Raw genomic sequence first — 144,179 nt, 5'->3', positions numbered from 1 at the left:
ACTGGATGGGCATATATAAAGATCTGAATCTACACTCAGAACTTACACCTTTCACAAGTTAACTTAAAATGAATCATACACCTAAATATAAAATATAGTAATATAAAACTTCTAGGAGAAAACATTTAAGTCTAGGTGATTTAGTGTTTGGCAATGAGTTTTAAGATACAACACCAAAAGCATAATGCTTGAAAGAAAAAAAATAATAACCTCATAGTTTTTTTAATTTAAAAATAGGCTATAGGCTTAGAGAAAATATTTGCAAACTATGTATCTGATTTAAAAAAAGACAGGAAACTTTGAATAATTAAAGCACAGGGGATTTTTAGGATAGTGAAACTATTCTGTCTGATACTGTGAGGATGGATATACATCAACCATTTATCAAAATTCAGAGTACAGGGGACTTCGCTGGTGGTCCAGTGGTTAAGACTCTATGCATTCAAATGTAGGGGGTGCAGGTTTGATCCCTGGTCTGGGAATTAAAATCCCATATGACACACAGAGTGGCCAAAGAATAAAATAAATATTTAAAAATGCACAGCATAGAGTGAGCCTTAATGTACATAAAAATATATGTAAATTTCCAACAATACAGAAGAAAAGTTGAGGAATCACAAGAAACAAGAGAATCTAGCCATATTACAAATATATGAAACAATGTCACTGAAGGGGGTTGGGAAAAAGGGTACTGATCTGAGCAATTCAGGAAATGAACAAAACAGATTTTGTTCCTATTCTATTTTTGTTCCTATTCTACTGTTAGGTAGAATAGGAAAAAGGAGTCCAGAATGGTGGTGGCTAAAAGACAAGGAAAGGAAAAACCCATAAAAATAGAACAAAGGAAGGTCCCAGGACCTCAGGTAGAACAAACAGCACCCCTGGCTAGCCCAATTTACAATAGGGTAAAGAACCCCAAGCTGGTGGGGTTCTTCTGTCCTTAATCTTCTTTGTGTCAAGGATCAAGTCAATGAAAACGGTGAGCACAGGTCAGGTATTTAGCAGATTTTCCAGAAGGTTATGAAGGGGATTCCTCGGCACATTTTTCCCACTGCTTTTTCCTCCTGTCCTTCAGCTCCTCTCTACTGGGACTTGAGCCCAGCCAAAACCCATGCCTGGCTTCAGGACCTAAGGAAACTCAGGCTCTGATATCTCATTGCAAAAATTCAGTTAGCAACACAGCAATAGGCAAGAGGTGCATTTGTTCAGATTCTGAGAGAAGCACACTGCAAGGTGTGGGCCATTGCAGACGGCAAGTGCTGCCACCATGCAATGTGGTGTGGCTAGTTTTTGCCAGCTAGATGAATTCATATGCTAATGAGTGGCAGGATGGTCCCAACCATTAGGGAACCACCCACTGCTCTAAATGACCCACTGTGTCATTTAGCTTGCAGATTGGGGATCAAGTTTTAGTTGAATTTGACTTGTCATCTTGTACCCACTTGATTTTAATTGGTTTATGTTATGCCCTTGGGCTATGCCATTCTGTCAAAAGTTGTGCCGTGCCCCCTTTGCTCCTGTTTTATGCTCTTTTCCTGAGCCCCATCCAGACCGACAATGTTGCCTCTACAATATTCTGGAGGGACAACCAGAAAATAGCTGGCCCTTGGGAGGGAAATACTGTATAATATCTAATCCCTCTAGATATTCAGGCCTTCATCTTCCATGTTTCCTACATGTGCAACAACAGCATCTCTCAGTGAACCTGCTAAGGTGGGTGACAGGCACACAACGCCTGCTAGAAGTCCATCTGTTGGCATCCCTTCAAGGGCAACTGGGCTTCCAGGGATAATGTTTGCCACTTTGGGAGTTAGCCCTGCAGGCCATTTGGGCCCAAACCCTTACAACTCTTCTAAAAGTTACAAACATACCCCTGGATCAAATCTCCACTCCATTTTTATGGAACATCTGGTCTGTTGCCTCTTATCAATTTGTTCTTAAGCCAATTACTAACACCTACAACCAGAACCCTGCCCCCTTGTAGGCAATAATTCTCCACCCTGCTTATTATTAAAATACTCTTAATGCCCCTAACAGGGCCACATAATCCACCCCTTTGTCATTACTTCTGTTATTACCTAAAGTGGGTCTATGACAATGAAATGTTTACCATGAGAGACCCCCTAACCTGCTCTTATGGAGGACCAGAGGAGGAAATCACTGACTTACATTCGCTTAGAGCAGTAAGAGGATAAGGCTTAATTTATGGCTGTTTCACCAGGTTCCCAGTCTCAGGGCACAGGGTTGGATTGCTTTACATCATGATATCTATTCCCATCTGTGATGAACAAACTGGCAATGAGTTAAGATTACAACCCCTTAATCCTACCCAGCACTGGTCAGGGGAGTGTGTAACTTCCTTGGTTCTGTCTGGTCACAACAAAAATTTGAAGTGACGGACCAGTGTTACAGTCCTCAGATGGACCAATGCTATAACTCCGTGTTACAGCTCAGTTTTATTTAGAAAGTAAAGGAAAATACATCCTCAAGGCATGAAGGCAACCGACCCAAAACACATGAAGAGAAGAGAGGCCCCCAGCACTTTGGCTCCTCTTTTTATATGTTTTTTCTCCTCCCCCCTGGGCCTACCCTATGTAAACTGGCCTAGCCAGGAGTGCTATCTGTTCTACCTGAGGTCCTCACTCCGGTCCTTGGACCTTCCTTGTTCTATTTTTGCGGGCTTTTCCCTTCCTTGTCCTTTAGCCACTGCCATTCTGGACTCCTTTTTCCCGTTCTAACTACCTAAAAGACTAACGGCAAAAGAAAATGTGTATAAAACACTGTACTCTACTTGATAAAGTTGTTTCCCAAGAGCATAGTAACTAACAATTCTGATACTGCTACACATTTACTAGAAATGAACAATTAAGTAAATCAATAATGGATATTAGGAAGCCAAGTTCCTCACTGCTAAAGTAGAAATTTACAGATAAGCAAAGGACCGAAGTTAGAATGATCTATGTAGAACAGATTCGAATTGGAGACATCAGGATAAACTGGGGTCTACCTTAATATACAGATAGCTACATACAGGAATATAGTTATGTGTATATATACAGATTAATAGGTACACATATATCTCTTTGCTCTGTTAGCTAAGAAGGTCTAAAAGAAATAGCATCTGAACAGCAACTAGCATATCTAGTGCCCTAATTTTGATTTTTATACCAATCTCCAATTAAAGGGACAGGGACTCTTCAGAGAAATGACTGATCCTACAACTAGGGCAGGAAATCCATGATAATAAAGAATCATGTGGTAAAAAAGTGCTAAAAGAATTAAAATTTGATGTGGATGTACCAAGAGGGCATAGGAACCAACTGAAAGAACTCTAAGAAGATCTCCTGGAGTAGGAAATCACTACCCACTCCAGTATTCTTGTCTGGAAAACCCCATGGACAGAAGAACCTGGTGGGCTGCAGTCATGGAGCCACAAAAAGTTGGATGAAACTGAGTGACTAAACACACACACACACACACACACACACACCCCCAATAGTCAAAGCTGGAAAAATCTAAACAACAACCAAAAAATATATAACGTAGTACTAGATTGTAATCCTAATATAAAATAAATATTCATGAGTCCATACTAATATAAAAATAATAGAATAAATTTTTGAATGGGATAAAAGGGACAAATACAGTAAAAATTTATGTACTAATTCATTGAAAAAATGAATCAAGGATTTCCCTCATCGTCCAGTCATTAAGAATCCTCAGGGAAGACCCCACAAGCTGCAGAGCAACTAAGCCCATGCACTACAACTACTGAAGCCCGCACACCTAGAACTCATCTTCCACAGAAAGGGAGGCTCCCACTTACAACTAGAGAAAACCTATGCACAGCAATGAAGACCCAGCACAGCCCCCAAAAATAATACATAAAATTAAAAACAAGCCAAAAACATTTGAAAAACTAATGAATCCATTAGGTTATCCCAAATAGTAATTTCTCATGAAAAAACAGCTATTTTTCTAAAATGAAAAAAGTTAATTAAAACACTGGATTGTCTGACATTTCTGCAAGTCTCTCTAACATCTGGCTCAATGAAGTGAGAACTTAATTCTCATATATGCTTCTTTATCCAATCTGTGGGGATACCATATGTCAAATAGATTCTAGAAAACTCGACTATATGCTTATAAGAGGATGAGGATGAAAAAGGCAACTGACATGTTAATATTATTACAAAAATAGCCTTGATCTCATGAATCCCTTGAAAGGCTCTCAGAGACCCCCAGACCACACTTTAAGAACTGCCACTCCAGAACTACCTATAAGATACACAAAGGAATATAGTAAGTCAAACCATACGGAGACTATCAGCCAAATACAGAATATGGGGAACTATAGAAAAGAACCTAGTTGTTTCAACAAATAAATTATGAGAAACCAGAATATGGGAACACTTACAAGATCTATCCATCAAATGATATGAGAAGATCTCATTTGAATCCAGACTTGAACATTTTAAAAAAAAAGAATTTAAGAGATAACTGGTAGAATTTAAATACTAATTAGAATTTTATAATATTTAAGAATTGTTAAAATCTTTTAACAATTTTAAATGGAGTACCAATATTCTGTTTATATTTACCAAAAATGCTTACATTTTAAAATATAAGCATAAATTTCTGAAACAGTTACAGATAAAGATAATACAATATTTGACACTTGCTTCAAAATAATCCATAGGAAAGGACAAGAGAACATGGGAAGGAGATGAGGCTGGGTGATGAGTTCAAATACCAGATTACACTATTGTCTCTAATTTTGAAATGTTCCCAATTTTTAATAATTAAAAAAAAAGGAAAGAAAAAGCTTAAGTCTCCAGATAGGTCCATGAAAACGTGGTGCTTAGCAGGCCAAATGCCTTTCTGAAATCCCCATATGCATTCTGAATGAGAGATGAGGCCATTTCAACACACTGCAAGACACAGCCACTGACTCAAAAATAACTATTCAAGGAAACAAAATTCAGAATTCCTTTCTGTATAAGGAAAACAGGATGAATTTTGTTAAGTGAGCTTTTAATCTGATGGTTTTCATGACAATAGGTCTTCTAACAATTTCCACTCTGTGCTACAATACAGGAGTTTAGGCCTGAAAGGAACTGTGGGTATGAAAGGTGCATGAAAATAGCAAGGCACTGGACACCATGGCTTATACTCCTCTTAGGGAAAATTTGGGAGGCACTGCATTATAAAAACCTTGTCAAATGAGAGATTTTATGATGTCCATGCCAAATGAGAAATCACATATGTAAACATTCTATATGATAAAAAATACCATATTTTCTAATCAAGTAACAGACTGCAAAACTGTATGTGTAAAACTAGTAAAAAACAGTTGATATTCACAATATAAATAGCATTTATTGTGTTCCATACTGCATGCTATGCACTAAAATGTGCCCAGCCCAAACTTCATATGTTGAAGGCCTAACCCAAAATATGACTATATTTGAAAAAGGGCCTATAAAGACTTAAATAAATGAGGTCATATGGTTGGGGTCCTTATCTGATATGATTAGTGCACATATAAGAAGAGACACCAGAGAGCTCCCTCTCCATGTACATTCAGAAGAATGTCCATATGAAGATGAACCTAGAAGGCAGCTGTCCACAAGTCAGGTTGCAGCTCCCACCAGTAACCACCCTGGTAGATCTGGATGTTGGAATTTCAGCCTCAGGACTACGACAGATAAATTTCTGTGATTGAAACCACACAGACTATAGCATTAGGGGCGGCAGCCGGGAGGAGCTACCCCATGCCCGAGGTCAGGGGCAGAGGCTGACAAGAGCAGCCCCATGTCCAAAGTCAGGAGGGGCGATGGTGAGGAGATAATACCCCTGGTCCAAGGCAAGGAGCAGTGGCTGCGCTTTGCTGGAGCAGCCATGAAGAGATACACCACGTCAAAGTCAAGAGAAACCCAAGTAAGACGGTAGATGTTGCGAGAGGGCATCAGAGGGCAGACACACTGAAACCATAATCACAGAAAACTAGCCAATCTGATCACACGGACCACAGCCTTGTCTGACTCAATGAAACTAAGCCATGTCATGTGGGGCCACCCAAGACGGGTGGGTCATGGTGGAGAGGTCTGACAGAATGTGGTCCACTGGAGAAGGGAATGGCAAACTACTTCAGTATTCTTGCCTTGAGAACCCCATGAACAGTATGAAAAGGCAAAATGATACGATACTGAAAGAGGAACACCCCAGGTCAGGAGGTGCCCAATATGCTACTGGAGATCAGTAGAGAAATAACTCCAGAAAGAATGAAGGGATGGAGCCAAAGCAAAAACAATACTCAGTTTGTGGATATGTCTGGTGATAGAGGCAAGGTCCAATGCTGTAAAGAGCAATATTGCATAGGAACATGGAATGTTAGGTCCATGAATCAAGGCAAATTAGAAGTGGTCAATCAGGAGATGGAAAGAGTGAACGTCGACATTCTAGGAATCAATGAACTAAAATGGACTGGAATGGGTGAATTTAACTCAGATGACCATTATATCTACTACTGTGGGTAGGAATCCCTCAGAAGAAATGGAGTACCTATCATGGGCAACAAAAAAGTCCGAAATGCAGTACTTGTATGCAGTCTCAAAAACGACAGAATGATCTCTGTTCGTTTCCAAGGCAAACCATTCAATATCACAGTAATCCAAGTCTATTCCCCAACCAGTAACACTGAAGAAGCTGAAGTTGAACGGTTCTATGAAGACCTACAAGACCTTTTAGAATTAACACCCCAAAAAGATGTCCTTTTCATTATAGGGGACTGGAATGCAAAAGTAGGAAGTCAAGAAACACCTGGAGTAACAGGCAAATTTGACCTTGGAATATGGAATGAAGCAGGGCAAAGACTAATAGAGTTTTGCCAAGAGAACGCACTGGTCATAACAAACACCCTCTTCCAACAACACAAGAGAAGACTCTACACATGGACATCACCAGATGGTCAACACTGAAATCAGATTGATTATATTTTTTGCAGCCAAAGATGGAGAAGCTCTATACAGTCAGCAAAAACAAGACTGGGAGCTGACTGTGGCTCAGATCATGAACTTTTTATTGCCAAATACAGACTTAAATTGAAGAAAGTAGGGAAAACCACTAGACCATTCAGCTATGACCTAAATCAAATCCCTAATGATTATACAGTGGAAGTGAGAAATAGATTTAAGGGACTAGATCTGATAAATAGAGTGCCTGATGAACTATGGACTGAGGTTCGTGACATTGTATAGGAGACAGGGATTAAGACCATCCCCATGGAAAAGAAATGCAAAAAAGCAAAATGGCTGTCTGGGGAGGCCTTACAAATAGCTGCGAAAAGAACAGAAGCTAAAAGCAACAGAGAAAAGGAAAGATATAAGCATCTGAATGCAGAGTTCCAAAGAATAGCAAGAAGAGATAAGAAAGCCTTCCTCAGCGATCAATGCAATGAAATAGAGAAAAACAACAGAATGGGAAAGACTAGGATCTCTTCAAGAAAATTAGAGATACCAAGGGAACATTTCATGCAAAGATGGGCTCAATAAAGGACAGAAATGGTATGAACCTAACAGAAGCAGAAGATATTAAGAAGAGGTGGCAAGAATACACAGAAGAACTGTACAAAAAAGATCTTCATGACCAAGATAATCACAATGGTATGATCACTGACCTAGAGCCAGACATCCTGGAATGTGAAGTCAAATGGGCCTTAGAAAGCATCACTACAAACAAAGCTAGTGGAGGTGATGGAATTCCAGTTGAGCTTTTTCAAATCCTGAAAGATGATGCTATGAAAGTGCTGCACTCAATATGCCAGCAAATTTGGAAAAGTCAGCAGTGGCCACAGGACTGGAAAAGGCCAGTTTTCATTCCAATCCCAAAGAAAGGCAATGCCAAAGGATGTTCAAACTACAGCACAATTGCACTCATCTCACATGCTAGTAAAGTAGTGCTCAAAATTCTCCAAGCTAGGCTTCAGCAATACGTGAACTGTGAAATTCCAGATGTTCAAGCTGGTTTTAGACAAGGCAGAGGAACCAGAGATCAAATTGCCAACATTCACTGGATCATGGAAAAAGCAAGAGAGTTCCAGAAAAACATCTATTTCTGCTTTATTGACTATGCCAAAGCCTTTGACTGTGTGGATCACAAGAAACTGTGGAAAATTCTGAGAGAGATGGGAATGCCAGACCACCTGACCTGCCTCTTGAGAAATCTATATGCAGGTCAGGAAGCAACAGTTAGAACTGAACATGGAACAACAGACTGGTTCCAAATAGGATACGGAGTACATCAAGGCTGTATATTTTCCCCCTGCATATTTAACTTATATATAGAGTACATCATGAGAAATGCTGGGCTGCAAGAAGCACAAGCTGGAATCAAGACTGCCAGGAGAAATTTCAATAACTTCAGATATGCAGATGATATCACCCTTATGGCAGAAAGTGAAGAGGAACTCAAAAGCCTCTAGATAATAGTGAAAGTGGAGAGTGAAAAAGTTGGCTTAAAGCTCAACATTCAGAAAACTAAGATCATGGTATCTGGTCCATCACGTCATGGAAAATAGATGGGGAAACAGTGGAAACAGTGTCAGACTTTATTTTTGGGGGCTCCAAAATCATTACAGATGGTGACTGCAGCCATGAAATTAAAAGATGCTTACTCCTTGGAAGGAGATCCAACGGGTCCATTCTTAAGGAGATTAGTCCTGGGTGTTCTTTGGAAGGAATGATGCTAAAGCTGAAACTCCAGTACTTTGGCCACCTCATGTGAAGAGTTGACTCATTGGAAAAGACTCTGATGCTGGGAGAGATTGGGGGCAGGTGAAGAAGGGGAAGACAGAGCATGAGATGGCTGGATGGCATTACCCACTCGATGGACATGAGTTTGAGTGAACTCCGGGAGTTGGTGATGGACAGGGAGGCCTTGGCATGCTGCAATTCATGGGGCCGCAGAGTTGCACACGACTGGGCGACTGAACTGAACTGATCTGAACTGACTATAGCATTATGTTAAAGCAGCCCAAGCAGACAAATACACTAAGAAACACTATGCAGTAATTAAAATACGTTTGTCACATATTGCTGAGGGGAAAAAATAGTCTATCACAAATAATATGCTAAATGTGATCCCATGTATGCAAAGAGCAAATAAAACAAAGCATTACAAATACTACATATGTGTGTATATATGCATTAAATGGTTTTGAATGATTCTGTGAGCAGTAAATAGGCTTTTCCCCAAACCTTTCCTTATGTTGTAACCCCACCTCAGGTACACCATTCCCCTTAAGGTAAAGATGTCACAGCAGAACTGGAGATAGACAATGACATGCAATTCTAGACAGTTTCATTTTTAACAGATGAGGTCCACATGTAAAATCTTTGCAAACCACTTTTTGGTTGCTGTCTTCTGTCCTAAAAGAGGAAATAGGGGAATACCTTCTCCCTTGATAGGAGAAAGAGGAAAAAGGGCAACCAGAGTATGATGTCTGCTCTTAATCTCTGAGGTTTCTCTACTGTGCCCTCTCTCCCAGGGTTCACTTTAAGGGTATGGGAGAGCTTGAACTCTCTGATAAGTAGAAGGTTTGAGAGCAAAATTGCCCTGTTCCTGCTTTCCCTCTGAAGAATGGCAGTGAGCACTTCCAAAGGAGGGTTTCACTATCAAGAGCAGAGCTGTGGATGTGGGGGGGCGGTGGGTATGGGGGTGAGAAATACAGAAGTTCCAAAGTAGCTCCACCCAGCTTCCATTTCCTTGAAGAAATGTTCCTCATTAGCATAGAAGGGAGAAAGCCCACACACCTGAAGGGCTCCTACACGAACCAACAGGCAGTTGCACAAACACCATGGCCAAGAACCAAATGGGACTGCCGGTGCCTAACTGGATGCCCAGGTGAAAGTGAAGTCGCTCAGTCACGTCTGGTTCTTTGCGACCCCATGCACTGTAGCCTACCAGGTTCCTCCGTCCATGGAATTTTCCAGGCAAGAGTACTGGAGTGGGTTGCCATTTCTCTCTCTAGGGGATCTTTCTGACCCAGGGGTTGAACCCAGGTCTCCCACATTGTGGACAGATGCTGTACCACCTGAGCCACCAGAGATGCCCAAGGAGGTGATCATAGTTGAATGGGGTTGGATGATACTTGCCCTAGAAAATTCTAGGATGACAGTCCTTATGGGGTCTAGCAGTCTCCTCACTTCAGAAGCCATGACCCTCCTTAAATTCCCAGAAATAAATAAGCCACCAGGAAGAAGGACAAGCAACGGGAAACTTAATTGTCAGGACTTTAACTTGGACAAACAGTTTTGCAAGGATTGATGATAATTGTGTTTTCTGCTATTACAGAAACGGGCAATCAAAATAGTAATTATAAAGAAAAACGGTGTTTGCATTTGTGTGTGTATGTAAACATTGCGAAAAGAGTAGACACAGTAGTTCTGGGGTGGGAGGCGGGTAGAGAAGGATTTGGAGTACGTGTGAAGGAACAATCTCACTTGTCCCAACCTGTATACTTCTGTAAATTGTTTCCATTTTTCACACTGAGCACAGATTACTTTCGTAATAAAGGTTTCCTTGTTTAAGCAACGATGAAAGCCCAGGTTTCTCAGAGGCAGGTCCATGGGCCACTGATGGGCATCTGCCCTAGTGTGTTTACCATGTGATACTCTGTCTTCACTGTAAACAAGGTGTCAGAGAAAATAGTAACAGGGGAGCCGTGGTGATGCTTCCTGTCAGAAAGAAGAGAAGATGCAACTATAAAAAAATTAAAGAATTGTCAGAGGCACCTGACATGAGCTATATAGGGTATAAAACATGTCACAGTACTCCCTCTTCTGCAGCCATCTAAACACTAATTTTTGACAAAGACAGAAAATAACATTAGCAAGCAAAATCCTTGAGTACCACTATATTCAAAGTCTACAAAAGACCAGCTCCTCAAATGGGACATCCCATCTATCCTTACCACAGAATTAGCCATATTTCACCTAGTATATACTTTTTAGTGTCTTTATTCTTATCAACACATACAGACAACTGCATTTCTAAAAAGTCTATGGAGCTGCAATTGTTATTCTAAGTTCAATATTTACATGTAGTATGGCTCTAAGAAACACTGACTTCAAATCAATAAATGTTTACTGGGGACCCTTTATGTGCAGCCTATTGGTACCAGAAGAGCTCAAAGATGAATAAAAGCCAGTTCCTGCCATGGGGTATTTTCAGTCTCTGAGAAGAGACAAATATGGAAACAGCTAATAATTATACAAGACAAAATAAAGCAAATGCCATTAATAATTACAAGAAATGTGGCTGGGGGAGTAAAATGGAAGGAGTATTTAATTCTACATTGTGTGCTGCTTTTAGAGATTGATGAGGATTGAGGATTCAATCGGTAGACAAACAGCAAGGGCAGTCACACAACGAGAACACCGATATCAAATGCAAGGAGGCATGAAAAAGGCTAAGGTCCTTCCACGCTTCAGCATCAGGTCTCTAAGAAAATTCATTCTCCAAACCATTCCCGTAAATGATTCATCATCATATAGTCCACATTCACTCCTTTCAGGTAGCCAGAGGCCAAGTAGGTAGACATAGTCTAAAATTATTAGAAAGAGAAATAGAAACACACTCGGCAAATGTAGGTTCCTTGAGAGGCAAAGTTACTCACACCTCATTCAGAGGATACCTTGCTACTGCTGCTGCTGCTAAGTTGCTTCAGTCGTGTCCAACTCTGTGCGACCCCAGAGATGGCAGCCCACCAGGCTCCCCCGTCCCTGGGATTCTCCAGGCAAGAACACTGGAGTGGGTTGCGATTTCCTTTGCATGAAAGTGAAAAGTGAAAGTGAAGTTGCTCAGTCATGTCTGACTCCTAACCCCATGGACTGCAGCCTACCAGGCTCCTCCTTCCATGGGATTTGCCAGGCAAGAGAACTGGAGTGGGTTGCCATTGCCTTGTCTGAGAGGGCACCTTGGGAGTCTCTCTAAACATTTCTCTATACTACTAACTATAGTTTCCTTGTTTAACCTGAAAGTGCTGAAATAAAGCATGTAACAAGACTAGAACTTTAAAAATGAATGGGTAGACTTCTGACCCCTTGGCTTAAAATTCTTCATTTTGGGCTCGAACTGAATAGAACTCATAATTTCATGTAGCTAACTAGCTATGATGCATTTATTTAGAAGAATTACTTTGGGTGCCTTCATCTGTTGGGGTCCACCATAACTTATGGAGTAGAAGCACCCTCTATTGGAAAAGAGGTCTCTTGAATGCCCATGACTGTCAGAAAAAATTTTACAATTTATAAATAAAAGGAGTAATTGCTCTGTATGATTCTGCAAACTACTCACCAGTGTGGGGATTTTCCCATCCATTATATTTGCTATAACAAACGCAAAATCCATCTTTTTTTCCTACAGAAATTAGTACTGTATTACTTTTTTATATGAACTACTGAACTTTAGTTCAATATCTTCTGATTTTCTTAAAAACTGATCTACATGTTCATGGACAATAGTTTATGAAAAGTATCTATATTTCCTAGAAAGAACATAGCTTGGAAGATATATTAAAGAGAAAATTAGGTACTGTCAAGTTTAAAAAATAGTATTATTGAAACTTTAAATGCTAATAAAAAATCATATATTTTAAAATTCTACTATTCTGTACACACACAAAAAATATATCAATTGCTATTTTGTTTCACTGACCTCTTCAACATATCTTATATGCCAGTACATCCTTGACACCTGATTTAAAAGATAAATGTGGTAGTGTTATGGATCTCATGGGGTTTCCCAGGTGGTGCTAGTGGTAAAGAACCCACATGCCAATGCAGGAGACATAAGAAATGTGGGTTTCAACCCTGGGTTGAGAAGGTCCCCTGGAGGTGTGCTTGGCAAACCACTCCAGTATTCTTGACTTGAGTATCCCATGGACAGAGGAGCCTTGTGGGCTACAGTCCATGGGATCATCCAGAGTTGGACCCGACTTAGCAACTTAGCATGCATAAATCTCATACCAGGGGTAAAGGACAAGGCAGCCAACAATTAGCATATGATGTGATAGGACCCACATAGAGGTAAGTACTGGGAGCAGAACAGAGCCCCTAACTCAATCTTTTAGATAGGGGGTGGCATACAGCCTGAGAGCTCAGGCTTCCCTGATAGCTCAGTTGTTAAAGAATCCACCTGCAATGCAGGAGACCCCGATTCGATTCCTGGATCAGGAAGATCCGCTGGAGAAGGGATAGGCTACCCACTCCAGTATTCTTGGGCTTTCCTTGTGGCTCAGCTGATAAAGAATCTGCTTGTGTTGTGGGAGACCTGGATTCAATCTCTGAGTTGGGAAGATGCCCTGGAGAAGGAAAAGGCTCCCCACCCCAGTATTCTGGCCTGGAGAATTCCATGGACTGTATAGTCCATAGGGTCACAAAGAGTCAGACACGACTCAGCGACTCTCACTATCACTATACTTGTTACATTCACCTTTTGGATATACAAGCATATCAGAATGAGACACGACTAAGCGACTTTCACTTCCACTTTGGTATACAGAAGGGTAGTAATGCTCACATTGTATCCTGAAGAGTAGGTAGGAACCAACAACACAAAAGACCAGGAAAAAATCAGTCTCCCAGAAACAGAAGAGGTGGTACAAAGGCCTGTGCCTAAGACCGAGGTATGGAGGCATCACCAGGTCTGGAGAGGTATAGGGCTTACTGAGAGCTGAGGCTGGGAGTAGGGGTGGATCATGCATTTCAGGATTTGAAAGGATGTTAGAAGTCTGGATTCTCAACTACTTTCAGTGATCTGAAACTCACCTCCCATGCTGCTACATTAGCTTCTATTTTGCACCCTGGGGTCTCTGAATATGAGATTAACCCCTCTTTCTCTCATGGAACTAAAATCAATACAACTTTTTTGAGATGGACTTCTGAAAAACTGACTAGATATTAGGTTTTCACCAATAAAAGATAATCAGAACTGAGCCTGGGTGAGCTAGAAGATCCAGGGTTAATATGGTTCCTTTTGCATCATCTATGAGCCATAACAAATAACCAAGTCTCCAATTTTATCCTGAGTCCAAATTGGACACTTCCTGCTGGAGGACCCTTCATGGTTTCTGCAAACACCATAAGACTCTGGAGGGCAGGTCAAGAGGGCCAGCTCTCGAGTCCCCAAAATCACGGCTTAGAGCTCCCATGTACTTCCCTGGAGAACCCCCAATCTCTTCCTCATCAGGCCAAGCACCATTCATAATCATTCTCCCTACAGACTCCCAGGAAGTAATTACTAAGTGAGATCATGAGTTTACTGATGAGGACAGTTTGCAGTACAAGGGAACAAAAACAACCATGTTAATTTCACCAGGGAGGGGGTGGTGGTACTTGCCAAATAGAGAAATTGTCGCTCCTCAGAGAAAGCAATTCAATTTGCAGGCTCTAATTGTGAACTGAAATTAAAAATAATGGGAGGCACAAAGCGACTGCATAGAAGTCCAGGTAATGCAGGGGAAAAGGAAACCCATCCTTCAATAAGCAAGTGCACATCTCAACCTGCTTTCTCCTATAAATCTTAACAATGATATCTACATTTGCCACTATTTAATCAGCAAGAGGTTAGAGGAGGCAACGCAATTAAGTCTAAGAGCAAAAACAGAGGCAGATGTCTCTCTTTCATATTGTGTATACCATACAAGAGGAAATGAACTAGGAGAGAGGAAGGAGGGGGAAAGGAAGCACAGATACCAAGGAGAGGAAGTCAATGGTGAAAAAAATCAAAATCGCAAGAGCAGAGGAAGGCGTAAGACAGTTTTTGCAAAAGCACAAGTAACAGCTCACCTTAGTGGCTTAAGAACTAAGGACCCCAGATAGGGAATCAGACAGACCCAAAGTCAAATACTAACTCCACCCTTTCTAGTTAACTGACCTCAGGCAAATTGTTTAAACACAGAAAGGTCCAATTTCCCCATCTACTCAACAATACAGGCTGATTGACAGAGTAAATCGGATACAACGAATGAATGCCCTTCAGAGAGCTTCTGACACTAGTATTCAGTGACTTTCAGCTTGAAAAAGAATGCCTGGCATATGTCAAATAAGCAGTAATTGTTTTCTGGGTAAAGTCATAAAGAAGCAAGAAGAAAAACTGCATTCTTTTGAGTTTAAAAGACAGAAGGACCAATAACACCATGCTGCTGCTAAGTCACTTCAGTCGTGTCCGACTCTGTGAGACCCCAGAGAGGGCAGCCCACTAGGCTCCCCCGTCCCTGGGATTCTCCAGGCAAGAACACTGGAGTGGGTTGCCATTTCCTTCTCCAATGCATGAAAGTGAAAAGTCAAAGTGAAGTCGCTCAGTCGTGTCCAACCCTCAGCGACCCCATGGACTGCAGCCCACCAGGCTCCTCCGTCCATGGGATTTCCAGGCAAGAGTACTGGAGAGGGGTGCCATTGCCTTCTCCGAATAACACCATGGAAAATGCTAATTACAGTCCACAACTGCCACGGCCCCAGGGGATCTGTCCATACCTTTTTTGGTCGAGTTGTGTGGTACACAGGATCTTAGCTCCCTGACCATGGATTGAACCCACCCTCCCTGCATTGGAAGTTCAGAGGCTTACCCACCGGACCACCAGGGAAGTCCCTGGAAGTCTCAGTACTTTCCACATTCAGAGAAGGCAATAATAGAATGATCCTATTCTGATTTTATAGCAATAATGGATGAACTTTTTGATGAATTATGCAGTGTTAATTTCATAATTTTGTTTTACAGAGTTGGCAAAGTCTTTCAAAACTAAATATCGATGAACTAATGAATGAATATTATAGTAACTCAATAAAACTATTAAAAAATTTAAAAACCGAAACACTTTTTAATCCATGAAATACTTGGGGCCAGAGAAGTTTTAATGATTTTGGTCACACTCCTATTATTAGAAAAATCTGAGTACACTGGTTAAGTTCATTGTTTCATTGAAATGTGCTCTTCCTTTCCAAATGCATATGTTGAAGCTCTAATCCCCAGCATTATTGCATTTGGACTACTACAGGCATTTAAGCGGGTAACTGAGGTAAAATGAGATCAGTACAGTGGGTCCTAATCTAATAGGACTGGTAACCTGATTGCTTCTTGGTAGGAAAGCTGTGACAAACCTTGACAGTGTGTTAAAAAGCACAGACATCACTTTGCAACAAAGGTCCCTCTAGTTAAGGTTATATTCTTTCCAGTAGTCATGTACAGATGTGAGCTGGACCATAAAGAAGGCAGAGCACCAAAGAATTGATGCTATCAAACTGTGGTGCTGGAGAAGATTCTTGAGAGTCCCTTGGACAGCAAGGAGATCAAACCAGTCAATCTTAAAGGAAATCAACACTGAATACTCACTGGAAGGACTGATGCTAAAGCTGAAACTCCAATACTTTGGCACCCTGATGAGAACAGCTGACTCATTGGAAAAAAACCCTGATGCTGGGAAAGATTGAAGGCAGGACAGCAACAGAGGATGAGATTGTTGGATGGCATCACTGATTAAACATACATGAACTTGGGCAAACTCTGGGAGACGATGTAGGACAGGGAAGCCTGGCATGCTGTAGTCCATGAGGTCATGAAGAATTGGACATGAGTTGGCAATGAACAACAGCAAACAACAAAAATCCTTAATAAAAAAAAGAGACATCTGGAGTGAGCATGTCCAGAGAAAAGGCCATGGGAGGATCCAGCAAGTAGGTAGCCATTTGCAAGTCAAAGCATGAGGCCTCAGAAGAAACTTGCCCTGCTAGCACCTTGATGTAAGACTCCCTGTCTCCAGGACTGTCAGAAAATAAAGTTCTTTTAAGCAACACAATCTGTGACATTTCATTATGACAGTCCTGTTGCTGCTGCTAAGTCGCTTCAGTCATATCCAACTCTGTGTGACCCCATAGACGGCAGCCCACCAGGCTCCCCTGTCCCTGGGATTCTCCAGGCCAAGAACACTGGAGTGGGTTGCCATTGCCTTCTCCAATGCATGAAAGTGAAACGTGAAAGTGAAGTTGCTCAGTCATGTCTGACTCCTAGCAGACCAATATATTGCGACTCCTTGGCAGACAAAAGTGGATCTAAATCAGATCTCAACCACTCATTAATGGAGTGCCTTGGGGAAAAATATTAAGCCACTTTTGGCTACCATTTTCTCATCTACAACTAAAGAAGATGTCACTGTTTACTATGGATCCTTACTTTGGGTGTTTCAAGAATTAAGTGAGACAATGTATTTAAAGATCTTAGCACAATGTTAGATACATAAGAAGTCATGTTACTTTATGATTTGCATGGTTTTGTATCAGTAATAGACCCTGAGACTCTTCACTCATAAGTTTTTCCTACTTAATGTTCTAACATTTGGGTATGAAATTTTACCCTCTAAGATTATGCATCATCCACATTTTTTCCCAAACCAAGAATGTCTTAGAAAAGCAAAATCATGATCAATGAAAAGATAAAGGAATTGCAACTCTAGCTTCTTGATTCCATTTTCTCCAAGTAGATTCCCAAAAAGGCCATGCATTAGCTTAATAAAACCAAGTGTTTCAAATTAGGCTCTTAGCAGCCTTCTCCAAGCCCTAGGGATGTAAATATTCTCCCTGCCTTCTTCTTGTGTATTCTTCCCTGGAAATAAATATAGTCATTATCCTATGAAAAGGAGTTCAGTGTGTCTTGGGGAGAGGCAGATCTCTTGCAAAGGCCTTGAAGTGAAACAAGAATCTAATGTGCTTACAGGAGTCAGACATCAACTATTTATAAGACATTATAAGGGACAATAACGCCTGTAGCCTCTTTCAGAAAAGGAAGTATTTTAAAACGTCATGGGTTTTCAAAGAACTTGACCCCCTTAAGTATTGAGCGATGCAGAGATAGTTTGCTAGGCTATAGGTTCAGAGATATGTGAATGCCAAAAAACGGGCTGTACTACCTAGAATGTCCACCACCAGTGCCAAGGAAGGTCTACAGCTCATCCTGCCTCCTGTTCTAGGAAACGTTCGTCTCCTATGAACAATTCAAAGGCAACTTCTTTCACCTGTAAATTGGCTTGAGAGAGAAAAAAAAAATGAAAAATGACTTGATCATTGCCTTCAAGTGGCAGTTCAAAAAGAACAGCCACATCTTCTAGCTCTCTATGGGGGACAGAACCAATAAAAAGGACAAGAAAGAAGTGATTTGTGTTGGATGAACAGAACCTCCTGGCAGAGAGAATTCTTCAACACAAAAGAGGCTGGGGATCATGGACAATAGGGGGTTGGCAAGGGTGAGGGCTGCTTATTGGATTCAACTGGCTTTGAGATGACCTCCAAACCTTTCCTACGATGTGCATGGACTTTTTGCTGTTGTCGTTGAAAACTCAAAAATACTTTCCTGACAGAGATATTGCTTTGGTTTATTTAAAATATTTACATGTCAAGCAGTTTACATTCATCACTTAATCTTTATAGCCAAGGCGGTAAAAAGCAAAGTGTCATGGAGAGAGTGGGTGTTGAGTGAACCCACAGAGGGTTTAAATTTTGGCTTTATATTCACTAGCAAAGCCTCACTCTTGTGATCTAAATGAGGAGACACTAGGACCACAGCCTGATCTAACTCAATGAAACTAAGCCATGCCCGTGGGGCAACCCAAGATGGGCAGGTCATGGTGGAAAGATCTGACAGAATGTGGTCCACTGGAGAAGGGAATGGCAAACCACTTCAGTATTCTTGCCTTGAGAACCCCATGAACAGTATGAAAAGGCAAAATGATAGGATACTGAAAGGGGAAATCCCCAGGTCAGTAGGTGCCCAATATGCTACTGGAGATCAATAGAGAAATAACTCCAGAAAGAATGAAGGGATGGAGCCAAAGCAAAAAGAATACCCAGCTGTGGGTGTGACTGGTGATAGAAGCCAAGGTCTGATGCTGTAAAGAGCAATATTGCATAGGAACCTGGAATGTCAGGTCCATGAATCAAGGCAAATTGGAAGTGGTCAAACAAGAGATGGCAAGAGTGAATGTCAACATTCTAGGAATCAGGGAACTGAAATGGACTGGAATGGGTGAATTTAACTCAGATGACCATTATATCTACTACTGCGGGCAGGAATCCCTCAGAAGAAATGGAGTAGCCATCATGGTCAACAAAAGAGTCAAAAACGCAGTACTTGGATGCAATCTCAAAAACGACAGAAAGATCTCTGTTCATTTCCAAGGCAAACCACTCAATATCACAGTAATCCAAGTCTATGTCCCAACCAGTAGCGCTGAAGAAGCTGAAGTTGAATGATTCTATGAAGACCTACAAGACCTTTTAGAATTAACACCCAAAAAAGATGTCCTTTTCATTATAGGGGACTGGAATGCAAAAGTAGGAAGTCAAGAAACACCTGGAGTAACAGGCAAATTTGGCCTTGGAATACGGAATGAAGCAGGGCAAAGACTAATAGAGTTTTGCCAAGAAAATGCACTGGTCCTAATAAACACCCTCTTCCAACAACACAAGAGAAGACTCTACACGTGGACATCACCAGATGGTCAACACCGAAATCAGATTGATTATATTTTTGCAGCCAAAGATGGAGAAGCTCTATAAAGTCAACCAAAACAAGACCAGGAGCTGATTGTGGCTCAGATCATGAAATCCTTATTGCCAATTTCAGACTGAAATTGAAGACAGTAGGGAAAACCACTAAACCATTCAGGTATGACCTAAATCAAATCCCTTATGACTATACAGTGGAAGTGAGAAATAGATTTAAGGGCCTAGATCTGATAGATAGAGTGCCTGATGAACTATGGAATGAGGTTCGTGACATTGTATAGGAGACAGGGATTAAGACCATCCCCATGGAAAAGAAATGCAAAAAAGCAAAATGGCTGTCTGGGGAGGCCTTACAAATAGCTGTGAAAAGAAAAGAAGCAAAAAGCAAAGCAGAAAAGGAAAGATAAAAGCATCCGAATGCAGAGTTCCAAAGAATAGCAAGAAGAGATAAGAAAGCCTTCTATAGTGATCAATGCAAAGAAATAGAGGAAAACAACAGAATGGGAAAGACTAGAGAGCTCTTCAAGAAAATCAGAGATACCAAGGGAACATTTCATGCAAATATGGACTCAATAAAGGACAGAAATGGTATAGACCTAACAGAAGCAGAAGATATTAAGAAGAGGAGGCAAGAATACACAGAAGAAATGTATAAAAAAGGTCTTCACGACCCAGATAATCAAGATGGTGTGATCACTGGCGTAGAGCAAGTCATCCTGGAATGTGAAGTCAAGTGGGCCTTAGAAAGCATCACTATGAACAAAGCTAGTGGAGGTGATGGAATTCCAGTTGAGCTCTTTCAAATCCTGAAAGATGATGCTGTGAAAGGGCTGCACTCAATATGCCAGCAAATTTGGAAAACTCAGCAGTGGCCACAGGACTGGAAAAGGCCAGTTTTCATTCCAATCCCAAAGAAAGGCAATGCCAAAGAATGCTCAAACTACCGCACAATTGCACTCATCTCACATGCTAGTAAAGTAATGCTCAAAATTCTCCAAGCCAGGCTTCAGCAATATGTGAACCGTGAACTTCCTGATGTTCAAGCTGGTTTTAGAAAAGGCAGAGGAACCAGAGATCAAATTGCCAACATCTGCTGAATCATGAAAAAAGCAAGAGAGTTCCAGAAAAACATCTATTTCTGCTTTATTGACTATGCCAAAGCGTTTGACTGTGTGGATCACAGTAAACTGTGGAAAATTCTGAAAGAGATGGGAATACCAGACCACCTGATCTGCCTCTTGAGAAATTTGTATGCAGGTCAGGAAGCAACAGTTAGAACTGGACATGGAACAACAGACTGGTTCCAAATAGGAAAAGGAGTAGGTCAAGGCTGTATATTGTCACCTTGCTTATTTAACTTATATGCAGAGTATATCATGAGAAACGCTGGACTGGATGAAGCATAAGCTAGAATCAAGATTGCCGGGAGATATAATCAATAACCTCAGATATGCAGATGACACCACCCTTATGGCAGAAAGTGAAGAGGAACTAAAGAGCCTCTTGATGAAAGTGAAAGTGGAGAGTGAAAAAGTTGGCTTAAAGCTAAACATTCAGAAAACGAAGATAATGGCATCCGGTCCCATCACTTCATGGGAAATAGATGGGGAAACAGTGGAAAAAGTGTCAGACTTTATTTTTTGGGGTTGCAAAATCACTGCAGATGGTGACTGCAGCCATGACATTAAAAGATGCTTACTCCTTGAAAGGAAAGTTATGACCAACCTAGATAGCATAATGAAAAGCAGAGACATTACTTCGCCAACAAAGGTCCATCTAGTCAAGGCTATGGTTTTTCCTGTGGTCATGTATGGATGTGAGAGTTGGACTGTGAAGAAAGCTGAGCGCCGAAGAATGGATGCTTTTGAACTGTGGTGTTGGAGAAGACTCTTGAGAGTCCCTTGGACTGCAAGGAGATCCAACCAGTCCATTCTGAAGGAGATCAGCCCTGAGATTTCTTTGGAAGGAATGATGCTAAAGCTGAAACTCCCGTACTTTGGCCACCTCATGAGAAGAGCTGACTCGTTGGAAAAGACTCTGATGCAGGGAGGGATTGGGGGCAGGAGAAGGGGACGACAGAGGATGAGATGGCTAGATGGCATCACTGACTCGATGGATGTGAGTCTGGGTGAACTCCGGGAGTTGGTGATGGACAGGGAGGCCTGGCATGCTGCGATTCATGGGGTCGCAAAGAGTCGGACACGACTAAGCGACTGAACTGAACTGAACTAAAAATTACTGAGGTCATCCATAATGTATATAAAACATCCGACAAATAGTGGGATATGATATATTGTTGTTGTTTTCATAACCATAATGCAGATTTAGAAAGAACCTCAGAAATGAAGCAACCTTCATGGAATCACTAAGTCTGTAAGTGGTGAGCACAGATAGTGCAGATGCTGCAAAGTGTCTATTTCTCATTATCCAGTCTCTCTTTCTTAGTAACAGAGCCTGACTGAATTGTAGATGTGATGGCTGAAGGAGTTCCAGCAGCCTTCCTGCACCATGAGGTACCTCTGAGGATGAAAGTCGTGCATTAAGGATGGCAGAGCAGCAAGATACAAGCAACTTGGGTCACTGAAGAGCTTGAAGCTGCCATATAGCCCTGGCATGGCCACATTTGAACTCATTTTATGTGAAAGAATAAGCTCTTTGTTATTTCTGGCTTCTGTTGCTGCTACTAGCAGGTAAAGACAATTCCTAACAGATATGTTAGATCTTTCTGACTCTAAAAGCAGCAAACCTTCTAATCCCATATCCTGGGGCATCCCTCACTTCCAGGAAAACCAGGATAGTTCTCCAAAAATCACGCTCAGGGGAGTATTATCGAGATGTATTTTTACATTTCATCTTACATAAGGAACACTTTTTCAAGTTGTATGGAGAAATAACTATTTGGGTTGAATCCAACAGATACTGCCTGGGTACCTACTATGCAAAGGAGGAGAGAAGAAAGGAAAACAAGGTCCAGTTCCTGACCTGAGGATGCTGCCGTCTGGCACGGTCCATTCAGTCATTCATTCACTAATTCATTAATTCATTGTTCCTGAAAATTAGTGCTATTAATTCATTCATGAATCCTTGCAGTCTTCTTATATTAATTCATTCAGACAAAAATTAAGTGTGCTTTAAAGACCAAGTATGGCAACAGCGAGAAAGAAAATAGACATCATTCTTACCCTCACAGAACTTGCATTAGTGTAACTGAGGGAGAGACAGACGATAAACAAGCAAGGGAGTAAGTGAACAACCTAACTTCCCTCAGTTGTTCAAATGAAGTTCCTTATCCTGGGAAGAGGGAAAGATCTATTGAAAGAGGTGATATTTGGACTGAGAGTTGTATGCCAAGAGGGACCAAATCATTCAGATAGAACAGCAAATGCAAAGACATGAACCAGAAGGAAGTCTGGCCAACTCCAGGATTGGAGAGAAAACTAAACGAGAGTGGACGGTATGGAGTCAGGATGGGGATAACAAGGAGGAGGTTAGAGACACTGGAGGGTCAGAATCTGTCAGGTCCTATAGACCCTGACAGTAAATTTAGGTTTGTTTCAAGTGCAGCCAGTGAAATGGGAAAGCACTGAAAGATTCTAAAGCAGAGAAGTAAGAAGATCTGATCTATGTTTCTAAAGAAAATCTGACTTCTGGATTTGTAAAAAAAAGTATTATGAAGCTGAATGAATAGCCACAGAAAGTCCAGTTGGGAGCCCAAAGCCCAAACCCAGATAAGAAATAGAGGTAGCTGGCATGGTTTGACAGCACTAGGTGGAGAGCAATGGGCAGATTTAGGATATATTTTAGAGCTAGAGTGGCTTGACTGGCTAAGGGAGCACAGTTTATATTGGCAAGATTTGGCTTTTTCAGTGGAGCTTCCTTTAAAACTCACCATGTAATTTAAAAACCCAAGTGACCAAGAAACATCTTACTTGCATTCCTTAATACTAGACGGACCAAACAAATAAAAAAAATCAATGTCCAAATAATTCCCATTGTGTGAACAGGCAAATTATTGCACTACTCTGACATGTTTCTAGTAACCTGAATATTCTCCTGTCTTTTCTATCATTTCACCTTAAGATCCGAGCACCATTTGTTAATAAAGCACGGGGAACACACAGCTTAATGCAAAGACCCCTGTAGTCCAAGCAGTTGTTTGACAATCAAAATGTTAATTCTCAACACATTAGAGAACATCAACAGAATAGTACAACGCAGTGCACCATCTACCCACTGAGCACGTTCTCGCCTTTCCTCTATTTTTATGTCTGGAACACCTAGTTCACAGGAGCAAAGAGATGAAGTCATTGTTTGGGAACCTTTCGCCTTGCTGCTTAGCTGCTAATGAATTCTGCAAACTCTCGAAGACTGGAGGAGGCTGGCTTTTCTTTTCTGTTCTTTATTACCTCATTCCCCAAGTTGATTCTTCCTTTTTTTTTTCCACAGAAGTGCAAGCATCATCACAAATGGCTGGAAACTGAATCACACGGTCTACAGAAGGTCTTTCTTGGTGCAACAGGAATCAAACTCTAACCAGACTTTTATGGATGAAATACTTGTGTGGTTAAAAAAAAAAAAAAAATGAGTTTGACACTGTGCCTGACACAGTGCTGAAGAAATGAAGGAAGCAGCAACTGCCTTTCTGTTAATGGCCATGAACCTGAAGCTGAGCTAGCACCTCTCCTCCAGGTGACCCGATTGGTCTTTAATCCACACCACAAGTCTAGAGCAGGTATTGACCTCTCACTTTTACAGATAAGGAAACTGAGGCTTAAGGAAGTCAGGCAAGTCAACTGTAGTATAGGTTAGTACTGCAACTCAAACTGAATTTCTAACAACTCCAAAGCCTGTGCATTTTCACTTCATTGGCTCCCCTCCACCCAGCATAAAATTAGAGTGATCAACATTCTGAAGATGTGTGTTCAAGCCTTCAGTCAACCACTCACCAGTTCAGGAATCTGGGACTAAATTATCCAATTTCCCAGGGCCTCAGCATGGAATTTGCAGAGGGTAATGAAAAGTTAAGTATTCTATAAACTGTAAACTCATGACAAATCATTATAAATTTTAGAAAATAAAATTCAAACTACAAAATTATGGTGTATCTATATAAAATTAATGGAATTTAAGTTCCCTATCGGCACCATACCTCTTAAATATTTCCTCAAGTATTTAATAATATAAAGACTTTAATAGTGGGAGATTTTATAATGATTATATCCACCAATACCTTCCAACTTTTATCTACGATCATACTAATGACAATCATAAGAGTTTTTCACATTTATTGAGTGCTTAGCTTTTGCCAGATTCTGTTTTAGGTAGCAACTCATTAATTCTCAAAACAACCCTGAGGAGGCAGGCATTACTACACTCCCCATTTTATGACTGAGGGAACAGGGCATGGAAAAGTGAGGTGACTAGCCAAGGTCAGGATGGGAAACCAGGGCACCCTGTTCAGCACTCCACATATTTAATTACTATACAGGACTATGAGCTTATCCAGGACTATGGGCTTCCCAGGTGGCACTACTGGTAATGCAGTAGGCATAAGAGACATGGGTTCTATCCATGGGTTTGGAAGATCCCCTAGAGTAGGAAACGGCAACCCACTCCAGTATTCTTGCCCAGAGAATCCCATGGACAGAGGACCCTGGCAGGCTACAGTCCATGAGGTCGCAGAAAGGTGGACACTACTGAGCAACCAACACTTTCATGCAGGACTATAGCCCGTAATGAAAATCAGTACTCAAACAATCCATCCTTCTTTTTTCAGAAAGGTATCATTTCTTGAGGAGGGGATGCCTATCTCTGATGAATGTTAAAATACTTCCAGGTGAGCTTAGCAGCATGGAAATAGTCAAGATTAACACTCCAGCAGGCAGCATATCACTGACTTTTCATAGCAGTTTAAGGCCTTCCTAATCTGACTTTTCATCAGGTCCTGGTGACTCATGACAGGTTAATGATTTTCTTCCCCCTAAGAGATTCTCTCTTTCAGTCTGCTCCAGCTGTCCTGATGTAGTAATCTGGGATTAGAATAGGAACATCAAATATGAATTTGCCACTGAAGGGTTCTAAATTCCCAGGAGGAAAGGGTTAGATACAGATAAACTAGTAATAATGACACCATCAGGAACAAAGAGCCAGGCTATGCTTTTTCTGGCATAGAGAAGCCAGTGTTTACAGCATCACTTTCTTTTTTAAAAATTTATAATACGAGAGAATGTGAGCTAGTCACCAGAAATGATTCTGCCTCTCCTTTGGGCAGCTGAGTTTTGTCCAAAGTTCTACACTAACATGCAACTGTGTCCCAGTGGAGCTACATCATATGCCACTCAGCTCGTAGACTGATTCCCTAACTTTGGAAAAAGTGGAGGCAGATGGTCAAGAAGCTTGGAAGTGACAGTTACTCAGTTATTAAGCAGAACCTCAGCAAAAAAAGACAACTTCCTCTCTATACGAACTTTCCAAAGCAAAATGCATTCATGGATTTGATTAAGCAAGGTTGAGATTTAGGCCGATCAATAGTAAATATCTACTATGTGCTAGTCCCTAGGCTAGATTAGCATTCCTATATATTATCTTACACAATGCTTATAAGAACAAATAAAAACATCCATATGCAGCCATGTTACAGAAATTCAATATTCAAACATATGGAGAAAACCCTACAGTTGAGCAGAAACATCTTATAATTCTTCACCCATTCTCTCACTCCATCCTAGGAATTATCCAGACAACTGCCTACAGATTTTTCTTTCGTTCCATCATTTACTCTGGTTCAGTATTTCTCAGTGTGCAAAATAATCACTGTACAGAGTTATAGACACCAAATCTTATTCACTGCACTTCATGGTCAGTTTCAGGACATTTCAAGGGTATTTTCAGGGCCTCGTGTAAACTTGAGCAAGGTTGAAGGTTGAATCTAACATGGACATGCCTGGCTGAGAGGGCAATGGGGACTGAAACCCAGCCCGTGTCCTACTGGTCACTTGATTCACCTGAAAAGAAAAGGTGCCTGTTTACAATTCACTTGTCCAGAGAGACGGATCATTTTACGAATGACTGTAGAATTTACATATTTAGATCTAAGTCAACTGTTTCATTTTTATACATCTTCTCTTTGGAATATATGCTTCAGGCTGCTACTTGATCATCTCTGTATTCCCAGAATCTTGTTTAGTGCCTATAAGAAAACAGATTATTTCTCACTAAAGGACAGTAACTATACAATGACATTTAAGTAAATTTTAGAAAATCTTAGCCTATATCCAATGTTAGTGCTAATATGAGTTGTATGTCAAGTATGTAGCAATAATCATATAACCCTCACAAAACCTCTATTAATGGGCATTACCATTATTATTTTATGCCCTCTTATCTTAGGAAGTATATGTATTTATTCTACATATTTAAGTAATATTAATATATTTAACAGCATTATTAATAAAACATAGTACGATCTTGCTTTTCTGAAATACTAAACAAAAAACACTCTTTCTTATCATTATATGTTATTCTGAAACATACTCTTTATACTGTGAAAAATAAATATCTTATCATGGTAAAGTTGTGCTCTAATGTATTAAAAAGCATGTTACTATGGCTGGACCTTTAGACACTTTCTAATTATTGTCACTGTAAACAAAATATTTTATTATTTTATTTTTATTTATTTTTTTAATTTTATTTTATTTTTTAACTTCACAATATTGTATTGGTTTTGCCATATATCAAAATGAATCCGCCACAGGTATACATGTGTTCCCCATCCTGAACCCTCCTCCCTCCTCCCTCCCCATACCATCTCTCTGGGTCGTCCCAGTGCACCAGCCCCAAGCATCCAGTATCGTGCATCGAACCTGGACTGGCGACTCGTTTTATATATGATATTATACATATTTCAATGCCATTCTCCCAAATCATCCCACCCTCTCCTTCTCCCACAGAGTCCAAAAGACTGATCTATACATCAGTGTCTCTTGCTGTAAAACCCTCTTTTACACAGGGTTATTGTTACCATCTTTCTAAATTCCATATATATGCATTAGTATTCTGTATTGGTGTTTTTCTTTCTGGTTTACTTCACTCTGTATAATAGGCTCCAGTTTCATCCACCTCATTAGAACTGATTCAAATGTATTCTTTTTAATGGCTGAGTAATACTCCATTGTGTATATGTACCACTGCTTTCTTATCCATTCGTCTGCTGATGGACATCTAGGTTGCTTCCATGTCCTGGCTATTATAAACAGTGCTGCAATGAACATTGGGGTACACGTGTCTCTTTCAATTCTGGTTTCCTCAGTGTGTATGCCCAGCAGTGGGATTGCTGGATCATAAGGTAGTTCTATTTCCAGTTTTTTAAGAAATCTCCACACTGTTCTCCATAGTGGCTGTACTAGTTTGCATTCCCACCAACAGTGTAAGAGGATTCCCTTTTCTCCACACCCTCTCCAGCATTTATTGCTTGTAGACTTTTGGATCACAGCCATTCTGACTGGCGTGAAATGGTACCTCATAGTGGTTTTGATTTGCATTTCTCTGATAATGAGTGATGTTGAGCATCTTTTCACGTGTTTGTTAGCCATCTGTATGTCTTCTTTGGAGAAATGTCTATTTAGTTCTTTGGCCCACTGACTGTTCTGATAAATAAGCCTTTGGTCATTAATCTCTGGATTAACTTAGAATAGATTTCTAGATGCAAGGGAAAAAAATGTTAAAGGGAATGAGTTTTTAAAAACTCAAGATACACATATTTTCTTAAAATTTACCATGTATGTTTTTTCCTGCTTCATAGTGACAGGTTTGGTTTTCAGTTATGTGATAAGTAGTTTACTTAGAGTTGTTTTATTGCTTTTTCTGGCTTTTACTTTAGAATGATATTTCTTATTACTATTACTACCATTGTCATTAAAAGCTAAGATTTATCAGTTACTCACTATGGGGTTGTGTTCAGAAATTTGCATGCACTATCCCATTTAAACTGTACAACAAGCTATGGAGCCAGTATGGATGTTAATCTCATTTGGTCAATGACATACAAATGTTAAGAATAAAGCCCTGTTCCATTTGTTATAAAAGATGTGATCTTGACCACTCAACCAGCTGCCTTTTAGTAGAGGAAACTCTCAAGTAGTGGTTACTAGAAATAAAAAAAAAAAAATTATAAGGCCAGTATAACTATAACCCTTTCATCTGGATAGCAATTTCTAGATCACAAAAGCACACTCACAAACATTATTGTAATTGATCACCAAATCACTTCTATTCATCCTTGGAGAGATCTTTCTTTCCATTACTGCCTGTTTGCAATAGGGCTCAAGTGGTGAAGAACCCGTCTACAATGCAGGAGACACAAGAAATGAGAGTTTGATCACGGATCAAATCCCCTGGAGGAGGAGATGTCAACTTGCTCCAGTATTCTTGCCTGGAGAATCCCATAGACAGAGAAGCCTGGCGAGCTACAGTTTGTGGGGTCACAAAGGGTCAGATACGACTGAGCATGCACACATGCACACAGCAGGTTGAAAAGCCCAACCAAAGAAAACAAAAGCAAAGTAGTATTTCTTATGGATTTATGAAATAAAACGGTTACTCATGAGCATCTGGCAAAAGAAAAGTACTTCAATTATAATCGGACTTTTCAAACAGCAGTGTTGAGAAATGTTTGAAAGAGCACATGACCCAGGGACTAGAAAACCATCTGATGCTGCTCATCCTCATAGGCATGGTGCTTGGGCATTCTGGTCTTGCCCAGAATCCATCCAACCAAATCCATCCACTCACACATTCCTCTAAGTGAAATCAACACAGGCTATAGCTGCATGACTATAATTCTACACTTTAAAATACAGTTCAGGTAAGGAAAGGCTTACATTGTCTTTATCAGTTATAATTCTGATAGTGGCATTCTGAACAAAATGTGAAGTCATAAGAGTATCACTGGCACATTGGTGTCTTCTCTTTCAAAGGTCTTCTACCTGTTCCCCATGGACACTGAGACCTTTGTGCTTTCCATAGAACCCAGTTCTGCAGATGCTGTCTGATGGATAAAAGCACCAACTCTCAGGATTCCTAGGCTCAAATCCTGGCTCTGCCTTGAATGTGCTGTATAAAAAAGGAAGTAACCAAGTCTCTATGCCCAGCATTCTCATCTGTCAAGTGGGGATTATAAAGGTACAGATTTTGTAGGGTTGTTATGAGGATTAAGTGATTTAATACATGGGAAAGCACACAGTAAGTGTTACTGTTGTACCATTATTATTACCTTCTATCAACAGCCACTTTTCACATGACACATTCCTATACCTCCAGCTGTCAAGAGAGACGATGGTTAATACACTGAAATCCCGCTAAACTTACAACAGCCAATTGCTTTAGCACATTACCCCTGAGTTATTGGGTTATTTCCTTTTGGGGAGAGGACTACTGAATACTGAAAAGCTGAAATACAAGGAAATTAAACTCTAAAGATAAAATTTCAGGATGTCCATATATATATATATATATATAAAGAGAGAGAGGGAGTGGGGAGAGAAGGACGAGGACAGGGAGGGAGGAGGAAGGGAGAAAGGGAGGAAGGGAGAAGGGAGATTAGATAGGTAGACAGATGGATGGATAGATAAAGAAAACACATCTTTATGGTTTCTCAAGGCACATTTAAGATTTTAGAATATTCAAGCTAAAAGGAACTTTGAAAATACACAGTCCATTCCTCTTATTTTACATGTGGAAAAATTGAACCCCAGAGGGATAGAGTTACTCCCAAATAACCCAGTAGCTATGACTATAATCCAATTTCATGACTCTCAGTCTAGTTCTCTTTCCACCATATCATGTTATTCTTTCTCATGTCCAAAATTTACAGAACACTCTTGAAATAAATGTATAAAGATGGAAGCTACAAAAATAACAATGAACTACCTCTTTTCTAAAATATGTTAGAAGTAGTAAAAAAAAAAGATAGATAGCTTTGATCTTGGCACCCTCCTCTTCAAATATGTCCATTCCCAAAGCAAGGAGTCAAAAATTTCTAAGCCACACCTCTCCCTGTGCCCACCTAGGACTCTCACAGCCTTGACCCTCTCATTAGAGGTGTCCAGCTTAAACTACACTTTGTCCATTCCTTCCACTGCTCCTCTTCACACCTGTTGCCTTGACCTGTCTCCTGCCTCTTAATTTCTTCGTGGAATATCCCCTTCCCAATTCTGAGGTCTGCCTACTGGAATCTTGTTAATATTTTGAGATAATCTGTGCACCCCCATAAAATAATCTCTATCCCCGCACATGTAAATAAAATTAACTTGTTTTGCAGTAGAGAATTTTCTCCTAATACCACAACTTATTGCTATTTGTGTACATATTTCCCCCAATATATTGAAAGCTTGTTAAAGGATACATCATAACCTGATTCAGTTTTGAATCCTTCCTAGCAATTGACATATCTTTATAAAGTGTCCACTAAATTGAATAAGGAAAAATATAGTCTATGCATCTGGTTCTTTAGAAAGTCTGCAGTGAAAGTTTCCTAACAGTGTCTCTATTCTAAAACATCTTTGCTTTATGCTAACTTATGATCTGAATGTCAGTTATAGGCTACTTTTACATACATGTATCTCCTAATGTAAAATAATGATAATATTCATTCCTCTGAGTTGCTTCAGCAACCAGAAGAGAAGCCACTCAAAAGTGAACCTGTTGTTGTTCACTCACTCGGTCACGTCCAACTCTTTGCGACCCCATGGACTGCCAGCACGCCAGGCTTCCCTGTCCTTCACCATCTGTTGGAGATTGCTCAAACAAATGTCCACTGAGTCAATGATGCCATTCGACCAATCATTCTCTGTCTTCCCCTTCTCCTTCTACCTTTAATGTTTCCCAGCATCAGGTCTTTTCTAATGATTCAGCTCTTCACATTAGGTGACCAAAGCATTCGAGCTTCAGCATCAGTCCTTTCAATGAATATTCAGGATGGATTTCCTTTAGGATTGACTGGTTTATCTCCTTGCAGTTGAAGGGACTTTCAAGAGTCTTCTCCAACACCATAGTTTAAAAGCATCAAAGCTTTGGTGTTCAGCCTTCTTTAGGGTTCAACTCTCCCATCCATACATAACTACTGGAAAAACCATAGCTTTAACTATACAGACCTTTGTCAGCAAAGTAATGTCTCTGCTTTTTAAAATGATGTCTAGGTTGGTCATAGCTTTTCTTCCAAGGAGCAAGTGTCTTAATTTCGTGGCTGCAGTCACCATAAGCAGTGATTTTGGAGCCCAAGAAAATAAAGTCTGTCACTGTTTCGTTTCCCCATCTATTTGCCATGAAGTGATGGGATTGGATGCCATGATCTTTGGTTTTTGAATTTTGAGTTTTAAACTAGCTTTTCCACTCTCATATTTCACCTTCATCCAGTGGCTTTATAGTTCCTCATCACTTTCTGCCATAACGGTGGTGTCATCTGCATCTCTGAGGTTATTGATATTTCTCCTGGCAATTTTGATTCCAGCTTGTGCTTCATCCAGTCCGGCATTTTGCATGATGTACTCTGCATATAAGTTAATAAGCAGAGTGACAATATACAGCCTTATCATACTCCTTTCCCCATTTAGAACCAGTCCATTGTTCCATGTTTGATTCTAACTGTTGCTCTTGACCTGCATACAGGTTTCACAGGAGGCAGGTAAGGTGGTCTGGTATCTCTTGAATTTTCCACAGATTGTTGTGATCCACATAGTCAAAGGCTTTAGCGTAGTTAATGAAACAGAAATAGATGTTTTTCTGGCTTTCTTTTGCTTTTTCTATGATAAAGCAGATATTGGCAATTTGATCTCTGGTTCCTCTGCCTTTTCTAAATCCAGCTTGTATATTTGGAAGTTCTCGGTTCACAGGCTACTGAAGCCTAGCTTGGAGAATTTTGGGCATTACTTTGCTAGCGTGTGACATAAGTGCAATTGTGGTAGTTTGAGCATTCTATTTTCCAAATAGGAAAAGGAGTACATCAAGGCTATATATTGTCACCCTGCTTATTTAATTTATATGCAGAGTACATCATGAGAAATGCTGGGCTGCAAGAAGCACAAGCTGGAATCAAGATTGCCAGGAGAAATATCAATAACCTCAGATATGCAGATGACACCACCCTTATGGCAGAAAGTGAAGAGGAACTTAAAAGCCTCTTGATGAAGGTGAAAGAGGAGAGTGAAAAAGTTGGCTTAAAACTCAACATTCAGAAAACGAAGATTGTGGCATCTGGTCCCATCACTTCATGGGAAATAGATGAGGAAACAGTGGAAACAATGTCAGACTTTATTTTGTTGGGCTCCAAAATCACTGCAGATGGTGACTGCAGCCATGAAATTAAAAGACGCTTACTCCTTGCAAGGAAAGTTATGACCAACCTAGATAGCATATTCAAAAGCAGAGACATTACTTTGCCAACAAAGGTCCATCTAGTCAAGGCTATAGTTTTTCCAGTGGTCATGTATGGATGTGAGAGTTGGACTGTGAAGAAAGCTGAGCGCCGAAGAATGGATGCTTTTGAACTGTGGTGTTGGAGAAGAGTCTTGAGAGTCCCTTGGACTGCAAGGAGATCCAACCAGTCCATTCTGAAGGAGATCAGCCCTGGGATTTCTTTGGAAGGAATGATGCTAAAGCTCAAACTCCAATAGTTTGGCCACCTCATGCGAAGGGTTGACTCATTGGAAAAGACTGTGATGCTGGGAGGGATTGGGGGCAGGAGGAGAAGGGGACGATAGAGGATGAGACGGCTAGATGGCATCACTGACTCGATGGGCGTGAGTCTCAGTGAACTCCAGGAGTTGGTGATGGACAGGGAGGCCTGGCATGCTGCAATTCATGGGGTCGCAAAGAGTCGGACACGACTGAGCGGCTGAACTGTACTGGGCATTCTTTGGCATTGCCCTTCTTTGGGATTAGAATGAAAACTGATCTTTTCCAGTCCTGTGACCACTACTGAGTATTCCAAATTTGCTGGCATGTTGAATGTAGCACTTTCACAGCATCATCTTTTAGGACTTGAAACGGCTCAGCTGGAATTCCATCCCTCCACTAGCTTAGTTTGTAATGATACTTCCTAAGGCCCACTTGACTTCACACTCCAAGATGCCTGGCTCCAGGTGAGTGGTCACATATCATGGTTACCTCAGTCATTAAGATCTTTCTTGTATACTTCTTCAGTGTATTCTTGCCACTTCTTAATGTCTTCTGCTTCTGTTAGGTCTATGCCATTTCTGTCCTTTATTGTGTTCATCTTTTCATGAAATGTTCTCTTCATATCCTAATTTTCAGGAAGAGATCTTTAGACTTTCCCATTCTATTGTTTTCCTCTATTTCTTTTCATTGTTCACTTAAGAAGGCTTTTTTTAAAATCTCTCCTTGCTATTCTTTGGAACTCTACATCCAGATGGGTATATCTTTCCTTTTCTCCTTTGCCTTGCACTTTTTTTCTCATCTACTTGTAAGGCCTCTCCCAGACAACCATTTTTCCTTTTTGCATTTCTTTTTCTTGGGGATGATTTTGATCACTGCCTCCTATACAATGTCACAAACCTCCATCCATAATTCTTCAGGCCCTCTGTTTATCAGATCTAATCCCTTGAATCTATTTGTCACTTCCAGTGTATAATCATAAGGGATTTGATTTAGGTCATACCTGAATGGTCTAGTGGTTTTCCCTGCTGTTGCTGCTGCTGCTGCTGCTAAGTCACTTCAGTCGTATCCGACTCTGTGCGACCCCATAGATGGCAGCCCACTAGGCTCCTCTGTCCCTGGGATTCTCCAGGCAAGAATACTGGAGTGGGTTGCCATTTCCTTCTCCAATACATGAAAGCAAAAAGTGAAAGTAAAGTCGATCAGTCGTGCCTGACTCTTAGCGACCCCATGGACTGCAGGCTACCAGGCTCCTCCGTCCATTGGATTTTCCAGGCAACAGTACTGGAGTGGGGTGCCATTGCCTTCTCCAGTGGTTTTCCCTACTTTCTTCAATTTAAGTCTGAATTTGGCAATAAGGAGTTCATGATCTGAGCCACAGTCAGCTCCCAGTCTTGTTTTTGCTAACTCCGTCTTCAACTGCAAAGAAGAAAATCAATCTGATTTGGGTATTGACCATCTGATGATATCCAGGTGTAGAGATATCTCTTGTGTTGTTGGAAGAGAGTGTTTGCCATAAATTGTATGTTCTCTTGACAAAAATCCGTTAGGCTTTGCCCTGATTCATTTTGTTCTCCAAGGCCAAACTTGCACATTACTCCAGGTATCTCTTGACTTCCTACTTTTGCATTCCAGGTCCCTATGATGAAATGAACATTGTTTTTCGGTGTTAGTTATAGAAGGTCTTGTAGTTCTTTATAGAACCACTCAACTTCAGCTTCTTCAGCATTAGTGGTTGGGGCATAGATTTGGATTACCGTGATAATGACTGGTTTGCTTTGGAAACGAACAGAAATCATTCTGTTGTTTTGGAGATTGCCTCTAAGTACTGCATTTTGGACTCTTTTGTTGACTGTGAGGGCTACTCCATTTCTTCTAAGGGATTCTTACCCACAGTAGTAGATATAAGGATCTTCTGAATTAAATTTGTCCATTCCAGTCCATTTTAGTTCACTGATTCCTAAAATGTCGATGTTCACTCTTGCCATTTCCTGTTTGACCACTTCTAATTTACCTTGATACATGGACATTCCAGGTCCATTATTACTATACAATATTTTTCTTTACAGCATCAGACTTTACTTCTACCACAAGACACATCCACAACTGGGTATTGTTTCTGCTTTAGCTCAGCCTCTTCATTCCTTTTGGAGCTATTTCTCAGCTCTTCTTCAGTAGCATACTGGGCACGTACCAACCTGGGGAGTTCATCTTTCAGTGTCATATCTTTTTGCCTTTTCATACTGTTCATAGGGTTCTCAAGGCAAGAATGCTGAAATGGTTTGCTGTTCCCTTCTCCAATGGACCACGTTTTGTCAGGACTCTCCAACATGACTCCTCCATCTTGGGTGGCCCTACACGGCATGGGTCATAGTTTCACTGAGATAGACAAGGTTGTGATCCATGTGATCAGTTTGTTTAATTTTCTGTGATTGTGGTTTTCATTCTGTCTGCCCTCTAATGGATAAGGACAAGAAGCTTGTGGAAGCTTCCTGGTGGGAGAGACTAGCTATGGGTAAAACTGGGTCTTGCTCTGGTGGGCAAGGCCGTGCTCAGTAAATCTTTAATCCAAGTTTAAAGTGAACCTGCTAAGAGCTAATTCAATCAGACATACACTTCAGCATATGTAGCCATTTTGTATGTATTAAGATATGCTCAGGCTTCATCTGGGAAGAACAAAATGTTCTCCTGTTTTGCTCTTGAGCTAACAATTTCCCTTGGTCCTACATAAAATCTCAAGTTATTTAAATAATTCTTATATTTGGAAAGAAAATTGTTCATTAGCTGAAAATCCAAATGACAGAAATACATAATTTACATGAACGACAATAAAAATAATCATCAAACAAATTAAGAAAATGATCATCTTCCCAAGGAAAAAACTCTAATTAATATGAAAGTGTTCTTTTAAGCCTACAAAATTAACAAAAACATTTCTAATGATTAAATCTACTTTTGGCCCAGATATGAGAAAAACAGCTCCATATACATTGCAAGTGGCAGGGTAAAGCTAGGAGAATCCTTTTAAAATCAGAATGGCAAAAAGCAAGAACTCTAAAATTGTTCTAACCCTCAGATCCAATAAATCTATTTTTGTGGATATGTACTCTAAAAATAATTGAAGGAAAAATAATATATGTACAGCAGTATTTATTGCAGCATTGTAAAGAATAAAATAAAACCAGGAAGCAATCTAAATATGCAACAATAAACCAATGATTTAGTAAATTGCAACAGATCATCATGATGGAATTTTATACTGCTAAATTACTATAAATATATAGAAATAAAGCAAATGTTTATGGTGTACAGTTAAATGACAAATGCAAAATACAAAATGCTACATATACTAAGATTCCAACAATGCAAAATATACATATGTAGTGAAACTTGGAGAGCAATATATAAGAATTAAAACAGTTGTGTAGTAGTTGTGTTCCAGCACCAGTCTAATAAGGGATTTACTTTTTAAAGTATAAATCCTCAAAGCTCCTTACAAGTTAAATACTTACTACCAAAGCTATTTTCACACCAACCATTTCCTTACAAACCCATGTCATTTCTCAGTGATTTTCCTCCATTACCTTATTAGCTAAACTAACATGCTAACATATTTGGAAGAAAAGTTATGACCAATCTAGTGAAGTGAAATCGCTCAGTCGTATCTGACTCTTTGCGACGCCATGGACTGTAGCCTACCAGGCTCCATCCATGGGATTTTCCAGGCAAGAATACTGGAGTGGGTTGCCATTTCCTTCTCCAGGGGATCTTCCCGACCCAGGGATCAAACCTGGGTCTCCCACATTGCAGGCAAACACTTTACCATCTGAGCCACCAGGAAAGCCCAAGCAGAGACGTTACTTTGCCAAAAAAGGTCTGTCTAGTCAAGGCTATGGTTTTTCCAGTAGTCATGTATGGATGTGAGAGTTGGACCATAAAGAAAGCTGAACACTGAAGAATTGATGCTTCTGAACTGTGGTGTTGGAGAAGACTTTTGAGAGTCCCTTGGACTGCAAGGAGATCCAACCAAGTCCATCCTAAAGGAAATCAGCCCTGAATATTCTTTGGAAGTACTGATGCTGAAGCTGAAACTCCAATACTTTGGCCACCTGATGCAAAGAGCTGACTCATTTGAAAAGACCCTGATGCTGGGAAAGATTGAGGGCAGGAGGAGAAAGGGAAGAAAGAGGATGAGATGGTTGGATGGCATCACCAATTCAATGGATATGAGTTTGAGTAAACTCCGGGAGTTGGTGATGGACATAGAGGTCTGGTGTGCTGCAGTCCATGGGGTCACAAAGAGTTGGATCTGACTGAGTGACTGAACTGAACTGAACATGCTTGCTGGAACATGCATATAATTTACGCAATCCACTGAAAGTATAATTAAGTCACAGCCTTGCCTGGTCCCAAAATACTCATAACCTCTTATGTCTTCAACATTTTGCTCAAAACTCATCTCCTCCAGGAAGCTCTCCTTCAGGGATTTTCACAGGCTCATTTATTCACTCTTGGTTCAATAACTAATTATTTCCAGTAGTTAATATATCATGTTCCGAGCATGCTTCAATTGTTAGGTTATGTGTCTTTTTAGCTTTATAAATAATTTCAAATTCTCAGAAGAAAAGACCAGTCATTTTTTGTTGTTGCTTTCTTTCATCATAACCAAAACCAGCACAAAGGTTTTCACACAGGGCTTACTCAGTAAATTTGCTCAGTGGTTTGAATCCTAAAGTTTCTAACTTCAGAATTTCTAGACAGTTTGCTTGTACATACAACTATCATAATACATTTTTTCTGATACATTAAATCTGTCTATATTTGGTTTCTATGTTTGCTTCTCAGATTTTATTTGCTACCAATTTTTACTCATTACTAACAGAATTGTGACAACCAGAAGCAATAGTTCAAATGAATCTGTTTTTACAGTATATCATGTATACAGTTTTATGCATTATCCAACTAATATTCTAGATAGACTCCGTGGATGCTAACTTTACGTTGAGAGCAACAAATGTGTTTCAACTTCACCAATGTGAATTATAACTTTCTCTATGAACTACCTTAAAAGATATGTAACATTCAGGCAAAAATAGGTAAAGAGCAAAAATGACAAAGATCATATCAATCTAAAGAGTAAGAAAACATGGAATGTTAAACATTATTATATAGTCTAGTTAAAACATGATTTGAGCCGGTGGGCAATAACACCAACATGTTGGAGATTAAAAATAAGTGAGATAAGTGATTACAGCATGTGCCCTAATACAAAATTAAGACTAACTGAAACAAATAACGCTATAATCTAAGAAATGTGTCAAAGTTATTAACAGAATGTTTACTCAAAGTCAAAGGGGATTATGTATAAGTTAATGAGTCATAAGAAATAACCATTGATTATTTTATCTACTCTCTAGAAAATACTGACTGATTTGAAAACTTTTGGTTATTCTATTTTCTTATAATTAAAATACACACAAAACCATTTAGTTTGACTTTTGCTGAAGCTCTTTCTAAAAGAGCTAGTAGCATTTATCATATTAGTAACTACAGTCAATGAGGTTATTTCATGGCTGATGATTTAAGATCTTGAAGATATACTGGACATTATTTTGTATAGTAAGTACACATTCGTTTTAAAATATTGGTATCAGGGCCTACCCTGATCCTTCTAAATTAAATATGGTATGCCATCCTAATGTTCCCATATATATTTCATTATTTATCATTCACTCATTCAATTATCCAAACAATGATTCAATTCAGCCCAGTTGCTCAGTCGTCTCCGACTCTTTGTGACCCCATGGACTGCAGCATGCTAGGCCTCCCTGTCCATCACCAACTCCTGGAGTTTACTCAAATTCATGTCCATTGAGTCAGTGATGCCATCCAACCATCTCATCCTCTGTCAGCTGTTTCTCCTCCCGCCTTCAATCTTTCCCAGCATCAGGGTCTTCTCCAATGAATCAGTTCTTCACATCAAGTGGCCAAAGTATTACAGAGTATCATTTATGGGCCAGGCAGTGTGTTGAAGTTGACTCAAGCTCTACCCCTATTCCCATGAAGCCTAGAGGGAAATGGGAAACTGAAATTAAGCAACATTTATAAAAGCAATCAATTATATGGCAAATACATGATAGGAAAGGAAAACACAGAGAGTGATGAGAATATATAACAAGAGGTAGAAATCCCATCTCAAAGGACAACGAAGGCATCCTTGGAGAAGTGATAATTTAAGGTAAATGAGGGGGGCTAGCCAGACAAATGAGAGATAGAAGGACATTTCTGGGACTAGAGCAAACAGGAAAACTCTAAGATGGAGAGGATCCTGACATGATAAGGCAATGTTAGAGCCAAGAGCAGTGCGGCTGTCATGTCTAGTATAAATAGAGCAGGATGTAGCTGGAAACTATAAAGGGGAATAAGGCACACAGCCCAAAGTCCGGATGAAGAATTTGTGCTTTCATCCAAGAATGATGGTAACCATTAGTTGGCCATGTAGAGGCTTGTCTCTAAATATTAGACAGTGTTTATAATATCAGTCCCGAGATCTTGGCGAGCACCTGACACCCAGTGCTTAACTCTTCCTAGATGACTGACTGAGTAAATGATTCCTCCTCACTCCAAAGAATGAAGAGATTCTGAGTTATTGAGGACTCTAATTCAATGGAGAGAGAGAGGGAAGATTTCAGCCACCACTTTTTACTACCTATTCATTTTACGGTATTTAAAATACATATATACACTGCAACTGGGGCTTCCCCTGTGGCTCAGTGGTAGGATCTGCCTGCAATGCAGGAGATTCAGGTTCAATCCCTGGGTTGCAAAGATCCCTTGGAGAAGGGGATGGCAACCCACTCCAGTATTCTTGCCTGGAGAACTCCATGGACAGAGGAGTCTGACAGGTTATAGTCCATAGGGCCGTAAAGAGTCGGACATGACTTAGCAACTGAGCACACACACACACAACTGATATCCAAAGGAGAATATTAAGAGGCTCCCAGACAAGCAGACTGCTCCATAATCAAATAGCAGTCCAGCCAGGGCAAGATTCCAACAAAATCTCCCTGGAAAGCTATCAAATCACCAGCAAATGTTTTGAGAAAACCAACAAACCATCAGAAGAATCTGAATAGGGTGCCAACTTAACAACACAGAAAATTCTAGAAGAAAAGCATTATCCTCCAACAGTACCCTGGGAGTGTGATGAGATGCAATGAAATTTAGGGCTTTGATTAGGACCTGCTCCCAGGGTGTTCTGATCAGGGGGTGTTTTGTTTCCATTCTCTAGCCAGCCCTTTGCTCTTAGCTGAATTCAGGTGTGCAGACCTTTTCTTTCCAAGCATGCAAACAAAAGCCTCTCACAGTTTCAAACGCACTGCCCTCTCCTTTGCAGTCCACTTGGTAGTTTGCCTTTCTTTCTTTTTTGAATATGAGCTTTGATCATCTCACTCCCCTGTTCCACCTTCAGTGGTTCACCATTGCCAGGAGAATAAAAAAAAACTTCTATGGTTGCCACATAATGTCCTACCTTCCACATGCCCAACAGGCTGGCCTAACCTCGTCTCACTCACACTCCACACACCCACTGTGATCAAGCCAATGTTTTGCTTATTCGATGCAATGACAAAGACAAGTAGTTTCATACATTCCTTTTTCCTCCCATTCTTTTTTTTTTAAACTTCACCATCAATTATCTCTATAACTACCACCAAGATACCTAAAGACATGGGAGTTCTGAGTCTAAAAGACAGCTTCCAGGTCTCTCACTGGAAGTGTTACTTTTCCACACAAAGTAAAACTGTGATGATGCCTGGTTGGTCCCAGAATGGCTGCACAACTCAAACCGCAGTAATGGAACTCTGTAAAGATAATTATCTTTATGAAATTAAAGACATCCTGGGAGAACCAGTAAAAATGTAGATTTCTGAGTATGCTCCCAAATACTGTGATGAAACAGTCTGATGAAGCCTGGGAGTCTGGATATATAATGACCATCACACCTGGTTCTGATTTAAATGGTCCAAAGATGATACTTTGAGAAACACTGGTCTGCAGTGTTGAGTGGATGCCCTATGTTTCAAACAAACTCCTCTTCTACTTAATTATATATCTCTATGAACATGCTGAAAGCAGAATTCAGCTGCATACCTGTTTTTGGTGACGGGAAATTTTTTGAGGACATTAAGAAGTGACAATAACATTAGAGTATAGCTCTATGGTGGTTTACTTTGTTTTACTTGGTCTGAGGATGCTCATCTCCAACATAATATTTTCAATAAGAAATCATCATGGGGAGGTCAGACTGACATTGGAACAGTACTCTGAACAATACAACATGGATTAGTACTTCTTTCTTGGCCCAATTCTCTAAGGAACAAGCCTCTTCATAAGAATCCAGGTTTATCCCACACATATCTTTTTAAAGCGTCTTTCAATATTCACGGATGGAACTGGGTGCTAGTTTTAAAAACCCAACACTGTTTGGTTCTGTGAAATAGACAATCCTATGTCACTACTTTTAAATATGATGATTACATCCAGCATCAGTTAAATGACAAATAGGAAAAAGCATTTTTGGAAAACATGATTTATTGGTAATTCCTTGGGACCTGTAATCTAGCATTAAATGGAGTTTATCAGTGAAAAGCAGACATTAAAGGAAAATTATTCAGAGAAAACCTCTCTGCCCCTAAAAGCACGATTGATATTTTCAAGCAAAATCATTTTATCTAGTCTTCACTGCAAATGTTTTCAGACATCTACTTTTCATCAGGTTAATGTTTCCCACTGAAACATTTCTGATGGATTTTAGCAATATTTGGTTCTTCATTTCATCTTTGTTTAACTTAGGAAGGTTGACTGTAACTGTGTTAAAGGCAACTAACAGAACTGATATGTCAAAGGAAGATACCTATGCTATTATGAAATTAATATAAAATACAATTCCATCTATAACCCTTTAAGTTTTCTTAAAAAAAAACAATTTAACATTTGTAAGAAGAGGAAAAATAACACTGAAATAACATATACGAACATCTAAATGCAGAATATCTTACAAAGCTTCTGCTTTACTTTTAAAGAGAAAGACAAAAGTCCAAATTATTAAAAGGTATTTATTTCTGCATAGAAATAAAGAAACTTGAGGAAAGACCATGTGATTAAAAAAATGAATAAAAGTACAAAAACACAAAGCTTAGTTGGTATAAAGCAACATTAAAATTTATAATGGCTATTTTACTAGAGATTGTACAATCTTAAATTAACATCACCATTAACTTTAGTGAAAATAAAAACATCAAAGCATATGCATTCTTTGTTAATTGCATCTAATGAAAATGATAACTGTGGATAAACAATTGTTACAGCAATAAATGGCCAACATTTAAGCCAATTTGAAAGAAAAAGAGGAGAGAATTTGAGCACTGAACAATGTGGCTCATTTTATTATAACCCTTCGTTTTATATAAAAGGCAACTGAGTCTTAAAGATGCCCACTGACTTGCCAGGATCACAAACTGCAGAAAGTCTTTCCTCAAATGACCATTGTACTGTGCTTAGTCGCTCAGTCATGTTCAATTCTTTGCAACCCCATGGACAGGAGCCCACAAGGCTCCTCTGTCCCTGGGGATTCTCTAGGCAAAAATACCGGAGTGAGTTTCCATGCCCTCCTCCAGGGGATCATCCCAACCCAGGGATCAAACCCAAGTCTACCACATTGCAGGCAGATTCTTTACCATCTGAGTCACCTGGGAAGCCCAAGAATACTGGAATGGGTAGCCTATCCCCACTCCAGAGGATCTTCCTGATCCAGGAATTGAACCGGGGTCTCCTGCATTGCAGGTGGATTCTTTAACAGATGAGCTACCACGGAAGCCTCAAATGACCATTACTGAGTGATATTTTCATATAAAGTCTTTAGGAATTAAAGCATTTCAGGGTAATGCTTTCATGAAGTAATCATTATTACCTATGTATGCACACATGATATTTATTCAAGGCCCAAATTTTTCATTCATTTCTTCAACACCTTGTTTATGCTCCACAACATGTTTATCCCTCCTGGATATGCTGGGCCCCTTTTTCCATCTTCCTTCTTCCTTTCTTCTCATCTTTTTTTTTTCCTCCCTACCTCCATTTCTCTGTCCCGTCTCACTCCTCACTTCTTTCCTTTCTTCTTGTCTGTCAATCCAGAACTCATGACATACCTTCAGGCACTGGGAAGATTAGAAGATCAGCAACTTTGTTCAGTTACTCCAAGAATCAGCGATATTAAGACCCTTGTTGAAAAGACTGTTGATAAACCTCAAAGTTTAGCCGGAAATATCTCCAAACAAATTGGCTCCCTAATTAACCCATTATATTGATGATATCTTCTTTTATCTTACTAATTTTAAGCACATAACCAGGATGGGTCCTGTCCTTCTCCTGTCAGAGATAAAAGTATGCTAGACTCTCATGCTGGGAAAGACTGAAGGCAAAAGGAGAAAAGGGCAGCAGAGGATGAGATGGTTGGATGGCATGACTGACTCCATGGATGTGAATTTGAGCAAAGTCTGGGAGACAGTGAAAGAGAGGGAGGCCTGGCGTGCTACAGTCCATGGGGTAGCAAAGAGTCAGACACAACAGAACAACTGAAAAAAACAATAGACTAAATGACTGTGCTCCCTCAAAGTTCATCAGTTCAGTTCAGTTAAGTCGCTCAGTCGTGTCCGACTCTTTGCGACTCCATGAATCGCAGTACGCCAGGCCTCCCTGTCCATCACCAACTCCCGGAGTTCACCCAGACTAACGTCCATCGAGTCAGTGATGCCATCCAGCCATCTCATCCTCTGTCATCCCCTTCTCCTCCTGCCCCCAATCCCTCCCAGCATCAGGGTCTTTTCCAATGAGTCAACTCTTCACATGAGGTGGCCAAAGTACTGGAGTTTCAGCTTTAGCATCAGTCCTTCCAAAGAAATCCCAGGGCTGATCTCCTTTAGGATGAACTGGTTGGACCTCCTTGCAGTCCAAGAGACTCTCAAGAGTCTTCTCCAACACCACAGTTCAAAAGCATCAATTCTTCGGCGCTCAGCTTTCTTCATAGTCCAACTCTCACATCCATACACGACCACAGGAAAAACCATAGCCTTGACTAGACGGACCTTTGTTGGCAAAGTAATGTCCCTGCTTTTCAATATGCTATCTAGGTTGGTCATAACTTTCCTTCCAAGGAGTAAGCGTCTTTTAATTTCATGGCTGCAGTCACCATCTGCAGTGATTTTGGAGCCCAGAAAAATAAAGTCTGACACTGTTTCCACTGTTTCCCCATCTATTTCCCATGAAGTGATGGAACCACATGTCATGATCTTCGTTTTCTGAATGTTTAGCTTTAAGCCAACTTTTTCACTGTCCACTTTCACTTTCATCAAGAGGCTTTTGAGTTCCTCTTCACTTTCTGCCATAAGGGTGGTGTCATCCGCATATTTGAGGTTATTGATATTTCTCCCGGCAAGCTTGATTCCAGCTTGTGCTTCCTGCAGCCCAGCGTTTCTCATGATGTACTCGGCATATAAGTTAAATAAGCAGGGTGACAATATACAGCCTTGACATACTCCTTTTCCTATTTGGACCCCGTCTGTTGTTCCATGTCCAGTCCTAACTGTTGCTTCCTAACCTGCATATAGGTTTCTCAAGAGGCTGGTCAGGTGGTCTGGTATTCCCATCTCTTTCAGAATTTTCCACAGTCTATTGTGATCCACACAGTCAAAGGCTTTGGCATAGTCAATAAAGCAGAAATAGATGTTTTTCTGGAACTCTCTTGCTTTTCTGATGATCTAGCAGATGTTGGCAATTTGATCTTTGGTTCCTCTGCCTTTTCTAAAACCAGCTTGAATATCTGGAAGCTCACAGTTCACATATTGCTGAAGTCTGGCTTGGAGAATTTTGAGCATTACTTTATTAGCGTGTGCTGCTAAGTCACTTCAGTCGTGTCCGACTCTGTGCGACACCATAGACGGCAGCCCACCAGGCTCCCCTGTCCCTGGGATTCTCCAGGCAAGAACACTGGAGTGGCTTGCCATTTCCTTCTCCAATGCATGAAAGTAAAAAGTGAAAGTGAAGTCACTCAGTCGTGTCCAACTCTTCGCAACCCCATGGATTACAGCCCACCAGGCTCCTCCGCCCATGGGATTTTCCAGGCAAGAGTACTGGAGTGGGGTGCCATTGCCTTCGTGTGAGATGAGTGCAATTGTGTGGTAGTCTGAGCGTTCTTTGGCATTGCCTTTCTTTGGGATTGGAATGAAAATTGACCTTTTCCAGTCCTGTGGCCATTGCTGAGTTTTCCAAATTTGCTGGCATATTGAGTGCATGGACTTAATCCCTAATGTGATGGTATTAGGAAGTGGAGTATATGGGAAGTGCTTAGGTCAATGATGAGGGTGGAGCCCTCATGAATGAGATTAGTGCTCTCATAAGAGAGACCCCAGAGGGCTTCCTCATCCCTTCTGCCACTGAGGATACAGCAGGAAGACAGCAATCTAGGAACCAGTAGCAGAGCCTCACAGATATCAACTAGGCCAGCACTTTGATCTTTAAGTTCCTAGCCTCTAGGACAGTGTGAAATAAATGTTTATTGCTTATAAGTCACCCACCCTATACTACTCTTATTTTAGTAGCTGGATCAGCCTAAAATACAATGACATGGAGAAAAATGCTTTAATATGGTTCTTCTGTTCTCTGGTGTAACCACTTTAATTATAAAATGTATCACATCATTTCTGGCAGCAATCTATGCATTTAGATTGGGAGAGAAGGGGAGAGACCATCCACCTCGGCTCCTAGCCTTGTGCCTGGCTGGCTCTCAGAAATAGTTCAGAGACCTGAAGTTAATTGGCCAATTACCAGCTATACTGAGTAACTGAGTTCTACAATGCATTTAAGGCAGTGATCAGCTCATGTAAAACATCTGACTGGCAGTAGCTAATGTAATAAAAATGTGTAGTGAACTAGAATATAAAGACATTTAGAAGTAGAAGGATTCAGAGTTGGTAAAGTTGGATCTATGATGTCATCAAGGAATCTGATCTATCTGTTAATAAGTATGTAACTTTAGCAAATACATGATTTCTGCTACTCTCCAGTGTCTTACATGAACAATAACAGAATTGGAAAGCACTCGATAAATTTGTGTATCATCATAATCACTGCTTTAAACATGTCTATTTTATGAAAGATTTTACTTTCTCAAGAGTTCAAACAAAATCAAAATGATAGCACATTGGGTTAACAATCTCTCACATTTCTTTCATTTTCAAGTAGATGTCACTGTTTTCAATCTATTTCTCATAAATAGGGCAGATTGCTCAGCATCACCCAATCTCCACTAGATTTCCTTAAACAGGAAGAAAATACAGGATAGAAAAAGTAACTTAGTAGCCACCCCTGAAGACTGCACATTCTTCCCAACAGCAGAGTGTAGATGCCTCCTCTGCCTTGTCTGCCTCCCATCATTCATCGTCCTCTCCACTTCACCAAGAGTGGTGAATGCAAAGTTTTAATGCGAACAAAATGCAACCAGATTGATTTACTGTCCAGCACCTGTTTATGATACACAAGCACCTTTTAAAATAGCATTCTGGTGGGTGTTGCTTTTCAATGGTCAGAAATAACAGGATTTGGAAATACATTAAAAAATTTTAAATGCCAAAAACAAGCCAAATAAAAGGATAAATCACAGATTCAAGTTGCCAATTGTTAGCTCTCATTGTGAGTAGAAAAAAATTCAAGCCCACAGAATATGCAGCCTGATTGTAAACAAGTCAGGGAGACAAAATGATAAAGACAGGACAGAGACCACAGAAATCCTAAAACACGGCTCAGTCACCAAAAGCATACTCAGTTCACTCAAAGATTTCTTACCAGGTTGCTGACCTAACAATTTCAATTAATATACACCAAAAAAAACAACTTATTACTGCTACTGTGAAGTACTATTTGTATCTCTTATAATAAATGCAGTTTCTTTTCCTAATTATCTATCTTTAGCACATGACACACTCTCTACTTCAACCACAAGATAAGCCTAACAAGAAGAATATAAGACTATACTGCTTCCATTAAAAGAGTCTCTTGGACTGGCATGCAGTATTCTATATGATCAGAAATAACATCTTCCACTATAAACAAAAATGACAAGTGGACAATAACTTGCTCCCTCTAAGAATACACCAAATTGTTTGTATCATATAACAATGGAAACTTACTTTTGCACAAAAATGTATGAAATGACCAAGACATATGTTACAGACTGCACTCAGTTCAGTTCAGTTCACTTACTCTGTCATGTCCAACTCTTTGTCACCCCATGGACTGCAACACGCCAGGCTTCCCTGTCCATCACCAACTCCTGGAGCTTGCTCAAACTCATGTCCGAGTCAGTGATGTCATCCAACCATCTCATCGTCTTCTGTCCCCTTCTCGCCCTGCCTTCAATATTTCCCACCATCAGGGTCTTTTCCAATGAGTCAGTGCTTCCCATCAGGTGGCCAAAGTATTGGAGCTTCAGCTTCAGTATCAGTCCTTCCAATGAATATTCAGCACTGATTTCCTTAAAGACTGACTGGTTTGATCTCCTTGCAGTCCAAGAGACTCTCAAGAGTCTTCTCCAGCACCACAGTTCAGAAACATCAATTCTTCAGCACTCACCTTTCTTTATAGTCCAAATCTTACATCCGTACATGACTACTGGAAAAACCACAGCTTTGACTGGACAGACCTTTATCGGCAAAGTAACGTCTCTGCTTTTTAATATGCTGTCTAGGTTGGTCATAGCTTTTCTTCCAAGGAACAAGCATCTTTTAATTTCAAGGCTGCAGTCATCATCTGCAGTGATTTTGGAGCCCAAGAAAAAGTCTTTCTTTAGAGTCTGTCACTCTTTCCATTGTTTCTCCATCTATTTTCCAAGGAGTGATGGGACTGGATGCCATGATCTTAGTTTTTTGAATGTTGAGTTTTAAGCCAGCTTTTTCACTCTCATCAAGAAGGCTCTTTAGTTCTTCTTCACTTTCTGCCATAAGGGTGGTGTCATCTGCGTATCTGAAGTTATTGATATTTTTCCCAGCAATCTTGATTCCAGCCTGTGCTTCATTCAGCCCATGCTTCATCCAGCCCAGCATTTTGCATGATGCACTCTGCATATAAGTTAAATAAACAGGGTGACAATATACAGCCTTGTGTACTCCTTTCCCAATTTGGAACCAGTCTATTGTTTCATGTCCAGTTCTAACTGCTGCTTCTTGACCTGCATACAAATTTCTCAGTAGGCAGGTAAGGTGATCTGGTATTCCCATCTCTTGAAGAATTTTCCACGGTTTGTTGTGATCTACACAGTCAAAGGCTTTTGGTGTAATCAATAAAGCAGAAGTACATGTACTTCTGGAACTCGTTTGCTTTTTTTATGATGGAATGCACTAGGAAAAATAATCTAAGAATTTTGGGAGGGAGTGTTTTATAAAATTTATGGACTTATTTCAAGCAATGAATCATAGCCCTATCACAAGAAATACAATTCCCCGCCAGTTTGGCATTTGTTTTAATCTTTATACACACAGCCTACTGACTGGTCTACTATTCAAGCATATTAACCACAAACTGGAGCATTCAAATGCAAGTGAATCCCAGCTTTTTTCCTAGAAAGCTCATAGAACCTACGGAGATGGCCTCTGCCTTCGAGGAGCTTATTTTCCAATTGTGGAAGTAAAAATCAACTATAATGGAAATAGTGATTCCAAACACAATTTCTTGTGTGCCGATATATACAATATGCAGTACAGGTTTTACTTTAACAAAGATGTAAATATACACAATAGAATACAATTGAAAGAGCTAAACTACAAGGACCAGTGGGCTAGTGAGAGGAATTCAGTCAGGGAAGGCTGTGCTTCATTCTAATAAACCTCTGTCAGAAAAAAAGAAACATCTCCAGGGACATTTCTTTCCTACATTTAAAATAACCTTCAAAAACCAACCATGGTTATTTGTGTATAGAATGTATCTATGTGCTATGCACGTGTTATTATTTATCCATCTACTTGCTCATTCACTGCTGCAATGTCAAACGTGACCTAGTCTGTGCCCTAGAGGTCAATCTAGCCCTGAATATTCAGAACCTTTATTAGTAAACTCTTCCTTGCTAATTATTCTATGTTCTGAATTGCAAGAGTCTGTTTGTATGGTAATCACATGACCCATAAGTCACACAACAGCAAAATGTTTTGTAAAAGAGGTACTGACCCAAAAACCACAGGGTCTGTATTCCTTCACGGCTGTCTTTTCTGATACAACATGTATATATTGAGCAATTTTAATAATCATTACTCCCCAATAGTCTGCTCATGAAAAGAACCAACATTTTTCTTACTATACCCAAACATCATAATAGATAAATACATGTATGTTACACACATATATATTCAAATGCACCAGAATGATATATAATAAATGAAGATAAAAATCATATTCCTAACCATCCCTGTCTCAATATATTAAATAGCAATTAACATAAAAGGAAAAAAAAATATGTCTGGCACTGTTAAGCCAACAAGTCCACATGAAAGATCTAAAGAGTCCCATTTGCAATGAAGTATTAAAATATAGTGTGTATATATATATATATGCACATACACACACACATTTTTTTTTAATCACATAAGCGTCTTAAAAGTTTGTCACTCCAAGGATGTGTTTGTCAGCATGTATAGTCGAGACATCAATGGAAAGATCTGATTTATTTAAGTGTTGCTGAATAGCTATGCTGATCCCCAAATCTGCTGCCACGGCCTCTGATCAAGCCCTCACCATCTGTCTGGCACAGCCACAGCACCAGCCCCAATATGGTCTACTTCCCATGGCTCCCAACCTGGTTTACTTCCCACCTGGCACAATGTGCTGGAGAACACCCCGCTTCAGATTTGTCTTCAAAAAAAAAAAAAATCCTGTCATTCTCCTACTGCAAAAATCCCTACCCATTTTCTGCTGCTCAGAGGAGACTTGGTACTCCTCAAATGGTAATTGAAGTTCTTTGCTATCTGGCCCCACACTCATCTGCTCATACTTTCCAGCATCATCCTCCCAGCCCATGTTCCCACCCTGTGACTCATTCCCCCATACAGAACCTTGTGGCTTTCACAGAGCATTTCCTCTATATCGGAGGTTCTAAACCAGAGGCTTTGTGTTCTCCAGAGGCTATTTCAAAATAACTAGAGACACTTTTGTCACAAATGAGACCTGTGCTGCTAGGTATGGCCTCTAGTGGGAAAGCGGGCAGGGATGTTGTTCAACCCTGCTCTACCCAGGAAGCCACCTCTCCATCTGACCTGCTCCCCTATCCCTCAAAATCCAGTTCAGAAGTTTCTTCTTCCTTAAAACAACTCCTGATTTTCTAGACTGTCAGTCACTCCCTCACTTTCTTCCTTCCACATTCTCTTCAGACTATACTTCAACTTCCACAAACAACAAATCTCTATTTAAGTGTTTGCATCCTCTCTAAACTGTGAACTCCAATAAGCCAAATCTTCTCTCTGACCCTTGATTTGCTCATGGCAGATAGTCTTCAAATGGTAAATGACTGTACATTCTCTATCACAATTTTCTATTCTTCCCTCTAGAAATCTTCACTGTTCAATAGAGTAGGCACTATTCATGTACAAATTCGTTTTTTAATTGAAAACTCTGTTCTTGAGTTGCACTACCCCATAGCAGGAGCTCAAGAGACTCGTGTAGCTAGTAGCTACTCTAGTGAACAATACAGAAACTTCCACTGGGCAGCACAGCATCTAGATGATCAACTCCATAAGAGTGAAGGATCCTGTGTTCGTATCTATGCTTGCCCCATAGTGCTTGTTCCATAAGTCTCTGTGCGAATGAATGAGGCATAGAGATCCAGGGTGTTTGAATTCCAATTCAGTCTACCTGTTGCACTTGTGCTTTGTTGCTCAGTAGTGTCTGACTCAGAGAAGGCGATGGCACCCCACTCCAGTACTCTTGCCTGGAAAATCCCATGGACAGAGGAGCCCGGTAGGCTGCAGTCCATGGGGTCGCTCAGAGTCGGACAGGACTGAGCGACTTCACTTTCACTTTTCACCTTCATGCATTGGAGAAGGAAATGGTAACCCACTCCAGTATTCTTGCCTGGAGAATCCCAGGGACAGGGGAGCCTGGTGCGCTGCCATCTATGGGGTCGCACAGAGTTGGACACGACTGAAGCGACTTAGCAGCAGCAGCAGCAGTGTCTGACTCTTTGTGACCCCCATGGACTGTATGTAGCTCTCATACAGGGCTCTCATATAGGGCTCTCAGTCCTGAATATATGTAAAGTGAGTAATGAATAAACTCCAGGGCACTGGGAGAAACAGTAGGGTCACATGTCAGGAATTAACAAGTGAGAGTTGCACAGCTGAAGTCTACCCTGAATGGCTTCCTGGAACTGCTGAGCCCTGAGCACCAGCAACCGCAGCAAGAAAGGCACACTGATGATACAATTATAATGCATAACTCAAATCTCAATGGAAGATTCAAAACCCAGAGAGACAAGGCGGGACACTGACAGGGAAGCCTCAGTATATACTGGCTAGGGACACAGGTTTGAGTCAGACAGATTTGGGTTCCTGTTTCTCCTCTGTTACTTTCTAATAGGGTAATGTAGGCAAGTCAGTTGACACCTTTGAGCTTCCATTTCCATATGTACAAAACTCAAACAATAGCATTATCTTCCTTACTATTTTACTGTATGAAAATAACTGAGATACATTGTATACACCTTCAATACAGAGACTGATATGTAACAGGCACTGAAAAATATTGCTATTTTCATAATTATCAAAGGCATTATAAAATCTTAAGGACAGAGGAGACCAAGAGATTAAGTTCAAGCTCAATCCTATCTTCTGTTCTCATCGAGTTCTTTATCCTCCCTACAATATCCCCACCAAGTGCTGTCTAACCTCTGTTGTCTTTTAGTCACTAGGTTGTGTCTGACTCTTGGGCAACCCCATGGATTGTAGCCCACCAGACTCCTCTGTCCTTGGGATTTCCCAGGCAAGAATACTAGAATGGGTAGCTGTTTCCTTTTCCAGGGGATCTTCCGGACCCAGGGATTGAACCTGTGTCTTTTGCATTGGCAGACGGATTCTTTACCACTGAGCCAACAGGGAAGCCCCGTCCAGCCTCTACTTGGCATTATTTAATGACCATGAACTTACTGCTTCTTAAGGCAGCAGTATGCATTTCAGATGACTCTGAAATGCATGTTTATGTCAATAAAACCACCATGTTTCTCCATGGGGCACTACTGGCATTTGGATGTGGTAGTTCTTTATCATATTGGGCTACTTCATGTTTATAGGACATGGAGCATCTATCTCTGGCCCTCTAGATTCCAGCAGCACACACAATCCCTGATCACTATGGAAACAAAAAAGCAAATGTACTCATGTATTTCCCATGTTCCCTACAGGGAACCTGATTTAAAAAAAGAAAAAAAAGCCCAAACTAAGATCTTCCTCCTGGATTTGAGAAAAAACATAAATAGGGACATTCAAAGATGGAGATTTCAAGTGTTCCAAGAGCTATATGGAAGTTTGCCTGCTACCTCTCATATCCATTTCCCATCCCTTCCTACCTCTGCTCTGCATCTCAGAGAATTACAACTCCCAAGATCCTTTGTCAACTGCCTTCCAGTTGGGTTCATCCAATAAGAGGCACTAGAATGTGGGAGAAGAGGAGAAGGCAGAACATTTATTCCTCTCTTACTCTGCCTTCAGCAATATCTCCTCTCTGGCAGAGGCCCTTCATGAATCCAAGAGCCCTTTTCTCCAGAGTCCCACTGCTGCCAGGGCAGCCCTGCCCAGGGTCTCATAGCTGTCTGAAGACTCCAGCTTATGGGCTGTGATGATATCCCCTTCTCTTGTCTCTTCAAGCTTTTTATTAATCCCTGGGTGGGGGGGTGGTTCATACCTGAGTTGCTCTGTCAGCTTTTCTGTTACCAATGCAATGAATTCTCTGTATCATCAAATCCCTTCTCTTGAAATATAGTGAACAGGTTCTGTTTTCATGATTGGACACTGACAAACACAAACAGGGAGATGATGTTTTTTCCTATCTTCATCTTGGATGAATGACTTGGAGTTGCTAGAAGAAAGGATTACTTTTTCACCACTGGCAGTGGCTTAAGTCACCTCCTGTAGTGACTTTTGAGGCAATATGAATTGTTTCACCTTTTCTTTCCTAGGCATATAAGTTTAGAAGAAACTGTCAAAGCTGAAACTACTTTTTCCCCATGGACATGCTTTTCTCTATGGAAAATACACCATTCTCCCAAAGGAGACTGATTTTCCTTAGAAAACATCTATGGGGAACAGAAAATGGAGGCTGGATCCAAAGGGCCAGCATGTTCACTTCTTTGCCCCTTCTTTGCTAAAAGTCTAAAAATACAGGGTGAAAAAAAGGAGGTTGATTCCCAAATGCCAAATGTGGCTGGAGTCCGTATCAAATAGTTGCTTAAGGATGCTCCAACTTCTGACAGTTATGACTTGGATACAAGATTAATAGCCCTGGTTTAAATTATGGAGGTTATTAAAATACATACAAACATAGATGAAAGAGAGAGAGAAACATCCACATACAAAAAGAATATACCTAAATTACAGATACATATGCATATGTATCAGTGTGATTCTGTTTATTAAGACATTTTTTTTTACCTTCTCATTTTCTCTATAAACTCACTTAACCAGTTATAATGATAAGGTCTTCAGAATATTTTGGTTGTCAACAAAAGAAAATCACTCAAACAAACTTACATACATAGGAAACGGGCAGAATTCATTGCCAATTTCAAAATAAATCCATATGTCCCAAAAAGAGAAAAGTCAGTCAAACCTAAAGAGACAGAGTGACTCTAGAAACTATAAAAGTCACGAGGAATCAAGAGAATCTTCTCCCTGTGCCACTCTCTCTCTCAATCTCAGATTTATCTGCTCTCATCTCTGTGTCAGTGGGCTTTTTTTAACTTCTATTCACACATGGATAAGATGGTTGACTGCCCACAATAGCATCCTCAGCATCTACATCAGCCTGCCTTCAGTTCAAGTGGCTTCCTGAGACTGAAAAGCATCTTTAAGTCCTCAACTCTGAGCAAAGTTCTTCCATCTGACCCAGTTTAAGTCAATTGTCTACTCCTGTCCTTGGGAAATAAGATTAGACAGTACAAGCAGGACTGTCTAGACAGCCTTATAAGCAAAGGAATTCTACAAAATGAGGCTGGAAGAAGAAAGAAGGAAGTAGAGGGTGAAGTAGATGCCCCTGACATATAACTTCAAAAGAGTATTATTACATTGTTTTAATCTTCCAGATAAGAACACAGGGGTTGAATCACCTGTCTAGTGTCTCACAGATGATTAATGTCAGAAGCATGACTAAGGAACTTCCCTGGTGGCTCAGTGGTGAAGAATCCACCTGCCAATGCAGGAGATACTGATTTAATCCCTGGCCCAGGAAGATCCCACATGGGGCAGAGCAACTGAGCCCTCGCACCACAATTACTGAAGCATGTGCACCCTACAGCCTGTGCTCAGCAACAAGAGAAGCCACTGCAATGAGACCCCCTGCCACCCCTACTCACTGCAACTAGAGAAAAGCCTGCACCCCACAATGAAGACTCAGCAGAGCCAAAAATAAAAATAAGTAAATAAAAATAAAGAAACATGACTTGAATCCAAGTCTCCAGAATTCTTTCTCCTCAACAGTAAGTTAACACCTATGTAATAAAATATATGACAGGAAGAACGTGGTAACTTATGGTTTATTAAATGTTATTATCATCTATGTTATTATAAAGGAACTTGAAAAGTTTTTCAAAAACACAACCTATACTATTTGTCTTCCTATGTGCACTCAGCCATCTGCCTCTCTAAGCCAGCAGCTGCCATCAGAAACCTAGTATGACTCAGAATCTAGGAAAATCCCTGTGGAGCGAACTTGAAAAAAATTCTATGCAAGGACCAGAAAACTTCAGAGCCCTACAGAGAGCATGCTGATTCCAGTTCTACAAAGACCAGCAGAATAGGCTGAGGGGAGTTCAACTGCATCCCTTTTGAGAATTTTGCACCTCTGTGAGCTCTAAACGTCAAGGACAGGGCAAAACGAAGGTGATACATCTCCTTACTCTCATGGCTTGGAATGTGGAGGGAGATCTGACTACAAAATGACTTCTTACATTTGTGGTAAGAGAGGTTTAACAGTCTATTCCTAAATCTCATACCTACAATGCAAGAAACTTTTTTATCACATGCAGAATTTCTACAATTAAGACTATTCCAACAAAGAAACACAATGAGTCAAGACAGGAAAAAAAAAAAAACCTTCCTTTCTGGGAAGCCAAGTATCCAGAGAAGTGGGCCATGTAAACCTGCTCTCCTGAAAGACAAAGATGAGTACCTGCATAGCAAAATTAAAAAGGCACTTACAGAGATTCAAGTGTGATTCTAAAAAAGACTATAGAACTTAAACACATGATTTTTGATCTATAAAATTCAATAAAAGAAATAAAAATGAAAAATGAGTTGACTGATGTAATTATAATTAGTGACCTGACAGATCAAGTATAGTAAGAAAAGGCAAAGAAAAAAAAAAAAAAAGCAAGAGGAAAACACTAAGAGGCTTAGATGACAGACACAATATAATACAAAAGGAAAAAAAAAAGAACAGATGAAGTAATAGGAGTTATGGCCTAGAAACTAATCTAGGAAATAAAACAAACGTCAGTGAACTGAGTAAAGATCTGCAATGAAAAATGGAAAGAGCCCTTGAATTTTTTACCTACAAAGAAAATCAAAATCAGACAGGTATCAGACTTCTCACCTGCAATATTGGAAGCCAAAGTGTTTACAGACTATGTTCACATAAAGTCTGCAACTTAAGAATCTTCTACCAACCAAGAAAACCAATCAGGATTAAAGAGAAAATTAGGACTTGCAGTAACTGAGAAAACAAACCCCACACACGCCTAATCTAAAAAATACTTGAAAAAATACTGCAAATAACGAATGAGCCCAAGTTGATATTTTTTTAAAAAATAAGAAAAGATAAACTAAAGAGGATACAGCGTTGAACAAGAAAACTTGACACAAAGGCTCTCAGGGAATGTGTAATAACAATGCTAATAAGCACTTATAAAACTCAACTGGCACATATAAAGGAGATTCACTTTCTTAAAGTATACTACACCCCCTGCCCCGACACTACATATAAAAAAAGTAAGGAAAAAATAAAGGTATTTGGAAAGTGTTATGTTGTGGATATATAAGGCAGAAGGAGATGGGGAAATAAAATTAGCTTAAAGTTATTGCCCTTTGTGGGAAGTAAAAGGGAAATAGAAAGAAATTGTATGGCTATAGTGAGAAAAAAAAGTATTTTGGTTGGGATTGTTATGTGTATGTGCTACCATAGAACAACAGTCTCATATATTTGATCAAAATATTAGGCCAGACTGTGAATTTTAATTTACTATAACTAGGCACAAACACATCTTTATTCATCAAAATTGGAACTATTACAATCAACACATTTTTGCCAACCAGAAATAAGTGTGTTTATTCCTGTAGCATAAAAATCTATGTTTCAGAATTCAATGAACTCCTGGAAAGCATTTTCTGCCTCCTGTGGGTTATGGAAGTATTTCCCCCACAAAACATTGTCAAAGTGCTTGCAGAAATGGTAGAAGTCAGGTTAATATGGTGAATGAGGCAAAACTTCACACAATTCATTCAGCTTTTGAAGAGATGGTTGTGTCACGTGTGGTCGAGCATTGCCCTGGAGAAGAACTGGGCCCTTTCTGTTGTCCAATAACTGGCTGCAGGCGTTCCAGTTTTCAGTGCATTTCATCAATTTGCTGATCAGACTTCTCAGATATAATCGTTTCATCAGGATTCAGAAAGCTGTAGTGAATCAGATGGGCAGCAGTAGACCACCAAACAGTGATCAGGACCTTTTATTATTGGCGCAACCTTAGATTTGGTAAGTGCTTTGGACCTTCTTCTTGGTCCAGTGACTGAGCTGGTCATTGCCAGTTGTATAAAACCCACTTTTCGTCACAGGTCACAATTCAATTGAGAAATGGTATGTTGTTGCACAGAACAAGAAAAGACAACAATTCAAAATGACAATGGTTTTTACTTGCGGTCAGCTCATGAGACACCCACTTATCAAGGTTTTTCACCTTTCCAATTTGCTTCAAATGCTGAACAACCATAGAATGGTCAACACTGAGTTCTTTGGCAGCTTCTTATGTAGCTGTAAGAGGATTAGCTTTGATGTTCCTCTCAAATGGTTGTCATCAACTTCCGATGGCCAGCTACTGCACTCCTCATCTTCAAGGCTCTTGTCTCCTTTGTAAAATTTCTTGACCTACCACTGCACTGTTCGTTCATTAGCAGTTCCTGGGCCAAATGCATTGCTAATGCCGTGAGTCTCTGCTGCTTTAGGACCCATTTTGAACTCCAATAAGAAAATGGCACGAATTTACTTTTTGTCTAACATCATTTCCATAGTCTGAAATAAATATAAAATACACAGCAAGTAATCAGTAATTATCAAAAAAAAACATAAAATGATAAATGTGCATTAAAATGATGTATGACATAACCATTATTTAAGAATGTATTCCAATATTAAATAGCAAAGTTCAACAATGCAAAACCACAATTATTTTTGCACCAACCTAAATAGAAAAAGGATACATGATTATTATTGGGATAAAATAAATAAAATATAATGTCTATCTTAACAAGATAATTATTTAGATCTCAATCTTAAGCCATTTAGTAGAAAAATCCGTATCAGACAGAAATGTGGATCATGTTCCGTTTATTTGATCTATAAAAAGGGGTACACATACAGTTATCTGGGCTTCCCTGATGGCTCAGTAGTAAAGAATCTGCCTGTAATGCAGGAGACACAGCAGATGTGGGTTTGATCCCTGGGTTGGGAAGATCCCCTGGAGAGAGAAAATGGCAACCCACTCCAGTATTCTTGTCTGGGAAGTCCCATGGACAGAGGAGCCTGGTGGGCTAGAGTCCACGGAGTCACAAAGAGGCAGACCCAACTAAGCACACACACAGGACATATTTGGACAAAGAGAGAGGATTCTGTCCCTCAGACCATAATGACGTATGAACTGCAATGATGACTTGTCCAGCAAATGAATATAAGAAGTACCTTAATTTTAGCAGGTAAAACAAGAATATCTGAATCACTAAGGAACTCAACTGGAAAACATAAACTCATTTTTTAAAACATGCATGAATATCTCCGCTAGAATTTCTTTTAAAATCACTTAATAGGTGTCTGGAATGAACATATTTATCACAGGTGTGTTACAGCAATGGTTTATAAACCATGGTGAAACAGTCTATTTTCTCCTAGAAATTCCCAAGCAAGAATTTCAGAACAAAGATAAGGAACAGGGCCAAAATATTCTCATTTCCTTTACTTTACACACTTTGCTTTGAAAGCATCCATTTCAGAAACACAGCTGTTTTTGACATGCTCATGTCTATCACTTCCAGAAGGCTACGATCACGAGGGACTTCCCTGGTGGTCCGGTGGCTAAGACTCCACACTCCCAGTGCAGAGGGCCTGGGTTCAATCCCTGCTCAGGGATCAAAATCCCACATGCTGCAACTCAGACTTGGCACAGCCAAAATATATAAATATTAAAAAAAAAAAAAAAGCACCAATATGACATGTGCCAGAAAAGAAATTTGTTTAAGGAGGGCAATTTGGCACTAGTGGTAAAGAACCTGCCTGCCAGTGCAGGAGACATAAGAGATGTGGCTTTGAAGCCTGGGTCTGGAAGATCCCCTGGAGAAAGAAATGGCTACCCACTCCAGTACTCTTGCCTGGAGCATCCCATGGACAGAGGACCTAGTGGGCTATGGTCCATCGGGTTGCAAAGAGTCAGACACGACTGAAGTGACTTAGCTCACATGCACACATCCTAGAAGAGATCTAGTATAACCTGGTAAAACAGCTACGATACACACCATACAATTACTACCATTCAAAGAGCATGGAGTGTGGAAGCTTAGCCACTGGACCATCAGGGAAGTCCCTATCAGTGCTGTTTTAGTCAGTAATCTTAGCCTTTGTCTGTGAAAGATGATAGACATGAAGATATTAAAAAAATTCATGCAATTTCTACCTTATAAATAGTATGATGGATGGTATTGGTTAGAAGGTAAATCTATTACACTGAAGTTAAAGAGCGCATTAAGTTAAATGTTCTATCAAATCTTTTTGGCTAGAGGTCTCACAAAGGAAAATGTGTAACCACATGGTAATGACATGTTTGGAAATACTTTGTGCCATTTTGTTAAAAATAAAATATCTTCAATCAGTAGAATTGGTGAATATTAATAAATCAGTTATAACAGATGTCTGTCAGTGAGTTACTAGAGACACTGGCATAATAAAAATGAAAAGATTTGATAATTTTGACATTCTTAGGACAAGAGAAAAGCAATAAACTGGGTGAAAGTTTGCGAGGTATACAGGCAGAGAAAAATAACTTCAAATATAGAGATGAGTTTAAGCAAACAAAAGTGCCTTGAGATCATGACATACAGAGCATGTTGGGTGCTTGCCTGTTTTTCCACTAGCTTGGGAACAGCTAATGTAAATAAACAGGCTTGTAAACTGACACTGTTTACCAAGGCCAATCTGTGAGCATCACTATATGGAGGAAATCAGTAATCTCATTTGTAGGATAGCTTTTTGACTTTTCTTGTGTTAGTAATTGTCATTCCAGGCAGTTCAGTACCTGGAATAATTTCTCTACATCCTCCTGCCATTTGCTTATCTCAATAAGGTGGAATAGAAAGACAACTCCAGTTTCATCAGATTTATCAAGGGTCTTAAAGATTTTCTACACAAACCTCTCAATGGACAAATGGGAAACAAAAACTCTGAGATATTATGTAGTAATATTTGCCTAAGATAAGAGGTGAAAAAAAAGTGAAGTATTAGTCACTCAGCAGTGTCCAACTCTTTGCAATGCCATGGACTGTAGCCCACCAGACTCCTCTGTCAATGGGATTCTCCAGGCAAGAATACTGGAGTGGGTAGCCATTCCTTTCTCCAGGGGATCTGCCCAATCTAGGGATCAAACCCTGGTCTCCTACATTGTAGGCAGATTCTTCACTATCTGAGCCACCACAGAAGCCCTAGTTGGTGTCAAATTAGAACCTCGGTCTTCTGAATCCCCAAACTGGCACAATTTCTACTGTGACACATTTACCATCAAAGGATCTATAAATACTCAAATTCAATTGAAGTACCACTCTCTATACTTCTGTCCACTTCAGTAAAAATTTACTGAAAGCCAATAACAATTCTATGGACCCTTAAGGTGACAGACAATTACTAATCAGTCTTGAGTAGTATGGCCGTGTGTTCAAAATATGATTGGGCTTCCCTGGTGGCTCAGAGGCTAAAGCGTCTGTCTGCAATGCGGGAGACATGGATTTGATCCCTGGGTGGGGAAGATGCCCTGGAGAAGAAAATGGCAACCCACTCCAGTATTCCTGCCTGGAAAACCCCATGGATGGAGAACCCTGGTGGGCTACAATTCACAGAGTCACAAAGAGTCAGACATGACTGAGCGACTTCACTTTCACTTTTAAAATATGTATAATGAAATAGTTTTCATTATTCTAGGTTCCTAACATTATTAAAGTTCTTATAATCTCTGTGTTAAAGAATCATCAAATAAGAGTATTGCTGTTTTCCTTCTATCTATAAAAGGTTATAAATAGTAATTATTTCTATCTTAAACATTTAATAGTAATCATTGGTGAAGTCTTATAAGTCTGGAATTTTAAATGCAGAAAAAATTTAATAACAGATTCCAATTTCCTATTTCATCTTAGTTTTTGTTGGTTCTGTCTTTCAGTATATTTGTAAATTTTATTTTGATTTTAAAATTAATGTTATATACTTTTTTTAATCAAATTAATGTTATATACTTTTATTATATTTTTAATATGTTTAGCATATGTATTTTTTTCTTTTTGATTGTTGATATTGGCAATTTTTTCCTTTATCAGTCTTCCTATGAATTTTATTAATCTTTGTAAAGAACTAGCTTTGTTTTCCCTTTAGCAATTCCAGATCTTATCTTCAGTATTTTCTTTTGCTTACTTTTTAGGGTTTATTATTCTATTTCTAGTTTCTTGAGTTGAAAGCTTAGATAGTTGGCTTTAGGCTGTTATTCCTTTCTTATGCGTGAATTTAAGTCTGTAAATGATCCTGTGTATACTGCTTTAACCAGATTCTTATATAAGTTTTGTTAAGTCAGATCATCATTAAAATTCATACCAAATATTTTTAATTACCAGTAAGATGTCTTCTTTGACACACAGGTTATTTACAGTATACTGTCTAATTTCCAAGCAATTTGTATTTTACTATTTATCTTTGGGGCTTTTATTTCTACTTTAATTCTTCATAATCAGATAATACAATCTGAATGATTTAAGTCTTTTGACATTTGATGAGATCTGTTCTATAAACCATAATATATGACCAGGTTGGTAATGATTCATATGCACTTGAAAAGGATAAGTTCAGTTACAGTTGGATGTAGTAGTCTTTTAACTTGGTGGTATTTGTAAAATATGTTGTTCAGATTTTCAATAACCTTATTGACTTGGGGATGCCTGTTCTATCAGTTAAGGAAAAGGTATGTTCAAGTTGCTTGCCACGATTTTGATTTTGAATTTATGTTTTTGGTTTTGTAGTTTATTGCTTTAAAGATTTTAAAAGAATGGTAACAGGTACAATCAAATTCAGGACTGTAAAAATCTTCTTTTAAATATATATTCTTCTTCTTTATTTGAGTCACTTGCTTTAGAATCTACTTCCCTGGTTATCAGAAAACTCTGGAAGCTTTCTTTTGCTTACTGCTTGCTTCTTGCTTTTTTCATCCTATTAATATTTCTGTGCAAATATTTAAAGTGGGAGTCTCATAAAGAGCACACACTTGGGATTATTTTTAATATAAGCTGACAATTTTAGTTTTTTAATTATCTTTTTATTGGAAGAAATGGTGAATCTTATTTATGATTATTGAAAAATGGTATAAATACATATATCAATAATCATAAATAAGATTCACCATTTCTTCCAATAAAAAGGTCTGTCTAGTCAAGGCTATGGTTTTTCCTGTGGTCATGTATGGATGTGAGAGTTGGACTGTGAAGAAGGCTGAGCGCTGAAGAATTGATGCTTTTGAACTGTGGTGTTGGAGAAGACTCTTGAGAGTCCCTTGGACTGCAAGGAGATCCAACCAGTCCACTCTGAAGGAGATCAGCCCTGGGATTTCTTTGGAAGGAATGATGCTGAAGCTGAAACTCCAGTACTTTGGCCACCTCATGCGAAGAGTTGACTCATTGGAAAAGACTCTGATGCTGGGAGGGATTGGGGGCAGGAGGAGAAGGGGACGACAGAGGATGAGATGGCTGGATGGCATCACTGACTCGATGGACGTGAGTCTGAGTGAACTCCGGGAGTTGGTGATGGACAGGGAGGCCTGGCGTGCTGCGATTCATAGGGTCACAAAGAGTCGGACACGACTGAGCGACTGATCTGATCTGATCTGATACCTTGTGTTCTATTGGATTCACCTGTATATATATCTTCTCTCCTTCAGATTAATAAAATAATTTACATTATTTTATTTTTCCTCCAATAAATTCTTAGTAATAAATTACAAGTTCTTTAGTCATTATTCTAAAATATGTACCCTTAACTAATAGTTAAATACAAATACTTTTATCACTTTTACTACTTTCTAAAAATGCTAGAATATAGAACACTTTGTATGATTTATAGTCCTCCAATGTGTTCACATTACTATCACTATTGCATTATTTATTTCAAATCTATATACATTAAGTAAAGACATTATCATTGTTTTGTACAGTCAGTATTAACCACATTTAGCCACATGTTTCTCCTACCATTTTTCTTTATTTCTTCTTGCATCTCTGCTTCCTTCTTGAGGATCCCTTTTTACTTTATATTTTAGTTCAGGTATGCCCCGGATACATTCTTTCAGTTTTTTTTTTTTTTTTTTTGTCTGAAATATCTAAAATGTCTTTATTTTTACATAGATCATTGGGTCACCTACTGCTGCTGCTAAGTCGCTTCAGTCGTGTCAGACTCTGTGTGACCCCATAGACGGCAGCCCACCAGGCTCCGCCGTCCCTGGGATTCTCCAGGCAAGAACACTGGAGTGGGTTGCCATTTACCTACAAATAAAGACAAAATTATTTATTCGTAATGAGATGAATATTTTACTTTCATTTTCACTGGGTGAAATAACTTCCTGATGGGAAGTTATTTCCCTTCATCACTTATTAAGCTGTAATTCTATTATTCTCTGGCTTCTATTGTTCTTATTAGCAAGTCAGCTGTTAGTATTACCATTACTACTTTGAAAATAATGTCTTATTTTTCTGTTTGATTTTTGTCCTACTTTTTGCTATTTTTAAGGTTTTTCTTATCTTTGTTTCTCATCAGTTTTACTATGGTATGTGTAAGTTTTTAACCTTCTTTCTAGTTATTCTACTTGTAATTCACAGAGCTTCTGGAATTTGTGAGTTGATATTTTATCATATTTGGAACATTCATAGTCAATATTTTTGAAAACTGATTCTGCCACAAACTCTGGTTTTCTTCTGATACTTTAGTTATAAGAAAGCTAGACAGTTACATTACATTCTATAGTTCTTATCCTTCACTTTTTTATAGTCTTTTATTTCCTCTCTGTGCTTCAGCTGGACAGGTACTTTTGAACTATCTACCAGTTTATAGTTCCTGTCTTCTGCTATCAAACACATTTACTGAAAAACTAACTTAGATATTTTATTGTTTGATTCCCACATGGTTATCTTTTTAGATTGTATGTATGTGTTGAAATTATTCTAGTTTTATTCATTGCCATCCAGTTTTTCTTAAATACATTAGTAAAAGTCACTGAAACAATCTTTTGTCTCTTCATGACAGTTTCCAGATCACCTATCGTGCGTGCGTTAGTCATGTCGGACTCTTTGTGACCCCATGAACTGTAGCCCACCAGGCTCCTCCGTCCGGGATTTTCCAGGCAAGAATACTGGAGTGGGTTGTCATTCCCATCTCCAGGGGATCTTCATAACTCAGGGATCAAACCCAGGTCTCGTATTGCAGGCAGACTCTTTACCATCTGAGCCACTAGGGAAGTCCTGAACCACCTATGAATATATTCTATTGAGATTTTTTTCTCTTGATTTCTTTTGTTAGTAATATTTAATTGACTGTCAGACATAGGGGTTTCAGATTATGTTAGTATCCCCTAGAAACAATTTGCCTTTTTCTTTTTTTTTGCTGGACAGAAAGTCAGAGTTGATCACCTTAATTTTGCTTTGAGGCTGAACTGTAGTTTTTTAAGGTAAGGCTCCGTCAACCTCTGGATGTCTACTCCCCTAGAGTGTAGTCTCATATAGTTTCCAATTGGACATCTAGTCTGATTGCCAGGTTTATTTTCTCAGCTGCTCTTCAACACTAGTCTTTGTTTCTTCAACTCTGCTTTCTTTTCTTTTTTTTTTTTTTTTTGCCTCCCACTTCATTCACTTTCAGAATTCAGCAAATGTGTTGAGGGGAAAAAAAGATTGTGTACTGAGATTCCTCAACTTGGGTCAACGTTTATCTTCACTTCACTCCATGAGTTCACGAAAAGTTCTGCATATTACTTCTTTCCTTAAGAGCAGCCCTCTGCCTGAGCTGAGCCCCATTCTTTGCTTCCTAACCATGCTCTTCTGTAGCAGATTTCCCCAAGGAAAATGTATAGATGAATCATCGGCTCAGGTTTCCATGGCTTTCTATTTTCTAGTTTTCATTACTTCAAAAACTCTCTGAAGCATTTAAGCAGAACTATTTAAATGGTTATCCATATTCTCTAGTTGTTCTCAGCAGGAGCACTGTTCTACAAATCACTCCATCCTATTCAGAACTCGTTATACTTTAGTTCATTGTAAAAAGTAATAAATTACATCAGTATCTTCAAAAGTTGTCATGAAAGACAGATGGAAAAAATCTCATATTAAATAACTGAGAAGAGCTTTGTGCAGTGCAAAGGAATTTACAATGCTACTTTCAACACTGTAAAATTATTATATTGCAGCCAAAGTACAATGCTGCGCTGAGTATGACTGTCACAAGCTTTTATATAAAAGACAGAGAAACAAGAAAGTGTACCTGTTATTTCCAGCAATAAACCTTGATGCAGAGACCTGAAGGAAGAGGGCTTTTACACCAATTCTATAAAATAATGAGAAAATGATACAGGGATGTTCCATATTGCTCATGTAAAGGGTATGAAGTCTTTTTTTCAGGTGTATATATTTAGAAAAAACAACAATATTTTTACTAAAGCATATAAAATCACTCTGATAAAGATGCATTATTATATTTATAACATTCTTAAAAAGCATATCAATGGTAAGTGCCTGTTCTTACATCTTATTACTTAACTTTAAAATAATAGATTTGGTCAATCTCCATGCTAGTATATAAATAAAAAATTAAAAATTACTGCTAAGTTCTGAAAGTTTAAATTTTACAGATTTATTCATTAAAGTAGCCAACAGAGAGAAATTATATAAAGCCACCTATTTTTGTCTGGGGTATATACTTGATGGATGACATTTCAGGTGACTTTCCAACTTTTTAAGCCACGTGGTCTGTTTTATTTAAATAAAGAATTCCCATTTTGCTAATAATTGAAGACCTAAAGTGATATTTCTAACTGGAAAAATTTACCTTAACCCAAAGACCAAAAGATTAAACCTTTGTTTTCAGCTTTTGTATTTTATGGATTTGTTTCAATTTATTGAGGCAATCATGAGGTAACATATCACAACCTTATTTTCAGGAGAGTAATCAAGATTCCTTGATCTTTAATGCTCCCTGAATCTAAGCAAAGTCTAAAACACATGGTCATCTATACCCTAGCTAACAAGAAAAAGAGGAAATACTAAAGAAATTAATTGTATCCACTGGGATATAGATTAGTAGACCAATAATTAAGAGTCTTGGGTTCTCAGCCTGGTATCGTCAATTACTAATTTTGTGACCTATGGCAAATCATTTAACTTCTGCTAATGATGAGGTTGTTGTAAGGAACAAATAAGGAAGTGTTTAAATGTAAAGTATTATACTTTGAAAAATGAAAAAGCTCTAAGCAAATGCAACAATCACTCTAAGAGGCATTTTTATCCCATTTCAGAAAACAAACTATCTTCAGACACTTGAAAATCTCGTCAGCTTTCACTTGCATAAAATTATTATTCTAATTACAAATTATTTTCATGTATTCATTAAAGTAGGTTCATCAGGGCATCTATTAGGCAATTCTTTATTAGCCTAATTCAAATTATGTATATGAAAGTAATAAAGCTGCATTTTTCTTTCAATAATAATTTCAGAAAGTCTCCATTAATCCAACTAAATAAAGTATTACTCTAAATTTTATGCTGTCTGAATGTGAGAAAGGAAAGCTTAAAATTGCAAGAATGAGTTCAATGCAAACACCAACAAACAGTTGCTAATACTCTTTTCAGAGTCAATATCTAAATATTGCGGATATGTTTTTTGCTTTATTCTGCCATTTCTATTTCACTCTCAAGAAACAGAGCCTGTATTTTAAAAAAAAGAAGGACCAAGAGACATTAGTATACAACACTAAGCAATCTCTTCTGATGAAGAGATCAGAACTTAAAACTCCTTGGTCTCCAGTTCATTGTACATCTTGATAATCCCTAGTTGCCCACCTGAAGGACTAACACCAGCAGAATCAGATAAAAAAGATGTTCATCTCCTTGTATCTATGGTCATGACTTCGCACTAAACAACAACAACAAATTTAAATATGGCAAACAGAAAATCATGTCTTCCTTTGTAGTCTGATATCTCATTCCTTTTTCTCCTTCCACCCTCCACCTTTCACCAAGCACACTAGCATTTCTTAAACACTCTGGGTATTTGTACTCTTATGTGTCTTTGCTGTTCTGTTTACCTGGACTGTCCTCTGGCCATTAAAATCCCCCTCCATATTCAGGCTGATGATCCATGCCTTCCCATTATTCCACAAGATATTCTGTCTTTAAATGGGTGAACTGTTCACCAACCTGCCTCTTAAACTGAAGTATAAGGCCCCTGAAGGCAAAGACAATGCCATATTCATCTTTCTTATTACCTACCGCACCATGGTGCTTAGCATATGCTTAGAAGGCAAGGAGGTGAATTGAAGAATTTATGACGAAATGAATGGATGGATGTAGCAGAAGACCAAGTGATTGACATAATATTTTAAAGTTATGCAGCCTGGTAACTATAAGCTAGCCTATTTTGGTAGGAGAGCAAATTTAAATTATAAAAAATATTACTTAATTTCTGTAGAAAACAAACTTATGGCAATCAGGGGGTCAGGGGGAGAAGGATAAATTGGGAGACTGGGACTGGCATGTATAGGTTCAGTTCAGTTTGGATCAGTCATTCAATCGTGTCCAACTCTTTGCGACCCCATGAATAGCAGCACGCCAGGCCTCCCTGTCCATCACCAACTCCCAGAGTCCACTCAAACTCACGTCCATCGAGTTGGTGACGCCATCCAGCCATCTCATCCTCTGTCGTCCCCTTCTCCTCCCACCCCCAATCCCTCCCAGCATCACAGTCTTTTCCAATGAGTCAACTCTTTGCCTGAGATGGCCAAAGTACTGGAGTTTCAGCTTTAGCATCATTCCTTCCAAAGAAATCCCAGGACTGATCTCCTTCAGAATGGACTGGTTGGATCTCCTTGCAGTCCAAGGGACTCTCAAGAGTCTTCTCCAACACCACAGTTCAAAAGCATCAATTCTTCGGCGCTCAGCCTTCTTCACAGTCCAACTCTCACATCCATACATGACCACAGGAAAAACCATAGCCTTGACTAGACGAACCTTTGTTGGCAAAGTAATGTCTCTGCTTTTCAATATGCTATCTAGCTTGGTCATAACTTTCCTTCCAAGGAGTAAAGGTTACTATAACAGAAAACCAAAAAGGGCTTCTGATGGCTCAGCAGGTAAAGAATTGACCTGCAATTCAGGAGACATGGGAGATGCACCTTCAATCCCTGGGTTGGAAAGATCCTCTGGAGAAGGAATGGCAACCCACTCCAGTATTCTTGCCTGAGAAATCTCAGGAAAGAGGAGCCTGGCAGGCTACAGTCCATGGGGTCACAAAGAGTTGGACACAACTGAGCACACGCACACACAGGAAAACTAAGGACCTCCTGTATCACACAGGGAACTCTACTTAACCTGTATGCAGGTCAGGAAGCAACAGTTAGAACTGGACATGGAACAACAGACTGGTTCCAAACAGGGAAAGGAGTATGTCGAGGCTGTATATTGTCACCCTGCTTATTTAACTTATATGCCGAGTACATCATGAGAAACGCTGGATGAAGCACAAGCTGGAATCAAGATTGCCAGGAGAAATATCAATAACCTCAGATATGCAGATGACACCACCCTTATGGCAGAAAGCAAAGAACTAAAGAGCCTCTTGATGAAAGTGAAAGAGGAGAGTGGAAAAAGTTGGCTTAAAGCTCAAATTTCAGAAAACTAAGATCATGGCATTGGTCCCATCAATTCATGGCAAATAGATGGGGAAACAGTGGAAACAGTGACAACTTTATTTTTTTGGCTCCAAAATCACTACAGATGGTGATTGCAGCAATGAAATTAAAAGACGCTTGCTCCTTGAAAGAAAACCAAGACAGCATATTAAAAAGCAGAGACATCACTTTGCCAACAAAGGTCTGTCTAGTCAAGGCTATGTTTTTTCCAGTAGTCATGTATGGATGTGAAAGTTGGATTATAAAAAAGCTGAGCGCCAAAGAATTGATGCTTTTTTTTTTTTTAAACTTTACAATATTGTATTGGTTTTGCCAAATATCGAAATGAATCCGCCACAGGTATACATGTGTTCCCCATCCTGAACCCTCCTCCCTCCTCCCTCCCCATACCATCCAAAGAATTGATGCTTTTGAACTGTGGTGTTGGACAAGACTCTTGAGAGTCCCTTGGACTGCCAGGAGATCCAACCAGTCCATCCTAAAGGAGATCAGTCCTGAATATTCATTGGAAGGACTGATGTTGAAGCTGAAACTCCAGTACTTTGGCCACCTGATGCGAAGAACTGACTCATTTGAAAAGACCCTGATGGTGGGAAAGATTAAAGGCAGGAGGAGAAGGGGACGACAGAGGATGAGATGGTTGGATGGCATCACTGACTCGATGGACATGAGTTTGAGTAAACTCCAGGAGTTGGTCATGGACAGGGAGGCCTGGCATGCTGCTGTCCATGGGGTCACAAACAGTTAGACACAACTGAGCAACTGAACGGAACTGAATGGCCCATATAAAAAAGAACGTTGAAAAGAGTGGATATATGTTTATGCATAACTGATTCACTTTGCTGTACAAAGGAAACTGATGCAGATTGTATATTGACTGTACTCCAATGAAATTTTTTATAAATCAACTTAATTTGTAAATCTATCCTGATATATAAATAATATTACCCAACCTAATCTGGTATGAAAACTTGGATATCATATAAAACTTCATTTAATTGGTCACATAATACTGCCCTGGATATAAGACATTAAAAAGATTTATGTTTCATCAATATTCTGTCATTATGTCTCTCCAGGTATTTTTTACTTTTCAAAATCTTTAGTAGTCAGACCTACAGAGTTAAAAAGGGACTAGTAATAAAACAACAGTGAAATAATTTTTTTTTAAACTTTACAATATTTTATTAGTTTTGCCAAATATCAAAATGAATCCGCCACAGGTATACATGTGTTCCCCATCCTGAACCCTCCTCCCACCTCCCTCCCCATACCATCCCTCTGGGTCATCCCAGTGCACCAGCCCCAAGCATCCAGTATCATGCATTGAACCTGGACTGGCAACTCGTTTCATACATGATATTTTACATGTTTCAATGCCATTCTCCCAAATTTTCCCACCCTCTCCCTCTCCAACAGAGTCCATAAGACTATTCTATACATCAGTGTCTCTTTTGCTGTCTCGTACACAGGGTTATTGTTACCATCTTTCTAAATTCCATATATATGCGTTAGTATACTATATTGGTGTTTTTCTTTCTGGCTTACTTCACTCTGTATAATAGGCTCCAGTTTCATCCACCTCATTAGAACTGATTCAAATGTATTCTTTTTAATGGCTGAAATAAGTTTTTTAAGAGCTATGTTATTTTGACAGAACATAAAATCATTAAAAATTGTGCTGTTAAGAAAGTATTTCATCATGTGAAGAAATCTTCCCGATAAGTGTATTATATGAGTAAAACAAAATGCAGATTTATCTGTTACGTGAAAGTAGACAATTTCTATGATAACTTTCATAAGTGGAAATGGCATAAAGCAAATTAGAAATCACTTTAGATACATCTTTCTAACAGACGCACAAAGTAAATAGAGACACAGTTCAAAGCTATGATGGCTTGGTGCTGAGATGCTGAGTGGCTCCTATGGAAGCCAAGGTGCCTGCTCAAGGTGCCTGATACCTCTGTAATGGCTCACTGCAACAAATACTGAATGCTATTTTCACTTTTTGCCTTGTGTGTATGCGTGTGTGTCTGTGTGTGTGTCTGTGTGTGTGTGTGTGTGTGTGTGTAAAGGCAAAAACCCTCTTTGAACCTTAGTTCAAAAAAACAGCTAATAATGTAGGTCTTGCATAAAAGCAAATTTGTGTAAAGAGAAATTTCAAAAAGCAGGGAAGAAGTCTTTAGTCTTTATTTTTCAGAGAAAATAGTTATATCTATGCTTCTTTCATGTGTGTGTGTTAGTCACTCAGTCATGTCAGACTCTTTGCAATCCCAAGGAATGTAGCCCTCCAGACTCCTCTGTTCATGGAATTTTCCAGGCAAGAATACTGGAGTGGGTTGCCATGCCCTTCTCCAAGGATCTTCCCAATCCACGGATCAAACCCAGGTCTCCTGCATTGCAGGCAGATTCTTTACTGTTTAAGCCACCAGTGAAGCCCCTTCTTTCTTCATATAGGTAGATAAAAGGCTGGAAGTGTATACAACACGTTAACAATAAAGTTATCTTTGACTGGTGTAAATATAGGTGACTTTTTCAAAATCTACTTCAAAATATTTTTTGAGTTTTCTCTGTGTTCTGAAAGGCAGCATTTTGTTAATCACTTAAAAAATGAACACCTATGCATTATTTCAGTTTTAACAGGAAAAAAAAATAACCTTAAAATCTGTAGGCAAAGGACAGAATAGGGTATGATTATCTCTGAAGGAGAACCCAGTATGTCCCTAACTTACTATGTGAACCTAAGCAGGCCACTTAATGCTTACAATCTCAGCTTCTGTATTTTTAAAACGAGGTATTGGAGCAGATGAGTGTTAAAATGCCATGTAGCTATAAAACCCCGGAACTCTAAGCAAAAAGTGAATAGCTTTCAAGAGCCTTGGAAATTGGCCCCATTCTTTACAAAAGACAAGACATAAACACGAACCAAGTAAATAAGGAAACCAAAGTATCAACTTCAAGAACCAAAGAACTCCCCCAAAGACCAAATACTCTCTGATTACAACACTGTCACCAGATTCCTTACACTCACAGAGTGGCCCAGGGTCTCCTGAGTCTATTTCCTGCAAGGCTAATTAATTGTATGCTACATTGGGGTATTCTCAAGACGCTAAGAAGTCATGTGGGGAGGGAACATAAAAGTTATACTAAACAATAATATCCGATTTACAGTCTGAATGTGGCACATACTGTATTGGCTTACTTTTATTTCACAGTTAATCTCCCAGCTCACAAAAGTTTTATCGGATGGAGGCATGTGCAGTATTCCCTTTATAAAATTTTATAGTCCCTTGCTATTTTCAGGGGTTTGTTTTATAGGCACAATTTGCTGCTTTAATCTCACCCAATTGTCATGTTCTAAATCATGGTGAATAAAAATGTCCTAAAAGGAGAGCTATGCTGAGGGTAGTACTTAATTACACTTAGTGCCTGATTTAAATGTTATCTAGACATTGCCAAGTGCTGGGCACAGAGTAACCTAGCAGTGCAAATCTGCATAAGCCGACACAAGTCATCACTGGTGTTTGACTAGCAGAGCCCACTCACACTTGGATCCAGATCACAATCTGGCGGATTCTGATGGAGATGGGCCCTCCCACCTTCCATCAGTATCTGTGCAAATTAAAGCAGCTAATGAACTAGCTCCAAGCACTAATGTTCCCAAAGTAGCAAAACCACAGGTTTTATCTGTAAGCCCATCACTGAACAAGGCAATATCTGACACATCTCTTAGAGAAGCTTCCCTAATTCTCATTTAGCTAAATGCCACTGATGAGTCTTAGTGTGGGAAAGCAGAGACTTACCTGAGGAAAGGCCATGCATTTCTAGGTGTCAATTATGCTTAAGCAAAACTCAGGAACTCTTAAGACATGCATGGACTATTCATAGCATTCTCTCCTTAGGCATGTGGAGGAGAAAGATGACCCTAAGAGAAGTGATGGTGTTCCAAAGAAGCTACAGTTTTTGCCTGCCCCCTTGTCCTGGCCCCTGATAACATGACCCCACTTTCCCTTAATGAAATATTCCCCTCTCATTTGCACTGGTTGGTATCCCTAACTTTGCCTGACCAAATACCACAGCTAATCTCTGAACCACAGTAACTGTTTCAGGAAAGGGCTTGTGACCCAAGGCAAATCAATGTGAAATCTCCCCAAGACTTTCCTGCAGGAAGGATGGCCTCTGGCTGCTTGGATGGTAGAGCTGGGAGCATACAAGTCAGGGAGTGCCTGGGAGGGATGCCAAACATCGAGACAGATCTTACCAAAAAAAGTCAAAGTGTCTGGGTCTAGCCATCCTAATACAACATCATCCAAGTTTCATGAGCCAACCAATAAATCCTTATTTTGTTTTCAGTGGGACTTAAGTCTCTGTCATGAGTGACAGAATGAGTTCAGAATAAAAGGAGACATTATTGTAAATGGAACAATACATTTCATCAGTAAAGCAACACAATTTGCACTCCTCTCTTTTTTATTAAGCATTTCCTAAGTAGTGTTGTTTTAGAACACAGAGAGAAAATATGACCACATATTCCAAACAGACGTTGTCGTCAATGACAAACACTGCTCTCACATACCCCAAGGTAACATTAGCTAACTCCCTAAGGGCCGGTCCAAGCACACAAATGGGAAAACATATGGTAAGCACTAAGTAAATGGAAACTAGCAACAGTCATAGCAGTATATGGAACACAGCTTATTTATACTGAAAAAGGCTTAATTTACAGCTCTATTGATCTATAGTCATATTGATCTTCTGGTAGAACTTATCTTGCTATTTATAAATATACTGAAGACTACTAGGACATTTTTAAACAGACTGATGAAGAAGTTGGTCTGAATTACCTTCATGCATGTGTGTCAGGAAGCATTTAACAGGAGGCTTCCTGTGTGCTGTTTTGGATCTGTCAGGAATCCTCTGTTCCTTATTAATTCCTGAAGATTCAGGAATTAAGAGCAGAGGCAAGCCTCTCCTGGGGCTGAGGAATCCAGGCATTTCCTTCGTTAATTTTTCAATACTGTGATAAGTACCCTCTTCCTTCTTATGAACCATACGGTAAAAGTGATTGTTTACAACTCTCTCTCCCTTTAATAAGGATCACCTATCTTTTGTATGTCTGGAATTTTAATCTTTATCTTTACTGAGAATAACTACCTTGTAAGACAGTATATATACCCACACCATGTTGATTAAAACACCTTTGCTCCATCAGAGCTTGGGTCCCCGTGTCTTGCTTTCTCTCTCTCTCTCTCTCAGGCTAATTCTTTGGAGCATAGAGAGCTGTCGTGCTCATTCTCCTGCCCAGGCTTCTCAGACCCTCTGGTGAAGGTGCACTGTGCCTTCACCCCCTAAAGAGGGCACCAGGTGCCTTCGTGAGCGACGCAAGCCCTGTGTCAAAGGGCTTTATTGGTTTTCTGCCTAAACCAAGGAATATCAGCCTCTTTCTTTCTCTCCTTTACTTTCTTATCATCAACTCCAGACCACCAGGTTCCGGTCCATTAAAGGGCCTCAACACATGTGTATGCACTTTTACCACATATATACATGTTCACATGCATAAGGAATAAAGTATATTGATTTATGAGTTTTAAGATTTATATTCATGATATCACAGTATATTCTTTGAGGCTTTTTTGGCCTGAATTTCAATGTTTTAAAAAATTTGTCTATATAGCTATCTATATGTGTACATACATGTAGATACATACATATATACATATGAAGATTTCATTCAAGACTTCTTCAGAATTTTATTATGTATATAAATCACAACTTATCAGTTTCACTATAATGGCATATTAGGTAGTTTCCACTCATCATTCATTGTCACAGAGCATTACCATGAATAACCCAGTATTACCCATATCTCTTATGTAAACTGTGTGAGAATTTTCCTGAGGTATACAGACAGAAGTAGATACAGGGGTCATGAGATATATACAACAGCAAATTTACTATGTCAAAATAAATTTGTCTTCAAAGTGGAGTCCCATGAGCAATTTAAGTATCTTGAATACAATAGAGAATAACAGAAGCCTATATTAATAAATGAAAAATAAACTGATGGAAAAATCTCACAATGGTGAAAGTACTAGGAAAGAACCTAACTTTAAAAGTAATAAGTCCAGCTTGACCCATTCCAGCCTACTCTGTTATTAATAGCTGCTATTTGTGCATAGCTTTATAATTTTCAAAACACTTTTAATATAACTCTTTAGTAGATACTGAAGACAAGGAATCAAAGGATGAAAAACATGAATGACAAATGGATTCTTACATCTAATTTTATTTTTATTTATTTTTTTTTACTTTTATTTATTTATTTTTTTTTTTCTTTTTCTACTCTTTTTTTTCCTGAACCCTCCTCCCTCCTCCCTCCCCATACCATCCCTCCAGGTCGTCCCAGTGCACCAGCCCCAAGCATCCAGCATCGTGCATTGAACCTGGACTGGCATCTCGTTTCATACATGACATTTCACGTTTCAATGCCATTCTCCCAAATCTTCCCACCCTCTCCCTCTCCCACAGAGTCCATAAGCCTGTTCTATACATCAGTGTCTCTTTTGCTGTCTCGTATACAGGGTTATTGTTACCATCTTTCTAAATTCCATATATATGCGTTAGTATACTGTATTGGTGTTTTTCCTTCTGGCTTACTTCACTCTGTATAATAGGCTCAAGTTTCATCCACCTCATTAGAACTGATTCAAATGTATTCTTTTTAATGGCTGAGTAATACTCCATTGTGTATATGTACCACTGCTTTCTTATCCATTCATCTGCTGATGGACATCTAGGTTGCTTCCATGTCCTGGCTATTATAAACAGTGCTGCAATGAACATTGGGGTACACGTGTCTCTTTCAATTCTGGTTTCCTCAGTGTATATGCCCAGCAGTGGGATTGCTGGATCATAAGGCAGTTCTATTTCCAGTTTTTTAAGGAATCTCCACACTGTTCTCCATAGTGGCTGTACTAGTTTGCATTCCCACCAACAGTATAAGAGGGTTCCCTTTTCTCCACACCCTCTCCAGCATTTATTATTTGTAGACTTTTGGATCGCAGCCATTCTGACTGGTGTGAAATGGTATCTCATAGTGGTTTTGATTTGCATTTCTCTGATAATGAGTGATGTTGAGCATCTTTTCATGTGTTTGTTAGCCATCTGTATGTCTTCTTTGGAGAAATGTCTATTTAGATCTTTGGCCCATTTTTTGATTGGGTCATTTATTTTTCTGGAGTTGAGCTGTAGGAGTTGCTTGTATATAATTTTATAGCCAGGCCCAATACTGACCCACAAAAACACTGACCCAGATTCTAACTGGTCCTTCCAGCTGCAGCCCAAGTAGTCCTTCTAAAATCCAGTTGGATCATGACTCTTCCCTGCTTCGAACAATGCAGTAACTACCCACTCAAATCCAAAATGTTAAACATTACTAATCCAGTCAGCCCACCATGCTCACCAAGCATCACTGCTTGCCTCAATCCTGATACCCTCCAACATTATTCAACAGCTTTAGTTCAGCCCTCACTTTTTCTAACTCACATCTTCAGACATCCCCCAAAATCTCTCCCTTTCCAGTTCCAACTACCCCACTCTTCTAGTTTCTCCAAGCTAATTAATTACTATTCTTTTTTTTTTTTAATGAAGTATATTTACAGTATTATGTTTAAGGTGTATAGCATACTGTTCGACTATTTCTTACAAGTTTTACCCCATTAAAGGTTATTATAATGACAATAGTTCTCTGTACTATACATCCTTTTACTTATCTATTTTATATGGAGTGTTTTGTATCTCTTAATCTCATAAAGTGCCCCATCCCCAACACGTTCCTCTCTCCACTGGTAACAACCAGTTTGTTTTCTGTATCTATTAGTCTGTTTCTGCTTTGCCATACAAATTTATTTGTATTATATTTTTAGATTCCACAAAAAGTAATATCATATAATATCTGTCTTTCCCTGATTTACTTCACCAAGCATAATATTCTCCAAGTCCATCCACGTTGCTGCAGATGGCAAAAATTCATCGTTTTTAAGGCTGGGTAATACTTCCATTGTATATATATAGATATACCACATCTTCTTTGTCCACTCATCTGTTGATAGACATTTGGGTTGCTTCCATATCTTGACTACTGTAAACAGTGATATTATGAACATTGGGGTACATGTATATTTTCAAATAAGTGGGTTTTTTTTTCCCTGATATATACCCAGGAGTAGAATTGCTGGATCATGTGGTAATTCTATTTCTAGTTTTGTGTGGAAACTCCATACTGATTTCCACAACAGCTGCACTAATTTATGCTCCAACTAATGGTGTAGAGGGTTCCCTTTTGTCTGTATCTTCATTAACATTTATTATTTGTAGACTTCTTGATGACAGCCATTTTAACAGGTATGAGGGGCAAACTCATTGTGGTTCTGATTTTAATTTCTCTAATAACTGGTAATCTTCTCGTGTGTCTATTGGCCATCTGTATGTCTTCTTTGAAAAAATGTCAAGACTTATGCCCAGTTTTTGTTTGGGCTCTTTGGTTTTTTGGTATTAGGTTGCATGAGCTGTTAATATATTTTAGATACTAATCCCTTGTAAGTCACATCATTTTAAAGTATTTTCTTTCATTCTATAGATTTTTTTCATTTTTGTCAATGGTTTTCTTTTCTCATGCAAAAGTCCTAAAGTCTAATTAGGTCTGATTTGTTTATTTTTACTTTAGTTCTTTCACCCTGGGGGACTGAGTCAAAAAATACTGCTGCGGTTTATGTCAAAGACTGTTCTGCCTATGTTCTCTTCTAGGACTTTTATGGTTTCTGGTATTACATTTAGGTCTTTAATCCATTTTTATTTATTTCTGAGTATGGTACAAGGTAACGTTCTAAATTCATTGTTTTACATATAGCTGTTCAGTTTTCCCAGCACCACTTTTTGAAGATACTATCTTTTCTCCATTCTTGCATTATTTGCTTTAGATTAATTGGCCATAAGTTTGTGGGTTTATTTCTGGGTTCTCTATTCTCTCCAGTTAATCTCTGTATCTGTTTTTGTGCCAATAACATGCTGTTTTGATTACTTTAGCTCTGTAGAATAGTCTGAAGTCTAAGAGGGTGAATTCTTTTTCATCAAAACTGCTTTGATAATTTAGGATCGTTTGTGGTTCCATCTGAATTTTAGGATTCTTTGTTCTATCCCTATGAAAAATGTCATAGGTATTTTGATAGAGAGAACATAAAATCTCCAGATTTTGGGGGGGTATTATGACCATTTTGACACTATTAATTCTTCCAGTCCAAGAGCACAGATATCTTCCCATTTCTTTGCATCATCTTCAACTTTCTTTATCAATGTTTTATAGTTTATAGGGTACAGGTCCTTCATCTCCTTGATTAAGTTTATTCCTAAGTACCTTATTCTTTTTAATGTGATTTTAAAAGTAACTGTTTAATTTCTCTTTCCGATAGTTCATTTTTAGTGTACAGAAAAGCAATAGATTTTTATATATTAATCTTATATCCTGCAACTTTGCAATTCATTTATGACTCTTAATAGTTTTGGGCTAGAGGATTTTTTATATGAAGTATGTCACTTGCAAATAGTGACAGCTTTACTTCTTTCCTCCAATTTGAATACCTTTGTATCTTTTTTTCTTGTCTGACTGCTATTATTAGGACTTCAAATACTATATTAAGTAGAAATGGTGAGAGTGGGCATCCTTGTCTTGTTCTTGAATTTAAAGAAAAGGCTTTCAGCTTTTTCACCACTGAGTATGATGTTAGCTGTGGGTTTGTCATAAATCACTCTAATTCCTGTACCTGTTGAGGGACCAGCTTAGAGGTGACACCCTTTAGGAAACCTACTCCAGCTCCAGAGCCCTTTGGGAAAGATATTAAAGGTGCCCAGAACACCCTGTGCTTATGCAAGCATACCCTCTATGGTATACTGCTTTGTCTTTATTGACCCCCACTGAACTGGGAGCCTTTCCAGAGTAGGGATCAAGGCTGATATATTTACTACATTTGTTCATACTCATTATCAGCAAATGTCTCAATGATCTAAAGTGTATAACAGTATAAGCTGGAAGCCACAGGTGGGATATCATGAGGAGGAAAGACCAAAATATGATGCTACATAAATTCTATTTTATGTTCTACTTTTCTTGTATCTTCTATAATATATACATATATATACACATATATGTGGAGAAGGCAATGGCACCCCACTCCAGTACTCTTGCCTGGAAAATCCCATGGGCAGAGGAGCCTGGTAGGCTGCAGTCCATGGGGTCGCTAGGAGTCAGACACGACTGAGCAACTTCGCTTTCACTTTTCACTTTCCTGCATTGGAGAAGGAAATGGCAACCCACTCCAGTGTTCTTTCCTGGAGAATCCCAGGGACGGGGGATCCTGGTGGGCTGCTGTCTATGGGGTCACACAGAGTCGGACACAACTGAAGTGAATTAGCAGTAGCAGCAGTATACACATATATGACTGTAGGATATACGTGTGCGTGTGTGTGCTAAGTCACTTCAGTCATGTCTGACTCTTTGGGACCCTATGGACCATAGCCCACTAGGCTCTTCTGTCCATGGAATTCTCTAGGCAAGAATACTAGAATAGATTTCCATGCCCTCCCTCCAGGGGATCTTCCCAACCCAGGGATCAAATCCACGTCTCTTATGTCTCCTGCAATGACAGGTGGGTTCTTTACCACTAGCGCCACTTGGGAAGCCATATGCTGTGCTGTGCTGTGCTTAGTTGCTCAGTCGTGTCTGACTCTTTGTGACGCCATGGACTGCAGCCTGCTAGGCTCCTTTGTCCATGGGGGTTCTCCAGGCAAGAATACTGGAGTGGGTTGCCATGCCCTTCTTCCAGGGGATCTTCCCAACCCAGGGACAGAACCCAGGTCTCCCTGGGTTGCATTGCAGGCAGATTCTTTACCATCTGAGCCACTGGGGAAGCCTCTGAACACTGGAGTGGGTAGCCTATCCCTTCTCCAGGGGATCTTCCTGACACAAGAATTCAACCGGGATCTCCTGCATTGCAGGAGGATTCTTTACCAGCTGAGCTACCAAGGAAACTATATATATATGTATGTATGTGTGTGTGTGTGTGTGTGTGTGTGTGTGTATACACATTCATATATATAATACATACATACATATATATAAAACTTTAGATTGTTCCTGTATATTTTTTTCCTCAGTTCAGTTCAGTATAGTTGCTCAGTCATGTCCATCTTTGCAACCCCTAGCACATACTATACTCAAACAATTCATACTTATCATTTGCACACAAGGGACAGAATACTTTACCTTAGCTCTCCTGGAATTTGAGGTCTGGAAAGAGATGCTGGATATTGCAAGCATGCTAAGTCGCTTCAGTCTGGCTCTTTGTGACTTGATGGGCTGTAGCCCACCAGGCTCCTCAGTCTGTGGGATCTTCCAGGCAAGAATTCTGGAATGGGTTGCCATGCCCTCCTCCAGAGGATCTTCCCAACCCAGGGATCAAACCTGCATCTCTTATGTCTCCTACACTGGGAGGTGGGATCTTTACCACTAGCACCACCTGGGAAGCAGGTCTGGAAAGAGATGTTGGATATTGCAGCCATGCTATTTTCAGGATGAATTAACTGTAGACTGAACAAGGGTAATTATTTGTTATTATTCATCTGGGACAATGAATTTGTCTTATTCTAGATTTCATCATCCTTCATTCGTTCTCAGTGTAACAAAACCAGAATACATCTAGTGACTATGCTTTCAGAATCTGTAGGGAAAAAATTCTTGCTAGCATAGATGAGTGGGATTGGGGGGGGTGCGGGGGGCAGTGGGAGGGAGGTCCAAGATGGAGTGGGTATGTGTATACACACAGCTTATTCACTTTGTTGTACAGCAGAAACTAACACAATATTGTAAAGTATTTATATTCCAATATGGGAAAAAGATATATAAGAATTCTATCTGAGGCCAAATCAGTCACCAAGAAGCTAGATTATCTATCCCACAAAGGTCACCAGAATTAAGAGTATGACACTAGTAACAGCTCAGTATGAGAGACTCTATGAATTCATGTAAACCATTCTTCTACTTATTTATATGTTGTCTATATCAAACTTTAAAAAGTCTTTTAAATTTTGTTGAAATTTCTTTTAGGTGTCCTTCTTTGCCTCTTTGCTTTAATAGGAGGAGGACTGGTACTTTAAGTTTCCTACCAAGGGCATTCACAGTTATGGGATTTCTTTCCGTACATACAGGCACAGAAGACATATATACTGTATCATTTAGTCTTCAAAATACCTCAGATGAACAGATATTAATTTCCCAATTTCCAGATGACAGAACTGAAGCTGGGAGAGGTAACAAGTTCTCACCTTTTCACTCCCTCCTTCTCTTTGTCTCCCTCCTTCTCTCTACTCATTCTACTTCCAGGATGCATTTTCTGATTTTAGATCATTCTTACTCACATGGACCTGGAATCTAGTTCCCTGTGCACCATTTTTCTAAAAGGTTAGACCTACATTCTTATTCTAGCCCTTAAAGCCTTTAGAGGCAAGGTCCTCTTCTGCGTAGGAGCCCTCGCCATGTAAGAGCTTCATATTCATAACTGACACAGCTGCTGAAACGCCTACGGATAATGAAGTAGTCTCAGCTTGTTCACTCATCTCCTTCCTCAGTGAGTTTTACAAGTGGTTTTTCAAACTTTTTCTGGCTACCAAACTCTTGGTAAGACAAAATCTTTTATGAAATTCAAATACATATTCAGGAGGAAAAATCTGAGCCTCTGACTGAAATGAATGTAGGGAACCAGGGTTATTGTCTTGGACCCCCTACCTCTGTAATTACTCAACCTTCCCTCTCTATGGGACCTCTATTTTAAGGACCTCTATTTAAGGATTTTCCAGGCTTCATGGAATGCAGGCATAAACCACTAATTATATTCTTTCTTAGTCTTTCTTTATCTGGGATGATAAGCTGGACTGACCTGAATGATCAAGCAGTCTGAGGATTACAAAGCTTTGGAATAATTAACTGAAAATACCTGTTAGTTTATAATTTGGTTTATAAAAATATGAACATAGGCAGAGTAAGAATCACACCATAAAGCAACTTCCTTCCACGTCTTTTTATTTGAGGTTTTGCTGGGCTGTGGAAATTACCAAAGAACCTGAGTTAAGAAGACATATAGGACTCCATGACCAGGAAAATCTCCAAGAAACCTATATTAAGAAGGTATTTTTCTTCTGGAAGTTTCTGAAAACTTCAGGAACTAACCAAAAATGATTCTTCATTTTTGATAAATCTGATTTCTCTGAGTCTCAGTTTCCTCATTTCTGCCAAAATCAAGCTAGATGATGTCCAGAGCCATTTCTATGCCTAACAGATCATCAGTCAGTGAATTTAAAGTTTTATTTTACCTCTCAAGAAAGCGAATACACAATACAAGCTAAACTCATTCTATGATTTTATTTTAAATATACATATAGGAAGATCAGTATAGTGGACCTTAATATTCCAACAACAACACTGAGCTGAAGAATGACCAAGTCAGAAGTGTGATAATCACAGGTGTTTTTACAAAGTCTGTGACACATTTAGACAAGACAAACTGATTATGTATATACTGTTATCTCGTTCAGTGTCATTTGGTGTCTTTTACTCCCTTTAAATGAGAGGTCAAAAATAGGTCTACATATTCCAAAGTGTCTTGTGAACACAAAAAGTTTGAGAATCATTGCTCTAAAATCGATGTTAATGAGTAAAGCATCCACACTGAACTGCATACTTCTAGAAATTATGTTCTCACCTTTGCACCTAGCAGAACTACATTCCACCACCTCCCATGATTATCGAAGGCCACCTCATCTGAGGTGGTACCGTTCTCATCAATTCAGGTGCCACTGCACCTCATTTCCCAAAGAGCAGCAAAACAAGTAATTCTCAACAACTGCTGCAAAGGCACCAGATGGAAATTCAAAGGATAAATAAGTACATTCAGACTGCAGCGGGGGATTTCAAAATTTCCTTTCAAATAGAGCCAATTAAGATATAGGAATACTGACAGGAGTTCCACTACAGAGGAAGAAAAAATAATGCACTATCCATGTCACTATTCTAATTGGCTCCACAAAGAGAGCATTTTCTAACCATTTGAAACCAAATCCTGCCAGAACGCATAAAGTTTACTTGGATATATAGACAACACATATGACTCCAAATGCTACAGAGCCTCCCAAGCATCTTTTCAAAAAGTGACAGTGGCAGGTTGTTCAGGGGAAAGAACTGAGTGTCATGAAATGAGCTAATCTTCCATGCTGTGATCAGATGGTGGAAGACAGAATCCAGAATTTGTCTACATCATTGCTGTACAGATTTGTTTTTGTTTTTGTTTTGTTTTTGTTTTTTAAGATGATGAATAGTTCTTTTTTTTTAATTTTATTTTATTTTTAAACTTTACAAATTGTATTAGTTTTGCCAAATATCGAAATGAACCCGCCACAGGTATACATGTGTTCCCCATCCTGAACCCTCCTCCCTCCTCCCTCCCCATACCATCCCTCTGGGTCGTCCCAGTGCACTAGCCCCAAGCATCCAGTATCGTGCATCAAACCTGGACTGGCGACTCGTTTTATATATGATATTATACATGTTTCAATGCCATTCTCCCAAATCTTCCCACCCTCTCCCTCTCCCACAGAGTCCATAAGACTGTTCTATACATCAGTGTCTCTTTTGCTGTCTCATACACAGGGTTATTGTTACCATCTTTCTAAATTCCATATATATGCGTTAGTATACTGTATTGGTGTTTTTCTTTCTGGCTTACTTCACTCTGTATAATAGGCTCCAGTTTCATCCACCTCATTAGAACTGATTCAAATGTATTCTTTTTAATGGCTGAGTAATACTCCATTGTGTATGTGTACCACAGCTTTCTTATCCATTCATCTGATGATGGGCATCTAGGTTGCTTCCATGTCCTGGCTATTATAAACAGTGCTGTGATGAACACTGGGGTACACGTGTCTCTTTCAATTCTGGTTTCCTCAGTGTGTATGCCCAGCAGTGGGATTGCTGGATCATAAGGTAGTTCTATTTCCAGTTTTTTAAGGAATCTCCACACTGTTCTCCATAGTGGCTGTACTAGTTTGCATTCCCACCAACAGTGTAAGAGGGTTCCCTTTTCTCCACACCCTCTCCAGCATTTATTGCTTGTAGACTTTTGGATCGCAGCCATTCTGACTGGTGTGAAATGGTACCTCATAGTGGTTTTGATTTGCATTTCTCTGATAATGAGTGATGTTGAGCATCTTTTCATGTGTTTGTTAGCCATCTGTATGTCTTCTTTGGAGAAATGTCTATTTAGTTCTTTGGCCCATTTTTTGATTGGGTCATTTATTTTTCTGGAGTTGAGCTGTAGGAGTTGCTTGTATATTTTTGAGATTAGTTGTTTGTCTGTTGCTTCATTTGCTATTATTTTTTAAAAGGGATATAATGACCCAAGTCTACTAAGAGATTTTATATGTTTACATTTGTGTCTTAATTCCTGCGAATCTAAGAGTAGAATGTGTCCAGTAAATTAAGGTGTCCTTTAGAAATCCTTAGAAATTGCCCAAAGTATCAGTTCAGTTCAGTCGCTCAGTCATGTCCAACTCTTTGTGACCCCATGAATCACAGCACACCAGGCCTCCCTGTCCATCACCAACTCGTGGAGTTCACTCAAACTCACGTCCATCAAGTCAGTGATAATATCCAGCCATCTCATCCTCTGTCGTCCCGTTTTCCTCCTGCCCCCAATCTCTCCCAGCATCAGAGTCTTTTCCAATGAGTCAACTCTTCGCATGAGGTGGCCAAAGTACTGGAGTTTCAGCTTTAGCATCATTCCTTCCAAAGAACACCCAGGGCTGATCTCCTTTAGAATGGACTGGTTGGATCTCCTTGCAGTCCAAGGGACTCTCATGAGAGTCCAAAGTATATGAATAGCCAGTTCACAAAAGGGAAAACCTGAGTGTCCACTAAATATGAGAAACTTCTCAGATTTACCCTTAATCATAAGAATTCAAATAGAAATGACACGATAGCCTTTCTTATCCACAATAAAGGCAAATATTTTTAAAAATCACATTATACCAAGTATTGGCAATAAGGTAAGAGGACAAGCACCGATGAGTGGAATGTAAATTGGAACAGCTATTCAAAAACCTGGCCATTTTTAGGTAAATTAGGTATGACTATGGCTTCCCAGGTGGTCCTAGTGGTAAAGAACTGCAAGTGACATAAAAGATGAGGGTTTGATCCCTGGGTCAGGAAGATGTCCTGAAGGAGGGCATGGAAATCCACCCTAATATTCTTGCCTGGAGAATCCCATGGACAGAGGAGCCTTGAAGGCTGCAGTTCATAGTGTTGCAAACAGTCAAAAATGCCTAAGTGACTGGGCACACATGAACATGACCTAGAAGTCTCACATGCGATATTCTGCCCCATAAAATCTCTCTTGTCAGTTCCTAACAAGTTTATATGGGGATATGTACAAGGATATTCAACAAAGACAGCATTTCTGTGACAATGGTGATTTAGAGACAAACTATATATCTACAAGTAAAAAAAAAAAAAAGGATAATTTAAATTACCTTTAAATGTAATTTAAGGTGGGATATGTATTACCCAGCACAATTACCCAGCACAATTCAGAAACAACATACCAGGTTTATAATAACAACATGGACAGATCTCAAAATCAGTGTTGATCAAAAGAAAACAAGATAAATAATAGCACATTGTTTACATAAATTAAAACTTCATACCCTCCAAACTAGCAATATATATTTTATAAGAGTTCACATAGATGTAGGGACACAAAGCATGTATTTCAGAGAGAGTGTCTTCAGGAATAGTGAAATGAGCCTGGAATTTGGAAGTAAAAAGGAAATAATGAATTTAAACGAGGCAGGGATTTCTGGGACAAATAACAGAAGTCTGCTATATTCTGAGGTGTGTGATGAACTCACATTTCTGCAACCAAGAATCAAAAGAAGGAAAAAATAAATAAAACTTTATGTTATCCCACTAAGGATTATTTAAATACAATCCTTCCTACTTATTAAGTACCATATAAACCATAAGAGTAAATATTAAATACAAGAATAAAGTAAAAGATCAAACCTTTATTGGGTAACTTTTCATTAAGCATAAGTCACCACTAGAAAGGCACAAAAAAATCAGACATCCAGCCAACTGCCAGGTACCCAATGTATACCAAATGCCAGGTGGGATACTGCTAAATGTAAAAAGTAAAATATGAAACCATTGCTCAAGTTTTGTCACTATGATTTTATCAGGCAGGAATTACAGTCCCAGAAGCACATATGGAACTTATAAAATTATGAGAATATATACACATGCCTGAGAAGATCAGTTTATTCTAGCAAAGCCTGCAACACAAATTTTCCACAAAAAAAAAAAAAAAAAATCAATTCATTTAAGAGCTCTTCTTCTGTACCCGCCTTCGAAGTCTCTGGCACTGTATTTTTTAAAATTTTCAATAGTAGTAAAATTTATATTTGAAAGATGTAGTTCACTTTTAAATGATTATTGCTGAAATTATAAATTAACTTCTATTAGTGCAATTCAAAAGAATTACAGAGTTTATAGAGCATGTTCACAAAGTCTAGCTCTTTTGGCAATGTATTTCAGAATCATTTGAGTGAAAAAAAAAAAAATGGTCAGCCAAGGATACTTGTTAAGAGACTTGGTCATAAATAGTGAAAGTAATTTTATTAACACCACAAAATGAATCTACTGGCAAAACCAAAACTCTTACAAATTCATTTTAAGCAATGGTTTCAATAACCTAAAAACAAATGTACAGCCTTATAATCTCTTAAGGTAACAAGATTAGATACTTAGACTCTGGCATTTTTGTGTTAAAAATATACTGCATTATATTTTAAACACTATGTGTCCACACAACTGCTATCCATAATAGCACAAATACGTAGAGAAAAAAAATGGCAATGTCAGAAGGCCTAGTTTTTATACTCTTTTTTTTCCAATTACAGTCAGTTCTTCTATAATACATGTTTTGAAGGCAGATGTGTTTAATACATTGATATATTAGGAAACAATTTAAGAAAACCACAAATCTGGCATTTGTACATGCACAACTTTGTCCATCAAAAACACTAAAGTAGGTGGATGCAGAATTTGTACCCAGAGGAGAGCCTAGCCATACAAAAAGATATAAAACAGACACACGTCAAACATCTACCAGGAACCAGTTCACTGCATTCTCCTACAATACTTTGCTTTGATATTCCTACACTTAGGAGCTTGGTTACATGAAAAAACACTCAACATCCTATTTATGTTGAAGTATCCAGATTCAAAAATGCCAAGAGGTGTATGCAAAAGGAAAGTTTTAAGTCTTGAGGAAAGCTTGAAATAAGCATTTTGAAGGAAACAAGAAATCATGCTGTAGAAAGGGATCCAAGCTTGTAGAGAAGGAAAACTCTGAACTTACCTACTCTCATAAACTCATCAAGTTTACACTTACATATAGAGCAATTTCTCCTGAAGACCTGAAGTCTTACTGAACAGTTTCTACACATAGAAAGACCACATAGAAATGGATAATAAAGACAAAGGTACAGGATCCACAGGAACCCCATCACCCCCAAGAAGTCACGTGCAATACAGAGGGATATTACAGATGGAACCAACTGCACACTCCTGAAATTTGAAACACAGCAAAACATGGCAGTTTAAAGGGCACATGGACTATATGGGAAGGAAATTTATATACTAATTTTGAGTATCTGCCAAATGGGCAAGGAACTGTTGGAAGTTTCTCTGGGATAAAAGACACCAGCAAAAATGTAGTGCTTTTAGAATACACACAAAATTAAGCAACAACCAACTTGAGATAGAATGCTATATACATAGACTGTTAAATATGAAACTCATGGTAAACAAAAACTTATAAAAGATACACAAAAATATTTTTTAAAAAGGAATATAAACATAGCACTAAGGTAAGTCATCAAATCACAAGAGAATAAGAGAAGAACAAAAAGACAATGAGGAACTACAAAAACAACCAGGAAAAAACTAACAAAATGGCAACAAGTACATAGAGGAGCTATCCCACATTGAAGGTCAGGAAGGGCGGGGGTGAGGAGATACCCCTCGTCCAAGGTAAGAGAAACCCAAGTAAGATGGTAGGTGTTGCAAGAGGGCATCAGAGGGCAAACACACTGAAACCATACTCACAGAAAACTAGTCAATCTAATCACACTAGGACCGCAGCCTTGTCTAACTCAATGAAACTAAGCTATGCCCGTGGGGCAACCCAAGACGTGCGGGTCATGGTGGAGAGATCTGACAGAATGTGGTCCACTGGAGAAGGGAATGGCAAACCACTTCAGTATTCTTGCTTTGAGAACCCCATGAACAGTATGAAAAGGCAAAATGATAGGATACTGAAAGAGGAACTCCCCAGGTCAGTAGGTCTCCAATATGCTACTGGAGATCAGTGGAGAAATAACTCCAGAAAGAATGAAGGGATGGAGCCAAAGCAAAAACAATACTCAGCTGTGGATGTGACTGGTGATAGAAGCAAGGTCCAATGCTGTAAAGAGCAATATTGCATAGGAACCTGGAATGTCAGGTCCATGAATCAAGGCAAATTGGAAGTGGTCAAACAAGAGATGGCAAGAGTGAATGTCAACATTCTAGGAATCAGTGAACTGAAATGGCCTGGAATGGGTGAATTTAACTCAGATGACCATTATATCTACTACTGCGGGCAGGAATCCCTCAGAAGAAATGGAGTGGCCATCGTGGTCAACAAAAGAGTCCGAAATGCAGTACTTGGATGCAATCTCAAAAACGACAGAATGATGTCTGTTCGTTTCCAAGGCAAACCATTCAATATCACAGTAATCCAAGTCTATGCCCCAACCAGTAATGCTGAAGAAGCTGAAGTTGAACGGTTCAATGAAGACCTACAAGACCTTTTAGAACTAACACACAAAAAAGATGTCCTTTCCATTATAGGGGACTGGAATGCAAAAGTAGGAAGTCAAGAAACACCTGGAGTAACAGGCAAATTTGGCCTTGGAATACGGAATGAAGCAGGGCAAAGACTAACAGAGTTTTGCCAAGAAAATGTACTGGTCATAACAAACACCCTCTTCCAACAACATAAGAGAAGATTCTATACATGGACATCACCAGATGGTCAACACCGGAATCAGATTGATTATATTCTTTACAGCCAAAGACGGAGAAGCTCTATACAGTCAGCAAAAACAAGACCAGGAGCTGACTGTGGCTCAGACATGAACTCCTTATTGCCAAATTCAGACTTAAATTGAAGAAAGTAGGGAAAACCACTAGACCATTCAGGTATGACCTAAATCAAATCCCTTATGAGTATACAGTGGAAGTGAGAAATAGATTTAAGGGTCTAGATCTGATAGATAGAGTGCCTGAGAAACTATGGAATGAGGTTTGTGACACTGTACAGGAGACAGGGATCAAGACCATTCCCATAAAAAGAAATGCAAAAAAGCAAAATGGATGTCTGGGGAGGCCTTACAAATAGCTGTGAAAAGAAGAGAAGCGAAAAGCAAAGGAGAAAAGGAAAGATATAAACATCTGAATGCAGAGTTCCAAAGAATAGCAAGAAGAGATAAGAAAGCCTTCTTCAGCGATCAATGCAAAGAAATAGAGGAAAACAACAGAATGGGAAAGACTAGGGATCTCTTCAAGAAAATCAGAGATACCAAAGGAACATTTCATGCAAAGATGAGCTCGATAAAGGACAGAAATGGTATGGACCTAACAGAAGCAGAAGATATTAGGAAGAGATGGCAAGAATATCTTCACAACTCAGATAATCACAATGGTGTGATCACTGACCAAGAGCCAGACATCCTGGAATGTGAAGTCAAGCGGGCCTTAGAAAGCATCACTACGAACAAAGCTAGTGGAGGTGATGGAATTCCAGTTGAGCTATTTCAAATCCTGAAACATGATGCTGTGAAAGTGCTGCACTCAATATGCCAGCAAATTTGGAAAACTCAGCAGTGGCCACAGGACTGGAAAAGGTCAGTTTTCATTCCAATCCCAAAGAAAGGCAATGCCAAAGAATGCTCAAACTACCGCACAGTTGCACTCATCTCACACGCTAGTAAAGTAATGCTCAAAATTCTCCAAGCCAGGCTTCAGCAATATGTGAACTTCCTGATGTTCAAGCTGGTTTTAGAAAAGGCAGAGGAACCAGAGATCAAATTGCTAACATCTGCTGGATCATGGAAAAAGCAAGAGAGTTCCAGAAAAGCATCTATTTCTGCTTTATTGACTATGCCAAAGCCTTTGACTGTGTGGATCAAAATAACAAACTGGAAAATTCTGAAAGAGATGGGAATACCAGAACACCTGATCTGCCTCTTGAGAAATATGTATGCAGGTCAGGAAGCAACAGTTAGAATTAGACATGGAACAACAGACTGGTTCCAAATAGGAAAAGGAGTTCATCAAGGGTGTATATTGTCACCCTGTTTATTTAGCTTATATGCAGAGTACATCATGAGAAACGCTGGACTGGAAGAAGCACAAGCTGGAATCAAGATTGCCAGAGAAATACCAATAACCTCAGATATGCAGATGACACCACCCTTATGGCAGAAAGTGAAGAGGAACTCAAAAGCCTCTAGATGAAAGTGCAAGAGGAGAGTGAAAAAGTTGGCTTAAAGCTCAACATTCAGAAAATGAAGATCATGGCTTCTTGTCCTACCACTTCATGGGAAATAGATGGGGAAACAGTGGAAACAGTGTCAGACTTTATTTTTCTGGGTTCCAAAATCACTACAGATGGTGACTGCAGCCATGAAATTAAAAGACGCTTACTCCTTGGAAGGAAAGTTATGACCAACCTAGATAGCATATTCAAAAGCAGAGACATTTCTTTGCCAACAAAGGTTCGTCTAGTCAAGGCTATGGTTTTTCCTGTGGTCATTTATGGTGGATGTTAGAGTTGGACTGTGAAGAAGGCTGAGCACCGAATAATTGATGCTTTTGAACTGTGGTGTTGGATAAGACTCTTGAGAGTCTCTTGGACTGCAAGGAGATCCAACCAGTCCATTCTGAAGTTAGATGAGCCCTGGGATTTCTTTGGAAGGAATGATGCTAAAGCTGAAACTCCTGTACTTTGGCCACCTCATGCGAAGAGTTGACTCATTGGAAAAGACTCTGATGCTGGGAGGGATTGGGGGCAGGAGGAGAAGGGGAATGACAGAGGATGAGATGGCTGAATGGCATCACTGACTTGATGGACGTGAGTCTCAGTGAACTCTGGGAGTTGGTGTTGGACAGGGAAGCCTGGCGTGCTGCGATTCATGGGGTCACAACAAGTCGGACACTACTAAGCGACTGATCTGATCTGATCTGACATAAATATAAATAATGACTTTATATGTAGAGATTAAATGTTCCAATCAAAACACACAGAGTGGCTGAATGGATTTAAAAAACAAAACAGGACACATTTATAAGATGCTCATAAGAAACTCACTTGAGACCTAAAGACTAATACAGATGGAAAGTGAAGAGATGGAAAAAGGCATTCTATGCCAATAAAAACAAAAAGAAAAGCAGGACAATGATAAGCAGAGCAGGCACACTAGACCTTAAAACAAAGACTGTAATAAGAGACAAAAAAAAAAAGGCATTATATAAAATGACAAAGGGATCAAATCAACAAGATGACTATAGCACCTAAAAATATCTGTGCACCCAATATAAGAACAATTAAATACATAAATTAACAGAAATAAAGGGAGAAATAGATAGCAATATAATAATTGTGTGTATGCGTTAGTCACTCAGTCATATCCAACTCTTTGCAAACCCATGGACTATAGCCCACGAGGATCTGCTGTCCATGGAATTCTGGTGTGGGTAACTATTCCCTTCACCAGGGGATTTTCCCAACCCAGGAACTGAACCTGGATCTCCTGGATTGCAGGTAGATTCTTTACTATCTGAGCCACCAAGGAAGCCCACACGTATAACAATAGTGGAGAACTTTAATACCTCAATTATATCAGTGGAAATATCCAGAAAGAAAATTAGTAAGGAAACACTGGCCTTAAAGGACACATTAGACCATTAATAGATATTTACAGAATATTCTATCCAAAAGCATCAGAATTCTTTTCATGTGCACACAGAACGTTCCTCAGGGTAGATCACATGTTAGGCCACAAGAAAACAATGTATAAATTTAAGAAGACTAGAAATTATATCAAGCATCTTTTCCTACCATAACAATATGAAACTAGAAATCAATTACAAGAAGAAACTGGAAAAAGCACAAATACATGGAGACTAAACATAATGCTACTAAACAATCAATGGATCATCAAAGAAATCAATGGAGATGTAAAAAATAATATTTTAAGACAAATGAAAATAGACAAAAAATTTTTCATTATCTGTGATTCACAGCAAAAGCAGTTCTAAGAGAGAAGTTAATAGTGATACAGGCCTACTTCAAGAAATAAGAAAAACTGCAAATTTAAAAAAAAATCTAAATTTACATTTAATGGAAATAGAAAAAAAGAAGACCAAACAAGCGAAAAGTTAGTAAAAGGAAATATTAAAAATCAAAGAGGGAGTAAAGGAAACAGAGAATTAAAAAAAGAAAAAGAAAAAACTCAGTGGGACTACATAGCACTTTAAAAAATAAACAAAATCCCCAAACCTTTAGTCACACTTATCAAACAACAAAGAGAGAGGACCAAAGCAAAATCATAAATGAAAGAGAAGTTTACAAACAACCACAGAAATACAAAGAATCATAAAAGAATAGTATGAACAATTATGTGACAATAAATTAGACAATCTAGAAGAAATGTAAGTTCCTAGAAACATGCAATCTTCTAAGACTGAATCATGAAGAAACAGAAAACCTGAATGGACAGATGGCCATTAACAAAACTGAATCAATAATCAAAAACCTCCCCACAAACAAAAGTCATGGTCCAGATGACTTTCAGGTGATTCTAAGAAATATTTAAAGAAGAGTTAACATCTATCCTTCTCATATACTTCCAAATTATGAAAAATTAAGGAACATTTCCAAATTCATTTTTCTAGGCCAATATCACCCTGATACCGAAAGTATAAACATCACAAAAAAGAAAATTACAAGCCAATATCCCTTATGATCACAGATTAAAAAACTGTCAACAAAGTATTAGCAAATCAATTTCAACAACATAGTAAAAGGATCACACACTGTGATCAAGTAGGATTCATTTCAGAGATGCAAGGATAGTTCCCTATCCACAAATCAATCAACATATTAACAATCAACCATACGAACATTAACAAGAAGAATAAAAGATATATAATCATTTCAATAGACTTACGGAAAGCATTTGACAAAATTCATCATCTATTTATAATAAAAATACTTTCAAGAAAGTGGGCATAGAGGGAGCATACTTCAACATAATAAAGGTCATTTATAACAAACCCACAGCTAAGATTATACTCAACTTTCCACTTTTTTCTAAAATCATGAGCAAGACAAAGGTGCCTACTCTTGCCACATTTTTTTAAATCTTTTCATGTTTTTATTTATTTATTTTATTGAAGGATAATTTTGTTATTACAGAATTTTGTTATTGTCTGTCAAACCTCAATGTGAACCAGCCATAGGTATACATATATCCCCTTCCTTTTGAACCTTCCTCCTATCTCCCTCCCCATCCCACCCCGCTAGATTAATATAGAGCCCCCATTTAAGTTTCCTGAGCCATAAAGCAAATTCCCATTGGCTAGCTATTTTACACATGGTAATGTAAGTTTCCATGTTACTCTTTCGATACATCTCACCCTCTCCTCCCCTCTCCCCATGGCCATAAGTCTATTCTCTATGTCCGTTTCTCCACTGCTGCCCTGTAAATAAGTTCCTCAGTACCATTCTTCTAGATTCCATATATATGTGTTAGCATACAATGTGTATCTTTCTCTTTCTGACTCACTTTACTCTGTGTAATAGGTTTCAGGTTCATCCAGCCCATTAGAACTGACTCAAATGTGTTCCTTTTTATGGCTTAGTAATATTCCATTGTGTATATGTACCACAACTTCTTTATCCATTCATCTGTCAATGGACATCAAGGTTGCTTCCATGTTCTAGCTATTGTAAATAGTGCTGCAATGAACAGTGGGATACATGTGTCTTTTTCAATTTTGGTTTCCTCAGGGCATATGCCTAGGAGTGGGATTGCCAGATCATATGGTAGTTTTATTCCTACTTTTTAAAGAAATCTCTATACCTTCTTCCATAGTGGCTGAATCAATTTACATTCCCACCAACAGTGCAACTCTTGCCACTTTTATTCAACATAGCATTGGAAATCCTAGAGACAGAAATTAGGCAAGAAAAAGGAAAGACATCCAAATTGAAAAGAAGGAAGCAAAACTTTCACTATTTTTGGACAGCATGGTACTATATATATAGAAAGACAGAACACATATATATATACGTATATATATATATGATATAAAGAGAGAATCCTAAAGACTCCATCAAAAAAACTATTAGAACTAAAGTAAAGATCAATAAATACAAAATATACAGAAATATGTTGCATTTCTACACATTAATAATGAACTATAAAAAAAAGAAATGAAGAAAACAATCTTATTTACAATTATATCAAAAATAATAATACCTAGGAATAAACTTAACTAGGGAAGTGAAAGACCCATATTCTGAAAACCTTAAGACACAGAAAATAAACCTAAAGGCAACACAAATAAGTATAAACATATATACCATGTTCATGGATTGGAAGAATCAACATCATTAAAATGTCCATACTACCCAAAGCAATCTACAGATTGAATGTAATCCTTACCAAAACAGCAATGCTATTTCTCACAGACTAGAACAAATAACCCTAAAATTTGTATGAAACCACAAAAGACTCTGAATGACCAAAACAAAAAAGAAAAACAAAGCTAGAAGTCTGACCTCAGACTTGGAACTATACTAGAAAGCTACAGTAATCAAGATAGCATGGTACTAGCATAAAATTGACACACAGATCAATGGAACAGAACAGAGAGCCCAGAAATAAACCGATGTTCATATGGCCAAATAAAGTATGACAAAGGAAGCAAATATTTATAATGGGGAAAAGATAGTCTCTTCAACACCTGATACTGGCAAACTGGAGAGCTACTGGCAAAACAACAAAACTGGACCCCTTTCTTACATTATATACAAAAATAAACTCAAAATGGATTAAAGACTTAAATATAAGACCTAAAACCATAAAACCACAATCACAGAAAGCTAACCAATCTGATCACATGGACCACAGCCTTGTCTTAACTCAATGAAGCTAATGAAACTATGAGCCATGCCGTGTAGGGCCACCCAAGATGGACGGGTCATGGTGGAGAGTTCTGACAAAACATGGTCCACTGGAGAAGGGAATGGCAAACTACTTCAGTATTCTTGCCTTGAGAACCCCACGAACAATATGAAAAGGCAAAAAGATAGGACACTGAAAGATGAACTCCCCAGGTCGGTAGGTACCCAGTATGCTGCTAGAGATCAGTGGAGAACTAACTCCAGAAAGAATGAAGACAGAGGATGCGCTGGTTGGATGGCATCACCGACTCAATGGACATGAGTTTGAGTAAACTCCGGGAGTTGGTGATGGACAGGGAGGCCTGGTGTGGTGCAGTCCATGGGGTCGCAGTTGGACACAACTGAGCAACTGAACTGAATTGAACTGAAAACCATAAAGCTCCTAGAAGAAAACTGCCGGGGTCCAGCCCTGGCTGATCTAGGGTATTCGAAGTGGGGACGGTGTCGGCGAGGGTCAGGATACAATAGCTTCAATTAGATATTAATTAAAGATGTAAAGAGTAATAGAATGAGGATAGCTCAGTAGGAAAATTCAGTGGAGAAAAGAGGCTGACTAGCTTGGTTTACGTGGGAGACCAATAAAACTTCAAGACAAGAAGCTTGCACCACTTACGTAGGCTGCAGGCGTCCTTCCATTCTCCCAAAGGAGAGGAGACACTGAGGCCTCCCTGGTCGGATCTTAGAAGCCCAGGCATAACTAGTAAGCATGGCGGGTTCCGTGCTCCAGATGGAGACTCAGCCAGAGTGAGAGAGAGAGAGCGCAACATGAGGAGACCAGTATTTCGAGAAACTGATCCCAATTCTTTATTTTCCATGGTCTACTTTTATACACTGAGATGTTATGCAAAAGTCACACGGGGTCAGCAGTCCTGACTTATCAAAGTCAGGTGCTTCATACAAATGTATACAGAGGTCTTAGGGGTGTTACATCATCTTCTGGCCAGGGGGCCTGCTGATAATTTATGACCCTCTCCTTGTGACAGGGGTCAGTCAACCAGGACACTTATTTCTCCAGGGGTGATTATTCTTAAAACAGATGCCACCCAAATAAAGTTACATTCCTATAGGGTGAGGGTGTAGTGGGTTTTAGTTAAGCAAAGAATTTACTTAGCCTAAGGTCTAACATGATTAATATCAAAGGTTAATACTTATTTCTTCTATATATTCATTAATGTGTGTAAGGGCAGGGGATATGGAGATTTAGCAACAAACATTGGCTCAACAAATGAAAAACCCTTCATCAACACAATTTCTAATCAGCCCATTATACTTATACTAATAGTTTTCTAACTTTTCTAAGGAACCTGTTTTTAGAAGGTTTAAAGTATCTCGTGCCTCTCACGGTTGGGAGGCTGTGAGCAATCACATGTGGCCGGACGAGCCTGTCAGGCAGGCCAGAGAACCACACTCTTGTCACGCCCAGGAGTTTTTATTAACTGGAGCTCTAAGTTAACTCCTTCTCCGAAAGAGGTGGTGGGGGACAGCCCCCGGTAAAGTCAGAGGTGTAGGGGAGAGCACAAAGTAGTGAAGTAGGCAGGCTCTGGTTATGGGGGTAGAGGCTCAAGGATTTCCAGGGGGACTCCTGAGGCTCGATCCCGCCTTTGCGTATGTCGAGCCTCCTTCCTCATGACCTTTGCCACGGGCCGAGTGCCTCACTCTGGCCCCCAACATCTCCCCCTTTTTTATTTCTTAAAACAGCCAGATGCAGCTCAGTCGCGAGCTTCCAAATACTCTGCCGAAGAATCCTGACAATACAAGGAAGTTTTCCCAAAACTCGAGTCTTTGACTCGGGAGTCAGCGTTTGTCCCAAGATATACATCACATCCTTCCAAGTGGGGTCATAAAGCATAGTAACACCCTTAAAAGCTCTAATATATTTTCCTGGGTCCTCTAAATAGTCTCCCAGATCCTCCTTGATTCTTTGTATTTCTTGATAAGAGAAAGGCTTATTAACTCTCACAGACTGATTATTTCTCCCGGTGGGTGTTTCAACTAAAGGGAGAGAAAGGGAGGGCTCCATATTCATGAAAACAGAGGCATGGACCTTGCTCAGTATATCCCTTCCCAAAAGGGGTGAGGGAGATTCTGGCACAATCAGAAACTTGTGTGAAAACAGCACAGAATCCCAGTTGCAAGATAAAGAATAACTGAAATAATACCTTCTGGTTCGTCCAGACAGTCCCATTATGGAAGCGGATGGGGAAGAAAGTGGGCCAGGGGCTTCAGTAAGCACAGAAAAAGTTGCCCCAGTATCTAAAAGGAAATCAATGGATTGGCCCCCCACAACTATTAATACCCAGGGTTCCTCAGGTGTAATTAGGACGGGAGCTTGTGTGGGGACCCCTGGGCACCTTCAGTCCTGATTGTCTTGAGAGTCTGACCCCGGAGATCTACGCCTCTGGGGGCAGTCTCTCTTCCAGTGTGGTCCTTTGCAGACCAGACATGAAGCCAGGGGCGGCTTAGATGCCTGAGGGCAATCCCGCTTGAGGTGCCCCTCCTTTCCACAGTAATAGCAAGCCCACCCCTTTTCACCTGGGCCCCTCTGGGCATTTTTCTCAGGCTGTTTAAGAACGTTTTTCATAGCCATGGCGAAGGCTTCCGCCTTTTCCTTTGTCTTTTTTTGCCTTTCTTTCTTTTCCTCAACAGAAAACATAGGCAGTAATCTCCTGACATTGGTCTTAGTTATATTTTTTTGGATTTGTCTCCTCAGTCAAGTGAAATGAAAGTAAAAACAAACAAATGGGGCTACATCAAACCAAAAAGACTTTTCACAGTGAAGTAAACCACCAAAAAACAAAAAGGCAACCTACTGAATAGAAGAAGATATTTGCAAATGTTACATCCAATAAGGGACTGATATTCAAAAGATACAAAATATTCATATATTCAATATTTAAAAAAATCACTCTGTTAAAGAACGGACCAGAGGAACTGAACAGAAATTTTTTCAAAGAAGATATACTGAGGGCCAAGAGGCACATAAATGATGTTCACTATCACTAATCATCCAGGGAATTAAAATCAAAATCACAATGAGGTATCACTGAACATCTGTAAGGATGGCTATTATCACAAAGACAAGAAACAACAGGTGTTGGTTAGGATGTAGAAAAAAGGAAACCCTTGTGCACTGTTGGTGAGAATGTAAATTAGTGTAGCCACGAGGGAAAGCAGTAAGGAGCTCTCTCAAAAAACTAAAAGTAGAACTACCACATGATCTAGTAATTTCACTTCTAGGTGTTAGAAGAAACACTAAATTTCAAAGGTATATGCATTCTTGTGCTTGCAGCATTATTCACAATAGTTAAGACATGGAAGCAACCTAAATGTCCACTGAGAGATGAATGGAAAAAGAAGATGCGGTGTATATAAATAAAATGGAATATGACTTAGCCATAAAAAAGAATAAAATCTTGCCACTTGTGCTAACAATGGATGGACTTGAAGTGTATTACGCTATGTGAAATAAGTCTGAGAGAAACAAATTACACATGATTTCACTCATATGTGTAATCTAAAATTCAAAACAAACAAAGCAAAACAAAACAGAAACAGGCTCAGAAATACAGAGAACAAATGGCAGTTGCCAGAGGGAGGTAGAGTGAGGAGATGGACAAAATCGGTGAAGGTTTTTAAGAAGCACAAACTTAGAGTTGTAAAATAAATAAGTCATGGAGCATATGATGTGTAGAATAAGAAATATAGTCAATATTTTAACAACTTTGTATGGTGATAAATAGTAACTAGACTGAGACAATCATTTTGCAATGTAATAATATCAAATATCAGTGTAATAATATCAAATTACTATTCATATACCTGAAACTAATATAATATTGTATGCTAATTATGATTCAATAATTTTAAAATGAGAGAACATGTTGCTCTCCTGAGCCAAAGGCACTGCAGGCCATCACAGAAAATGTAGGAAAATTAAAGAAATATCTACATCTGAAACAACTGTGAATTCAAAAAAACGCAGTCTAAATAAACAGAAAAAACAAAAAGATTATTGTGCATATGGATTGAATAACAAACAGCAAAAAAATCTCAAGAATATTTCTCATAATAAAAGAGAACGCACAATCTATATAAAAAGAACTTAAGCAGAAATTGCCAAATTCTGCACGAGAAGCTCCTGTTAGTCCTAGCAGTGGTAGCTTTGATGGTTTCAAACATTGCTTTAAATTCCAAAACTTTCAGCAGTTGGGTGAAGTCACTAAAGCAAATGAGAAAGCTGTACAAGAACTCATACTGTGCTAACAAAAGTAACTGAAAAAGGCTATATATGGATCACATTTTCAATTTTGATGAAATTCAGCATTTGAAGCAAATCAGAAGGGTGAAAAGGCTCAACAAGTGGGTGCCTCGTAAGTGGACCAAAAATAAAAAAACTCGTTGTTTTGAAGTGTTATCTTCTCTCATTCTATGCAATAACAACAAACCATTTCTTGATCGGATTGTGACATGCAATGAAAAGTGGATTTTATACGACAACCAGAGACAACCAGCTCAGTAGTTGGATCAAGAAAAAGCTCCAAAGCACTTCCCAAAGTCAAACTTGCTCCAAAAAGGGTCATGGTCACTGGTGGTCTGCTGCTGGTCTGATCCACTACAGCTTTCAGAATCCTGGAGAAACCATTACATCTGAGAAGCATGTTCAGCAGATCGATAAGATATACTGAAAACTGCAATGCCTGCAGCCAGCACTGGTCAACAGAAAGGGCCTAATTCTTCTCCATGACAGTGCCTGACCACACATTCCACAATCAACCCTTCAAATGTTGAATGAATTGAGCTACAAAGTTTTGCCTCATATGCCATATTCACCTCACCTCTTGTCAATCAACTACCACTTCTTCAATCATCTTGACTTTTTGCAGGGAAAATGTTTCCACAGCCAGCAGGAGGCAGAACTTCCAAGAGTTCATGGAATGAGCCTAAAGCACAGACTTTTACACTACAGGAATAAACAACTTTATTTCTCCTTGGCAAAAATGTGTTGATTATAATGGTTCCTATTTTGATTAATAAAGATGTGTTTGCTGCTCTGCTGCTGCTGCTGCTGCTAAGTCGCTTCAGTCATGTCCGACTCTGTGTGACCCCAGAGACGGAAGCCCACCAGGCTCCCCCGTCCTTGGGATTCTCCAGGCAAGAACACTGGAGTGGGTTGCCATTTCCTTCTCCAATGCATGAAAGTAAAAAGTGAAAAGGAAGTCGCTCAGTCTGTCCGACTCTTAGCGACCCCATGGATTACAGCTTACCAGGCTCCTCCATCCATGAGATTTTCCAGGCAAGAGTACTGGAGTGGGGTGCCACTGCTTTCTCCGAAGATGCGTTTGAGCCTAGTTCTAATGATTTAAAATTCAGGATCTGAAACCGCAATTACTTTTGCACCAACCTAATAGAACCCAAAAGTGCATTGATCAATAATTCCCTGGTCAAAGAAACTTTTTGTGCTGTCCCAGATTCCATCATCCCCTACTGTCTGTTCCTACAAAATATTTCCTTTCTTTGGAACAGTCATGGCACAGGTAATGCTTTGTTCCCCATGGCACCATAAGCTTCATGAGGGAAGAGACTTCTGTCTGTTTACCACTGTTTCTCAAGGATTAGCCCAGGTTTGGCACCCCATGGAGGTTCACTGAATGTCTGTACAATGAATGAAGATTGAATGTGAATGAAGGGGCACACTTGGCCATTCTGAGCCCGTTTGCTCATCTCTAAAACAGAGAAGCAGGTGATAGTTGCCTGCCTCCTTTATGGGGATCTAATGAGATAATGTATGTGAAAGTGCTGTGCTAGCTATAAAGCAATAATTATTATTCATTCAGCACCTACTTTACTGCAGTAGTAAAGAGGAGCATAATGGAGTTGATAAAAGCATGGTTGCAGGAGTGGGTTTGCATATCAGCACTGTATCTTATTACCTGTCCAATTTGAGACGAGTTATAGATCCTCTCTAGGCCTCTGTCTTACATTTTGTGAGAATTAAAAAAAAGTTAACTCATGAAGAGCACCTAATTATATTTTAGCTATGTCATGTACTCTATCAGATACAATGATATATTGGTGAAGGGCTCTACCCCCAAGAAGCTTACCATCTACTAAGAAGATAAATCAGACATATAAATGGCTTGAATGCAGACAAAGTTGGTGCCCAAAAGGAGCTATAAAGTGACATAAGGTGTCACAGGAGATCGTGGGAGATCATTCTTTAGAAATAAACCTTTTCTTTCTCTAAAGTTGCTAAGATATCTTCCTGCTAAGTATTACTCTCATTGACAAGCAAGGCTTAAAAATTCATAAAATGATATTTAATTGTGAGCACTCAATTTCTTGTTTGCATTGTTTTATATAGCAAATTCAAAAGCATTTAGTTAGAAAAAAGAAATGTATAGAAACCTCCAACCACAAAAATGCTCATGGCATCAATTTGATCAAGAAGGTACCAGGAGAGGATACCATCAAAGGATCCACAGTTGGGAGGAGACTTATAAGCTATATTGGCCTCCAAAAATGTCCTTGACCTAATCTCTGGAAACTGTGAATCAAGTTAAGGGTGATTATTCTGGATTATCTGGGTGGGCCTCACATAATTATAGGTAAGAAGCACACAGGAGGAGTCAAAAGAGAAGACCTCATGGTAATGGAAGCAGAGACTAGACGGATGTGTCTTGAATGGAGGAAAGGGCCATAAGACAACTAACACAGGCGGCACGAGAAGCTGAAAAAGGCAAGTGAACAAATTCTGCCCTCTGAGTGTCAGGAAGGAACCAGTCTTACTCTTATCTTGACCTTAGCCCAGTGAAACTGAATTCAGATTTCTGACTTCTAGAAGTTTAAGTGAGTAAATCTGTACTGTTTAATCTGCTAAATTTATAGTGATTCTTTAGAAAAGCCATAAGAAACTAAAATAGAGACAGAAGACAAATGACCCCTGTTCTTCAGTTTCCACTCTGATTTCTAATGAGAAAGGATGTTACAAAGCACTCCAGATGACCTCCAGTTGAGAGTTCATTGAGTGATGGGTAGAAGCTGCCTTAAAATTGTGAAAATAACTTTCTACCACAACAATCCTGATAAAGCAGAAAAGCTAACCATCCAAGAGCACAAAATAACTTGAAGTGATCCAGGATTTTGAGGAACATTAAAACCCATCTCCAAGTTAAAATCCTACAGTTCTTTGGGAAAAAAGTTTCTTATTATCACCATTCTTACATGTTAACTTTATAGGAAAATTAATTCCGAATATAAGTTGAAAACTTGCAAGATATGGCATAGATATAAAGGAGAGAGTCTAATTTTTATCAGGCATTCTAGAACTAAAACATCCAAATGCATAATTCTTAAAGTAGACTCTGGAATAAGGAGGCAAGCATATATTCATCCTAACAATACTTCTGTACCACCATCACTGTCCACCCACATCGTACACTCTGGTCATATCACTGTCTTCCTGCTGCTTGCCTCTGCACGTGCTGGTCCCTTGAATGTAGCATTCTTCTTCCATCCACCAACTCAAAGACCTAGAAAGTCATTAATCTTAAATATTAAAGACTCAATTCTAATGTTATGTCCTTAGCTAAGTTTCCTTTGACTAACTCCTAGACAAGCTCCCTGCTTTTCGTACCCCTGGCCATCTTGGACAGAGTTTCATTGGCAGTTATTCCATGTTACAATTATTTGTTTACACATCTATCTCCCCAAGCAGCTGGAGGTCTCTGCTGGGAGATATAGAATGCTTAGTTCCATGCCTAGAACACAGCAGACATTTAAAATGTTTTGTTAAAGAAATCAATGCATCAATTCAGCGACTTCAGAAAACCAGTGTCAATAACTTACTATTTTGGTATCTTGAAGACCTGACTCCCAGAAAAACACTTTCTAAAAAATCCAATATAGACTTGAAGAGTTGCTTCAAAAGAGGACCTACAAAAAATATGTAAATAAAGCGTAGATTTTGGACTTATTATCACTGCTAATCTAAACATCTGGGCTTACAATATGGAACAGCCAATACTTAACCATTGTGTCTGCCAGTGCCCCTTCATATTCCTGGAAGCAGCATCCTCTTCTGTCCTCACCAATTCCCCCTCCCCCTCCCTCTTTATTCCTTGGTCCAAACAGTACCTGAGGTCAGATCTTTCATGGCTAACCTATGTATACCAATATATTTGAATTTAGTTTCTATCATTTGTAACAAAAAGATTTCAAACTAATGCATGTTGTTAACTAAAAAGTAAACAGAAGCAAGTTGCTCAATCATTTCTTCATAAAAATCAAATGAGTAGTTTACTGAGCTGTTTTTTTTTAAGAGCATGATGCAAGTATTTATTAGATACTCTGCTTATCAACATTGCACTGCATTGCAGAAAAAACTAGAGAAATTTCTCCATTAAATAAGAGTTGCAACATGGCAGAGTGCAGCAAGGGTCAAGAAAAGCTGAGTGTTAACTAACTGGATGCCTTTGGACACGGGGCTTTTTAAATCTCTGGGCATCAAAGTGCCAAGGTCCATCATTATTCTAAGCCACTGAAAAATATATATTCTGTGGTTCAGAATACAGTAGCACCTCCATGATTTTTTATTTAAAAAGTCAAACTTCTTTTCGTAAAGGAAAAAAAAAAAAGGACTTATCAATTGGGATTTAAATAAAAATTTAAGTACCAGAATACTTAAGTTTTTTAAAGAGAAACCAGAGTCAATATTCTATATGTGATTAATGAACTGAAAATAGGAGATTACCAGGAAAGTTACCTTTTTATGAACTTATTTAGCTTGCTGGACAAAAACTGAAAAAGAAGACTAAATCCACCTGCTGCTGAAGTGTGGCTAATTCTATAATCAATCACAGGCACTGCACTCAATAATGCAACATGTGCTCAAGTACTCGCTCAGCAACAGTTATACGCAGGACATTGTGACCAGTGCTGAGGGCAAGGCGGGAAGGGATAAACTGGATTTATAATCTCACTGCTCTGTTTAAAAGCCTCTAACAGCCTGCCATTGCACTTGGACTAAATACCAAATTCATTACATGACTTTAAAAGCCTGACTTTGAAGACTCCTACTTTCCCAACATCATCTTCTGCCACTCTTTCCATCAGTCTCTTTCTTCCAGTCAAAGTCCTTTTTCAGATACTTATACAGAGAAGCACTTTCTTGCCCCAAGGTATATGAATAGAGTCCTGCTTGATATTCCATCTGCATGGAATGTTGTACCCCCACTCAAGTCATGGCTGACTGGCTCCTTTCTGTCCTTCAGGACAATCTTAAAATAAACGGTACCTCCTTAGATTTGTCCTAATCTTACCCCCGTTTCCCCTACTACCCTACCACTGTCACCATTATTTTCTTTCTCAGTCTCATGTTAGTCCTCTTCCCAGAGCTTTTCCTATGTTGTGATTATTCTATTTGCTTTTCTCCTTGAGCTTTGTCTGAGTCTGGGAGGAGACAGGGATATGGTGGGGTATTTTTGTTCCATGCTGTGTCTTCGGTACCTAGTACATCACCTACTACACAGATATCACGCTACGATTCAGAGAATGAAAGAGTGGAAAAATGAGATTTATGTTTCTACCAGAGCTAAAATATAAAATAGTATACATGAAGCATTTACATAGTAGGGGAAAAAAGAGATTCAAGCGTTACAAACAAAAATGTCAAAGAGCAAAACTGCATGAATGAAAAATCTCTCATCGGCTACATGAAAGGACACCACTGGTGAGACCACATCCCGCAGGGTCTTGAGGGTAAAACAAGGAAATCTGTATTTATCCCATGAGAATTGGGGACTCATATGAACTTACTATTATCTCTGGGTTTTAGGATTACTCTGCTACCAGTAAAACAAATAATGGATGGAGACTGGGAAAAGGGCAGTGCCCATAGGCCAGGCCAATGCATTACCAAAGAGTAGGAGTCAAAGGAAAGAATGAGAATGTGTGAAAGACATTTTGCAACTAGCTAGATACAGAAGGCAAAAGAATAAGGAAAAGATTTTTTATACACCAAGGTTGAAACTACAGAATGCAGGGAAGAGAGAAGGCTTTGGATTGGGAAAGGAAGATGATGGGTTTAACCCTGGCTACCATATAAAACAAAATAGAAAAAACCAGACTACATGAGCTTATTACCTGCAGCCAAGTTCTCCTTCTGCTATGCAAGTCAAACACTCCCTTTCTTTCTTTCTAGATGGGAAAATACCTTTAGTTTTTTGGCTGTTTATACAAATAATTTAAAATGCATGAAATACAGATGTGCTTCAAAGAGAAAGTGAAATCCCCTATACTCCATCCTCCATAATAGCCTCTGTTCAGTTTGGAATACATTCCAACAGAATTTTTATGTATATACTAACACTCATTAAAAATACAGTATAATATTATATATGCAGTTCTATAAGCTTCTTAATTTTTACCTTAGGTATCATTAACACTTCCTGATTAATATATAGAGATCTTATTAATCTCTTTAAAGGACAGTTTGGTATTACATTGCAGCATGTTCCATAATGAATTTAATCAGTCCCCTATTGAGGGGTATTCAGGATATTTTCAATACCCCAGTGAGCACCCGTAAATACAGATCTTTGGGCAACTTTTTGGTTATTTCTGCAAGCATGTGGCAGAAGTATTAAATGGGTCAACCTTTCCAGAAAGCACAATAGGAGGATCAGCAGGGCTAAGAAGGGCACCAGAAGCAGATTCTTTGGCTCAGCAACTCAAACCTCTCTTTACAAAAGGATAGCATGCAAATGAAGATGAATTCCTGCAATGATTTACTTCAAGGTCAAATAGGTCTTTATGCACCAAAGAGAGAGCATTCACCCCCACCCTGGCCCTTCAGAAGATAACAAATATTATCTGTCAAATGAGGGCAAAATTTGAAAGGAAGGATTCTCATAGCTTGGGGTCTGCTTGTTTGTTTTTTTAATTTTTATTGGAGGATAATTGCTTTACAATATTGTGCTGGTTTCTGCCACACATCAACATGAATCAGTCACAGGTATATCTGTGTACCCACCCTCTTGAACCTCCTACCCATCTCCCACCCCATCCCACCCTTCCAGGGTGTCACGAGCACTAGGCTGAGTTCCCTGTGTTGCGCAGCCAATTCCCACGGGCTATCTATTTCACGTATGGCAATGTATATGTTTCCATGCTACTCTCTCAACTAATCCCACCCTCTCCTTCACGCACCATGTCCATGAGTCTGTTTTCTATGTCTGCATCTCCATTGCTGCCCTGAGAATAGTTTTCTAATTTACACACAACACCATGACTAACACAGTCCAACTGTCCTGAACACTCTCAGTTACCTGCTCCTGAGTGTTCTCAAGGCACTTGGTTCACACCTCGATTTAGTACTATTTCCACCAGAGCTTGACAACTGATTTACTTACCCACTTCCCAGTCTAGATTCCGAGCTCCCCAAGGACAGGGAACTTCTCTTATCCATCATTGTATCTCATGACCTAATGCCAAACAGACCCCTCGACAAGTATTCATTGTATAAATGAATGTACTGACAAGTGTATAAATGAGTGAATGCTCAAGAGGCCATATAGCAAAACTATTTCCAGTATGACTAGAACGTTTTGGGGGAAATAGAGCTGCTGCTGTTGTATTTTTAATATCCTGCCACCATCAAATTCTCATTGCATCTCATAAAATTCAAGGAACCGGAGACTGACCTTAAGAGGCAGTTGGTACGCCTTCCACAGGCTCCCACAGGGAGGTCCTCCTGAGCCACTCTGGTGAGTGTCACAGCAGGCCATGAGATCCTGCAGAAACTGCATCCAGGAGGTGCCACCTACTTCCAGGGCACTGCTGAGGGTTAGTATTGAAGGGTCTAAGTCACACATGTCATCAGACATAATTTTGAGCAATCACACGTGCACAGGGACCACATGTGACTAATGGGAATAAGGTCAGGAGACTGAGTGGGACAGAGAAAGACTGTAAGAGGCCATGCAGGAGGCAGCTGAAGAAGTTGGGCCTGCTTGGCCTGGAGGATGCAGAGGGAGCTGGACTGAGTATGTTCACTCCCCCACACACATCAGAGGCCCTCTTTGGAGGGAAAGAAATCAGATCCACTTAGAGCACAGACTCTGGAGTCAGATAGGCTGGACTGTACTTGAACCCCAGCATTGACATTTATTATTCTGTGACTTTAGGCAATCACTTAACCCCCTTTGCTTTCAATATGCTCATCTATAAAATGGAGTAATAGTAATTATCTTATTGTGTTCTCGGGAATGACAGAATATCTATAAAACCCTTAACACAACACTTTGATTGTTATCTTTTAATTTAATAAGTGTTAATATAACTGGTAGGTTGGACAAGATTCAAAAGGTATAATCATAAAAGCAAATTTATGTTTGAATACCACTGCCCCTAAAATATGTTTTGTGGTTTAGCTAAAGTGCTACCCTAGATAAAAATGTAAGCTGTGCAATGACATTGCCGATCATTCTTAGAGAACTTTATCATTAGACTCATTATCAGTTCTGAAAGTCTAGTCTTAGCAGACAAACACACACCTTAATCTTTCTCAAAAGGATGGCCTCTTCCCTTCTCCTTCCACCAGCCACAGCCTTGCTGTCTGTCAATGGACCATCCGCTACTGAGAAAAGAGTGTGTTGCCTTTTGACTTTTTCTCTCCTGTTTACCTCTTTCCCCTCCAGTAGCTGCTGTGTGCTGTGCTCAGGCACATCTCAACCACTCTTTGTGAACCCATGGACTGTAGCCCACCAGGATCCTGTGTCCATGAGATTTCCCAGGAAAGAACACTGGAGTGGGTTGCCATTTCCTACTCCACTGTCATGGGCTTGGCCATAGGACTTGCTTTGGCCAATGGGATATCAGGAGACATGCTGCAAGCAAAAGCCTTCAATGCCCTTGCACAGCTTCACCTGGCCCTTTCCACTCTAGTGACTGGTCACAAAAAGAGCTTCCCTGAGTACCTGCTGTGCCCTCAGCCTGAGCCCCAGAATGGACAAACACAGAGCAGTCCTGAACACAACTTTCACCTTGCAAACCCATAGCTTCCCAGCCAATCCCATCATACATCAACTGAGTCACAGTGGACTTGCAAAGCTGAACTTGTTGAGAGGCATTCCATTTGGGTATTTTATTTTGTTTTGTTTTCTTCACTTTCTGGAGCATTTAAAGGGCAAGAGCTTACTGCTATACTATCTAATACAATCTTCTGCCTGTTGGTCCTTGACCACAACCTTTTGATTCTGAGTCCCTTGGACTGCAAGGAGATCCAACCAGTCCATCCTAAAGGAGGTCAGTCCTGGGTGTTCTTTGGAAGGAGTGATGCTAAAGCTGAAACTCTAGGACTTTGGCCACTTCATGCAAAGAGTTGACTCATTGGAAAAGACTCTGATGCTGGGAGGGATTGGGGGCAGGAGGAGAAGGGGACGACAGAGGATGAGATAGCTGGATGGCATCACTGACTCAATGAGTGAGTGTGAGTGAACTCCAGGAGTTGGTGATGGACAGGGAGGCCTGGTGTGCTACAATTCATGGGGTTGCAAAGAGTCAGACATGACTGCGCAACTGAACTGAACTAAACTCTTAGAACTCTCCAGAACTGTCTTCCCATTTTCCTACTACTGTTTCCTCATCAGGCTGAGCTTACTGAAACTTGAAATCTTGCCATTCTTGTAGAAAGTATTATATTGCCTCACGTAGAGCAGCCATTCAACAAGCATTTGTAGAATTAATGATTAGTTTCTGGATTAGGCAATTTTGAAAAGTATACCAAGTACAAAGCGAAATTTTTTAAGTTTCCCTCCCTGGAGTCTCTCTTCCCAAAGGTGACCCTTCTAGCCTAGTTCTTATGTATCTTTTCAGGAGAAGAAAAAATTCTGTGTACAAGCATAGCATGGGGGAGAGTAAGAGAGAGGTTTGTAATTGAAGGAGGGGGAGAGAAAGAAAGTGGAAGACGATTACAGCTTTTATAGAGTTTAGGGCTGTTTTCATACTAAAGGGATCGTATTATCCATTGTGCCCTCCATGTTGTTGCAGTTGTTTTAATTTGAAATGTGTGTTGGAAACCTTCCAATATCAGCTCATCTGCTCATTCACATCAATGACTCAATAATACCTACCCTACCCCATTCTTTTATTCAGCTACTCTCCATCTGATGGGTCTTTAGTTCTATTCCAATTCCTCTTGGTTTTGCTATTACAAATGATGCTTCTAAGACCAACCCTGTATATGTCTCTTAAACATAGCCCATCACATTATAGACTGAAACTCTGACCTAGAAAGAGGAACATTCATCTTTTGGGAGTTCCTGACTTTTATACCCTAGCAATCAAGATTTTATAAAGGTTAACTCTCTACAGCTTGGTTCACAAAACAACATTCATTGATTTTCATTTCTTATTTTAGAATACTGAATATACCTTTTTCATCAATTAGCAGCCCCTCTTTCCCTCCCACCTTCTACTTCAAGGTTCTAATAACACATCCTCTAAGAAGCCAGACTCCCTGGTTCAGAATCACTATTCTAAGACATCATCAGGTTGATTATAATTCCTTCAGCCCTGAGATTAGAAAGTTCAGTACTATCAAGCCTTCAAAGAGCAAGATGATCAAAACCTGGGGCAGGTTACAATGATTTTAATCCACATAACAAGAGAGTTTAATTGAAGAATTAAATGACAACAAAACAAAAGGGAAAGAACAAGAATCAATTATACTGCTCTGAAACAAATGCGAGGGATCACTCAGTTACAGGAGAGATTTCTACTCTTAGCACATTATCTTCAGCAGCAGTTGCCCAAGTCCAGGGTGCCATTTCAGCTCCTCTACCAAGTGTCTGCAGGCAGGCACAGAAAGGAGAAAGTACAAATCGACAATGTCTTTTGGCTTTTGCTGTGTTCTTGACAACAAGGATCTAATTCAGCTACTCAAAGTACTCCTTATTCCTAAGTAAATACACATGGTGCTGCAAAATTGAAAATAAGAGAAATAAAGAAAACTAAGGATTGAAAGGAATGCTATAATACAGTGAAATATATTATGATACACAGGTATGTCTTGATGAGTGATATAAGTAAAAACAAACTTTTAGTGCTGCCATAAAGATTAACTGAGAGCCTGGCACATGGAAATTGCTAACTAGCTCATAGCTGTAGCTGTCATTATTATTATTAAAATATGCAAAGGTACACTGCAAAATGTAAAGCACCATAGATCATACTGTTATCCTTATCAGATAGCAGTTTTATGAAAATCTAAGTTTTTGTTGTTTTCCATAGTAATCAGCAGAGAGGTCAGAAAAAAAAAATCAGAGAAATGTTTACTGGATGGAACATCATTTCATTCAGATGTCTTTTTTTTCAGATGGGTAACCTAAAATCCAGATATGATTTGGCCAATTTGAGCTAGACAGCACTTGTCCAGAATTGTCGTGTCTTGCACTTGCTTTTTCCCACCCCAACAAGTCTAGCTGTGCCTGGGAAAGGGACGGGGGAGTCAGGAAGAGGATGAATAGTGTAACTGCAGAGTGATGCTTGGCATAGGTTTCAGAACCAAATAAAACAAGCATTCCAATCTAGCTCAGCCATTTAGTGACCATATGGACTTTTTCAAATACTTTCACTTTCCTGACACTCAGATGTCTCATTTGTGAAGTAGGGATAATAATACTTGCCTTCTAGAATTACATGAGATAGGAAAGATACTTAGCAGAACGTGTGACACACAGTAAGGGCTCTGTAATTAGCGACATGATGATGGTGATGATGGTAATGCAGGTGATGGTAAGAATGACGAAAACGTTTTGTGCATCAGTTCCCAGATGAGGCTTTGATATAAGGCAGGCTGATGAAATCTATGTGCAGAGACAGGACAAGAGTTACCTCATGGGAAAGCCCTGTGTCCCGGTAGCAGAGCCAATGGCTTAAAAGCCTTATGACCCAATGAACTGATAACTGCTGAGCAGTAACTGATGCAACTAAGGTCCACAGGTCAAACAGAGGGAGAAGCTGAAGCCAGATGACTTCTCCATTGGGTCCAGGTGAGGATGAGAAAGAAAAGGATGTGTGCTAAATTACAGCATTTCGCTAATCAAATACATCTAGTCGTTTACTTCCTAATAGTGAACATCTCACCGTAATTACTCTTGTCAATGAAATATGTACACTGCTGGCATATGGATTCAGAGAGGACGGCACCCTTGTCAACATAACCTCTGTCTACAAGTCCTAAGTACTAATACTACAGATTTCCAGAAAGTCTTTAATAATAAATACAAATGGTTATGGTTATTCTGCAATCTTATAATCTGTGAAGAATGTGTTACATTATGGAAGGAAGAAGATGAAAGAGGAGTGTAATAAATAAGCAGTAGATGCATCTTTTAGAACTGTTAAAATTGGGGAAAAAAAAAAAACAGTAGAGAGGCAAAGGGGCAGGAGACAGGAGAAAAGAGAGGTGATGTAATTCACTTGTAACACAGTAACGTTCTGTATTACACGGAACTAAAATATTAATTTCAGCCCCTTGGCTATGAAACTGAAAACATTTGCTCAACCAAGGTTAATGTCTAAATCATCTAATGCAAATTCAGTACCAGAAAGTTTTGGACAATTTGGAGCCTTCTTCAAATCTTGGAAAGTTTTTCAACCATACGATAAATATTACAGTCAACTGACCGCCATCTTCCCTGAAGATAACAAAGGCATAAAAAATAGAAGGCTATTAGCCTTTCACAAGTGATCATATCCATGAAGACAGGGGGGTGGGAAAAAGTCAAAATCCGTCTAGGCTATGTAAAATGAGGAACTACACTTGCAAATTATCATTTTGCAAATTTCACTCATATAACATGATAAAATTCTCAATGACTTCAATCTTCAACAACTTTCATACATACTGTCCTCCTCCCAGTAGTTTAAGAAAATAGGAGTGGGCACACGTCTGTAGAACTGGCTAACAATCAGGGAAGTCATTCTATCATGGTGGTTATATCCTGGATCTGTTGATAACTCGGAATAAAAATAAACACTATGGGGAACTTCTGCTGGAGAAAACTCTTCAGAGTCCCTGAATATTCAATAGAAGGGCTGGTGCTGAAGCTGAAGCTTTTCCCTTTGGCCACCTGATACGAAGAGCTGAGTCACTGGAAAAGACCCTGATGCTGGGAAAGATTGAAAGGAAAAGGGGATGACAGAGGTTGAGATGGTTGGATGGCATCACTGATTCAATGGACATGAGTTTGAGCAAACTCCAGGAGATAGTGAGGGACAGGGAGGCCTGGTGTGCTGTAGTCCATGAGGTCACAGAGTCAGACACAACTGATAAACTGAAATACAATGGGGAACTTCAAGATGTTCACTTAGGAGTCAGTATGAGCCAAATTAGGATCAGATGCATACCAGGCCATAGCTGAATGGGCTTGGCAGGCCATGCAAGTCCACAAAGTAAGTTTGAGAAAATAAAAAGAATTCTGATCCTGAGGAAGGCCCACCAACATCCCAAGGCATGTTCCTTAAAACCGCTAGTCTCAACCACACACAATGAGAGGTGAGATAGGACAGAGTTGTAGTTGGGTGTTTGCCTTTTGGTCTCAGAGACACTTGGACTCAGCACTCAGCTCTGCTACTTAATAACTAATTGTGGCTGAACAAATCATTTAAGCTCCTAAAGGTTCAGACTTTCCATTTCCAAATATAATATCACCAGCCCTAATGGAAAGTTATAAAAATTAAATGAGGTGATATACACAAAATCTTTAGCATATATAGAGCAAATGAAAATGGGTAAAATATTGCTTAATTTGCAGGGCTACTGCCAAGAATTAACTAAGTTATAATATATGAAAATCACTTAGTGTGGTGCCTGCGAACTCAATAAATACTAGGTAGTTGTTATTACAGACAAGATAAGTCCTGAGCCTTCCATGCTCTGAGCCTTGCATAATTCTATAATCTCTGTCTCTTGTAACTTAAATGTCAACCTAGGTTTCTTGTCTCCCAGCCCAGCATGCCTGCTAACATCCTGCTCAGAAATTGAGACAGAATATACAATTTCAAGGCAGAAGCCCCAGTGAGGAGCCAAGTGCCAGCTTCCTGCCCATCCCTGCAGAGAGTACTCCATCTCAGCCTGTGGTCCATGTATGACAGTCAGACTTGGTGTCAAGCAACACTTACTGTGCAGAATGACTGACAAAACACACATCCAACTTTGGCATTTACCTCAGAAACAGAACTGAGGTCTGAGATGCTTTAAGGATGCTTTGAGGAGGGGTCACTTTGATGTCATATCTGTGCAGCCAGCACCTTACCCATAGCACTGTGTACAACCCATGCCAACCTCAGAGTTCCCATTTGAGGTGAAGGTGAATGCCATTCCTTGGACAGCTGCTCAAGGAAGTGGTTAATATTAATAAGGCATCGCTTAATGTTCTGCATTTCTCATAAACCAGTAGTGTTTATGTATTAATTCTAGTCACATACAGTTGCGACTATGGCTGGGAAACAATGACAAAAACAATAGTCAATGCTTATTGATACTTAACTATGTGCCAGGGATCATGCTCAGTTCTTCAGAAACATAACTGCACAGACTCACTACAGCAATTCAAGCCCCAGGAGCAATGGTTGATGGTCACCAGGCCGCATGCAACATTCAAGGAAAAACATCTCTTTGACTGACCAACATCACAGTAATTTTTATTTGTGAGAAAAGAGCAAGGGCATGGGAAGTGGGGAATCTTTTAAAACTGTCATCTAACAACAAGACAGAGAACTTTCTATAATGAACATAAGTCTCATTACAAGTAGAACTTAAACCTTCCCCTCCTTCTGAACTTCCAAGCAGCTGATGTGTGTCTGAGCCACGGTCCTGCAGTTAAGCCCCTACATTTCTCAGGGAAGTCCCTCAATCCACTCACACTTCAGCCTGCTGATCCAGGATTGACCAGGGTTGTTTTACATGAGTGAGACCAGCTTGCTCTTGTATCGATTCCCCCATTTTATAGATGAGAAAACTGAGGCAGTTACATTCCGAAGCACAATGCAATTCTTACCATAAAAGAAAGAATCCCAAGAAGCAGTCCTTTTGAATTTACCCATCACTCTGCATTAGATGGAAAATCCTCAGTTGTGACAACATGCTGGATGATCTCCTGATTTACACTAAAGGCCAAGAGTATGTGTTTCCCACAAAGTAAACAATAAATTGTTTTACGATGTTAGACTTGAGAAGTCTGATGGCTCTATTAGTCTCATACCATAGGTCTCAGAACAGTACAAACAAACAGAAATAAAACATTGTGTCCTAGGTTATGAGAATGTTATTTTCATTGTTTATGTGAATCAGCCAGGTACGGCACAGTAAGTTACTAATCTTTTTTTGTTTTAATAAATGTGTTTACCAGTGAGGAGAAAGCAGCTTGATTCAATGTCTCATAGAGCACTCAATTTTGGTAAATTAAAGTCAATAATATTTCTCCGTGAGCTATGATAAGACCTCATGGTGAATCACGAGCAAGGGGCACCAAGTTGTGGGGAGATGCGGCAACGGGGTGGAGGGCCCCTTGCATGCTGGCAGCCTCTCCACTCGAAGAGACAAAGGTCAGTGTGCCTTCTCATCACAGCTCAGAGACAGGCAGCTGCCCGTCACCTACTTTTCTGGATTCTATCCAGTATTCAGGGCTGCAAAACTGCACAGACTTGAAGCCAAAAATTGCATCAAGAAAGCTATCAAGTACAGAAAGTCGAGGCAGAATTATAAATAGAGGTTAGAAATAATTGCAAATGCATAAATCGTCACCAGACAACTCTGCAACTACTACTGAGCACGAAATTAAGTTGTATGAAATGAAATGCATTATCAATACTTCCAGTTATAAATTAAGGCTGGGAAAACTACATTTCCTCTCTCTCGTCTGTTGAAAAAACTAGAGATCACTACTGAACAAAGTTTTCTCAACACTGTGAAGCAGTTTAAAGATAGTGAGGTTTATGTTCCACTTCATAATTGATGCCATAACATATAACTGCAGACCAATGCACTACATTGTAATGTAATTATTTGTATAATTAATACATAGTTCTCTGAGACGCCATTAAAACTGTAATCTCAATTTCCCCACTCCTCCATGCTGGGGATTGCAAGCAGGGCTCTTCTCCCTTCATGCCTATGTGTCCTGACTCTGTAGCTCTCTTGCCATTTTTAATTAGTCCTCTCTTTCTGGTGGCAGGGGTCAGAAATTATAGAGCAGGCTGTTCATGACCAGCTTGCTCTCTGTCTCTTAATTATAGTCCTTTCTCCTTGAACAACATGTCTCCATTTACTAAATACTATCATGTGCATGATCTTATTTGATTTTCACAATATCTCTGTGAGGGAGTCAGAGCAGGAATTATTATTCTCAATTAATAGATGAGGAAAGATAGTGAAGCACTCAAGATCACAGGTCTTTATCAGGTCAAGAGCAAATTCAGAGGACTCCAAATGCTAGCTCAGTTCCCTTTCTAGAATATGACATTGGCTTCCTATTTTAAGAAGTATGTTTCCCTGGTATTGCATACATGGTCTGCAAACTCAAAAGGGCTCAAGGAAGTAAGATCAACAAGTGAGTCAAACCAGAGCCAGTCAACAAGGGAATGACAGGGAGTGCGATAAAGTGGTGGGTGTTTGGGGGGATTTCTGCCTAAAAACATGTCCATTCAAAGCAATTTTAAATGTGACATGTGCCAAAAAGCACACATTTGGGGATGGGAGGGGAGGCAAGAAACTGGGATGTCTGGCTCCCAGTAGTGATCCCTGCATTGTACATATTTGTCAATTAAATTGAAGGCATAGGAGAGCACTTACACAGATGCTTACCTGGGAACCACGTCCCCCCACAATGGAGAAATGAGTCCACAAAGGGAATCAAGGCCCTTGGTATTCAGGGCCTCACAGTCTATCAGGAAATGACTCCCTCAGTGAAGCCTCTCATCAACTGCTGCTCTCAGTCAGAACAAGTAGACTTTCTGGTAGATTCCCACAGCCCTTTGTATGCTTTGCAATAAGAATTGTGTGTACAATGCAAGAGGAATTGTTTGTATAGCTATTTCACTCCTAAACTTTGACTTCCTTACAGCAGCATGTCTGATCCTTCTTAGCATTCAATAAATGGTTGATCATGAGCTGCAGAAAGTTCTGATACAACCCATGTACTTTGGCAAATAAACAAAACAGAGCAAGTTAAGATGCACCAATTTCTAACCATAAGGAGAGCAGCACACCTTGCACACTTATACTCAATTCTTTAAGAGACAGCAAAGCCTAGAGTTTAAGAGCACAGGATTTAGATGTGAAGTAACTTGAATGCAAACTACAGCGCCACAACGGATACTCCGTGCAAACACTCTGTAAGAACATCTTAAGCAAGCACTCTGTAAGAACACTCTGAGCCTTATTTTTCTCTTGCACAAGAAACAGACAAATAACAATCATGTCGCAGTATCACTGCAAGGATTCCATGGGAAGAACATAAGCTCTCCCTGATTCTCAAAAATTAATTCATTCAACAAATATAGATGGAGGGTCTGATATCTCAGGGCATCTACTAGGTCCTGGGGATACAGCCCTAGTCCTTGACCTCATAGGGCTTTTACACTAGCAGATAAGGTACATATTAAACAACCATACAATACAACAAATAACCATTTAACAATCACATAGTCATACAAAGAAATATAAAATTATAACTGCATTAAGTGTTTTGAAGGGGACATACATGGTTCTATGGTACATGAGATTGAGGGTGGGAGGAATCAGGCCTGGCTGGGGAAGTGGAGGGGGCAGGTATCAGGAAGAATGGGAAATAGCAGTAGAGGAGTAGAGATATGAAATATGTATTAAGTATTATACATATTAAGAAATATGAAATAAGTATTAAGCAGCTGGAAACAGGAGGAAAAAACTCTGAGCAGAAAGACTGGCTTGTGTAAGGGTCCCATGAGGAAGGAGACAGTTGAGCAAAAGAATGTAAGTGCACATGTAAGGAATCACCAGGCAGGTCAGGATGACTTGACTGATGGGAGCTATGGGGAGCAGGACCACAATGAGGCTGAAGCAGCAGCAGGGGCCACACCAGGCAGAAACCTGTAGACCATGTTCTAGGAGTGATGGAGAGCATTTGAAAGGCATTAGCAAAGACTCGTGAGGTCATATTTGCTTTTTGAAAATATCACTTCAGCTGCATGCCATGTGAGAATGCACAATGAAAGGGGGTGGGGAGGAGGGGTACAGTTAAATGGATATTGTGTTCTACTAATAAGACCTGAATGGTCATTTAGACCATAGTTTTGGCTATGAGATAGAGGAAAGTGAGAGAATAGTGCTTTGTAAATGCTAAATAATTTTGTTATTATTATTATAGATATTATTGTTGTTGTTCAGTCACTAATTCATGTCTGACTCTTTGTGACCCCATGGACTGCAGCATGCCAGGCTTTCCTGTCCTTCACCATCTCCCAGAGGTTGCTCAAACTCAAACTCATGTCCATTGAATCAGTGATGTTATCTAACCATCTCATTCTGTGTCGCCCCCTTCTCCTGTCCTCAATCTTTCCCAGCATCACGGTTTTTTCCAATGAGTTGGCTCTTTACATCAGGTAGCCAAAGGACTGAAGCTTCAGCTTCATCACCAGTTCTTCCAATGAGTATTCAGATATAGATATTATTGATACATACATTATCTCATTTAATCCTTATAAAATCTCAGGAGGGAATCTCAGACTCATTAAGCAGACAGAAATCAAAGTCTTAGAGACCTCAGTGATCCACTCAGGATCAAAAGGCTGGCCAGAGACTTGGCTTCAAAGTACTTGTATCGTCCCAGACTGTCTCTGGAGAGGTTGCAAAATAAATAAAGTTAGTAATGCCTTAAAAGATGGCACTGAATTAACAATGTATAATGAAAAAGAGTGGAACCTTGGCTCTTGGTTGAGCAAAAGAATGTTCTTTTATTTTTTAACTTTAGAGCTTTGATATCAAATCTATACCACAAACAAATACAGTTATTTCAAAGTTACATGGTAACTTAGAAACAGAAGCTGTTAGGGTGCTCAAGTACATAGATCAAAGACTATGAAAAACACATGCACTCACATCATTGATAATCTGTCAAGTTCAAAACTGTTGAACTCCTGATGGCAAATATTTTTACTAGCCACTCCCCTAAAACTATGCCTTTTAGCAATCTCTTATCATCACCATCATTACACATAAGTATATCTATTACCTAACTGTGTATATATTTAATCAAAATAGTTTGAACTTCTATTTACATACAAAAGTGCTAAGCAGATCTAAAATAATCAGTGAATCACATTTGGCTAAAAAAAAAAAAAAAGAAAGAAAGAAAGAAAAAGAGTAACTCCTAAATATAGAGCTAAAGAGGTTTTGTAGTTATTCCATGGAGGTGTAATCATCTCATCTCAATTTTTATACACTGTTCACAAGATCATCCTTCTACTTTTTACCCCAGAGGTTACATATCCAAATACTTGCAGAAACCAGTCAGGAAGAGTGAATGTACACAGCAGCCTGGAAATGTAAGGGCTGTCACAAATGAGTGAGCACACACCCCACCTAAAGGGAAATCAACTTTTATTCAAACACGCACTCACACAGAAGCTCCCACTCACACGTCACTTGACCAAAGGCTAAAATCAATCCACCAGCCATTCAGTGTTTGCTATCACATAGAGAAAGATCCCTAACTGCTCACAAATTATTAAGTGCGATGTCTTTTTGAAATCTATTTTGTAAAGTATGAAGGTTTTGGAAGTTCTTATTCTTCAAGAAAACTGTCATTTTAAGACACTATTCTATAAATATATTTTAGGAAGGGAATCTTTAGAGAAATATGGTTCTTCACACGCTAATTAAAAGGGACAAACACCACTTATTTTTTCCTCCCAAATTAAATGCAGCTTTTCACATATTTCTCCAGGGTGGTTTCCATTTACTATCTACTAGATATAGGAAAATTGTATGTGGAATATGCTGATCTGGTCTCTGTTTAAATAAACTCTCTGCCCTTGGGGTGGGGGGTAAAAGATGCTAAGGAATGAGTAATGTATTAACTTTCTGTGTATCCTTTGAACAATCTTCCCACACCAAAACTATTATTTATTCTAATCATGTAAAAATAACTTTTCTATTTGCAGTACATCTGTACATTCATTTTGAAGGCAATCAATTACAACAAAATTGTTACTAGTACCCAGATTCTAATTATAACAATTAAGATTTGCTTTATTACTTGCTTTTTAGGTTTCTAGGACTCTTCTCCTTCTCAATATTAGCTTAAAAATTGAAATCATTTTAGAATCTTTACGTGAGAAGAAATGTATTTCTCTCAAACCAACAAGAATGAATCAATATCAAAAGGCAGCATTAACTAAAGTCATTACAGGTTCAAGAAAAACAATTCATGCCAAATTCACCTGAATTTAAATAAGCTTACTAGCCTGGCTGAGTAATAGAATTCATAATTGTGGAATGTATAGTTTGTATAAAGAATCTGCTAAAATTTTTCTTTATAAAGTTATGAATAAGATGGAAAAAAGTGTGACATAGATGCTGATAAGATTAGAGTAGTAGGCACATACTACGTCAACCCATCATATACAAAGGACTTCAATTCATGGCGGATATAAAATTGGGTAAGTTAAAGAGATGAAAGCATCTCTCAGAGTGTGTCCAAGGCTCTGTTTGTTTGCTTCCCCTGTTTTATGCCCCTTTTCTATAACTTTTCATCAAAAACTAAGAACGAATCCTAGAAGTCAGTTGTGCTTGTCAAATGTCTGAATATCACATGTTTAATGCACTGAACGAAATTCTTAAGTTTCAAAATGATCCAAACAGACCTGGGTCCATACCACAAATAAATCCAAGCAAGGTTAAACACGTATTTCTGCATCTGAGTTCAAAATGAAATCCACTGTGTAATCATACAGCAGAGAAATAACATGACAATTCTTCAAAGGAACAAAGACTTATACCTGGATTCCAGGTTCATCTTAGATTGCAAGCGTTTTAAAATAGTACAAGGGAGAAGGAGCAGCAAGTGTTTCAGTGTTTGAGCAGTCCCCCATGCTCTGATCCTTGCAAGCTACTTAATCCCAGAATTTAATCTAAGTCTTAACTTCCTCCTTCATAAAATGGAAATAATAATGACTTCTTAAGGAGTAGTAAGGACTAAATGACATATTAAGTGTACTAATAACAATTAATAACAATGATGGTAACATCTATCACTTATTTGAATTATTGAATTCTACCCTTACTGAGTCCTACATGCATTATCACATTCATCTGTATTCTAAAATAGTATTTAGTACACAGTAGGTTTCTAATAAGGGCTTCCCTGGCACCTCAGCTGGTAAAGAATCTGCCTGCAATGCAGGAGACCCTGGTTCAATTCCTGGGTCAGGAAGATTACCTGGAGAAAGGATAGACTACCCATTCCAATATTCTTGGGCTTCCCTGAAGGCTCAGTCAGTAAAGAATATGCCTGGAATACGCCTGCAATGCAGGAGACCTGGGTTCAACTGCTGGGTTGGGAAGATTCCCTGGCTGAGAGCATGGCAATCCACTCCTGTATTCTTGCCTGGAGAATCCCATGGACAGAGGAGCCTAGCAGGCTGAAGTCCATGGGGTTGCAAAGAGTTTTGGACATGACTGAGTGATTAAACACTTCCCAGGTTTCTGATAAGCCATAGTCCTTGTTATTAACTAGTTGGCCTTCCAGCATTATCTAGGAGAATCACTCACAAGCATTTAATTCAGATTTCACCACTATTCCTTACTCCAGACCCTAGAGTCTAGAATCTGTAGCTGCCACATAGACTTTTGCCCTTGAGAGGACCAGCTCTATCACAAGCCATGCTTACAATTCACAAACCTTTTTAAAGTAGAGCTCTTCTTTAGAACTGCTATTTGTTTTCTCTGTTCATAAGGTCTCAAGAAGTATGGCCATATTCCACTGTATATATGTACCGTAACATCTTCATCCATCCTTCTGTTGATGGACTTGTAGGTCGCTTCCATTTTGTGGTTCCTGTAAATCATGCTGCAGTGAACTCTGCAGTGCATGTGTCTTTTTTAATTATGGTTTTCTCAGGGTATATGCCCAGTAGTGGGATTGCTAAAAGGAACAAATTTGAGTCAGTTCTACTAAGGTGGATGAACCTAGAGCCTGTTACACAGAGTGAAATAAGTCAGAAAGAAAAAAAAGTATTGTATATTAATGCATATATGGAATCTAGAAAAATGGTACTGATTAACCCATTTGCAGGGAGGGACTAAAGACTCAAACGTAGAGAACACACTTATAGACACAGCAGGGGAAGGAGCAGGTGGGACAAATTGCGAGAGTAGCATTGAAACATGTATATTACCATATGTAAAATATATAGCTATTGGTAAGTTGCTATATAACACAGGGAGCTCAACCTAGTGCTCTGTGACAAGCTAGAAGGGTGGGATGGGGTGGGGGTGGGAGAGAGGTTCAAGAAGGAGAGGATGTATGTACAATTATGGCTGATTCACAGTGCTGTATGGCTGAAACCAACACAACATTGTAAGGCAATTATCCTCCAATTAAAAATAAATTTTAAAAGTATGGCAAGTCTTTTTTTAATGGATGGGCACTTATCATTCTTGACCTTCATCAGCATAAGCCACTTTGAAGAATGAATTTAAATTTAATATTTGTGACACGAGCTACATTTTGTATCATTTTATTCCAAACAGAGTCTCAAAAAAAGTATTGACACTTGAGTGATATTGTATTATACCAAAATTTAATTTTAGTTCTTGTGTATGAGATGCTACCATAGAACATAATACTTCCTGGTGGCTCAGATGCTAAAGAATCTGCCTGCAATGTGGGAGACCTGTGTTCGATCCCTGGGTTGGAAAGATCCTCTGGAGGAGGGCATGGCAACCCACTCCAGTATTCTTGCCTGGAGAATCCCCATGGACAGAGAAGCCTGGCGGGCTACAGTCCATGAGGTTGCACAGAATTGGACATGACTGAGCAACTAAACACAGACCATGGAACATGATACTCTAGTTAGGAGAAATTAAACAGATTGAGAGACATGTAGAATAAGGTAGCTAGGCTTATAAAGCCTATAATCATGACCTAGGATGAACAGTTCAAAGACAATGAATGTTTAGACTGTGAAGACTAGGGAGTGGGAGGTTTGAGAGAAACATGGATATTGTCTTCAAATGTGTGCAATGATTCTCTGTGGAATCACGAACGGATATAGTATGAAGAGGCATAGGAGAAGCAACCAAAGAACAATGAATTGACCAACAATACAACCAACCACATTAGTTTAAAATTAGAAGATATGGGAATAGTTGCCACACAGTGACAATCAGCTGGAGTCTGATTTAGACAGACTCTACCCTACTCTTGTGGGTTTAAAACAACATTCAGAAAACTAAGATCATGGCATCTGGTCCCATCACTTCATGACAAATAGATGGGGAAACAATGGAAACACTGACAGACTTTATTTTTGGAGGGGCTCCAAAATCACTGCAGATGGTAACTATAGTCATGAAATTAAAAGACATTTGCTCTTTGGAAGAAAAGTTATGACCAACCTAGACAGCATGTTAAAAAGCAGAGACATAACTTTGCCAACAAAGGTCCATCTAATCAAAGCTATGGCTTTTCCAGTAGCCATGTGTGGATGTGAAAGTTAGACTATAAAGAAAGCTGAGTGCCAAAGAATTGATGCATTTGACCTGTGGTGTTGGAGAAGACTCTTGAGAGTCCCTTGGACTTCAAGGAGATCCAACCAGTCCACCCTAAAGGAAATCAGTCCTGAATATTCATTGGATGGACTGATGCTGAAGCTGAAACTTCAATACTTTGGCCACCTGATGCAAAGAACTGACCCATTGGAAAAGACCCTGATGCTGGGAAAGACTGAAGGCAGAAGAAGGAGATGACAGAGGATGAGATGGTTGGATGGCATCGTGACTCAATGGACATGAGTTTGAGTAAGCTCCGGGAGTTGGTGATGAACAGGGAAGCCTGGCGTGCTGCAGTCCATGGAGTCACAAAGAGTTGGACACGATTGAGTGACTAAACTGAACTGAACTGTCCTAATCTATGGCTGACACCACTTGTTTTTATATCTCCTCGGGACTCCTGAATTAAATGACCTCTCCAGTTTCTCCAACCATCAAGATTCTCTAATTCAAATGGAAAGAACACTCAGTGTTGAGACACAAGGTCCATATCTAAGTTTACCATAACTCTGTGTCCTTGGACAAGTTGCTTGAACTCTCTGATCCTCTTTTTTTCTAATTAAGAAACAATGTTTTTTTAGAACATCTCATAAGGCTGATTTAAGGATGATGTGAAATCATTTCTGCAAGCAATACTGAAGCACTTGCAAAGGTAAAATATTGTCGCCAAACACACAGGATGGTTTGTTTATTCATCTCAAGGTAGAATAATGTGGCTTCAATATTATCTTAATGAATATTTGAATTACCTATATTTTGAAAGAACATAGATGAAATTACCTAATGTCTGATGAAAAATATTAAACAGCTAGCTGTGAATTGGGTGCGTGTGTTCAACACATTTATCCCTGAGACAAATTAAGTTTATTAATTTAATATATTTTAAATGTACTATATAATACTTCACCTCCAAGAGCTTAGAAACTCTACTCTTTAAAAAAATTAGACCTGTGTGTGTGTGTGTGTGCACGTAAAAGAAGGTGGGACTCTATGGAAATTTCCAGAAATTTGAAGTTTCAAGACCCAGAGAAAATGATAACCACTCCTGAATGACTCATCCTAACTGCTGCAAACATCCATGCATTGGATAATTACAAAACTCTGCACTTTCTTATATCCGATTAGAGAGTGGGGTTTTTCAAAGAATCATTGAAGGGAAGATACTAGAAGAAGTAAAAGACTAAGCTAAAGAGTTAGAATATGGCACTTAGTGAGATGCTTAAAATTCAGATCACAGATGTGGGGCAGTTGTTGCAGAGGACAAGATGCAGCACTGAGGTTCCCAAAGTGTGGCCCTCAGATCTGCAGCACTAGCATCACTCTGAACTTGCTAGAAAAGCAAATTCTCCAGCCCACCTCAGACTTAAGGTCATTATTCTGGAGTGGAGAACTCGGGACTCTATTTTTAAAAGTCCCTGAGGCTTTGTCGGTGATCCATAGTTAAGAATCTGCCTTGCAATGCAGGGAACTAAGATCCCACATGCCACAGAGCAACAAAGCCCACACACCCCAACTACTAAGCCCAGGAGGTCCAGAGCCCACGCGCCACAACTAGAGAAGGCCACATGCGACAACAAAAGATCCCACTGAGGCCAAGAAGATCCTGCATGGTGCAATTACGACTCAATGAAGCCAAATAAATCAATAAATATGTTAAGTAAATAAATAAAAAGTCTCCAAGGTGATTGTGATGCACACCAAAATTTGAGAACCATAAGCCTAGGGCATGGCTAAGGTAACAATCAGATAAAGTAGGATGGAGAACAAGATTCTCTGAAGGAGGAGAATGACCAGGATAATGAGGAAATTTTCTACAACAGAGATTATAATCATCAACAATTATGACCAGTAGTTTTGATGAAAGAGAAAGAGCCAGTTCAGGAGCTGAAACCCTAAAGAATGTTGAGGCTATGACTTGGGAGTTAGTGAATGAACTTAACAGGGGAGGGCAGCCAGTAATATAGTCAGATGGTTCAAATCTTCAATCAAATAGCACATGCAAAGGCCCTGTGGCAGGAATAAGCAAGAGACTGGGGTTGGGGAGGGGATCTGTATAACCAATGAAGGGTGGCAGGTAGGGTGAGATAAGGTGAAGAGGGGGGAAAAGGATATGATTCCTACCCTAAGGTCAAATGAAAATAATAGAATAATGTTAATTTTGGTGGCCAAAAATATCAGAATCAGATTTGCCTGTTTTTAAAGGTTCTTCAGGCAACCAAGTAGAGACAAAGACCAACGGTCAGGCTGTAAAATTGTTTAGGAATGTTAAGAGTCTGATTGACTAGAGACAGGGTGAAATGTTTAGAAATATCAAGGATAATTCTGGGTTTCTGGTCTGCACAAATGGTGCCACTTTATCAAGACAGGGAGACAGGGAGCAACATTAGTAGGCTAGGGAAAATACTCTAAGGCTTCCAATAAAGATTATCTTATTATAATCTTATAACCTTCTAACATGGAATATGACAAGTGCTATAATTCAGGAATAACTATCTTATGTTGATGGTAAACTGTAAAGCCAAAAAGCTGGGGTTCAAATCCCAGCCCTAGCTCTTTGTAGCTGGCAACTCATAAGCAAATAATTAACCATCTTCTCTTTAAAACGGAAATAACAAAAAAATAAAATAAAATAAAATGGAAATAACAACACTGAGTTCATAAGTACCAATAAAAGGTCCCTACTCTCCAAGGAAGACCAGTTGTTCTGTAGCCACTATCAGAGGGTTTAAAACCCATACAAAAAGATCAGTGGGAGTTTTGCACTAGAACAAAAGCTTCCCAAATCTAGCTAAGCAGTGAGAGTCCCTCTTCTGAAAGTCAATTCCAGTAGCCACACTTCCAGAGATAAAGGTCAGCAAAACCCCTAAACCCTTTGCTTCTAAAAGGTGGACACCCCAGGACTCCATTTACCACATCCTCGTCCTATTCCATTCAGTTGCCTGCCGCCAAGAAGAAACCACTATCATCCATATCCTGAACTTTGCTTACATTTCTTTCCTTTAAAAACATAAAAAATAACTTTAGTGTTCCTTGAAGAAAACACAAAGTTGCTATAGGTGATATACCATAAATAATATAATTTTATTCAATGTTTTTATATTCATCTCCAGGTTAGTGTATATAGTCATAACTCACTCTTCTTCTCTGCCATATAAGCCACTGCATAAATATTTCACAATTTATTCACTCTCCTACTAATGGAGATTTTGGTTATTTCCACTTTCTTGTTATTATAAACAGTGCTTTTATGAATATTCTGGTATGTGTCAATTGTGACACACGATCAAAATACCTGGAGGAGATATACATTAGGAGTGGAATTGCTGAGTCATAAAGTAGACCAATGTTTAAAGTCACAAGCAAATGCCACAGGATATTTCTAAATGATTGCATTCCCCAAATCAGTGTGTTAAAGTTCTCTCCAACACTTCACGTTTTCGGACTTCTTAATCTATTCTAATCTAGCAAATATAAATGAGAATTCAGTGATGTCTCTCTTTGCATTCCCCCAGGTACTATGAGGTCACATAATTCTTCATATGTATACTGGTTATATGTTTCTTTTCAGGGTAACTCCTATTGAAGCCCATTAGGCTATTTTTTTTCTTATTTAATGATAGCTTTTTATATATTCTAGTGATGACTTTTCATCATTTACATGTTTTTCAAAAAATATTTTGGTTCATAGCTTATCTCTATATGTCTTTTGAAGAACAAAATATAGGATCTGTAAACCTTTGAGATGTCTCATAAAACTGACAAGTTTCTAACTAGATTGACGATATGCATGCCTGTATTTTAAATAATTTCTTTTTATTCCTTTAAAGAGTCATACCAAATTTTTTTAATTCTATATGTGATCATTCAAATACTTGAAAATCTCAGGGAATTAAGTCTGTTTTCTGTTTTGTCTCCCTTCTGATATTCTCACCGATAATGGTTGGTTTTCCTGTATATTTCTACCATCTTTGATTGTGAGATAACTTTTTTTTTTATCTTCCCTGTGGGGCTCCTATAGTCTAGAACCTAGAACCACTTCATCCCCTTCCTTCCAGGTCCTGATATTATTTGGGAGCCAGGTTCAGATTCCTTACCTTCTAGTTTACAACTGGCTTACTCAAGGCTGATCCTCAGAAACAGAGCTACGAGTATCACATGCAGAATAATTCTGGTCTTTCTTACTTGTTCCTTACTCAGTATTTGTCACTGGGGGTTCAGTTCAAGGTTTGTTGGGTACATGAAGGGCTAGAGATTTCCCTTGTTTGCTCCAAGCATAGTAAAACATTGAAATCTAGGTTTATACTTGATCTAGGTGCTTTATAGCCTTTGAAGTAGGCTATATCAAGTGACAGTATAAAATAATCATTTTAGTTTATTGTTGCAAGAGTTCAGGGTGTGTAATATCATATAAAACTGTCCACTTGTCTATTACACGGTGGTTCTCTGATGACACGTTGGAAATGTCACCCAATTATGTTGTTCCTAGCTAATCACTTCCTTCTCTGAATCCTAGTGGATTCACTGTCCGTAACATCCAATTTAACTCTTAATTATGTGCAATAGTTCAACATTCTCAATCTGCTCTGGGTAAATACATGTCATCTCCAGGTTTTCCAAGGACAGAAAGCATTGTATTTACTTGTCTTTTATTCTCCCAAGACCCCAAGCACAAAAGGTTCTTGATCAAAAAATACTCAGTAATTTCACTGTGTAAACAATTCATACAACTGAATTAAAAATAGAATTCTTGACAACAAGCCCAAAAGACCTACAATTAGAGATCTACTCTTTTCCAAAATATCCATCCACTTATCACAAGTAAAATCAACAATGAGAAATAATAAATACTTAATATCCTTTGTAAAACTACAATTTCAGTTGCTTTTGCAAAAAGGGAAGGAAGAGAAGAAATGGGCAGAGAAATGCTATCATCACTGCCTTGAAGGAAGATGAAACTCTTATTTTTGCATACAATAAATTACATTTGTTTCCATATGAATCTCTCTCACACACTGGCTTAAATAAGAAAGGGGACCAGAAGTATATTTCCTCCTCCAGGTTTCAAAATCAAAACAGACCTAATGATACAAGCACAATCCCTCAGTGAATAAAATTACAAAGAGTCTAGCTACTCAGGACCAATTTGTAATCAGAGCATCAAGCCATACTGTACAAAAATGTCAATTCTGGCGCAGCTCTGATGAGCTAAGACTGAACACACAGGCCAGTTTATCATATTATCCTGACTGCCCTCTTTTAAGACTGGCAGGCACAATTTGAGTACAAAAAGATTTCAGTGTGAGTGATCTTGCATCTGAAAAAGAACTCACCCAGACTGACAATGTTTCCATTACTATTTTTTTCTTAAGAGAAATAAACACACAGAAAGCATCCAATATAAATATTTTCTCAAAATCAAGTGGTCCTTTATAACACTTTTCACTATGATGCATACAAATAAAAAGCAGGGCATTAAGAGATACTTTTGTTAAAAATGTGTCATGCAAAACAATACTGATACATTTCAAGCATTTTGATACAGCCACTCTCTATTTCTTTGAGCTGTTGAGAGTAACACTGAGACAATCACACCAAAACCTTCATTAAGGTAGGATAGGGGAGGGTGGATTGGGGGCGGGAGGAGAAGGGGACGACAGAGGATGAGATGGCTGGATGGCATCACCGACTCAATGGACGTGAGTCTGAGTGAACTCCGGGAGTTGGTGATGGACAGGGAGGCTTGGCGTGCTGCGATTCATGGGGTGGCAGAGAGCTGGACACGACTGAGCGACTGAACTGGAACTGGAATTGGAATCCTCTGTGCTGTTTAATTTCATTCTACTGCCATCCAAACAACTGATTTTAAAAAGGAAAAAACCTGTAATTTTGAGTATGAAGTGAAATTTCCTCCCCACTTTGGCTGGTATGTCATATCCCAGGTGATAACTTAAAACTTGCTTCATTCAGAAACTTCCTGCCTTCTAATCAGGATGGAGTTGCATGTCTCTTCCATTACTTTTCACAAACCAAACTAGTGAGTTCACTTTCTAATTAGTTCATTTGTTCAAGTGTATGTTCCTTCATTGAACACCTGTTTCCAGGGTACATTTTTATGTTTCCCTCAAACTCACTAGGATAATAGGCAGGAGAGTTATGCTGAAAAATCCTGGACTCTGTAAAGTAAAATCTATTGTCTCATACCTTGGAAATAGTCACACAGCCTTTTTTAAACCTTCTATAGACACCTAGCTGAGGCAGGTTAGATGGAATATTTTATTTCTGTTACACGCCTGTACATTAGGAGTCAACATGTGCCACTGCAGTCCTCTACTTCAAGCACCACTAGCTTCCCTGCTGGTTCTTGACTGTGACACTCACAGTTCCACTCCAGGGCCTCTGTACACACTTTCCTTTTTTGCAGGGAATGATCTCATAGCAGATACCTCCTAGACAGCATATGGCTTAAGTCTCAGTAACACACAATTGCTTATCATTCTCCAACTGTTTGGAGTAAATAAATGATGGCTCTGGATTCTTCAGGAATAAAAGCAATGTCTTCACTTCCCCTGTCTTCCCAGGATCCCAAGGACAATAGGTCTTCAACAAATAACTGCTGGTAGTTACATGGTACAAAAAGCCCCACATGTCCTTCCCTCCCCTCCCCATTCTCTCTCTCTCTCTCTCTCACTCACTCACACACAAGAGGCAGGTTAGCCCTGCAGTTTCTCAATCACTACACTTTACTACAGCTAAGTAGCTCAATATAAACTTATGTTAACTATCACTATGATGTACGATTTAAATTAAAAGAAAAAAAGGTAGAGCATACATGCTATATATGTGAAAGAGAAAAAACACATGCTTTTTGTTCCTACATACAGCAAAGAAAAAACAGAAGACTCTGGATACATGCTTGTACTAGGAAAAGAGGAACTGGGATCAGGGATGAAAGAATGCGTATTTCTTACCAATTTGTACAGTTTACATTTTTACTACTCATATGCAGTGTTAAAAAATTAAAATTCACCAATTTAAAAAATTCTGCCCCCATCCCAACAAAAAATCATCAGAGTTTCTAGAATAGGGGTCTTTGCACATGAAGCACGTGAAAACCAGACTTTCATTGGTGCTTGCACTAATGCCCTTAAATGTAAGAGTAATGCCCTCTGGGTTGTGAAGCAGGAGGTGGTCTAGAGAGAAACATGTATAGGAGAAAAAGACACCCAAGTTGGCATCAATGCTTCTTCTATCCCCCAGGATCTTATCCCCAGTCATTTGGTCAAAAAGTCTGTAAAGGTTCACAGAAGAGAGCCACAGGGCCCTCATCACTGATCCTGCCCCTCCATAGAGCCTTTCAACCACAAATAGTGTTAGCATTAGTCACTCAGTCATGTCTGACTCTTTGATATGCTATGGACAGTAGCTTTCCAGGCTCCACTGTCCATGGAATTCTCCAGGCAAGAATACTGGAGTGGGTAGCCATTCCCCTAGGTCCTTAATAAACCCAAACATTAGCACCATCAACAGAAATAGTAACTGATGTGCTGGTGGTCCTTAATACTTGTCAAAATGGTTCCATAAAATGACAAGTATATGGTGGAATGTTAGGTCTATGCAGCTAAAGCAGCTAACTGATATCTACATAGGAAGTTCTGCATTTTAATAGAAGACCATGGAAAATCCCAAACTATTTCAAGTAGAGGAACTGCAAGCAGCCAGACGGGCTAGAGAAGGGAGCAACTCATTCTGGTGCTAAGGCTACAAAAAGAGGTACCTCTCCCTTGCACCCAGCCATTGGACAGCAAAGCAAAAACAGCAAATTGCTGCCCTGCAAATACGTTCATCAGTACCATCTTTCTAGATCCCACACCTATGCATTAATAGTTGTCTTTCTTTTTCTGGCTTACCTCACTCATATGTAAAATAGATAGCAAGAAAAGATGTGCTGTGTGACTCAGGGAGCTCAACCCAGTGCTCTGTATCAACCTAGAGGTGTAGGATGGGGTAGGAGGCGGCAGAGGAGTTCAGGAGGTGGGGAACATATGTATACCTGTGGCTGATTCACGTTGATGTACGACAGAAATCAACACAATATTGTAAATCAATTACCCCCCAACAAAAAATACAAAATACAGCACCAATAATCTCAGAATGACTACAGTTGAGGGGCAAAGAGAATTCTTAACTGTGCCTTCTCTCCTTGAATAATCAAAGTCTTGTTACTTTGGGTTGACTTGGCAAGCCTTTTGGGAGGCAGGGAAGGTGCTGTGTTGAGCTATTTCTACTGCCTTGTCAGCACTAATTATAATGTTTCCAAAGGATCATCCACAATATATTGCACCAATGATCTGTGTCTTAACTGTCTCCATAATATTGACACCAAGTGATAAAGATCTGTGTGTTAACAACGTCAGAGTACACTGCACACAGTTCTGTGTCTGAGGATATATTTAGGCTGGTCTATTTAGTCAGACTCCAAGGCACCCCAGAGGTAGAGAGAAGGGTCTTAAGGTGACTGCGTCCATCTTTTAAAAAACAAAAGCACTAAAAAGGAAGGGAAGAGTGATCTGAACTGCTCTTCTGCCAACACCCCTATGTCAGGGGCTTGGCAATGAACTTCCATACATCTTCCATGTCTCCTTCAAATATCACCCTCGATAACATCAAAGAAAGATCCCTGTCAGGTCATATTTCCTTGTTTGGAAAGCAGACTGGGAATCCCAGAAATCCACAAGCTTACCAATGTAGGACCTGCCAGGATGCTCTTCCACAAATGTCTCTGACACTTGGGATTTGCCCTAAAAGCAAATCATTTAGTCCCTCTTTCCTCCTTCTCAGTATGAGCTTTATCTTGAAATTTTGCAAAGTTCAGGCTTTATACATGCAGAAGGCTTGCAAGCATGCCTTCAAAGCAAACAAGTGGCTCACCACTGATGTGTTCATCACTCTTGGCTGTGCATTAAGATCCCCGAGCAATATAGGCACTACCATTATATAAAATAGATACCTAATAAGGACCTACTATATAGCACAAGCAACTCGACTCAATACTCTGTAACAGCTTTTATGAAAAAGAAGCTAAAAAAGAGTGAATACATTTATAACGGATTCACTTCACTATACACCTGAAACTAACACAACATTGTAAATCATCTATACTCTAACAAAAATTCAAAGAAGAAAAAAGAGTCCTGAGCAAGCAGCCAACACCTCTGGCTCTCACGTTGCCTCTGGCACTAACTTGCTGGGTAACCAAGCAAATCTCTTTCCTTCTCTGAATCTCAGTTTTCTTGTCTCTTGTACAAGCTGGTAGAACCAGATTATCTCTAACCTTGGTTCTAACTCCAGGAGCCTATTAATTTTTAAAACATTTAGGCGGAGGAACAAAAGTGCCTTTCTGAGAAACTAATTAAATGTACAGATAAAATCACATTAACTTATAAATCAGAATGTCCCTTCTAATTACATCTTAAGCAACATCAGGATGGAACTTGCCCAAAGCTACCAAGGTAGTTAATCAACAACTACTGATATCACAACATTCCTCTTCCATCTAAAGAACTTAAAGCCTCTGGGGACACATTATATAGCTAGGTTTTCAATTCCAACATCTGGATGTTTTCCTTTTAGAATTTAAGGACAATGACCACTTTTTCTGGAACATCTAGAATTAGCTGAAAGTTTCAATTAGACATTCAAAAATATTTTGTAAGTTTTCTATATGTCACATACTGTCCTAGGCACTGTGGATATAACTTCAATTGAGACCATGTCCATGATCTCAAGAAACATTTACAGACTGAGTAGCAGATATAAAGAAGCAAATGGGTACATATTACAATGTAAGTGAAGGAACATATTATGAAGACTTTAATTCAGCCCTTGAAGAGTCAGCTTCCCTGGTGACTTAGCCAGTAAAGAATCAGCCTGCACTGCGATCCAAAAGTCTACAAATAATAAATGCTGGAGAGGGTGTGGAGAAAAGGGAACCCTCTTACACTGTTGGTGGGAATGCAAACTAGTACAGCCACTATGGAGAACAGTGTGGAGATTTCTTAAAAAACTGGAAATAGAACTGCCTTATGATCCAACAATCCCACTGCTGGGCATACACACTGAGGAAACCAGAAGGGAAAGAGACACGTGTACCCCAATGTTCATCGCAGCACTGTTTATAATAGCCAGGACATGGAAGCAACCTAGATGTCCATCAGCAGATGAATGGATAAGAAAGCTGTGGTACATATACACAATGGAGTATTACTCAGCCATTAAAAAGAATACATTTGAATCAGTTCTAATGAGGTGGATGAAACTGGAGCCTATTATACAGAGTGAAGTAAGCCAGAAGGAAAAACACCAATACAGTATACTAACGCATATATATGGAATTTAGAAAGATGGTAACGATAACCCTGTATACGAGACAGCAAAAGAGACACTGATGTATAGAACAGGCTTATGGACTCTGTGGGAGAGGGAGAGGGTGGGAAGATTTGGGAGAATGGCATTGAAACATGTGAAATGTCATGTATGAAACGAGATGCCAGTCCAGGTTCAATGCACGATGCTTGATGCTTGGGACTGGTGCACTGGGACGACCCAGAGGGATGGTATGGGGAGGGAGGAGGGAGGAGGGTTTATTTTTTAAAATAAAGAAATTAAAAAAAAAAAAAAAAAAGATCTTGTCACCCTACAAAAAAAAAAAAGAATCAGCCTGCAATGCACAAGACCCAAGTTCAATCCTTGGGTTGGGAAGATCCCTTGGAGGAGGAGATGGCAACCCACTCCAGCATTCTTGCCTGGAGAATTCTATGGACAGAGGATTCTGGCAGGCTACAGTCCTATAGGGTGGCAAAGAGTTGGACATGACTGAGCAACTAACACTTGAACAGTCAAGTTGAGATTTTCCCAAACAGAATCTACAATGAGACTTTTAAAACAGAGAGAAGTTATTTCAGCAAAAGCAGAAGGGGATGGATACGTGAAAACTCTTCCAAACTGCTGGGAAATCAAAAGCAAATATTTGGAGGAGATTTAACCACCTAAAAATTATCCCCCCAAATTCAAAAGATCCTCACTAGAACAGCTCTGACACTCTACTACTGGGTTTAATTAAAATACAAACTAGAGTATGTTTCATATGCAATACTCTGTCTTAATGTTTAAGGAAAGAACAGTGACTCATAGCAATGTAGAAGTAAGTCAGGAGAATTTAAAAGGACAGATCTGGGTTGCAAGTCGGCGTCTAGCACTTAAGATCTGGTTGACCTGGGCAAGTTGCTTAACTTGTGTGATATCAGTTTTATCCTCAATTTAATGGAACCTGGCATGTGACATCTGTTTAGTAAATAGTAGGTAACAGATGAGTCGTCACCACGTGCCAGACACTGGGCTCAGCACTTCAGTCACTGACCAAGATAAGTCCTGGCAGCATACATAGAGAGGACGTTTTTTTATCATCATCAACGTCCAGATAAGAAATGGAGACACGGGCAAGTTCAATAACCAGACCAAGTTATAACAACCAACAAGGTGTAGGCAGGCCTTAACCTCTAGCGGTCTGCATTCACAGCCCAAGTCTTAACGATTCAGTGTTTCTTTCCACCTTGTACTTCTACCACCCATGGCAGAAAAGCAGCTTTGCCCCCTGAAGTAGTCAAAATATTCCTAGATTATCAAAGATGGAGACACGGTGAGAATAAGAGTGTAAGTTCTCCTCAGTTTGCATCCCATTCACAAACGGCTGTAGTTATTTATAACACATGTATCACACAGCTGCCTATCAGTTCTACCTCAGCTCAATTACCATCCTTGAATAAGAGGTCAGGGTTAAAAGCAACAGATTCAGAAAATAAATTTGGACCTGAAAAGGGAAAGATGACAAAACAGTTTGCTGGACAAGATGTCTGGCACCTTTGGCCACTTTTCAATGAAACAGAAGGGAAAAGATGTTGAGGTTACCGAGAAAACAATTTAAGTGTGCTAGAAAGAGCGTGGGTGTGATGGCAACTTGTTACCTGCAAAAGGAGGCACTGACATATCCCAGAGGAGTCAAAAACATGATAATAAAGGGGAGGAAAGCGGTTTTTCTTATCCCACAGCTAGACCCACTAAATTGGGAGACAGGGCTTGACACTCTGACACAGCAGCACATTGGCCTGGCTCACCGTCATTTTGTGTCAAGCATTACTACAAATACTGACACTGATGCACTGAAGCAGCATTCGATGCTTCCTTAAACACTTTCAACTTGGCACAGGAAAAACCAAATCTAACAAACATCACTGTGATGGCTACACCTCCCAAAGAGCTCTCAAAGTTGCCTCTAGGATGACCAGCTTGTTTCCCTATCCGTGGTATGTCAGCATGGGCTGCAGCAGGCAGAGAGTATACTACTTTGTGTGTGTTTTGCTAGAAGCAGGAGGGGCTTGGAGTTCTCCTCTCGAAGCTGTTTGAAAGGGATCCACGGCGTCAGATGCCAAGAGCTAAAGAATAACTGGGGCAAACGGTACTAGGCAGATGAAGAGTTGAGGCAGGGACTAAAAATACAGATTTCTGGGCTCTCTTCCCAAAGGTTTTGATTCAGTAAGCCTCTAGTAGGGTCTGGGCACTTGCATTTTGATTAAATGTTCATTTTACCTCAAGGATCAGCCAAATACGACAACCACTGGTGTAGTGCAGAGAAGGCTGGGCTGAGACTCGAGATAGCAGGGCAGGTCCCAGTTCTGACATCTGCTGGTTGTAGGGTCTCTGGCAAGTCTCTCTGCAGTTCTTAAGCTGCTTCTCAATTTTCTCAATTGATAAGGTGCGGGGAGAGAGTGCCTGGGAAAGATCTCTGAGATCTTTGATTCCATCAGTCTAGAATGGAGTACTAGGTTTAGCAGACAGCACAGTATGTCATTAAGACCTTGAACCCTGGTTCAGTTCAGTTGCTCAGTCGTGTCCGACTCTTTGCGATCCCATGAACCGCAGCATGCCAGGCCTCCCTATTCATCACCAACTCCCAGAGCTTACTCCAACTCACGTCCATTGAGTCAGTGATGCCACCCAGCCAACTCATCCTCTGTCGTCCCCTTCTCCTCCTGCCCTCAGTCTTTCCCAGCATCAGGGTCTTGAACCCTGGAGTCGACCAAATCCAGGTCACATCTCCTCACTGCTGCTTCCCAGTTGCTGGGTTACAGACAACTTCACAGGGACAAGTAATAATTTCTTTGTCTCAGCTTCCTCAACTATAAAATACTGACAACAGTAACAATGCCTGTGGCATAGATTTTTCTGAGTTTTAAGTACACAGTGCACAAAGACTGTCCAGGACAGGGCCCCCGCCAAGTGTCCGATACCTGTTGGTTGAGAACACCCCTGACAAGGTCAACCAGAAGAGCTGTCTGCTGTCCCCTGGAGCTACTGTGATTAATGAGGTTCAGGGGAAGGTAACACTGGCTGAGCAATCCTTAGGCTTATCTTTTATCAAGAGAAACTCACAAGAAAAAAGCTTCTCTGGGGAGGGCAGGATACCAGAGAGAGGCATTAAACTGTGTCTCTTAAGAGGAAACGTGGGCACAAATTAGAGAAGGGTGTTATTCCACCTATAGTATGTTTATCAAAGTGTGATTCAGGGACACCCTGCTTTAGAATCAACAGGGCACTCATTAAATTAGCACATTCCTGTCCCTATTGGCTCAAACCCCATGGGGAAACACGTCCAGTACTGTGCTTTTCTCAGAAGCTACCAAGAGACTCTTCCTTAAATACGGTTTAGAGAATCAGCGGCAAATGCTATTCATGATACAGCCCCCTGCCCCTCAATTCTCCAACCCTGTGTTTACCCAGGAAAAAAAAAAAAAAGAAAACACTGAAGGTAAATGAACTTGTGCATCTGCATGTTTACCAAAAATCTAAACTTATCTTCTTGTCATCTCCAATGCAGCTGGGTTCCAAGTGGGTGTCCAATTTCGCATAATGCACGACTCCCCAGAGAAACAAACACTAACCCAGGGCTGGCTACTTAAGGATGTGGATTATGTCAACATCCTTGGAATGGCAGTGTGGTTTCTAAAACTTCAATACAAAAGCAAGTGCCTCCTGCTTCCTCTGCATCCTCTATGTTCCACCCTTCCTCTCCACCCCACCTGGCTTCTTTACCTGGTTCCCATCTCTTTCTCCTTAGGCTTTCTTTGCTTATGTTCTTTTCTTTGGATATCTTTTCCTTCTTTTTCCTTATTCCCACTTCTCTCACTCCTCACTCCTCTTAAGCTTTGCCCTATCCACCCTCTATCTTCTTTCTCTCTTTCCCTCTCTCATTTTGCCTCTGTATGTTTGTCTCTCTGATTCCTCCCTTGTTCTGCCTCTGTGTGTCTCTCTGCCTCTTCCTTTTCCTGCTTCTTGGTTTCTGTACATCTGTCCATGTATCTCTCTTTCCAACTTCTGTTATACACAACACCTTGTTGCCCATTCTTCTTCTTGATGCCCCAGCTCCTGGCTCCCCTCCTAATAAGAAACCTCCAGGAGTCAGGCTTCTGGGCAGCCACGCAGGCTGGCCCTGTGCAATCAGCCAGCACCCTCTACAAATCAAGAGGCTCACTCTACTTAAAAACCCTTGGCAATCTGCTGCCAGAGTCCCGGAGTGAGGAGGATAACTCCTCGGAAGGGACACTAAATGGGGGCTGGAAAGACCAGTAGCAATAACAGAGTGCAAACAGCACAGCTAAACTGCTGTAGTACCTAGAGCCTCCCCTGAAGGAGAAACTGCTGGACCAAGCACAAGCAGTGGAGGCTTCTTTTTGCATTTTGAGTGTCCGTCACTTTATTTCCATAATACAAACAGCTCGCTGGCAGACAGCGGAGTGGCGGTGCCAAGGGGGTGTTGGGAAAGCTTTAGCATTTCAAAATCTCCATTAATCTCCTCAAAACCAATCAACCTCCTCCAAACACAAAATCTGAGTGAAAAGGAGTGTCTCCTATGCATGGTGCCTCCAGACAACTTGTTTTCCCACACACCTCCCCGCAGTGGCTCCCCCTTCTTCCAACCTGACACCCATCTTTAAGTATCTCCTTTACAGACAGAGAGGCTTCTGCCAGGAGCAGAGATAACTGTCCCCAATCTACCGATGAACAAACTGAGGGAGGAAGCCACACAGCTGACAAGGGAAGATGCCACTTTGGAGTGCCACTGGTTTCAGGGCCCCTGGAGTATTTTACACATTCACATTACTGGAAGGATGGTGCATTCAGAAGAAACTTTTTCAAAGCGCTGCCCCGCCCTCTGTCATTGTGCATCTCCGTGGGTGGGGGATACACGGTCTCTATTCTCTTTCTGTCCAGCTCTCAAACGACTTGTCCTCACACTGACCCACGCACACCACCTGTCCACACCCTTCCCAGGCACTCCAACACAATACCTCCATCTGAGTCTTAGGATAAAAGTGCAGCAGAGAGGTAAAGAAGAATAAACTCGTGCCTGGCCCGGGTGTTTCTGCAACTCCCCCTCCCCTTCGGGGAACATAGAGGAGCAAAACGCTGAGGTCTGGCTCGTTGCCCAGCCTAGGGAACTGGAATACCCGCCACAGGGGCCACGAAGAAGGCCGGGCTGGCATCCGAGGATCAGCCAAGTCCGCGTCGCCCCAGCTGAATACCCCCTCAGTTGCCTGCAAGTTGAAACCGCAGTCAGGCTCACAATGAGGCCGCTGTTTTCCGACAGGAGGCATTTGGATGCCTCACACACTCACCCCAAATCGGGCCTGAGAGCAGAGAGCTCATTTCTTTACCCATGTTCATATGCCCCCCCTCCCCAGAAGCAGCAGCCTCGGCCCTGTGGAGGGAGCGGTTCCCCTCCCCCGCGCCCGGCTCCAGGAAGCCCGCGCAGGCCACCTGTTGGACTCTGTCCGGCTGCCCCAGATCTTGCGCCCCCAAACCCGAACCGCGGAGCGGGGCACCCAAGGTACCCTACCCGTCAGTGACAGATAAATTTCACTCGCGCCTTCCCCTGTGGCTTCGTTTCCCACTCCCAATCACCCACATACACAGTTCCTTGTATCCCAGCTGTTGCCTATAATGAAGCACGCTTAGACCTCCCCTAGGGGCGCGGGCTGCCCTGGGTCTCTGAGAGCGCCCAGGTGGCTGCAGATCTCTAAGCGCATATGCTGGGTGCCTGCTTAATGCGCGGGCGGCTGAAAAGCCCCAAATGGCAAATTGATTGGGGAACAGTCAGGGGCCTGCTCTAGGGAGCCCCCTTTCTCCTTGGGAAGCGGAAGAGGTCTCCCTGCTTGGTTTAGAAATGAAGGCATTCAGGGAAGCCCCGAAGGCAATCGGATTGGAGAACCACTGTTGCGTTTCGCTGCCAAATCCCAGGATAGGTGCAGGGAGACTCAACTTTCTCCCGTCTCCCTGCCTTGCCTGCAAGCAATTACCTAGGAGGAAAGGGCGCCGCCTGGACCGACCGGGCTACTTACCCCTGGGTATGGACGCTGCCCCGCAGGAGACCCTAGCAGACCCGCGCGCGCGCGCGCGGAATCCACGAAACGCCTTGGTGTCTCGCTCCTCTCTCGGGCCACGCGGCGAAGGCTACGCGCTCCAAGCGGGGCAGCCGAGGGCGGTGGATCCCATGAGTGGCGAGTTGGCAGAGGGCGCGCCGCCCGGCTGGGGGCGCATCGCTCCCAGGGCTGGCGCAGGCTGCGGCGGGGAGAGGGGCTCCCGGGGAAGTTGGCGACGCTGGGGGGGTGACTTCGGACTTCGCGCTCGCTTCAGCTCGGGCGGCCGGGCGCGTCCTCCGGGATAAACAGGGACTCGCCGGCGGAATGGGGGCCGGCTGCGGGAAACCTCCGCTGGCCGCCGCCTAGAAAGAGTGCAGCGGCGTCGCGCCGCCTAGAACCCCTAGCAGCGCCGGGAGCAGAGAGCGAGCGAGAGCTCCCGGCTGCGGGCGCCCCTTGCTCAGAACCCGGCTCGCCCCAGCCCGCCGCGCCCCTCCTCCTGTCCGTGTCCTCGCCTCCGCGGCTTCACCGGCTCGCGGGGCTGGGCTCCGGCCAGAGGCAGAGCGGAAGGCGGCCGCAGAGCCCGCAGCATGGAGGGTAATCTCGCCGGCTGGGGCTCGGGCTTGGGCTCCGGCAGCGGCAGCAGCGGCCGCCGCCTCCCGCGCGCCCACGTGCCGGAGCCCCGGTGTGCGCGCTCCGGCCGCGGGGTTGGAGGGAGGAAGGGAGGGCGAGCCGTGCGTGGGGGTGGCGAGGAGAGCCTGCACACCCGCGCAGCCGAGGGGAAGCCGCTGAGAGGCTCGGGAGGGCACGGAGCTCCTCGTCTGCAGCTCCAGGAAGACTAGTGTGCAAGGCTTCCCCAGCTCCCCCCTCCCTTTGCAAAGCGGAGGGAGCCTGCCGGGGGCGGGGGCGCTCCACTGCACAGGATCGGCCGCGAGTAGCGGCTGGAGGCGGCTACGTGTCTCCGCCAAAGGGACAGGTTCCAAGTATCCTTGAATACCGTCACGTCTCCCCCCTCGGAGAATGGGTTTCAGAAACCCCGGGTGAGAGATATGCCTGTTTCGGCTTGCCCCGCCTTCCCCCCAGAGTAAGGACTTTTCCCTTTCCCGTTAACCCACAGATTTCAAGGTACTCCTCCTTCCAGGGAGAGAGGAGTTGTCTTGCAAGGTGGGCCTGACAACCTCCAATCAATTGACCGATAATGAATGAGGCTCACTTTGAGCGATGCCGAGCCATGTCCTGGATCATGGGGCCCTCCGTGGTTGGAAGTTGCGTTGTCCTCTCTGCTCTGAGGACCCTTCCATAGGCCCTCCCTGGGTCTCATTGCTCCCACAGTTAAATGAGGTTTCTTCCTAATGGGAGTAAGAAAGATAAACTTGTGTGAGAATTTTAAAATTATAAAATACTTTAAAACATGGGTAATGGTTCAATACTAAACGAGAAGTATGATTAAAATAAGGGAAATTATCACTAAAAAAAAAACCCACAAAATGCGCATGTCACTAGGCACACACACAGTGACTTAGCGCTCTTAGGCTCCAATCTGCTTGTTATCTTGGTGGGGAAATGGAGGCTCGGAGAAGACACTTGGACTGTCCAAGGTCACACAATCCAATGGTGAGACACTTCCGGTTTTGGTCTCTTTCTGCCAAACCTGTGTTTTGTCTGCCACGCACCGGTACACGAACTATGTTCAGCCTTGTTGTGCTGAGACATAGCAAATTGAAAGAGAGATTAATTCCCTTTGAGGTTTCTCAAAAAGAAAAAAAAAAAGGCTTCGTGAAAGAAGTGGAATTTAAGCTAACTTCGAAGGAGTAGACAGAATTCAAATATCTGGAAAAGCCAGATCCTTCAAGGGGAGGAAGAGAGGTCACTAAAAGATGAAGAAGGTCATGTTACAGCAGCAGCAAACAAGTTTGGCAGGAGCAAAGTGCTTGCCTAGGCGATGGGGAACCACGAAGGGTTTTTAGCAGTAAAGGAAAATAATGAAAGCTTCGTTTTAGGATGATCAATATGTCCCTGTACAGGATGGATTAAAAGGGGAAGAGATGAGGGAGAGGGGAAGGAAGAAAGAGAAGAAATTGCCAGCAGAGAAAACCATTAGGCGGTCAAGACAGCTATCAGGTGCAGGTGATGGAAGCTGGATGAAATGTAATAGCAGGTAAAGGTGAAATAAATGAAACTCTTCTATCCTTGCTCTTAAAAGCTTGTTTCATAGCAAGTACTCTGCCATTAATTGCAGGGGACACTGTATGGAAAGGCACATGTGCTTGAGAAATAATTGAAAACTGGGGCTAACCCTCAGAGACAACAGCGGAGCTTTTCACAGTAACTGATCTGAAGCTTATCTGGTCCTTTGGTTTCAACATTAAGCAACTGGAAGCAGTTCAGCAACAGACTTTGGAGAAGAATGACTAAAGATTTCTATCAATCTACCAAAAGCAAAAACCAGAAAGAGAAGGGAAAATCTTGTTTTCTTTTATCCCTTGGATGCTCTTGAAGTCACAAATGAATGGCTTCAGGGGTTTCCTCAGGTTCTTCCACTGGAAATAGTCTGACACTCTAACTGTCTTATGTGGACCAGCAGCAACAGTATTACCAGGGAGCTTGCCAGAAAGAGAATCTGAGGCCCCATCATACACCAACTGAATCAGAACCTTCATCTTAACAACATTTCTAGGTGATTTATGTGCACATTAAGTTTGAGAAACATTTCTCTATCTGGTCATGTCTTTACAGTTCTTCAAACTTTTGAATATAGCATATAGTAAAAACAAAACAAACAAAAAGGAAATTTACATATTACACCATGGCTGTACACACACACACACACACACACACTTACTTACAAGTTAAAAGTTTCACAAAAGTAACATGTGATTCACTTCTGTATTTCCTATTTAATTTATATTTTTAAAAAATGATTAAGATTTACTGATTGACTCCACGGTCTTGTAATCAACTGCAATATGTGGTATGAAATACATTGAGCTGTATTTATTCTTTTTGCCTTGAATTTTGGTGGCTCAGAGGTTAAAGCGTCTGCCTGCAATGCGGGAGACCTGGGTTTGATCCCTGGGTTGAGAAAATCCCCTGGAGAAGGAAATGGCAACCCACTCCAGTATTCTTGCCTGGAGAATCCCATGGACGGAGAAGCCTGGTGGGCTACAGTCCACGGGGTAGAAAAGAGTCTGACACGACTGAGCGACTTCACTTTCACTTTCACTTTGGTTGTATGTGTATCTTACCTCTTCCACTAATTTGTGAGTTGAACCTGGAAGGCAAGGTTCGGATATTTTTTATCACTGAAATATAGGTCAGAGGTTATCAGAAGGTTTTCTATGTAGTAGCAACTCAGTTAATATTCCAGAAGTAAATCAATTAATGGATGTATGAATGGATGGCAGCCAGGGGTTGGGGGCAGGCTGAGGGAAGAAAGGAGAGAAGCTTGGAATGTAGGAAAGGATTAAGCCAAGAAAATATTTATCCAAATCTCCAATTCCCTGAAGCAATATCAATGGACTATGAGCAGAAAAAGTCATTTATAAAACTACCATGCATTCAAATGTTCCACTGGCAGCCAGAATCTTATTTTCCAATAGAGCTCACCTTTATCGCTTCACAAAATTCCAAACCTTGCTTGGTTATGGCGGAAAGCAGCTGAATAACTAATGTAGATTATTAGAAAAGGATAAGAAATGGAGAAGTGGCAAAGATCAGTGAGTTCAAATCTGACACACAAAAAAGAAGCTGCTCAGAATCTTGTCATCCTGGGACCCAGGCCACTGACTAAGGGGAGGAAAGAACTAGGATTAATTACTTGGATTAAGGTAGATTTTGTCTGACTACATGTGATCCTTGGCAATTATATCTTTCCAAAATTCAAAAAATAATTTTTTTGGAGGCAGAAATTTCCTTGCCACTTGATATATATCACAGAAAATGGAAAAGTGCTTATTTTTCACCTATCAAAGAACTTTAGAATGGAGAATATTATGATTTATTTGAGATAAATAAAACCATAACCTAAAGTGTGATTATTTGAGTCAGAGTATTTCATACTGTAAAGAGATCAAGTGTCCACCAGTTCCAACTTCTCATTTTAAAGGAATCTATGAAAATCATCACAGATTCCCTTATCACAGGGTATACCAGAAAGCTATAGATCCAGGATTTGATCTCAGGCTTTCAAACTCAGTCACCATGACTGCCTGTTATACTTTACATGGAAATGCTACAGACTGCACAGTTAGGAAGGATTTCCCAGGTGGCGCTAGTGATCATGAACCGGCCTGCCAATGCAGGAGACATAAGAGAAGTAGGTTTGATCCCTGGGTCAGAAAGTTCCACTGTAGGAGGGTATGGCAACCCACTCCAGTATTCTTCCCTGGAAGATCCAATGGACAGAGGAGATTGGCAGGCTACAGTCCAAAGGATCGCAAAGAGTCAGACTTGACTGAAGTG

At 39.9% G+C, this 144,179-nt stretch overlaps 1 protein-coding gene across 1 annotated transcript; it reads right to left on the bottom strand.

Moving 5' to 3' along the window:
- Window positions 1–56,758: 56,758 nt before the first annotated feature.
- On the bottom strand, window positions 56,759–141,039 carry LOC147369751 (uncharacterized). Its single transcript, XM_086413829.1, has 4 exons — window positions 140,897–141,039; window positions 139,701–140,816; window positions 65,556–65,618; window positions 56,759–57,812 (listed from the first exon to the last, which is right to left on the bottom strand). Exons 1-2 carry the CDS (start codon window positions 141,037–141,039, stop codon window positions 140,084–140,086), a joined length of 876 nt encoding a protein of 291 aa, XP_086269955.1. The 3' UTR covers window positions 56,759–57,812; window positions 65,556–65,618; window positions 139,701–140,083.
- Between the last annotated feature and the right edge of the window lie 3,140 nt (window positions 141,040–144,179).

Source organism: Bos grunniens, chromosome 7, assembly GCF_055505025.1.
Source record: "Bos grunniens cultivar Pamir isolate PY7600 chromosome 7, Bosgru_T2T1.0, whole genome shotgun sequence".
Lineage (NCBI taxonomy): Eukaryota > Metazoa > Chordata > Mammalia > Artiodactyla > Bovidae > Bos > Bos grunniens.
Note: the sequence above shows the minus strand (reverse complement) of the source record. Positions and strands in the feature narration are given on the sequence as shown.

Coding starts and splice junctions, on each gene's coding strand:
- LOC147369751 (XM_086413829.1), bottom strand. CDS start 141,039: ATGAGACCCAGGGAGGGCCTATGGAAGGGTCCTCAGAGCAGAGAGGAC. Junction 140,817..140,896: donor TATCGGTCAATTGATTGGAG/GTTGTCAGGCCC, acceptor TTAACGGGAAAG/GGAAAAGTCCTTACTCTGGG.